At 44.6% G+C, this 144,179-nt stretch overlaps 1 long non-coding RNA gene and 3 other non-coding genes across 4 annotated transcripts; 2 read left to right on the top strand and 2 right to left on the bottom strand.

Moving 5' to 3' along the window:
• Positions 1-42,443: 42,443 nt before the first annotated feature.
• Positions 42,444-109,856, bottom strand: LOC114812022. Its single transcript, XR_005660031.1, has 4 exons — positions 109,772-109,856; positions 104,884-105,124; positions 52,784-53,072; positions 42,444-42,710 (listed from the first exon to the last, which is right to left on the bottom strand). It is a non-coding gene; the product is annotated as an uncharacterized LOC114812022 (long non-coding RNA).
• On the bottom strand, positions 62,225-62,363 carry LOC114812735. The gene has a single exon (XR_003760385.1). It is a non-coding gene; the product is annotated as a small nucleolar RNA SNORA7 (small nucleolar RNA).
• On the top strand, positions 72,204-72,341 carry LOC114812511. Its single transcript, XR_003760163.1, has one exon. It is a non-coding gene; the product is annotated as a small nucleolar RNA SNORA7 (small nucleolar RNA).
• LOC114812433 lies at positions 97,065-97,202 on the top strand. Its single transcript, XR_003760086.1, has one exon. It is a non-coding gene; the product is annotated as a small nucleolar RNA SNORA7 (small nucleolar RNA).
• Positions 109,857-144,179: the final 34,323 nt, after the last annotated feature.

Here is a 144,179-nt window from a genome sequence, read left to right as displayed (position 1 = left end):
TGAAGATGTGGCCCCTCAAACCAGAGGCTGGTCCCCTGGTACACGTTCTAGACAAGCCCAATCACCTGAAACCCGATTTTGAGTGGCTATAGCGAGCCGATCGGGAATATGTCCCAGGGGAAATTTCCTCTGATGGATCATTCGAAGGCCAAAACTTTTCCACTTTCTAATTGGAAATGCCCAGAGATGTGAATGTTATCCGGTTGGCTGCAATTTGGCAGCCTGAAAGTGAGCAACGTTCCATTTGAATGATGAGAAGGGAGGTGAGAACATCTGATTGGCAATGCTCGGGCTTTTTTATTGCTTTGGGTTGTACATTCTGCCTTTCTGGGTAGTGCTTTATCCAATTACTCCAGGTAGCCTTGTACTCTTCCGGCCTGACCCCATCCTTTGGGAATCAAAGGCTTGGGATGTTGTGAAAGCAAACCCCCGAGGGAAAGACTGGGGCCAGGATGACAAGAACATTGCCCCAGAGAAGGCTTAGGGCAGCAAAGGGATTTTACTGGGATCCAGATTTCCAGCGGTGCCTTTTAATTTGACAACTAGAAGAGGGCAGCACAGCTAGAATATGGAGATATAACACCAAATGTACCGGGGGGGTCAGAGGCTGGGTGGCTGATGGGAGTTAGGAATTATTTTTGGAAATTTGCTTTTGGCCCTAAATCTCATCCTGATCTCAGATGTGCAATTGTAAGAGGGTTTACAGCTGTGTTGGGGTACGGGTAGGGATTTAGTTGCCATTGTTCTTATGAGATGTTCTTCCCCTTGACTCTATTTATTGCCATCGTTCTCGTCTGTCCGTCTCCCCCGATTAGACCGTAAGCCCGTCAAACGGCAGGGACTGTTGCCGACTTGTTCATTCCAAGCGCTTAGTACAGTGCTCTGCACATAGTAAGCGCTCAATAAATACTATTGAATGAATGAATGAATGAATGAATATAGGGGACAAGAGATTAAGGAACATTTAAAGAGTTAGGCCAAATCGAGTCTCTTTAGTGCATGGCTTTCCCTTTCAGCAACAGTCCCAACAAAATCCAGTGATTCATTAGAAATCATCAGGTTTCATCATGGTTGATTATCTTTGTTGTAGCCCAGCAATGTCAAATCTGATACAGGATATCAATGTCTGGGAGCTATCCCCATCTAGGTTAATACTCTCCTTTTGCACACAATTTCTGATTCCTTTCCAAGATCGCCCAAGCAACTAATTATTTCAGTGCAACAGTCTCCTCTTTCTGCAAAACACGGTTTATGAAGCCTCCATCTCCACTGCCCAGCAGATCAACGGGCACCCGAGCCTTGTGCTGTTTGCCCAGAGCGAGAGGGCAAATATGATCAGATAGAGAGGAAAATTACAGATTTGATCTCCCATATTTTGGTCAGAGCTTCTTGGCAAATGTTGATCTTCCATTCAGCTTCAGTTTCCTGACTCAAACAGATAAGGCAACTTCCCTAGCATGCACCATCTAGTGGAAAGAGCACAGATCTGAGGGTCAAGGGTCCTGGGTTCTAATCCTACTTCCACAACTTGTCTTCTGGGTGACCTTGAGCAAATCACTTAACTTCTCTGGACCTCAGTTTCCTCATCTGTAAAATGGGAATGAAATACTTGTTCTCTCTCCTACTTAGACTGTGAACTCCATGCGGGACAGAAGCTGTGCCTGATCCAAATAAAATGTATCTACCCCAGTCTTGGCACATAGCAAGTATTTAACAAATACCACAATTATCATTACCCTTTTCACCTTTTGCTTGTCAGAGATTTGTATCAGTTTGTGTCTGGTTTCTTGACTGAGCCCTTAGCCATCAACTCAAATGGTTTCTGGGAAAGGTATGACACCCCACAAGTAGTATCTCAAGGAGGGAGACCTGACTTTCACACAAATTCTGAGCTCCAACTCCTCAATTCTAATGATAATAATAGTATTTATTAAGTGCTGACTTTGTGCCAAGCAAAGCGTGGCTCAGTGGAAAGAGCGCGGGCCTGGGAGTCAGAGGTCATGGGTTCGAATCCCAGCTCTGCCACTTGTCAGCCGTGTGACTGTGGGCAAGTCACTTAACTTCTCTGTGCCTCAGTTAACTCATCTGTAAAATGGGGATTAACTGTGAGCCTCAGGTGGGACAACCCGATTACCCTGTATCTACCCCAGCGCTTAGAACAGTGCTCTGCACATAGTAAGTGCTTAGCAAATACCAACATTATTATTATTCTAAGTGCTGGGATAGATACAAGGTAATCAGGTTGTCCCATGTGGGGCTCACAGTCTTAATCCCCATTTTCCAGATGAGGTAAGTGAGGCACAGAGAAGTTAAGTGGCTTGTCCAAGGTCACACAGCAGACAAGTGGTGGAGCCGGGTTTAGAACTCACGTCCTCTGAGTCCCAAGCCCACACTCTTTACACTAAAGCCAAATACCTTGTCTAATTCATCCATCAGATTCCAGCCTTGCTCCCTATGAATCTGAAATCAAGCAATGTCATTTAAGCCTGTAAATATCAGATTATGCCACAAAAACATCCTGTTACTGTTTATTAATCCATTGATTAACAGTAATTTTGGAGCTCCTATTGAGTGCAGAGCACTGTATTAAGAACTCGGGTGTTCTCAAGTACTAAGGAACTGTAGTTCCTTAGTAGTAGTTATAATAGACACAAATATAAATTGTGCACAGGAGAAAGAAGGAAAAGGGGATGTGTACTTAAGTGCTTAAGTATTAGAATATGTAAAATATGTACATAAATTATGTGCATAAAAACCTCTTGAAGGTTGTGAGTACTTATATTCTTAGGTGGCGCAGAAGGACTAATATTGCAGTTACAGGGATCTAAACTGGGGAGATGTGAAATGAATCAAGAACAAACTCGTAGAGGAGGAGGGCTTCGAAGACGGGGAAATCGCAGTCTGTTGGATAGGAAGGGGAAGGGAATTCTGAGCAATGGGATGGTCCTGGGCAATGGGTTGGTGTCAGAGAGATGATAGAGAGGTACAGTGAACAGATCAATTTAGGAGAAAAAAAACTGTGAGCTGGTGTACAGTGAGAGAAGAGTGTGGGTAAGTAAGTGAGCTGACTGAGGTCCTAGAAGCCAGTGGCCAGGAGTTCCTCCTTAATGTCAAGAGAAATGGACACTGCCACAGTAAGTGTTCATCATCTCGGAGCAAAGAATGGAAGAATAGCAGCAGGAAAAGCAATTGGACCAATCAATGGCAATGGATGGAAAAGAAATGGAGATTATTTTATCTCCAAATATTCACTCAGTCAGTAAATTGAATCTGATAGCCTACTATATGCCAAACACTGTCCTGGGCACTTACTTTGAACAAAACACAGAACAAAGAACTTAGAAGAGACAAATAGAATCAAAAGATGTGGTCCCCACCCCCAAGAAATTAATAATCTCATGAAGGAGGCAGGTAGAGACAAATTATTCCAGTAAGCCTAAAATGAGGATGATTTCAGAAACGAGAGTGTTAAAGATGGCCGTTAGATTGAGGCAGCTTGGGGCGAAGGGGATCAATTAGGGAGGCTTCCTGAAGGGCTTTAAAGATGGAGAGAGTTGTGACCTGGCAGATTGAAGAGGGTGGAACTATCCTCATCACTCCAGTGGACATCATTGGAACATTAGCCTCAGGGAGGAAAAACAAACCAGGAACAGCAAAGGGCTTTGGGCCCAAGGCTAGATAGGAGCATTTTTGTTCTCAGATAAGTTGTCCTCCCGTGGTCCGGCCACCACAGACAGGGGGCTATCTGGGGAAATTGGCTCACTACCTTCATTAAGGGAGAGCTGGTTCCCCCAGGACCACCACCACACATCTTACTAGCTCGACACTTGGATGAAGAAATGAGTTCCTAAGGCAGCAGCAAGGATAGGCATTTGGAGAACCCATTCATAAGCCAGAGTGTCAAAGGATATTCTTACTTATCATGATTCACCAGGCAGCCTCATGATAGCTTCCACAAAGCAGGAAGGATTTCAGATGAAGTAACAACTTTGTTACCTTAACAATCCCCCAGCCCTTATGTATACAGCTTTATGTATTATAAATTATTTGTTTATTCACATAAATGTCTGTCTCCCCCTCTAGACTGTCAGCTCGTTGTGGGTAGGAACTGTGCCTGCTAATTCTGTTCTACTGTACTCTCCCAGGTGCTTAGTATAGTGCTCTGCACATGAGTGTAAGCCCGATTAGACCGTAAGCCCGTCAAACGGCAGGGACTGTCTCTATCTGGTGCCGACTTGTTCATCCCAAGCGCTTAGTACAGTGCTCTGCACATAGTAAGTGCTCAATAAATACTATTGAATGAGTGCTCAGTAAATCTGTTGATTGATTACAGAGACCCTTTAAAGTAGCTCCCTCAGCCTCAGGCCTGGGAACAGTCTATTTTTTTTCATTGTTAATAATGATAATGCTATTTGTTAAGCGCCTACTATGTGCAAAGAACTGTACTAAGTGCTGGATTGGATACAGGCAAATCGGACTGGACTCACGTGGGGCTCACATTCTCAATCCCCATTTTACGGATGAGGTAACTGAGGCACAGAGAAGTTAAGTGACTTGCCCAAGATCACACAGCAGACAAGTGGCAGAGTCAGGATTAGAATGCATGACTGACTCCCTGGCCCATGCTACATCCATTACACCATGCTGCTTCTCCTAGTATTTGTTCATCAATCAGTGGTATTTATTGAATTCATAATAGTATTTAAGTGCCTATGTGCCAGGCACTGTACTAAACACTGGGGCAGATACAAGCCAATCAAGTTGGGCCCAGTCCATGTCCCACATGGGGGACTCAGCTTCGATTTCCATTTTACAGATGAGGTAACTGAGGCACAGAAAAGTTAAAGGACTTGACCAAGGTCCCACCGCAGACAAGTAGCCAATGTAGAATTAGAATTCAGATCCCCTGACTCCCAAGTCCATGCTCTGTGTCTGTCTGTCTAGGTCTGTTGTCTGCCTTTCTGTCTCTCCGTATCTTCTTCCCTTGTTCATTTTTCTGGGTGTCTTGGCCTCTATTTTGTCCCTTTCTGCCTTTCTCTCTGTCCCGCTATATCTTTTATCTGTCCTGGTCTCTGTCAAACTAGCACACTTCCCCCATCAAAGCCCTACTGAAAGCTCACCTCCTCCAGGGGGCTTTCCCAGACTGAGCCCTCCTTTTCCTCTGCTCCTCCTCCCTTCCCATTGCCCCAGCTCCTTCCCTCAGCTTTACCCACCTCCCCGCCCCTTGTGTATATATGTTCATATTTATTATGCTATTCATTTTATTAATGGTGTGTATAGATCCATGATTCTATTTATTGATATTGATGCCACTGATGCCTGTCTATTTGCTTCGTTCTGTTGTCTGACTCCCCCCTTCTAGACTGTGAGCCCATTGTTGGGTAGGGCCTATCCCTACTGCTGAATTGTACTTTGCAAGCGCTTCGTACGGTGGTCTGCAGACAGTAACTGTTCAATAAATACGACTGAATGAACGAATGCTGCTTCAAAAGGGATAAGGAGAAATTAGTTGGTGTGTCAGACAGTACAGGACACGGGCCACACTCACACTGCGGACTCCGTATGGTACAGTACTTGAGAAGGGATGGGAGAGGATCCCCGGAAATTTAGCATCCAGTAACTAAGACTCTGGAGGAGTGAGGTTCCTGACCCTGAGGGGGAGAAGAATGTGAGCCCTGGAATGTCTATTGCCAAGTACAGAAGGTCCTGACCGCTGCCTTCCTGCAATCAGACCCGAGTTGGGGTTGGTAGGCCAGGCATAGAGCGTTGACAACTAGAGAGGTGCAGGGAGTAGGAGTGCAGTGAGTAGGTCGCATCGACCCTGCAGTAGAACGAGAAATCTAGAGGGTCTTTAGGATCCAACAGAGGCTAACCAGGCTCGGGGGCTCCTTGGGAGTCAGAGGTCATGGGTTCTAATCCCGACTCTGCCGCTTGCCAGCTGTGTGACTTTGGGCAAGTCACTTAACTTCTCTGTGCCTCAGTTACCTCATCTGTAAAATGGGGATTAAAACTGTGAGCCCCACGTGGGACAACCTGATCACCTTGCATCCCCCAGAGCTTAGAACAGTGCTTTGCACATAGTAAGCGCTTAACAAATACCGCTATTATTATTACTATAATGACCTAAGTAGTCTATCAGCCAAGGTTTAGTGCTGAAAACCCTCAGTGACATCACAGATACAAGAATTGGTAATAATATAATTATTATGGCATTTATTAAGCACTTACGTTGTGCCAAGCACTGCTCTAAGCGCTGGGGTAGATACAGGGGAATCAGGTTGTCCCACGTGGGGCTCGCAGTCTTCATCCCCATTTTACAGATGAGGTAACCGAGGCCCAGAGAAGTTAAGCGATTTGCCCGAAGTCACACAGCAGAGAATTGGCGGAGCCGGAATTAGAACCCACGACCTCCGATTCCCAAGCCCGTGTTCTTTCCCCTAAGCCACGCCGCTTCTGATCCCTGACCACAAGGAACTTACAGTATATTGGAGGGAGAGTCAAGTTTGGCAGGCTTCCTGGAGGAGGAGGGGTTGTAGGAGGGCTTGGAAGTTGTAGCCCCAGAAACCCAAGTGGGCCCACTTAGTATTCCAAGCAACTGTGACTCAAGTATTCTGAGTGTTGCTTTGTTTGCCTGTTTGTTCGTAATAAGGCAAAAGTGCCGGGGCTCAGAGGAAATAGCAGCACCGAGCTGGACCCAAGAGGAGATAAGGATAAGCAATCCACAGGTCCTGAACTCAATCCAGGACTGTGTCTGAGCCCGACTCTGTGGGCGTTGCAGGATGAATATCTGTGGTGTGGGTTGGAGGGGGAATTTATCACTCGGGCTCTGCGTGATGAATGCCTGGAAAGTTACCCTCCAAAATACCTGTTCCATACATAGAATTTATATATTGCCAGATTATATTTTTCTTCCTGATACGTCATTTTTTTGTGGCAGCCTGACTTTTCCGGCGGAGACGTGAGGGGAGTCAAGTAAATTAGCATTCTTTATTACCTGACATCAGGCATTCTCTCCCTTAGGTGAGTGGCTTTCTGTAAGACTGCTGCGATGGCTCTCACCCTTGAGTTAATGGGTCCTGGAGGTGTCAATCTTCCCACTGGGGTAATCCTTCCCGATTACCTGAAAATCAGCTCCTAATCACTCTGTGGATTTATGAGTTTTCCTCTCCTTTCTCCCTGGCCAAACGAGGGGCAGAGACTGGGGTCTTTTCAGAGTGACAAGTTGTTAACGGCACATTTCTGGAGGAGTTTCTGTTGTGTCCCATCTGCCACATTCTCTCTCCCATTCCTCTACCACCCATCCACGCGGTCGGCCCTTGGTAGGGTCGTGTCGCAGGTACGCATCCCGTACATCAGTCTTTGGTGTCTTGAGGTCAGAAGTGGGAGAAAGGAAGGAGGGTGATCATTCCACCTGGAATCTGGTGTTTGGACAAGGGAAAACCGAAGTTAGGGTGAGGGGTTACTCGGTGTATGCCCCAAGATGGAGCTGCAAAGCCTCTCCAGGTATATGAAGGAAGAAGAGGGAGAGGAAGAAGACAGGACTTCCAAAACACAACGTCCATGGGATCCTCAAACTTTCTAAGGTCCTTGTTCCTTTGATATTCGCAGGCAACCACTTCATATTCAAGCCCCTAGATCAGGTGTTTTCAACCTGGGAGATGACTGATGACAAGAAACCGGCTTCGGCTCCTGGCTCGGTCACTTGAACTTTGAGTCACCTGTAGTCAATCTCTTTACTAGGCCTCAGTTTCCCCATCTGTAAAAATACATATATGACATCTGTTCTCCCTCCCACTTAGACAGTTATCCCCATGTGGGACAGGGACTGAATCTGACCAATTTTAACTGTATTTACCCAGTGCTTAGTTACTTAGTGCTTAGTACAATTAGAGTTCAACAAATAGCATAACTATTATTCCTTTATTATTATTGTTGGCTTTAGTTCACTGTTGGTCTTTTTATTGTAAAGGTGCTTACTAAGTGCTTACTAGAGAAGCAGTGTGGCTAAGTGGAAAGAGCAGGGGCTTGGGAGCCAGAGGTCATGGGTACGAATTCCGGCTCTGCCACTTGTCAGCTGTGTGACTGTGGGCAAGTCACTTCACTTCTCGGTGCCTCAGTTCCCTCATCTGCAAAATGGGGATTAGGACTGTGAACCTCATGTGGGACAACCTGATTACCCTGATTCTACCCCAGCGCTTAGAACAGTGCTCTGCACATAGTAAGCGCTTAACAAATACCAACATTATCATTATTAAGTTATCCACGTCTTCATTATTTCATTTTAATTCTTCATTCAAGCGCTCCCCTTTCCCCCTAGAAGACCTCCAGGGGTACAGGACGGGGGCCAGGTACTACAGAATGGAGGGTCCCAGATCGTAGGTGGGAAACCCTGGCCTGGTTTAGTTTCCTGGGAAGAGGTTATGGGGGTGGTCTTTCTTCTGGAATGTGGGGCTCTGGATTTTAGGAAAGGCCTTCTGTGTAGTTGAAAAATACCATACCTCTAGATGGTAAACTGCTTGTGGGCAGGGATCATATCTTCCAACTTTATTGTATTGTACTTTCCCAACTACTTGGTAGAGTGCTCTGCACACAGAGTAAGTGCTCAAATACTACTGACTGATTGACTTGCTAAACTGTAAACTCCTCAAGGTCAGGGGTTACGTTTACCAACTCTACTGAATGGGAAGCAGCATGGCTCAGTGGAAAGAGCACAGGCTTGAAAGTCAGAGGTCATGGGATCGAATCCCGGCTCTGCCACTTGCCAGCTGGGTGACTGTGGGCAGGTCACTTCACCTCCCTGTGCCTCAGTTCCCTCATCTGTAAAATGGGGATTAAGACTGTGAGCCTCACGGGGGACAACCTGCTTACCCTGTATCTACCCCAGCGCTTAGAACAGTGCTCTGCACATAGTAAGCGCTTAACAAATACCAACATTATTATCACCATTTAACAGATGAGGTAACTTAGGCAAAGAGAAGTGAAGTGTCTTGTCCAAGGCCAAACAGCAGAGAAGTGGTGGAGCCAGAATTAGAACCTATGCTCTTCTGACTCTCAGGCCCGGGCTCTGTCCACTCTACCATGAGCACTGGGGTAGATACAAGTTAATCAGGCTGGACAGTCCTTGTCCCACATTGGGCTCCCACTCTTAACACCCATTTTTTACAGATAAGGTAACTGAGGCGGAGAGAAGTTCAATGACTTACGCAAGGTCACACAGCAGCCATGTGGTGAAGCCACGATTAGAACCTATGTCTCTCTGACTCCCAGGCCCAGGCTCTATCCACTAAGCCACACTGCTTCTCAAGCGAGGGAGACCCATACTTATCAAGCCCCCAGAGCTATCATCTATTTCTTCAACTAAGTTCTCGGTCCTGAAGCAATCCTGAAGTCTCAGGACTGAGGCTCATCCATCATTCTCAAAGGGCAGCTCTATCACCGCAGCATCATTTTACAACCTTGGTGCCTCGAAGCGACTTCTAGGTTAGAAGATCTCTGCTCCTTAATTCTATTACCTGCTTGTGAAACCGAAAGTTATGAAGTAAATGAGTCCCATGGTGATCTGCGGCTTTGGCATAATAAAAATTTATGTTGTGTACAGAGCTCCAGCGGAGAATGCCGGGAAGTAGAGGTTCCGTCAAGGAGGGTGAAAAATCAGTGCTCAGCCCGGATCCCCTCTGGGTGAATAAGGGAGTGTGAGGACCATCAACAAAGCAGCAAAGCAGCCACTGTGCCAGAAGAGTGAAAGAGATGGGGGGGAGGGAAGGAAGCTGGGAACTGGGAAGTTGGCAGTGGGCACCTAGGACGTTAAGGAATGGAATGTTGCTGCCCAGAAACTGGACTTGGTGAGGCCAACCAACTATGATGTGGCTGGAGACCAGTGGCAGCAGACACACCAGCTTGGCATAGGGGCATCAGGAGAAAGGGACGGTTCTCTAGCAGCAAGCTGGCGCAAGAGTCTTATATCTGAAGGCAGAACTGAAAACGATAGCACTTCTCCCCCAGGGCTTTCATGCGATTATTTCATTTTATCCTCACACATTCCTGTGAGGTAGGGAGAGGCAGGTATTATCATCTCCATTTTTAGGATGAGAGTACCCCTCTATTTGCAAGCAGAGTCATCACAATAAATGATTGTACATACAGTTGATTATATACACATATATAGTAGTAAAACTCTACTAAAAATTGGTTTGGATGTACGATGTAAATATGCAAGTGCTAGAGCTGGGAAAACGGATACAAAACTGATTCAAATGCAGCCCTTTTTGTGTGATATTGATTAAGCACTGTCTGGCACATAGTAAATGTATGAAGCCCTGGGGTAGATACAAGATAATCAGGTTGGACTTGGTGCCTGTCCCACAAGGGACTCAAAGTATCAATCCCCACTTTGTAGATGTAACTGAGGCCCAGAGAAGTTAAGTGACTTGTCCAAGGTCACAAAGTAGTTGGGGAGAAACTACGATTAGAACCTAGGTCCTTCTGACTCCCAGGCCCATGCTCTAACAGACTATGCTGCTTCTGGCAGTGGATTTCTCCTTTCTTTCTTCAGCTTCCTAGCTTCTAGGTTTTTGACCATTCACAGATCTTTGAGGAAACAGCGTGGCCTACTCTGCACATAGTAAGCGCTCAATAAATACTACTGAATGAATGAATGAATGAATAGTAGAAAGAGCACAGACCTGGTAGTAAGAGGACTTGGGCTCTAATTCCAGCACTGCCACTTATCTTCTATGTGACCTTGGGCAATTCACTTACATTCTCTTTGCCTCAGTTTCTTCATCTGCAAAATGGGAGTTCACTACCTGTTCTCCCTCCCACTTAGACTGTGAGCCCCATGTAGGACCTGATTATCTTGTGTCTACTCCAGACCTTAGTACGAGGCTCGGCTCATTGTAAGTGCTTAACAAATACCACAGTTATTATTATCATTATCTCTGTGGATCAGATTATTTTATGGAACCATACATGAGTCCCATGGAATCTATCAAGATGAATATATCCATCCTCTCTTGTTCATGACGTTTCCTGAACAATGGCGGAAACAGAACAATGGTAAACTTCCAACTCCAAAAATGGAATCTCCCAGGAGAAGAGAAAGGAATATTTTGGTTTACTGGGAGAAAGATGGCTGACCTGGGAGTAGCCTCAAGGAGATAAAAAAGAAATGGCAGCTTGGCTCGTGGAAACAGCATGAGTCTGGAAATAAGACCAGACTTCTATTCCCTTAGATCATGAGACTTCTGTGAAAAAGAAACTAAACCCTACATGGTTATCTCGTGTCTAACAAATGCTTACCCCAGTGTTTGGCACATAATAATAATAATAATAATAATAATGTTGGTATTTGTTAAGCGCTTACTATGTGCCGAGCACTGTTCTAAGCGCTGGGGTAGACATAGGGGAATCAGGTTGTCCCACGGGGGGCTCACAATCTTAATCCCCATTTTACAGATGAGGGAACTGAGGCACAGAGAAGTTAAGTGACTCGCCCACAGTCACACAGCCGACAAGTGGCAGAGCTGGGATTCGAACTCATGAGCCCTGACTCCAAAGCCCGTGCTCTTTCCACTGAGCCACGCTGCTTCTCCAAGCACTTGACAAATGTCATTATCATTATTATTACTACTACTACTAATAACAAGAAGAAGTTCCAGCTCTGCTAGTTGGGCACCGTGTGGCCTCGGGCAAGTCAGTTAACCATGTGATGACTTAGAATCCCCAGCTGTAAAATGAGGATAAAATGTTCCATCTCCCCAATTTCTTAGATACTGAACTTTATGGGGGGGTCAAGAACAGGATCTGATCTGACCTGCTTATAACTACCCCAGTGCTTAGCACAGTACTCAGCACCTAATACCATAATTACTGCTATCATGCAATATCAAACATGTCAGAAACCAATCACTTTTAGTTTCCAGTCAGACTTGAACTACACGGGGAGAGAGGGTCAAGTTTAGTTAGCTTGCCTTTCAGACAAATGGGTCCTTTGAAGCACTGAAGCATGGTCCCGATGGTTCTGGGGAATTCTTCTCCTAGATACCCTAGAGGATTTAACCTTTCAGAGTCTCTTCCAGTCCCAACTGTGGCTATTACTTATTTGTCCCTAACACCAGATTTTCAGAGTTCAAAATCTCAATTCCTCTCTAGGACAGCTGCCAACGCAGCCCGCTCCACATCCTTCTCACCTCGACTCCAGTGAGTAAACGTGAGGTGGTTTGGAAGTTGAAACCTGCTTCGCCCAGCTCAGAGGAGGATTGGAAGTAAGCAACCCTCCAGGAATAAGTGGGAACCGAACCGGCATCAACTTAATTCCCCCAGAGTGAATGCTGATTGTCCAGGCTTTAAACTACAGTTTTGTTTCATACCCAGAGATTGAAATTTCTGAAGAACCAGTGTGGAAGGGAATAGGGAGGATTCCACCGGCCGACAGTATCTCTAAGCCATAGGCTTTTACTCAGTAGAACGTACTGAGCTCCTTTCAGGGTTCTGGGCACCGTACTGGGCACTGCTATATGCAGAACACAGTACTGGAAGCTTGGCAGCAAGGAAAGTAAAAGGTACATTTGTGCCCTCGAGTAGATTATGGTCGAATGTGTTATCTTAAATAATAAAAGGGAAACAACCCCCACCTCCCTCCAGCCCCCGACAAAGTCCATTAGCATCCAGTACAGTGTGAAGCCTCATTCAATTGCCCACGAATACTAATCGACTACTTGCCCTGGAAATTAGGGGGAGAAGGGAGCACAGCCTCTGTTTGATGGCATGGGATGGCAGCAAAGAGCTGCAATGGAGGCAACAGTAGATTCCCATTCCCTTCTTCCAGTAAGCTTCCAGAGGGCAGGGATCATTTCTACCAGCTCTATTTTTTCTTGCTCTCCCAAGCACAGAGTGTGATGCTCTGCATGCAGTGAGCATTGATTGATTCTTTTTTCCCCTTCTCTGTCCTCTTTCTGTCTCTCCCTTTACTCTCTTACCCCTTCCCCATTCTCCAATTAATCGTTTTCCCTCTTTCCTTTTATCCCTTCCCCATTCCTGTCTTTCTCTTCTGCTCTCTCTTTCTCTCTCGCTTCCTCTTTTTCTTTCTCTCTCCTCTCTCTTCCTGCTCCATTTTGACTCCAATACCATCCCGAAGAGGATGACAATGAGACTGGTGATTTTTTTCTTTCACTCTCAGTGGCACCATCAGGCATGTCTAGATGACCGGGATCACCAACCTGACCCTCCAGCCAAGGTGGCAGCCTTTGGAAGCTTCCCCATTTGCAGAAATACATGTTCTGAGCCCTGGGAAACCTGGCTCTTCTCAGATTCCATTGATGAAGATTAGAAAGAGCAGAATGTGATCCTTTCTCTTTAGAAAGCTTCCTTCTCCACGGTGAACCAATTTAGCAAATAATGAATCTGCTCCTTTATCGTGCCTGATGGTACTATGTCACTAGAAAGTTCCTGGCTTCTCCATCCACTTCAATACCAACACTTCATAAAGACTCTTCTCTGTTTCTCTCTTTCTTTTTCTTCCTCTCTCTTGCTTGACTGGACACAGAACCTCAGAGTCACCAAATTTGCATCGGAATTTCTCTGAGAGTACAGCTGGACTATACTAGGACTCCTAGGATGGGCACAGAGGAGAAACATCCCCGAATCAGTAGATGGAGCAGAGAAATTGGACGGCAACAAAACCTCCATTCACACTCAGTGACTTCAAAAAAAATAGGGGGAAGTTTTAAACCTTGGAAATGATGCTACTAGCTTAACATGTACCTATTTGAAATTTTTAAAAGCAGCAGCATGGCCTAGTGGATAGAGCACGGGCCTGGGAATCAGAAGAACCGGTGTTCTAATCCAAGCCCTGCCACTTGTCTATGTGACCTTGGGCAAATGACTGAACTTCTCTGGGCCTCAGTTACCTCATCTGTAAAATGGAGGTGAAAACTGGGAGCCCCAAGTGGGATTTGGACTGTATCCAAAGTGATTCGCTTGAATCTACTCCAGGGCTTAGTACAGTGCCTGCCACATTGCAAGCGCTTAACAAATGCCAGGAAGAAAGATCCATTTGACTGTAAGCTCCTGGAGGACAGGACTGAGTATTCTGCCTTTATCGGAGATATTCTAATAAATAGGAGACTCAATAAATAGGGGAAAGGTGCAGTAAATATGATGATTATGGGGCAGTCTTCATGCATGTGCCTGGTACAGTGCTCTGCACATAGTAAGGGCTCAGTAAATACTATTGAATGAATGGTTCCGTAACTGTCAACTCGGAACAACACTAATCCCAGCCCTCATGGAACTTGGAATAGAGCCCCAATAATACCTCCATTACAGCCATCCCAAACCCACAAAAGCTGTTTCACCAGAACCACAATTGAAACACACCAAACATAAACGTCAAGACACAATCACCACCGGCATGGCCTAGAGGAAAGAGCCAAGAGTCAGAGGATCTGCGTTCTAATCCTGACCCTGTCACTTACCTGCTGCAGGACTTTGGGCAAGTCACTTCATTTCTCTCTACCTCAGTTTCCTCAACTGAAAAATGAAGATTCAAGATTCTCTTTCTTAGTAGGACTGTGAGCCCCATGTGGGTCAATCACTGTGTCCAACCTGATTGTCTTGTACTTCGGGCTTAGTACATTTCTTGGCACATGGTGAGCCCTGAACAAATGTCAGTATTATCATTAAGAAGCAATACGGTATAATGGATAGAGCACAGACCGGGGTGTCAGAAGGTCATGGGTTCCCAGCTCTGCCACTTGTCTGCTGTGTGACCTTGGGCAAATCACTTCACTTCTCTGATACTCAGTTACCTCAGCTGTGAAATGGAGATTGAGACTATCAGCCTGTCACCCGTCGCCGGGGACGGGTTCTTTCGGAATCGGCCGGGTGAGAGCGAGAGAGAAAGAGAGAGAGAGAAAGGTCAGGGATGGAAAACCTGAGTTTGTATAAAATTTATTCCGCAGGACGAATTGAATTAATTAGTTATTTAGATGCGACAAATCGGCCTTCCCTTTTGGGAGAAATATGGTGTTAAAGCTTCCCTTTTGGGAGGAATATGGCGTTAGAACTTCCCTAACAGGAGGAATACACTGGTATGTTACTCGCGTGAGGCCGGACACCCGAGCCCGCCCGGGTGGAACTCCCTTATGATTTACTCGCAACGTGGTGAGGCGGCTGGCTCCCACCAAATGCGCGCCCCACCCAGGAGGAATCCACCTTTGCGTTAAATACACTTATGCAATAAACACTAATGAGTTACATACACTTATGAGTTAAACCCAGTTATGCGTTACCACCTTATGTGCTACTCGCACTCGGTGAGGCGGCTAGCTCCCACCCTGTTCACGTCCCACTCGGGAGGCACCCACTTAGACATCAAATCCACTTATGTGCTACTCGCACTGGGTGAGACGGCTAGCTCCCACCCTGTTCACATCCCACTCTGGAGGCACCCACTTAGGCATCAAATCCATTTATGTGCTACTCGCACTCGGTGAGGCGGCTAGCTCCCACCCTGTTCACATCCCACTCGGGAGGCACCCACTTAGACATCAAATCCATTTAAACGTCACATACCCATGGTGAAGCATCTGGCTTCCAAACCCGCCAGCGCTCAGCAGGACGGGACACTCACCCATCCCACGGCTCCTCACTCGGTGCAGGCAGAGCGGCCTTCTCCCGCTCTGGACAGAGGCGACCTGCAGCCGGCTACTGTAAGTCCCGTTCCTCTGTACAGAAGGTTAGAGGCGGCAAGTATTTATCACCTGTGTCCTTAGGCCATTCCAGCTTCTGGCCTCAATTTATCCAATCTCTGCCCTCCCCCCTCCTCCATTCCTAATTTGATTGGCACGGGGGTGAGGGGCACCTTCTGTATTCCCAGCTTGGGCTGTCCATCTGGCAGTTTCGGTTGTGGGGGCGATGTCCCACCCTCACTTTCGAGTTCCGCCTGCTGGCTCGGGAGGTCACGAGATAGCATTTGACCTTGAGACGGTCGGTACCCCAGGGTCACCTTGGGACAGACCCCCACGTGGGACAGGGACTGTGTCCAACCCAAGTTGCTTGAATCCACCCCAGTGTTTAGTACGATGCCTGGTGCATAATAAGTGCTTAATAAACACCATAATAGTAATAATATTATTATTTCCATCAAGGTCCTAGGATGTGATCAGTTCTGCAGCAGTACAGTAATCCCAGGAACATAGCTTAACTGGCTAAGACCCGTGAGAAGAATGGACAAAAGCAGGATGCCTGAGAGGCTGCCCAGTAAGAACCCGAAATGGGGAGGGCAAGCCGGGAGGACAGAATAAGCAATTTAGCAACCTGGTCCACCGCACTCTCAAACACTGTGATGTAGCAGGGCTCTGCTGGGAGACCCATCTGTAGGACAAAGTAGCTTGGCAGGCAGCAGTTGAGAGACGTGTTGCTCTACTCGATCAAATGCTTTCAAAATTGAAGATGCCAAGAGTCAGGGTCAAAAACAGAGACAGGATGTGAATGGGACAGACCATTATTGCAGCAAGGATTATCCTTAGGGCGAACCATGTGGCAGATTGTGTGGACACTTGCAGTGGTCTTTTCACTGTGCTCCAGTTTGGATCTGACTCTCAGGAAAGTGATCTTTATAAGGAAAGCAGCTATAATTATTGTATTCTCCCAGGTGTTTAGTACAGTGCTCTGTCAACCTTAAGTGCTCAATAAATTCCATCGATATACATATTTATGTGTGTATATATATATACAAATGTATATGATAATGTTGGTATTTGTAAAGCGCTTATTATGTGCAGAGCACTGTTCTAAGCGCTGAGGGAGATACAGGGTAATCAGGTTGTCCCACGTGAGGCTCACAGTCTTAATCCCCATTTTACAGATGAGGGAACTGAGGCACAGAGAAGTTAAGTGACTTCCCCACAGTCACCCAGCTGACAAGTGGCAGAGCTGGGATTTGAACCCATGACCTCTGACTCCCAAGCCCGGGCTCTTTCCACTGAGCCACGCTGCTTCAGATGTATATATAAAACACTCATATATATATATATGCACATATATATATAAACCCTATGAACTGATGCCTTATTGTGGCAGGAGAGTTTGTGTATTCTGATGAAGCTCAGAGCTATGCCATTTAGCGCTTCCTATAAAGGAAATTCAGAGTTTATGTCCATATTTAGCTTGCAAGGAACGAGGGGCCTGGATGCTCACTCTCCCATTTGGCATCCAAACTCCCACTCCAGCACAATTTGAAAATAATTTGAAGCCTTCCCCAGTTAATTCACTCCACACAAGTTGTGTCAGTCAGTATTTTTTAACTTTATATCTATGCTCAGCACGCATGTACATACATAGCTGAGAAGCAGTGTGGCTTAGTGAAAAGTTCACAGCCCTGGGAATCAGGAGACCTGGGTTCTAATCCTGATCTGCTGCTTGCCTGCTTGGTGACCTTAGGCAAGTCACATAACTTCTCTTAACTGTAAAATGGAAATTTAATACCTACTCCCCCTCCTACTGAGAATGGGAACCCCAAGTGAGACAGGGTCTGTGACTGACCTGTTTATTTTGTATCTGCCGTAGTGCTTAGTTCAGTGTTTGGCACCCAGAAAGCTCTTCATAAATACCACAATTACTACTCTTTTAAAATACATATTTACTAAAGCATTCAATTACTTGTTCGGATGTTTCATTTGGTATCTTCATATTGCTTCCGGGTTTACACTAAACCCCCAGCGCTTAGAACAGTGCTCTGCACATAAGCGCTTAACAGATACCACAATTTTCACAGCAACTTGAGGGCAGAGAACTTAATAAAAATGATAATAATAATCATAATATTTGTTAATTGCCTATGTGTCAAGCACTGTTCTAATGTTGGGGTAGATACAAGCTAATCATTTTGGATACAGTTTGAGAAGCAGCGTGGCTCGGTGGAAATAGCACGGGCTCGGGAGTCAGAGGTCATGGGTTCTAATCCAGGCTCTCCCACTTGGCTGTGTGACTTTGGGCAAGTCACTTCACTTCTCTGTGTCTCAGTTACCTCATCTGGAAAATGGGGGTTAAGACTGTGAACCCCACGGGAGAAAACCTGATTACCTTGTATCTACCCAGCACTTAGAACAGTGCTTGGCACATAGTAAGGGATTAACAAATACCTACATCATTATTATTATTATTATTATTATTATACAGACCCTGACCCCCATGGGGCTCACAGTCTTAATCTCCATTTTACAGATGAGGTAACTGAGGTTCAGAGAAGTGAAGTGACTTGCCCGAGGTCACAAAACAGACAAATGGTGGAGGTGGGATTAGAACTCAGGTCCTTCTGAGTCCCATGCTCTTCTTATGTTGTCAAGCGTTAAGTCCAATGCTTAGCACTAAATCGGTACCACTGTTTGATTGATAGATCATTTAGATCCATCAACTGACTATTGTTCATTCCAATGGACATTTGGCCATAATTCTGAGTCCCCAAGGATTAATTCAATCTTTGATTCTTTTTTTCTGCCTTCAACTTTATCGATGCTTGACAGATTTATGTTTCATATAGGATTTCTCTATGCATGTTTTTGCCAAGGAAGATAAATTAGATTTATACTATTTTTACTAATACTATTTTAAGGTAGAGCAATTAGAAAGACATTTATCTCCTCTCTGCCTCAGTTTCCTCTTCTGTAAATTTGGATTAAAAACCTGCTTCCCTATTTTCTTGGACTATGAGCCCCACATGGAAGAGGAACTCCGTCCAACCTGATTATATCTACCCCAGCTTAGATCACCGACACATAGTAAACAATGTACAAATACCACTATTATCATTATTATTATTACTAGGGCAATTAGGCATTCCTCTCGCCACTCTCCTACCCCTCTGCTAAAACAAATGTCAGAGGGAAAATTTAGCATATTTTCACTATCCATACTGTCTGTGGAATTGACACTTATGAAACTAGAAGACAGGCAGAAGTCTGACTCTGAAAACCCAGCTGAGGAAAGGGAGGGAACATTTCCTCCACTGGAGACTGGTGCCAGACTTCGATATGCTAGACTTTTATTTAAACTTTAAATAACAGCTCGACCGCCGTAACATCTTGGGTCATGGAAGGAAGGGGCACGGAACTCTGCAGGAAAGAGAATAAAACTGATGGATGTCCACTTTGTATCATTCTCGGGAAGGTCACAGAGAGTGGGAATTTACAGCGGGTTTTAGCTTTTTGCCAGTGAACAACACTGTCTAATGCAGTGTTCTTTGCCATCATTTTTCACAGCAGCTCTTCCCCTCCCTCATCCTTGGCACTGACTGCGTGCTGACTGTGCCGAGTACTTTAAGAGACTCTTACAGGCCATACAGAAGTAGAAGAGATCTCTCCCCTCAAGGAGGTTACCATGTAATAGAAAAGACCCACATACAAGCATACGTGAATGGTCATATAGTCCAAAATTAATAGAACAAAAGAACGCAGGAGGATAAATCGATTATTAACATGTAAACCAATAGGCATATACAAAGCTGAAGTGGCCATGAGGTAAATCTCTCATACGCCGCATGGACTAGTGGAAAGAGCATGGGTGAGGGAGTCAGGAGACTTGCCTTCTAATTCTGGATCTCCCACTTGCCTTCTGGGGGTCCTTGGGCACTTAATGTCTCTGTGCCTCAGTTTACCCATCTGCAAATACTGGTTCTCCCCACTTTTTAAATTCCAAGTCTCATGTGGGACAGGCACTGCATCCAACTTAACTTGTATCTACACCCGCTCCTAGTACCGTGTTTAGCACATAGGTATTTAAGTGCAAACTATTATTATTTTTATTTAATCATTAGGCAAGAAATATACACCAGTAGAAAATGCTTGCAGGGAGAGCCGGGATGGAAAATGGGGAAGAAGAATTCGACAATCAGTAGAGATAGTGAAGCATGAATTCGTGAAATATGGTTAGTCTTTCTGGGTTGAGTGATGAGTCTTGAAACGGACAATTCCTCGGAGCCTGGTTAAGAAAACATTGCCCTCATCTAAACCAGTAGTGATACAAGCCCCAGATGAACTAGTCTAAATCATTTTTATCACTTTATTTATTTATCTTGTTTTTAAAGGAAGAGGCTCGAGTCTGGGCATCCATCACCTGCTAAAGGAACTTGATGGTCAGGAGTCTCCATCATACCACTATCAGGTCCAAAGAAATAGCTACATTTCTAACTAAGATTAGATTCCCCGGGTTTACTGCCTCAAAGTGACCTCCACTGAAATCCAGTTCCCTTTGGGGCTAGGTGAAATAAGCCGAGTTCATTAAAAATGACTATGGTAAGCATTAGGCTGCAAGGCTTGTTGGAGGCAGGGAATGTGTCTATCAACTCTTGTTATATGGTAGCCCGTCGATTAGACTGTAAACCCGTCGATTAGACCGTAAGCCCGTCAAAGGGCAGGGACTGTCTCTATCTGTTACCGATTTGTACATTCCAAGTGCTTAGAACAGTGCTCTGCACATAGTAAGTGCTCAATAAAAACTATTGAATGAAATATGGTACTATCCTAAGTGCTTAGCACATTGATCTGCACCCAGTATCTGCTCAATACGTATGACTAAGTACTTGTTTGCCTGGTCAAGATATAATGATCAGATTGGACTCCATCTCGGTCCCATATAAGGAGGAGAAATAGCAGGCATCTCATCTCCATTTTACAGATGAGGAGATGGACACCAAAAGGAGTTAAAAGTGACTTGCCCAGGGTCACAGCAAGTGACAGTGCGATTAGAACTGGAGCTCGATTAGAACTGGGGCTTTTTGTCTTGCCATTAGACTGTAAGCTCCTTGAGGGCAGGCATCGTGTCTACCAACTGCATTGTACTCCCCCAAGCGCTTAATACAGTGCTCTGCACACAGTAAGTGCTCAATAAATACTATTTATTAGTTGGGGAGAAGGTGTGCGATTAGCATTGTGTGGGGTGGTAATTTATGCCACTCCACATTCATTCAATTATATCGATCGAGCGCTTACTGTGTGCAGAGCACTGTACTAAGCACTGTACATGGGAAGCAGTGTGGCTCAGTGGAAGGAGCCTGGGCTTCAGAGTCAGAGGTCATGGGTTCGACTCCCAGCTCTGCCACTTGTCAGCTGTGTGACTGTGGGCAAGTCACTTAACTTCTCTGGGCCTCAGTTACCTCATCTGTAAAATGGGGATTAACTGTGAGCCCCACGTGGGACAACCTGATTACCCTGTATCTACCCCAGCACTTAGAACAGTGCTCTGCACAGAGTAAGTGCTTAACAAATACCAACATTATTATTATTATTACTAAGTGCTTGGAAAGTACAATTTGGCAACAGATAGAGACAATCCCTACCCAATAATAGGCTCGCAGTCTAGAAGATAGTTGGTATTGGTTCATTCAATAGTATTTATTCAATAGTATTTATTGAGCGTTTACTATGTGCAGAGCACTGTACTAAGCACTTGGAATGTACAATTCGGCAACAGATAGAGATAGTCCCTGCCCATTGACGGGCTTACAGTCTAATCGGGGGAGACGGACAAAAACAATAGCAATAAATAGAATCAAGGGGATGTACATCTCATTAACAAAATAAATAGGGTAATAAAAAATTTATACAAACGAGCGGTCGAGCAGAGTGCTGAGGGGAGGGGAATGGAGGGGGGAGGAGCAGAGGGAAAGGGGGAAGCACTTACTATGTCTAAGCACTGGGTTAGATACAAAGTAATCAGGTTGTCTCACATGAGGCTCACAGTCTTCATCCCCATTTTACAGATGAGATAAATGAGGCACAGAGAAGTTAAGTGATTTGACCGAGATCACATAGCTGACTAGTGGCAGAGTCGGGATGAGAACCCACAACCTCTGACTCACAAACCCTAGTTCTTTCCACTAAGCCACAGTGCTTCTCATGCTGCTACAGCAAGCATGACCTACTATTAGATGCATTTAAGGAGTTTGGAGTATGCTAATATTAAGGCAGGTGAACATCTCTGTAGCCACTGAGAAGGCAAATCAGACAAATTACTCAGGATGTGGTTAATTAAAGATCATTAGGAGGAAAAACCTTGTGAATGTTAAAGAAAGGCAAATACTGCCGAGATATTTATTAGAATCATAGGGATGGAAGGAACCTCAAGGGTCACACGATCATGACCCCTGTCACACAGCTGGTGAAAAATTACATCAGCTTCTTCCCCTTCTCATGGTTCTCCAGAACTCTATCGCTCTCCTCCTCTCTTCCTCTCCTAGTAAATATTGAATTACTAAGAGATGTTACATGTGCTGTGACATGGGTAGATGTAAATATTCAGTTATACACAATCATTTGTGCTGATTTCACCTTCTGTGAATATTTTTATGCCTGTCTCACCCATTAGAATATAAACACCTGTGGACAAATGTGCTGGATGCATTTATCGTACTGTCCCAAGTCCAGTGCCCCAACTCCGAAGGGAGCTCAAGAAGCACCGTTCCACTTCCTGAAAGGATGAGCAATCAGGAAGTGTTCAGGCACGGTATTTTAACGAGGAGTTCGTCTTCAGCCTATTCTGCAGACATGTTAATAGTCGTCATTTCTGGGGCACTGATTTTTTGCAGTGAATATAAATCCATAATGAACTCAGCATGTGTTTGTAATATTATTATTAATTGTTAAGAACTTACTATGTGTCATGCAGTGTTCTAAACATTGGAGTAGATTAAAGATATGTAGGTTGTACATAGTCTCTGTCCCACATGAGACTCTAGCCTAAGTCAGAGGGAGACCATATATTGTCTCTATTTTACAGATGAGGAAACTGAAGTGCAGAGAATTTAAGTGATTTGCCCAAGGTCATACAGCAGGCAACTGGAGAGCCAGGATTAGAACTCAGGTCCACTGACTCCCAGGCCTAATCTCTTTCCACTAGGTCATAGTGCTGTTTTCCTCAAAATATCCAGCTGAAATTTGGGGGATTTGGGAGGCTGGGCACTGCCACATTTTCAAACAGTCTTTGGGGTCCTGGTCTGCATACGAGGGAGCTCCGGGAGAAAGAGGGCAGATACGATGGAGGGAAAGTTCAAAGGAGGTACGATGGAGGGAAAGTTCAAAAATAATCCAAGTATTCCCTCAGTCGTGTATTCCCTCAGTCATCAACTCTCCCATTGTCCCTTTCTCCCATTCCTGCTCTCCTAGTTAGAACTTCCTGGACATCTCTTTGACCTCCAAAATTCCCTTTGACAATGTGGTTATGGGGCGAGACCTCTTTAGTACAATTCATCAACCCCACTGAGTGGTCAAGAAATGTCAAGTCACAGATTTTGAGAGAGGCTTCTGACTTTTGGAGAAATATGTAAAGCGAACTCATAATATCGGTTGAAAAAAGCATGAAAATGGCCCTGAAGATTTTAAATCAGGGAGCATAAAGGCTAAATTGACCTGATAAAGAATCAGAGTTTATTAGGCCAATAATCTGTGAAATGAGGTGTTCTAGAAAGGGAACTCCTTCCTCGGACCACTCATCAATAATTCCCACTCCAAGGACAATTCAGGTTATTTATATAAAAGCCCGTAAGAGAAGCAAGGCCCCCATGAAGACTCTTGAGGTCAGGAATCCCAGCTTTGAGACTCCTTTATGATACATTTCCAGAATAGATTACCAGAGGACGATATGCTCAATAAACACGTTTCTGAAAAATGGCTACATGTGCATTTCTGAGAGGGCACAGGCATTTTGAAATGTCCATAAATGCATATTTATGAAGCACAGATTATACCCTCTCCTCTATTGTGCTTTGGGGAAGCATGTACTTGCAGGGATCGCGTAAATTTCTCCTAACCAGCTCAGGACAGACCCGCTCAGCTAATGGCTTTTTGGGGGATCTGAGAGAGAAAGATGGGTCTCAGGGTCCACATACCCTAACAAATGGTGGTGACTACACGACGATGACTCGCTCCCCTCTAGACCGTAAGCTCGTTGTAGGCAAGGAGCGTGTCTACTGACTGCTATACGGTAGTCTCCCAAGCACTTAGGACAATGCCCTGCACGCAATAAATATAACTGATCGATCGACTGGGACCTGGTTGTCCTCCCAACTCTAGATGGCTCTATTCTCATTCAGGGACTGGAAGGGATAGGAGAGGGGAAGGCGGGGAAGGCCGCATGAATGAGGCTGACTGCTGGATGCCTGTGACAAGTTGGCAGGCTGTCAAGAGGAATTTGGTCTAGTTTACGGAGGCGAACCCTGGCTTCCATCAATCTGGCAACCTTCCCCAGCCATAAATTCCCTTCAGAGCAAGGCAAATATTTTCACACCCTTTTCAATATATATTTTTCAAAGGTTTGGCATCAAACCTACAAGCCCTAGAAACCCGACTCTCTGGCTGCAATTCTGCCTGTGAGCAGGTCCAGGGCCCCGTGAAAGACATGAGTTATATTTGCCATTACCTCAAGATACACTGCCCAGAGTTGGCATAAAATTGCCCATTTCCTGGGGGGATATAAAAGGGCCTTATTCTTGACTCGGAGTGGATGTCAGGAGAGATTATTTCTTGCCTGATAAAACTGGCCTTTTTAATCACTCCTCCTCCCCACCTTTTCAGGTTGGCCCCTCCCCACTTTAGGCATACTTCTGATGCCCGGCAGCCTCTCCAGCCTGGGGGTTTGGGTGGGAATCCTGCCAGAACTGGGGGGGGGGGGGGCGATGGTCATCTCTCCATGCCCGAGGGAGAGGACAGAAATGTCTGGTGGAGAAGAATTTTGGAGCAAAGTGAATTAGTATCCATCTAAGTAATCATTACACAGACCTTGAGAAATGGACTTGGCTACCACAGGAGCATTCTGGCAGATTGCAAGCATTTTAAGAACAGGAATCTTCTCTTTTACTACTAATCTACTCTCCCCTTGGCTGCCTATAAAGCTCTGCAGTGGTGCTTATTGAGCCTGGGAGTACTAGACCCTGTACCAAGCACTCAGGAGAGTACAGTAATAACAAGACCCATTTATCCACTGCCCTCAAGCGTCCAACTCAAATGGGAGATTTACAGTTAGTGAAAGTCAAAAAGTCAGAAGAAGGACAATACAGCTGAATAATTGAATATACAGATAAATATACCTCAGCTTTGTATGGCATATTTATTTCCAAACCACTCTCACATTAATTACCTCATTTTTGCCCTTAAAGTAAACCTTCAAGATCATAGAAAGGCAGATATTATTGTCCCTATTTTGCAGATGAGAAAACTGAGGCGAAGGGACCTGCCTACGGCCGCACAGCAAGTCGGTAGCAGACCTCAGATAAACCCAGGTCCTCCCGCTTCCAGACCAGCACTCTTCCACTACACCTTGCCGTCTCTCTTAGAATAACATATAACTATGTATAAATTGCTGAGGATGAGGTTAAAGCATACGTGTGGCTGTTGGGCATTGCTTAAACAGAAGGCATCAATCAGGGAAAGCTTCTTGGAGGAGGCCTTGTTTTTAGGAGGGCTTTAAGAGACCGGGAGACTTGTGCTCTGAAATATTTACTGGAGGTGAGGCGTGAGGTTTTTTCTTTTTTCTTCTTTTTAGGGTATTAAGCACTTAGTATGTGCCAGGCACTGCTCTAAGTACTGGAGTAGTTACAAGCTAATTTAATTTGGAGACAGTCCATGTCCCTCATGGGGCTCAGTCTTAATCCCCCTTCAACAAATGAGGTAACTGAGGCACAGAGAAGTGAAGTGACTTGCCCACTGTCACACAACAGAAAAAAAAGCAGCAGGGCATAGTGGATTGAGCACAGAACTGGAATACAGAAGATCATGGATTCTATTCCTGACTCCACCACTTGTTTGCAGTGTGACCTTGAGCAAGTCACTTCATTTCTCTGTGCCTCAGTTACCTCATCTGTAAAATGGGGATTGAAATTGTGAGCCCCACTTGGGAAAGGAACTGTGTCCAACCCAATTTACTTGTATCTACCCCAGCACTTAGTTCAGTGCCTGGCAAATAGTAAGCACTTAAATACCTCAATGATTATTAAGATGCAGATCCAGGATTAGAACCCAGGTCCCTCTGACTCCCAGGCCCGTAGTCTGCTCCTCTCACATTCACCTCCTAACTGTACCTTATTCTTGACTCTCCCACTCTCCCAAAGGTGCAGCATGGCCTACTGGACAAAGAGTGTGAACTGGGGAGCAGTGAGGGAAGAGTGCTGATGCATAAGGCGGAGAACCCTGATGGACTCTCCTGAAGCCATTGGGCAGGAGTTTCTGCTCGATGGGAAGGGAAACAAGAGCAACAGCAGGCCCTCAGCAGAGACCATCATTTGATTCAGAGGGGTATCTGAGGCTCAAGGATTCTTTTCCTTCACAAAGTCATTTCCTAAATTCTCAGAGGAGGCACAAAGAGACAGTCTTGAAGTGGCTAAAAAGAGGAAGAAATTGACATCCCCTGCCACGAAGCTATCATCTCCACCTAACATCTAACATGGCATCTTCAGTACCGTTTTCTATTTCCCACTCTCATGGGACAGAAGAAAAAAGATAGAAAGAACAAGATCAGTAAAAAGCCTAAATTGGTCATGCTGTGGGATTTTTTTTTTAAATGGTATTTAAGAGCTTACTATGTGCCAGACACTGTACTAAGCATTGGGGTAGATACAAGTTAATCCAGTTGGATACAGTCCCATGTGGGGCTCAGAGTCTCAACCCCCATTTTACAGATGAAGTAAATGAGGCACAGAAAAGTGAAGTGACTTGCCCAAGGTCACACAGCAGACAAGTGGTGCTCTCCCACTTAGAAGAGTATAATAGTTGGTAGACCTGATCATCATCATCATCAATGGTACTTATTGAGCACTTACTGTATGCAGAGTATTCTAATTTCTTGATCGAGTACTACACAACAGAACTAGTAGACACATTCCCTGATCAACAACAAGCTTACACAATCCTTGAATAAAGCTGTACAATCCTGCACAACCCTTACACTGTGCAGAACAACATGCTAACACCTGGGAGAGTAGAATAGAGTTGGTGGACATGCACATGATCCCTGCTGTCAAGAAGCTTACAATATAACAAAGAGGAGAGACCCTAAAGTAAATAAAAGGGATGGGGAAACAAACTCTCAAGCACTCTGTACAATGCTCTACACACAGTAAGTGCTCAATAAATATGACTGAATGATTTAAAGACTTGGACATAAGTACTGTGGGGGAGTGGAATGTGAGTGCCCAAGTGTTTGGGTGACAGAGAAGTGCCGGAGAGACAGTAAAGTTGGGAGATGAGAAATGAATCAGGGAAGGCCTCCTGGAGTAGATTGGGTTCATGTTGGCTCAGGGGATGTCAAATATCATAAATTGTAATATTTGTTAAATGCTTACTTTGTGCCAAATATCATACTAAGCATTGGGTTTGATGCATATTGGTTAGGTCAAACGTAGTCCCCGATCCACATAGCGTTCACAGTCTAAGTGTGAGAACATGCATTTTAAAAAAACCCATTTTACAGATGAGGAAACTGAGGTCCAGAGACATTAAGTGCCTTGGACTAGGTGACACAGTAGGAAAGTGGTGAAGTCAGGATGAGCCAGGAGCACTCAACATGTGCTCAACTGGTTGATTCTGGATGAGTAGGGCTGCCTTCTCTTGGTGATCAAGGAGAGCCATTCAGGAACCATTCCCTAATTCCCACCTTCTTGATAAGGTCAACCCTTCAGCCATCTTCTGTGCATGAGTGAATTCTGTCTGCTCCCTCTATCTCAGGAGGAGTGCTCACTGAGCTGGAGGCACCTCCACTGCTCTCTCTCTACTGTGTGGTACAGTTCATTCATTCAATCATATTTATTGAGTGCTTACTGTGACTAGAGTACTATACAATTCAAGAATTGTATTGTACAGTACAACAATATACAAATTCCCCGTCCACAACAAGCTTACAGTCTAAAGAGGGGTTCATTCATTCATTCAATAGTATTTATTGAGCGCTTACTATTTGCAAAGCACTGTACTAAGCGCTTGGAATGTACAAATCAGTTGGGCGGTGGGGGGAAGAGACCAACATCTAAATTACAGATACGTATAGAAGTGCTGCGAGGTTGGGGTGGGGGGCGGTGAGGGAGAAAAAGGGAGCAAATCGGGTGATGCAGAAGGGAGTGGGAGAAGAGGAAAAGGGGGACAATCTGGGAAGGCCTGTTGGAAGAGTTGCGCCCTCAGTAAGGCTTTGAAGAGGCTGAAGAGCAATAGTCTGTCGGATTTAAGGAGGGTGGGCATTCCAGGCCAGACTCAGGATGTGGGCGGAAGAGTCGGCGACGGTATAGGTGAGTTCGAGGCGCAGTGAGAAGGTTAGTATTAGACGAGCAAAGTGTGTGGGCTGGGTTGTCGAAGGAGAGTAGCGAGGTGAAGCAGGAGAAGGCAAGGCGATCGAGTGCTATAGAGCCACTACAGTGCTTGGCAAATAGCAGGCATACAAAATAAAATGATTGCTAAGGCAGGAGGAAGAGGGAGATTGGAGGAGGAGGAGATAGAGAATGAAAGCACTAGGAATATCTTTGGATACAAGTATCTCCCCCTTGTAAAGAGCTGCCTTGACCCCGCCTCTCTTAGCAAAGAAAACAACTGAATCCATAGTAGACCAGACTTCATGAGCAAATTGGAAAAGATCAAGGTAAAATCTTCTACTTCATCGCCAACAATTCAAAAGACAATTCTTTACTTTGAAGATGCTGCTGCTGCTGCTGAAGGAAACACTGAATTTCTGGGGGACTGCAGGTCCTACTAGGAATCCTTTGCACTCCATGTCTAGGAAACACAGTCAGAAGCATTTTCTTGCCATTTGGGGTGAGCATTGTACAGACAGCAGTGATTAAAAGGAGAGAGTTATATCCTACTGTAGAAGTAGAAGTAATTCTAGATATTAAGTGCCTGTGTGCAAGGCTCTGTACTATATACCTGGGAACTACAGCAGACATATGGGGCATTTCCTGCTCACAGGGAACTTATATTCTGATAAAGCAGACATACAAAGATCAACAAGCAGTGCAATCAGAATATATATAATTAATGCTCCATCAAATATGCATACTTACATACGGGCTGAGCACGGGCATTAATAAATCTACATAACGGTGCGAGAGAAAGCTGAGGTGTTGAGATTTGAGGTTGCTCGTAATAAGTCTGGGAAAATTTGAGGAGGTTGGTGTCTAGGTGAGCTTTGGAGGTAGGGAGAGTGGAGGTTGGGTAGATTCGATGGGGGAAGAATATTTTAGACCCTGGTGATAAGTGTCAGCGCAGGGTCAGATGTGAGCAAGACGGAACTAAGGGAAAGCCAAGACCTGGCTTTGGGAGAAGTGAAGAGTTCAATCAATCATTTATTGAGTGCTTACTGTGTGAGGAGCACTGTACTAAACACTTGGGAGAGTGCAAGAAAATATCACAGACACATTTCCTGCCCATAACGAGCTTACAGTCTAAAGGGGGTGGCACATATTAACAGAAATAAATAAAATATGTAGTTAAGTGCTCTGGGGCTGGAAAGGAGGATTACTAAAGGGAGCAAGTCAGGGGGACTCAGAAGGGAGTGGAAGAAAAGGAAATGAGGGTTTAGTTAGGGAAGGCCTCTTGGAGGAGATGTGTTTTCAATTAGGCTTTGAGTGTGGGGAGAGTAATAGTCTGTCTGATATGGAGAGGAAGGGTGTTCCAGGCCAGAGGCAGGATGTGGGCAAGACGTTGGCAGGACGATAGATGAGACTGTGGTACAATGAATACATTATGAGCAACATCGTGGCTTAGTGGAAAGAGCACAGTTTGGGAGTCAGAGGACATGAGCTCTAATCCTGGGTCTGCCTCTTGTCTGCTGTGTGACCTTGGGCAAGTCACTTATCTGTGCCTCAGTTACCTCATCTGTAAAATGGGGATTAGGACTGTGAGCCCCACGTGAGACAGCCCGATTACCTTTTATCTACCCCAGCGCTTAGAACAGTGCTTGGCACAGTGCTTAATAAGTTTCATAATAATAAAAATAATTATTAATTACTATTATTAGCATTTGGAGGAGTGACGTGTAAGGGCTGCGTTGTAGTAGGAGAGTAGTGAGGTGAGGTAAGAGGGGCAAGATTGAGTGCTTTAAAGCTGATGGTGAGGAGTTTCTGTTTTATGAGCAGGTGGCTGGGCAACTCTTGGAGGTTCTTGGTGGGGAAACATGGATTGAATGTTTCTGTAGAAAAAAGATCCGGGCAGCAGAGTGAAGTATGAACTGGAATGAGGAGAGATAGGAGGCAGGGAGGTCCACAAGGAGGCTGAGAAAGTAATCAATATGGGATAGGATAAATGCTTGAATTAATGTGGTAGTTTGGATAGAGAGGAAAAGGTAGATTTTAATGACGCTGTGAAGGTTGAAACAACAGGATTTAGTGATAAATTGAACATGTGATGACAGAGAGAAAGGAGTTAAGGATAATGTTAGGTTATGGGCTTGTCAAATAGGAAGGATGGTGGTGCTGTCTACAGTGATGGGGAAGTCAGGGAATGACAGGGTTTGAGTGGGAAGATGTTCAGTTTATAGTGATGACAGGAAACTCAAGTAGAGATGTCTTGAAGGCAGGAGGAAATGTGAGACTGCAGGAGGAGAGAAATCAGGGCTGTAGACGGCTATCTAGGAATCATCCACATAGAGGTGGCAGTTGAAGCCACGTGAGAGAGTGAGTTCTCCATGGGAATGGGTGTAGATAGAGAGTAGAAGGGGATGTAGAACTAAACCTTGAGGGTCACCCAAAGTTAGTGGCCGAGGGGTCAGCATCGGGATAGGTGAGATCGAGGAACAGTGAAAAAGGAGGCAGAGAAGGAGCCCGCCAAAGACCGAGAATGAGCAGCCAGACAGATAGGAGGAGAACCAGAAAAGGATACAAGTCGAGGTTGGGTAACGTTTACAAGAGAAGGGGTTGGTCAACAGCATCACAGGCAGCTGAGAGGTCAAGGAGGATAGAGGGTAGTGGGTGAGGAGAGACAATAAGATGAAACACTCAAAAGCCATTGGGAAGGAATCTTTGCTTGAGCAGAGTTGATGGAAGTGTGTTGGAGAAAAGGATAAACACACTAGAAGGGCTTGGAACAGTAGTGGGGGTGGTTTGTACTGAGTCACCCACACTCTCACACCCAATTCCCCTCTGCTCATCAGCATGCTTTGAGGGAGATGGAGTGCTGTATCTGGCCATGGACAGGGAACGCCTCTGAGGCCTCAATAGCCTCAGATACCACAGTCATCTAGATAATTAACCAGTGTAGACCTGTGCTCGCCAGTGTGACAGAAGAGAAACAGACAATTTATTATCTATACAAAAATCTTTGACTTGCACAGATCTCTGCAATGTCAGAGATTTTGATTCTTGAATTGTTAAGTTGCTTTCAGACATGAGGAAGAAGTCGTTTCAGGGAATCGGTGGGAGGCTGGAGGAAAGATTTGGGTCACTTATAGACTTCCTTGGATCAACGCATCTCTCCTTAATTAGCAGCTAGAGTTTCCCCTAAGTGAGAGCAGGCTGATTAGAGGATATAAACCTTTCTTCCCTAATATTTTATGGCAAAAATTGATGAACCAGAATTGAAAGTTCCTGAAGCTTGAAAACTCGTTTGCAATAAATTGCACAAGAGGAGAATAATTAGTTTGCTATGTCATTTTCCTTCCCCGCTGTGGCTATTTCTTTCATTTCTTTCAGCCATCAGAATTGGAGGAATGTGTGTAGAAAGTCATTTTTATAAGGTGAGTGGAATCTGCTAGTTATAGTGATGGCAACCCACCCTTTGTTTCTAATTTTAAATGGGCTTCCTAGCAACAAGGAATTCCTCTTTGGAGGGCTAAGATGAAATAGCAAGCGGAATATGTCCACAAAGCCTGGTTTTCTATTAACCACGGTGATTGAGAGAACTGGGTACCTAGAAAAATTTACTATTTCTCTGAGTTTAAGCTGATATAAAGAATTCACAGAGGCATCAGTATCCCTTCCTGTCAAGGGTAGCAAAGAATAGACTTTGTAATTATGCCATGAACTTGGAATCTTCACCCTTTTCAAATACCATTGCAAAGCTAAATTAGGCAGTATTTATGTGGAAGAGATTCAGTACGGATTTCATCCAGCTCATGTCCCGGGCCCATGAGAGGTGACTAATTAACATTTAAAAGCACTGAGCTTAGTTTAGTGTGTGTGCAGTCTGTCCCTCCTGAAACTTGGTTGAAATTCCTTCTGTATCTGTGCTAGCAGAGATGCTGTCCAATTTCAGAGTTAATTTTCATCTCTCTTGCTAGGCACCCCCTTTGGACCTTCCAAGAGTCTGATGTGGCCTGGGCAGATTGGAGGTTGGTGAGTGAGGTGAAGAACCAGGGTAACACAAAGGGAAAGCTTGATGCTTCTATAACAGCCTGGAGATTTTCACTTCCTGGTGCAATGACTTGGGATGGTTCTGTATAACCCCGTACATAAACTGACTTCCACCCCTGGTTGGCCCAGGGTGTGGGTTAGAGAATAGCAACTTTGGGGTGCAGGGAGAGAGTTGGGGTGGATGGGTGTGGGAAAAAGAGGAATTGTTGCCGGGGGGGGGGGGGGGGGCAATTGACACCATCCTAATACTGAATGGAAATTTTGCACCAGGTCCTTCAAAAAGTGGTACACTACCAAATAAGCAGCCTTGGTACTCCAAGTAGAATGGGCTCAGTGTGGCAAATCACTTGTGTGGGTACACCAGGAAGTCAAATATTTAAAGATGACTGTCACACACAGTTCTCTGAGTCTGATCACACTTCCCAGAACAACTGCACATTGACTGCATGAAGATAAAATGATCTCCAAAGCAAAGGCTAAGAAGGGTTTCACCCACTTGGAACAGTCATTGGATCCAGGCTAAGTATAGTGCCTGGCACAAATTAAGCATTTAACAAACACCGTAATTATAAGAAAGTAGATCTACAGTTGAACCCAGACCAAACTGCATATTCAGAAAGTCATCTCTATTTGCAAATTCCCACCAGAAGCAACACAGATAATACGTTTAGGGCAGGATGAACAAACACAGCTTTCTACCAAAAAGGAGGGTAATGACAATGTGATGGATGGGGCAGGTAGCTGGGTCTGGCTCCTGCCATTCAGGGAATAAAATCAAAGTACTGTAAGTTTTTGATATCAGAAGTATCTAAAATTAGAGAGTGAGGTTAGGAAGTTAGGGCTAGGGAATTACCCTACAGAATTCTTCTCCCTTGGTGAAGGCTATTGAATCATAAAACTAGATGAATTGCTTACTAAAGCATTCTACACCCATTAAGTGCTCAATAAATACCACTGACTGATTGAATCACCTCCTCCATCAACACTAAGCCTTCCCTAAAATGGTCAAACCCTCTTATTTCATCAACCCTTCAGCTGCCTCTTGCACTGAGGTACTCATTTCTTTATATCCATTCCTGGGACTTATGAATGTATGAAATTCTATTTTATTTATTTTGATTCTACTGCTTGGGAATACTTCTAGATCTACCTCTCCTGCTTAGGATGTAAATTGTGATTGGGGGCAAGCACTGTGTTTCTGTTGCACTTCCCAAGTGGGTAGTACAGTGCAATGTACTCGTTAAGCACAAAAGATCACTACCACCTCTAAATCTACTAGTACTTCTAAAGAAAGGTTAAAGATAGGGCCTCAGTAAAATGAAAAATGCCAATGCACCAGTCTAAGGTGACATTACTTCATATTATATCTTTTTCAATTTTTTCTTTTGACTCCATGGTAGCTTGGGGGCTGAGTATCACTCCGTTTTTTTTGTTTGTTTGCCTTTTATGGTGTTTGTTAAACACCTGCTATGTCCCAGGCATTGCATTTAGTGCTGCAGTAGACAGAAGATCAAGGTGGACACAGTCCATTCCCACATGGGGTTCAAAGTCTTGATCCCCATTTTACAGATAAGGTAACTGAGGCATAGATAAATTAAGTGACTTACAAAAGGTCATACAGAAGACAAGGCGCAGAGCAAGGATTAGAATCCAGGTCCTTCTGACTCCCAGACCATGTTGATTCTCTGTTGGCATATGTGCCCTGGAACAATCAAGGAATTTAATGAGCACTTACAGTGTATGGAGCACTGTGATAAGTGCTGGACAGGATCTCTGCCTTGAGGGAGCTTTCAACTCCACCTGGGGAGATGTACCATGGCTGCAGTGTGCTGGGTAGGCAGTGGACCACCATCAGTATACTGGCTCCTGCAGCAAGCAGCATGGCGCTTCAAAGCTGTGAGAGCACTCTGAGGTGGGAATGGGGGTTGAGGAGGGAAGGTCAACCTATTCTCCTGATGCTCCTATTTTTCCAGATGGCAAGACTGGTCTCCAACCCAGCCCAAGGGACTGTGGGTTCACCCCATCCTCACCAGGCTGAGGGATCAATCAATCAATCATATTTATTGAGCACTTACTACGTTCAGAGCACTGTTCTAAGTACTTTGGAGAGTACAATATAAAAGAATAAGGAGACATGTTCCCTGACCATAATGAGTCTAGAGGATGAGACAGTCTCACTCCTGCTACTGCCAGAGTTCTAAATATCCCACATGGCTTCCCTGCCCACCTCCCACCTGCCTAACCTCAGCAATACATCAAGGCACCTTTAAAAACTTCACCTCGCCCCACCCCCCTCCAGTCTGCTACGAGTTAACTGTTGTTCTCTTCCTTGGAGATGAGGTGATGTTCAGGGAAATGATCCATGTGATGTCACTTTTGGAAAGGAAAGTCAGTGATCAGGGAACAGAAGGATTCTAAACACCAAATTAGATAAAAAGAGTCAGAATAACTTCAAACCTGAGTGGCAGATTAGCACTTGCAAGACGATGTGGCGAAAATTAATAAGCCCAAAGTGTTGCGTTAGCAGACGAGACCCATCGAATTGCAGAAATGGTAGACAGAGGGCTGAGAGAGGTCTTTGGAGCTGTGAAGCTAATTGGAGGAAATTCAAATAGGGAGACATGAAAGAGGTGAGACTATGCTTTTATTAAAGAATATGATGAAGAGGAGATGATTGTGCCAGTCTTAACTGAGCAACAGACAAAAGGGCAGTATGATAACCCAATAATAAAAGTAACACTTTAAATTTGTAGATCTCCCCCTCCCCCCCAAAATGCTTTCACATCAATTATCTAATTTTCCCCTCATGATAGCCTGGTGAGGAACGGAGAAGCCAAAAGCACAGGCACCATTTTCAAGATCCAGAACTTCTTGGGCATTCAGGAATATCCTTGTTTCCAGTTTTGTCTATTCACAATTGGAGATATCTTTACTCACGGCTGTGGTCCCCACTCTCCGCTTGCCTGTCACTTTTCCCCATTTGTGATTTAACTTCTCTCTCCTCTGTTAGACTTTAAGCTCCTTGAGAGCAGGGACCATGTCTACCAACTACTGTACTAATCCAAGTGCTTAATACAGTGGAAGACTCTGGCCCTCCAGTCACTAAATTTACAGGAAAAACAATGGAGCAGAGAGCTTCATAACAGCCAGGTAAGTCCACCTGCCACCTTTCACCTCTCTGTGGTACAAAGGAAAAGGTGAATACAATTTCTAGGACATCCCTGTGCCCTTTCCTCCTATCCTCTCAAAGGCCAGTGACTTCTGAAATGCAGGATATGTTTGTTTATTAAGTACACTTTGCAGTGCTGACAGGATCACAGAAATCTACTTGGCCTAAAATTGGGATCCTTAGTGCTACTCTAATGCAAAGTGTGGGAAGGCCAAATAACATAGGCAAAGGATCTTATTAGGGAATTAATCCACTAGTTGATTTGTGAGGGAATTTCTTAAACCCAACTATTGGGCTATGCTATGCTAGGCCAAGGTGTGCTATTGGATTCTAATCCAGATTCTGCCATTTGTCTGCTGTGTGACTTCAGGCAAGTCACTTCACTTCTCTGGGCCTCAGTTACCGCATCTGTACAATGGGGATTGCTATTGTGAGCCCCACTTGGGACAGGGACTGGATTCAACTCAATTTGCTGGTATTTACTCCAGTGCTTAACACAGTGCCTGGCAAATAGTAAGCACTTAAATACCATAATTATTATCATTATTGGATGGATGCAAGATAATCAGATCAAACACAATCCCCATCTCAGCCAGGGTTCATATTTTAAGAGGGAGGGAGGGTGGGTATCATCCCCATTTTAGAGATAGTCATGGTATTTGTTAAGGGTTTACTATGTGTCAAGCCCTGTTCTAAGCACTAGGATAGATACAACCTAATCAGGCAGGACACAGTCCCGGTTCGATATGGGGTCCTCAATCTTAATCCCCATTTTACAGATGAGGTAACTGAGGCCCAGAGAAGTTAAGTGACTTGCCCAAAGTCAAGCAGATAAGTGGCAGATCTGAGATTAGAACTCAGATCTTTCTGACTTTCTCTATCCATTAGGCCACACTGCTTACTGAAGGCAAGAAAGGTTAAGGTCACAGGGCAGGTTAGTAGCATGACTGGGACTAGAACCCTTTCAGTGATATTTATTGAGCACTTATTGTATGCAGAGCATTGTACAATGCAAGAGATCCCTATCGGTCTCCTCAGGGATGACACATATTAAAATAAGTTGGCCCGTACTATGTCCCTCTCTCTTCCGAATGCAGTGGATCTTCTGGACAAAAAGGTGTAAATGAAGGAAATCAATGTGGCTGTTATTCCCAAACATCTTGTCCTCAGGTAGTTCCCATTCTCAAGCCCTGCACTTTCAAGCGTGATTTCTTTCTAATGGGAGGGAAATTTATTGGCAGATTCTACAGCCCTGTCTTCCTCAGCATGGGCAGCTTCTCAAACAGCCATGTCGGTTATGTATTAAACACAGCACTTATCACTTCTGAAAATAGAGAAGGGCTCTGAACATTGATTTCTACCTTGAGGCTAACCATACTTCTTTCGGGAAATGGCGGGGGAGTGAAGGATGTTTTGATCTGCCTTACTTGCGACTGCTTTATTAAAAACTCAATCTCCACACCTGACACCATGTTCATTATCCACCTTTCCTCTCTCTCTCTTTTCACTCGATCTTCAGTTTAATGGAAAATGGGGCTGGTGGTTAGGTCTATCTCCTCAATTTCTAGAAAGCCTGGATCCCCAAAGGAGTTGTTAAGATGGCTGATATTTGAGGTTGGGGGTAGGGTATATTCTCATATATGTAATTTGGGGGTAATCAAATTGCATGTGTGTGTGGGGGGGGTTGGTGAGGAGGTGGGGAAAGATACAGAAAGGAGAAGGAGCATGGGATAGGGGAGTGGCATGGGGGCAAATCAAACATAATTGACAGGGGGATGGCATCAGGGCAGTTGCTGGCAGTAGCAGAGAAGGCCTAAGGGACAGCGACAAGAAGAATGGGAAACATCCCCAAAAACAAAGTCTAAATCACTTTCAATCATTCAACTGCATTTAGTGTGCAGTTACTATGTGCAGAGCACTGTTTAAGTGCGTGGCTCAGTGGAAAGAGCCTGGACTTCGGAGTCAGAGGTCATGGGTTCGACTCCCGGCTTTGCTACTTGTCAGCTGTGTGACTGTGGACAAGTCACTTAACTTCTCTGGGCCTCAGTTACCTCATCTCTAAAATGAGGATTGACTGTGACCCTCACGTGGAACAACCTGATTAGCCTGTATCTCCCCCAGTGCTTAGAACAGTGCTCTGCACATAACACTTAACAAATACCAACATTATTATTATTACAACAATAAATAGGCACATTCCCTGCCCAGAACAAGCTTACACAAAAGAACAAAGAGTGCCATGAAATACATATGATGCTGTTCCCACATGCTCTTCCTGATCATAAAGAACAGCATTTTCACAATTATGAAGTTCTGCATTATAGTGGGAGGCAAGGTGGTTCAGTGGAAAGAGCCCCTACCGGGGAATTAGAAGATCTGGTTTCTAGTCCCAGCTCTGCCACTCATCTACTGGGTGACCTTGGACAAATCACCTAACCTCTCTGTGCCTCAGTTTCCTCATCTGTAAATTGGGGATACAGTATCTGCTTTCTATACCCTCTAGATTGTGAAGCCCTTGTGGAACAAAGGGCTGTATCCAGGTTGATCAACTTGAATCTACTCCAGTAGATATCATGTTACCTTTGCAAAAAGTAAGCACTTAATATTATAATGATTATCTAGAAGCACAAACCTAAGTGCTTTTCTCAGCCCAAGTGGTATTTGTCAGGTATACGCTATGTGCCTGGCACCCTACTGGAATAAATCCAAGATAATCAGAAAAAGTTCCTGCCCCACATAGGGCTAGCAGTCTAAAGGAAAGGGAGACAAGCATTTCATTCCTATTTTACCGCTCAGGAAACTGAAGTACGGGGAAGAAGTAATTTGCCCAAGGTCACATAGCAGGCAAGTGGCAGCAGTCAAGTGGCAGCATTGAAATCAAAGTCAGAAGTACCAAATTAGACATTTACTGATTATCAATTCAATGGTTTTTAATGAGTGCTTACTGTGCAGAGGGCTGAGCTAGGTAAGCTTTTGGGAGAGTACAATATAGTAAAACTGATGGTCACGATCTGATCCCTGCCCTTAAGAAGTTCACAATATAGGTGCAGCATATAATCCAATTTGATGATGATGGTATTTGGGAGAGAATGCCCAACATTCGTACATTCATTCATTCTATCATAGTCACTGAGTGCTTACTGTGTGCTGAGAACCATCCTAAGTGCTTGGGAGAGGACAACAACAGACACTTTCCCCTGCCCACAATGAGCTTACAGTCTAGAGAGAGGGAGAGAGATATTAATATAAATTATAGATAGGTACATAAGTGTTGAGGGGCTGGAAGGGAGGATGAACAAAGGGAGCCCATCAGGGCAGTGCAGAAGGGAGGTTTAGTCAAGGAAGACCTCTTGGAGTAGATGTACTTTCAATAAGGCTTTGAAGTTGGGGAGAGTGATTGACAGTCAGATATGAGGAGGGAGGGCATTTCAGGCCAGAGGCAGAACATGGGTGAGGGGTCGGCAGTGGGATAGGCAAGATCCAGGCACAGTGAGACGGTTAGCATTAGAGAAACAAAGTGTATACATTGGGTTGTAGTAATAATAACAATAATGATGGTATTTGTTAAGCACTTATTATGTGCAACACACTGTTCTAAGCACTGAAGAGGATACAAGCCAAGCCCGTGCTCTTTCCACTGAGCCGTGCTAGTAGGAGAGTAGCGAGGGGAGGTAGAAGCTGGTGAGGTGATTGAGCGCTTTAAAGCCAATGGTGAGGAGTTTCTGTGGAGGTGGATGGACAACCACTGGAGTTTCTTGAGGAGTGGAGAAACGTGTCCTTGAAAGGAAAGACCCTAACACCCCCTGTTTAGGACCACTGTGGCAATCTTGCTGGGCATCAGAGGGCCCTAGTTAAGCAGGCCTGACCCCTTCTTTTCTGCATGATCTTCCAGGTCATTCAGATCTTTAAATAAAACCTTCAGAATACAGATGGTGTGAGAAAATGTTCTAAAATGACACTTTAGGCACAGCCTGGAGAGGGGCCTTGGCTCTGGTTATAGATTACATTAGTCTAATATTTATGATTCCATCTCCTGTCTTTCATTCCTTACTCAATCTTCACTTTTAACTCCACCTGCTGCTCTGGGAGAGACTTTTATTACTGTCAAACAGGTAATGCATAACAATTTAGCTCCTTAATATTAGCTAATCAATGGTCCAGTTAACAGGCCAGCCTGTTACATGGTGTCTTTTAGCAAATGGTAAACAATGACAGAGTTACTTTGATAAAGGTGAGGCAGATAGTGAGGGGAGATGGTTAGAAAATGTGCAGCTTATCTAAGCAGAAGAAAGGGAATTCTTTAAGTTCACTGCAAGTACAGATTGATCTAACACATCCCTGAAGGATGTGTATCTACAAGGTGAGCTCATTGTGGGCAGAGGGTGTGTCCATTTGTTGTATGGAACTCTCCCAAGTGCTTAGTATAGTGCTTTGCACACAGTAAGTGCTCAATAAATACGACTGAATGAATATACAATTTTCATATATGCTATATCCTTAAGTGTATTCTTATACTCTACTATTTCCTCCACCCGTAATTTATTTTAATGTCTGACTCCCATTATAGAATGTAAGCTCCTTAGGGGCAAGAGTTGTGCCTACCAACTCTCTTCTATTGTATTTTCCCATATGCTTTGTACAGTGCTCTGCACATAGTAATTGCTCCATAAATCCCATTGACTCGCTGGACATTTGCATGGCACAGTGCCCAGGAGTGACCAAGCCCCTGCTGTCTGTCATATAGCTTACATGTCCTAGAAGGAACCCTAACTGGTCTGCCCCCAGATGCCCTTCTTCCAATCCCTGGCCTTAGAAACCTAGGCAGCAGTAATTCCTGATACTGCCAACTTTCAGGTCCGGAAACTGAGTCACAGGAAAGCATGCTCATTCCAACAGTGGAAAGCCACTAATTTAAGACTCATCGTTCATTCATTCATTCAATAGTATTTATTGAGCGCTTACTATGTGCAGAGCACTGTACTAAGCGCTTGGAATGAACAAGTCGGCAACAGACAGAGACAGTCCCTGCCGTTTGACGGGCTTACGGTCTAATCGGGGGAGACGGACAGACAAGAGCAATGGCAATAGAGTCGAGGGGAAGAACATCTCATAAAAACAATGGCAACTAAATAGAATCAAGGCGATGTACATCTCATTAACAAAATAAATAGAGTAATGAAAATATGTACAGTTGAGCAGACGAGTACAGAGCTGAGGGGATGGGAAGGGAGAGGGGGAGTAGCAGAGGGAAATGGGGGGAAAAGAGGGTTAAGCTGTGGAGAGGTGAAGGGGGGACGGTAGAGGGAGTAGAGGGAGAAGGGGAGCTCAGTCTGGGAAGGCCTCTTGGAGGAGGTGAGTTTGAAGTAGGGTTTTGAAGAGGGGAAGAGAATCGGTTTGGCGGAGGTGAGGAGGGAGGGCGTTCCAGCAACGCGGGAGGACGTGGCCCAGGGGTCGACGGCGGGATAGGCGAGACCAAGGGACAGTGAGGAGGTGGGTGGCAGAGGAGCGGAGCGTGAGGGGTGGTGACAATCAAATGTTCAGACAGCCAAGAAAAATGAGTTTGGGATGTTCTGTTCATCTAGTTATCCCGACTCAGGCTTGCAGCATCTCAATCAGCCCAATTCAGAGAGTAAGAACTGTGGTGTTTGTTAAGCACTTACTATGTGCTAAGCACCATATTAAGCGCTGGGGTGGAAACAAAGAAATCAGGCTGGGCACAGTCCCTGTCCCATGTGGGCTCACAGTCTCCAAATAGTATTGGATAATTGTTTACTAAGTGCCGAGTACTGTACTATATCCTGGGGGAGGAACAAGAATATTACATCAGACCCAGTCCCTGTCCCACCTGGGCCTCTCTTCCCCACTCCCAGCCCCAAAGCACTTATGTACATACATGTAAGTTAATTTGTATTGATGTCTGTTTCTCCCACTCTAGACTAGGAGCTCTCTGTGGGCAGGGAATGTCACCGTTTATTGTTGTACTGTACTTTCCCAAGCACTTAGTTACAGTGCTCTGCACACAGTCATCACTCAATAAATACTATTCAGTGAAGTGTTGAATTCAATCAATATTCAATCACACAGAATGTTCAACTCTCCAAAAATTACAGTTATCATTCCCTTTAAAATATAAGCTCATTATGGGCAAGGAATGTGTCTGCTCATTTTTGTACTGTACTCTCCCAAGTGCTTAGTACCATTTTATGGATGAAGAACCTGAGACTCGGAGCAGTTTAATGACCTTCCCTAGGTCACACAGCAGACGAGTGACAGAAGTAGGATTAAAATCCAAATCCTCTCACTCTCAGACCCATGCTCTTTCCAATAGGCCACCTGATGTTCAGTTCAAACTCCTGCATTTTACCAAAATGAAATTTTGCCATCTAAGGCAAAAGCTATTCTGAGGTGAGGATAGCAAACAAACAGATGGTAGGCACTGAAATAAGTCTACGGGACCCTGATCTCCATCTCCAGCAACAACCCTTAGACATGTTTCCACAGTGAGTCAATATCAGGGAGTAATCCATCACAATACAATGAGACAACTCCAACCTACATTTTCATTCTTTTCCTGGGACAACCCAGTACAATCCCTGGAAGAGCTGATTCTCCCTCAGTGCCCGAGTCTCTCATTCAGAAGCCCTCTCGGAAACTAATACGGACAAACTTTAGTATGAACTGGAAACATTCCAGCAACATATTTCCAAATCAGATGTTTAATTTACTGTATTCACCCTAAATGAGACATCCCCGTCTTAGTGCATAATGGTCTTCTCCTGAGGCAATTGATTCATACAAATGAACTGTTCTGTTTGTGGCTTCCATCTGATCAAATGTTTCTGGAACTTCCATTTTAGTAACTACACAGCCAGACAGTAGTGGAACACCAGATTTTTTTTTTTTAATAATCACTGCTACAAATTTGGGCTTTGCAGAGAGGGAAAAAAAAAAAAAGCATTTTTCTAACTCACTGTACATTTAATTTTTGGGAGGGTAATAACCAGCTGTGAAGATTTTGATTCATATTTCTTCATAACTGAAACAGCGATGTTGATTGTAGTTAAATAGCTCTTCTTTACTTCAGAAATGCTTTTGAAGGAGCAATATTAGTAATGTTATTAATGATGTAAACTCTGGTCTGGGTGAGGTTTACATTGCTAAAGAGGTCTAATTTCTCCAAATTGAGGCAAAGTGCACAGTAAAACCAGCTGCAGATCACTCCAACTAGAGAGAGAGAAAGAGAGAAAATTACACATAATTCTAGTACGTTCGCTGGCCTGGCTCACAGTTAGCCAGATAATTCGACTCACCTAGTATCATTATTTAAATCAACCCTGAGGTGAATAAGAAATAGACAGGAAATTGGTCTGAAGGCTTACAAGATAGATGAGAGACTTGAAAGGATGTTAAAGGAAGGAACGAACTTTCTGAAAATTGTGCTCTAGCTCTTAGCCCTATTCAGACCACGTCAGCTTCTACAGAGGATCACAGCACTGACAAAGCTATTCCTTGGAAACATACAGTAAACTCATTCAGAAGGACCCCATTCTAGTTCCAGCTCTGACACTGGTTTTGAGCAAAGTCACTTAAACACTCTGGACTTCAACTTCCTAAACTGTCAAATCATCATCGGTATTTACTGAGTACTTACTGTATGCAAAGCACAGCGTTAAGTGCTTAGGAGAGTACAGTATAACAGAGTGGGTGGACATGTTCCCTGACCACAAGGAGTTGACAGTCCCTACCTCTCTTATAGTGGGAGCCTTCAGTGGGATAGGGACTAAGTCTGATCTAAGTATACTGCATCTAATATCAAATAAGGATATTTACTGAGCACTTGTTTTGTGCAGAGTAATAAGTGCTGGGGAGAGTACAATACAGTAGAGTTGGTAGACAGGTTCCCTGCCCAAAAGGAGATCTAGAATGCTCTGCACACAGTAAATGCTCAGTAAATACGATGGAATGAATCAACGTAAGCTCGTTGTACACAGGGAATGTGTCTTTTCTTAGTGTACTCCTAAATATTTAGTACAGTGCTCTGCACACAGTAAGGGCTCAGTAAATACAATTAACTGACAAATACAACTGACTGACAAGGAGCTTATAGTCTAAAGGGGGAGACAGACAAATTATGGGTCTGCACATAAGTGTTTTGTAACAAATAGGTTAAGAGTACAGATCAAAATGCATAGGTAGTGCGGAAGAGAGAGGGACTGGGAACAGGTGGACTTATTCAGGGAAGGCCTCTTGGAGGAGATGTGATTTTAATAAGGCTTTGAAAGTGGGGAGAGTGGTGGCCAGTTGGATATGAAAGGTTAGGGAGTTCCAGGGCAGAGGCAGGATGTGGGCAAGGGGTCTGCAGTGAGACAGATTAGACCAAGGTACAGCTAGTAGTTTGATATTGGAGACTGAAGCATGTGGGCTAGGTTTTAGTAGGAAATTGGTGATTTGAAATGGAAGGGTCAAGCTGATTGAGTGTCTTAAAGCTGATAAGGAGTTTCTGCATGATGAGGATGTGGATGGGCAGCCACTGGAGGTTCTTGAGGAGGAGAACGATGTGGACTGAATGGTTTTGTAGAATAATCCTGGCAGCTAAGCAAAGTATGGACTGGAGTGGACAGAGTTAGGAGCTAGGGAGGTAAGCAAGGAAACTGGTGCAGTAGACAAAGTGGTGTATGATGAATACTTGGATCAGTTTGGGTGAAGAGGAAAGGGTAGATTTTAGCAATGCCGTGAAGGTAAAAGTGACAGGATTTTGACAGAGTGAATATGAGCTGAATGAGAAAGAGGAGTCTAGGATAATGAAAAGGTCATGGACTAGTGAGACGGGGAGGATGGTGGATGGTGGTGTTGTCCATAGTAATGGGAAAGAAAGAGGAAGGACAAGTTTTGGATGGGCAGATGAGTTCTATTTTGGACATGCTAAGTTTTAGGTGTCACTGAGACATCTAAGTAGATATGTTCTGAAGGTGGTAGGAAATGCAGGACTGAAGAGGAAAGAGACCAGAACTGGAGATGTGGATTTGGGAATCATCGACATAGAGATGGTAGTTGAAGCCATCGTAGCGACTGAGTTCTCCAAGGGAGTGTATGTGGATGGAGAATAGAAGGGGACAGAGAATTGAATCTCGAGAGACACCCACTGTTAGATATTGAGAGGCAGAGGAGGAGCCTATAAAAGAGACCGAGTATGAGTAACTAGTTAAATAAAAGGAGAAACAGGAGAGGACAGTGACAGTGAAACCAAGGTGAGATCATGTTTCCAGGAGAAAGGGGTCATTTAAAATGTTGAGGGCTGATGAGAGGATGAGGAGGATTAGGATGAAGCTGAAGCTGCTGGATTTGGCAAGAAGGAAATCTTTGGTGAACTTAGAGAAAAAGGTTTCCATGGAGCAGAGTGGGCAGAAGCCAGTCTGGAGGAATTCAAGGAGAATGAGAGGAGAGGAAGTAGAGGCAGTGGGTGTGGACAACTAACTCAAAGAGTTTGGAGAGGAATGGTAGGAGGAAGAGGGGTGATTACTGGAGAGAGCTGTGGGGTCATGGGAGGGTTTTATTTAGAATAAGGGAAACATGAGCATGTTAGAAAGGAGTGGGGAAGAAACCACTGGAAAGTGAATGGCTGAAGATAGTGGTCTGGGAGGGAAGAAAGGAGGAGGCGTGTGTTTTGAAAGTGGGAAGGGATGGGGATGGAGATGCAAGTGGAGGGAGGGGGTAGATTTTGAAAGAAGGCAGAAGAACTCCTTGAGATACTGCTGGGAAAGATGGGTGAGTTAAAGAAGGGGAAAGAAGAGGAAGGAACTGGAGAGCAATGAGGGGTGGGGATTTAGGGAGATCACAACTGATGGTTTCAATTTTTATCAATAGAACACAAGATCAGGCCATTAGGAGCACGAAATGGGGAGGGTAGGGGACAGGGGTCTAAGTGCTTACTAAATGCCATCCCCATCTTCAAAACCCAACTAAAATTATATCTCCTCCAAGAGGCCTTCCCTGACTGTTGGTTCAAGTCCCCATCCTATTCATCCTCCCCTCTGTCACTTATGCACTTAGGTCTGTATCCCTTATGGACTTTGATGCTCCCCTCCCCACAGTATTTATGTGCAAATCCTTAGACTTGGCCTCTTTCCAGAACCATACTTTACTTAAATGTCAATCTCCCCAACTTTATTGTAAGCTCCTTGAGGGCAGGCATCATGCCCCCTAACTCTATTACATTGTACTCTACCACACAATAGTAGAGTGCTCTGTGTACAGTAAGTACTCAAATATCACTGATCAATAGATTATTTAGAAATGCAACATGGCCTATTGGAAGGAGCCAGGGCCTGATTATTATTAAGGTTGGGGAAGCAATTCATACAAAATTAGCCCCAAGTGATTTCCTATGAATGATGGATTATACAGACTTGCCTAATCTAAATTTCATCCACTCAGACTTAGGGGAACTGGGAGGATGGAAAAGGTTGAATAATTCTCCCAGTGCTAATGGTGAAACAAACTAATCTGGACTGGCTGTGGATCCAGATGGGATGTTTGCCCTTCTCCACCCCTCCGCCCCCATCCCCGGCAGGCATGATTCTCTGACTGGTCATTAATCAGAGTGAAGGAACATATGTGTGTACTGATCAAGATGTTTCCCATCAAATCCAGCAGGGGACAGGGTGGGGGATAAGAGTACTGGCTTTGGTGTTAGAAGCTGTATCCATTTGGAATGAAAGTCTTAGGTGGAAGGAAAATGCACTACCAAAGGTTGTGGAGGCAGAAAATGTAAAAATAGGTCAAGAGGATTTGGATAAATTCATGGTAGAGAGAGAGAGAAAATTGGAGGAGGTTAAAATTGAGTTTGTATAAATTCACGGATGAAAAGATCCATAATGGGACTCTTGAGGAAAGGGTTTGGGATGTTGGAAATAAAGAAAGTTTGAAAAGATTCAATAGATCTGTGCAGGCTAAGCCCATGATGAAGGAATTGTGTGGGGTGTTAGAAGGCTCATCCTTCACCACTGGGGCACTAAGGAGAATAATCACCTACCTCTAAGCATCAGTCAATAATTCAAATCACATTTGAATGCTTACTGTATGCACAGCACTGTATTAAGGACTTGGGATAGTTGGCAGAGCTTGCAGTCTAGAGAGGGAGACAGACATTAATATGTTATGACTATGTACAGCATCTTCTGGTACCTCTGTCAGCCTAGGATTCTGTCTCAGTGTGCCATTTCTCATATTATTAATCAAATGTATTGAGCACTTACTGTGTGCAGAGCACTATACGAAGTGTTTGAGAGAGTACAATATACAACAGACTTGGAATACATGTACCTGCCCATAAGGAGCTTGTAGTCTAGAGATGGAGATAGACATTAATTTAAATAAATCAGGTATATAGGCACAAGTGCTGTGGGGCTGAGGGTGGGGTGAATAAAGGGAGCAAATTTCAAGTGAAGAAGAGTGAAGAAAAGGAAATGAGGGCTTAAGTCAGGTAAAACCTCTTGGAGATGTGCTTTTAGTAAGGCTTTGAAGGTGGGGAGTCTGTCAAATATGAAGAGCACTCCAGGCCAGAGTCAGGATGTGGGCGAGAGGTCGGCAGCGAGATAGGTGAGATCTAGGTACAATGAGTTGGCATTAGAGGAGTGAAGTGTGTGGGCTGGGTTACAGTAAGTAGTCACAGAGGTAAGGTGGGAAGGGGCAAAATAATCAAGTCCTTTAGAGCCGGTGGTAAGGAGTTTCTGCTTGATGTCGGGGGGAAGAGCAAACACTAGAGGTCCTTGAGCAGTGGTGAAATGTGAACTGAAGGATTATTTAGAAAATGATCCAGGCAGCAGGGTGAAGTATGATCTGAGAGACAGGAGGAGGGGAGACCAGCAAGGAGCCTGATGGCAGTAGTTAAGGCTGGTCAGGATATGTACTTAGGTTAAGCATAATAGCAGTTTGGGAGTTAATCGTTTATTGAACACTTACTGCGTGCTGAACACTGTACTAAGTGCTTAGAAGAGTAGAGTAACAGAATTGGTAGACACGTTCCTTATATATTCAGACTTTTCTTTTTTGGTTGGGGCTGGAGGGGGAATTAAAGGAGGTGGTAGAGATGACAGAATTCCAGGACTAGAAGGAATTAAAGATACTAATGAGAAGCAGCGTGGCTTAGTGGAAAGAGCCCGGGTTTGGGATTCAGAAGTCGTGGGCTCTATCCTGGCTCCACCGCTTGTCAGATCTGTGACTTTGGGTAAGTGACTTCACTTCTCGGTGACTCAGTTACCTCATCTTTACAATGTGGATTATGACTGTGAGCCCCATGTGGAGCAACCTGATTACCTTATATCTACTCCAGTGCTTAGAAGAGTGCGTGGCACATAGCGCTTAACAAATACAATAATAATAATGATATCTCATCCATCTGCTTCTAAGCTTCATTGAATTTAGACCACCCCAGAATACTATTAGTCTATTGATGGCAGGCAGTTTTAAAATGGGCAAGCTCCTCACAGAGTCCCACTAACTCTCCTGTAGTGCTGGGTCTATTAGATTTTATGGAGCCCTTGTTTACAAGTCTTTTTCCTCCTTAAAAAAATGATCACAATTCTGGAACTGAGGCTATTACCTGCATACTAAACTTGTGTTTTTATTAAAGCTATTCTGTTATTCTATTTCAGTCTTAAACATATAGAATAGATACATTTTCATGCATACAGTTATGATTTTTGAAGGGCTTCCTTAATCAGAGGCCCTGACCTGCAACTCCTAAAGCCCCTGAAATATCCTGCCCAGCACCCAAACAAGCATAGAGTAGATTTGCCCCTCCTGGAGAAGGGAGTTCTTATAACTGTGGATAGTATCTCCTCTGAAACTATCCAACAAGTATCTGTCCAGATGAGGAGCTGAGTTTAGGAGGAGCAACCAAAACTACAAGCAGTCTTCTCTAGGGGCTTCTCCGCACACAAATAGCAGCAGCATGACCTAGTAGAAAGAGCATGGACCTGTAAAATGGGGATTAAGACTGTGAACTCCTTTTGGGACAGGGACTGTGTTCAGCCCTAATATCCTGTATCTACCACAGCACTTAGTACGGTCCCTGGGACATAGTAAATGTTTAATATCACTTAGGATCTCCATTAGCAGAACTAAGATAAATAAAATGAGATTCCACAATCTCCTTAACTCACTCCCATGTCTTGGGGAGAGAAAGCCGGGGATGGTGTCCTTCTGGAACAAAGATGTAATTCCAAGTCATTCAAGAATCCATTCAGAAATTTGAAAAGGCTGTCACACCCAGTTTAGCTACATCAAAATTCAGGAAGACATTTAACAAAGGTTTATGTTCAGTGACAACTGGATAACCAGCCTGGCTCCCAGACTTTAATCTTTCTATCAAGTCATAAGGAGCACAGCCTAGTCAAAAGAGCATGGGTCTGGGAGTCAGAGGAACTGGGTTCTAATCCCAGCTCTGCCACTTGCCTGATTTGTAACCCTCTCTGTCTCAGTTTCCTAATGGGCAAAATATTCTCCCATCTACTCAGACTGCGAGCTCCATGTGGGTCAAGAACTGTGTCCAATCTACCCCAGTGATTGGTATCTTGACATATTACTAAGACCTTCAAAATATCACAGTAGTATTACTGTACACCTGAGACTTGAGGAAATATCTAGAGAGATGTCTTTATTTTCCTTCCTTCGTTCCCATATCATTTTTTCAAGCTTTGGTTGCTTCAGGCAGAAGGTGCTCAGAGTGGACCTTGTGGAATTTTTAAACCATCAAACCAGAGCAGGAGAGGCTCAGGAAAATCAGTCACATTTCCTTTAAAAACCCTTGTAAATGAACACAAATTTATTCAAGACTGTGTTTTAAGGCAAAACAATTTTAATTTCAAATTAAATGAATTTTAGAAATGCTTTAGAACAAACATAGCCAAGATTCATCTAATTCCTGTAAGCACAAATTCAAACTCCCCATGTCCTTGAATATTAAACTCTTGGAAGGCTTGGTTAATGCTAAGAGTTACTTCTACCATGACCTCAGATGAGGGAGGCAGTCCTCTCTACTATCTATTTTTTTCAGATACATTCTGATTGTCTTTTCTGCTCCATATAGTTGGACCTATCACTTTCACTATTACTCTATGGTCCTGCTGCTTCTTCATGTTTCATTATATAGTTTGGGAGAGGATGGTGAGGATTAGTGAAAAGATTGCAACGTCCTTGAGGCTAGGAACCGAGCCTTCAGGTTTAATGCATGTTCCCCCACTCCTAGGACAGTGCTCTCACCCACAGGAGACTTTCAACAAATGCTATTGGTGTTGATGAAAGCATCAGGAGATCCACATTCCAGTCCCACCTCTGTCACCAGCCTACTGGGAGGCCTTGGATAAAGTACACATGCTTTGGACCTTACTTTCCTCTCTTGCATAATGAGGATGGTAATTTCTGCATTATAGGGATGGCAGGAGGCTTAAATGAGATCACTGATGTAGGAAAATAAATAAGGCAAATTCTAAATATTATCAAGTTGCACAATGTACAGAGAAATTGGATTAGACAAACTTGCACTGAAATTTGGGATTTCTTTCCCAACAAAAGGATTCTTCTGATACCAATATGATTGGGTCTGGCAGGGCCAAATGATAGTGAAAATGACTGAGAAGGCAATAATAAAGATAACATAGAAAAGAGATTTTTTTTTTGTTATATGTGTTAAGCACCCAGTTCTAAGCTCTGGGTAGATACAAGGTAAGCAGGTTGGAGTGCTCTTCACACAGTAAGCACTCAAATACAACTGACTGTTAACCCCCTGTAAAACAGAGACTGTATCCAATCTGATTGATTTTTATCTACCTCAGTGTTTGGAACAATGCTTGATACATAGTAAGCACTTAAATAACCTTAAAAAAAGCCTTAATTAAAAAATCACTCTTCCTCCAAGAAGTCTACCCAACTAAGCCCTCTCCTTTCTGCATTGTTCTTGCACCTAGATCTGCACCCTTTAAGTACTTGATACTCACCCCGCTCTCAGCTGCACAGCACTTATGTACATCTCCATAATTTATTTTAATGTCTGCCTCTCCCTTTAAACTATAAGCTATATGTGGGGAAGGACCATGTCTACCAACTCTGTTATACCCAAGTGCTCAGTATAGTGCTTTGTACACAGTAAATGCTCAAATAAGTACGACTGAATGATTTTTAGATGGTTCATGTTCAGTGTTGCCAGTGAGTTAAGGTTGTTGTTTGCTCAGCAGTCACTATGAGCTAAGTACTGGGGTAGGTACAGGTTAATCCGAATACAGTACCTCCCATATACAGGGGTTACAGTCTGAGAGGGAAGGAGAGCTGGTATCCTCTCCCATTGGATTGATGAGGAAACTGAAGCCCAGAGAGTTTTGGTAACTTGTCTTAGGTCACACAGTGAGCAAGTAGGGGAGCCATAGCTAGAACCCAGGTCACCTGACTTCCAGCCCCATGCTATTTTTCTTAGGCCTTGCTGGTTCCCCGAGAGAGAGTCGGACTTGCTGACATTTTCTCCACCTTTCCTAGGCCCTTTTCAAATACTTTCCTCCAGGTTCCTTCCCAGGTGACTTTGCCCAAGGGTCACATTGCGGGCAATTGGCAGAGCCAAGCTAAGAACCCAGCTCCCTTGACTCTCTGGTCCATGCTCTTTTCACTAGGCCACATGGTTTCTCTTAAGGCTCCACAATTCTTCCACTGTGGTGTATCCAATCACAAACGTCCCCTCTAGACTGTAGCCTCATTGTGGGCAGGAAATGTGTCTGTTTATTATTGTATTGTATTCTCCCAAGGGCTTAGTACAATGCTTGGCACGCAGTAAGTGTTCAATAAATATGACTGAATGACACAGTCCATGTCCCTCAAGATTGCGTCTTGAGATGAATGCTCTCTTGCAGTTTCTTCCAGGTCTTCATAGACGGCTGAACGGGGTGATGTTTTCGAGCGAGACACTGCAGCAGATCCAGAGTTTGTCATTCAAGCTGAACCCCTGGATGATTTAAAAGTAGGTTTCACCCAAGAAGTGCAAAGGCCTAGGGCTTGCATCCCAAAAGTTTTCAGCAATTAGCCAAGTAGGATGTGCTGTAACTTCTAACGTTGGGAAAACCACACAGGATGCTTCTTGGGTTCATAATTCACGTAATCAGTTAGGTGACTCATTAGCTCTCAGAAATGTGTTCTGCTTAGCAAGTGATAAAGGACCATCATCTCTCCTTGATCTGCCTTTTCTATTTCACCAGGGAAAACTCCTGGAGTGCATATGCAGCAACCTGGGTTCTGTTCATCAGGGAAGAACCTCTACTTTGTAGATGAAGGTGAAGGAGAGAAATGAAGCGCACACGCGCCCCTTATAACCCCGGAAATCCAGTAGGCCCTTCCACTTTGTATAGGCACCTTGCTCTAATAAGCCAAAATAATAAAATAAAAATGGCCTGTCTAGCAGGAAGGATGGATTTGGCAAAGAATGATCTTTAGTCACACACTGAACCAACTGGCCTGGGAAGTCAATCAGTGGGATTTATTGAGCATACGCTAGGAAGAGCACAATACAACAGGGTTGGTAGATCTGTTCCCTGTCCATAATGAGCTGACATTCTAGAGGGACAATCATTAATATAATTTTTAAATATGTACATAAGTGCAGTGGGGCAAATACTAAAATGCCTAAAAATAGATCCAAGTGCACAGATGACACAGAAGGGAGAGGGAGCCAGGGAACAGAGCACTAATTTGGAAGGGCACCCAAATATCTACAAAACAGCTAAAGAAGGTAGTGCTCAGTGGCTTCACCTTCTCATAGCACTTACATTTTATTCGGTCTTAGCTTTTTCTCTGGGGAGCCTTAGTGATTTTTTAATAATATTATCTGTTAAGCCCTTACCATATCCCAGGTTCTGTACTGTTGTGATAGATACCAGCCAATCAGGTTGGACAAAGTCGATGTCCCAAGTGGGGATCTCAGCCTTAATCCCCATTTTACAGAGCACAGAGAAGTTAAGTGACTTTCCCAAGGTCACAGCAGATATGTGGTGGTGCCAGGATTAAAATACAGGTCCTCTGACTCCCAGGCTGGGGCTTTCAACTAGGCCATGTGGCTTCTTTTTTTAATTATGTGAAGGCTGAGCAGAATCATGACCAAATGGTAGACGTTTCCTGTGGCAAAAAAGCTTGACTCTTCCTTCCCACCATTCTGAGAACAGATCATCTAATTCAGGCTTAAGTTAATTTTTTGTTGTCCCTTGGCTAAGACCAACCATAAATAATGTCAGTTCCTAGTCACACCCCGAGTTCATACTCACTGGGAAGGAGAATGCAATGGAACAGGCTTTTCCACTCTTAGTTCTAATCTTTGCTGCTGGATGGCAATGCTCTTTTATGGAGACTTGTCGGCTTTGGAAATGGTTGCTCGTGCCAAAAATCACCTCGAATGAAAACCAGTTGGAATTGGATTTGATGTGTGAAGAGAAGCCCAAGGACAAAGAGGAACAGAAAATGGTCTAGCAATCTTTTGGAGCCTCACTGTAAATCACTCTGCCGGCTGATTTGTTCAATCTACTTAAAATCCTTATTTCACTGTTGGCCCACAAGCTGTAATTAAAGGCAAAATATAATAAACTTGACATAATAAATACAAGGCTACATCTGCTCAGTCTTTTAACCAATGATTTTCCAAAAATACAACCCACTTAATTAAGGACATAAATCAGCCGAGTGAGCGATTCAGATGCCGAGCTGTGCAAGGTTATACTGCTTCCCTGTTCTCAACGTGTTAGATGTGCTGGGAGGCACCAGTGAAGTTTTCCTTTATGCCTTGAAAACAAACATTTGTGCTTTTTCTTTTGGGTTTGGAGTGATGCTGGATCCTAGACCTGGCTCACATCTTCAGATTCCCCTTAATAGACACCCTGAGTCACAGCCCCAGATGAGGTCTATGTCGCCCCAGTTAGCACATCATGAACTCTGATATAATTGTGGGAAGGATCACAAGGGGAAGAGAAGACTGGGACTATGACCCACAGCCAGATCAATCAATAATATTTTTTCAGCGTTGACTGAGTGCAGAGCTCTGTACTAAGTGTTTGGGAAAGTACAGTGTTAAAGAGCTTACAGTCTACAAGGGAAGGCAGGGAGTAGATTTGGGATAGGGGAAAATAGAATAATCGATCATTCTAACAAACCTCTGTGACCCATTTCCTGCAGTATCATTTCTGCATACCAGCTGGCACTCTTCACTATTCTCCAAGATCATTCATTTAACTGTAATTCGCTCTTGACTCTCCCACTTTCCCTGATTCATTCCTGACACCAAGTCATAGCATTTATTTTCATACAGATTTGTTGTTCTATCACTTATTAAGCTATTTTCTGTTACTCTTGCCTTTCTCAGGCTCACTGGCAGAGAGGTGAACCCCAGACTGCTTTTACCTCGGAGGTAACATTGGTCCCTGCCCCGACCTTCCCATGCATCATCACGTGCTCACTCGTGCTCCCCTTGGATGCCACAGAGACTCTGATGCTGCAGGGCATCTCCAGGTTGTTTTCCTCACTCCATCTCATCTCCTACCTTCCATATCATGGAGTAGGGATTCATGGTGCAGAGGGGATCCAAGCTGCACTGTTAGCCTTGGGATCTTGGGTGAGCTCCATAGAGCCAACCTGCTCCCTCTCGTTCCCTCCCCCCCCCCCCCAATGCCTTATTTCTGTCCCCTCTCACCTGTGACAAACCCTAAGAGCCTGAACCACTTGTGCTTCCATGCCTGCTCAAGTGCATAGATATAGACACAGCGTGGCTCAGTGGAAAGAGCACGGGCTTTGGAGTCAGAGGTCATGAGTTCGAATCCCAGATCTGCCACTTGTCAGCTGTGTGTGTGACTGTGGGCAAGCCACTTAACTTTTCGGTGCCTCAGTTCCCTCATCTGTAAAATGGGGATGAAGACTGTGAGCCCCACGTGGGACAACCTGATTTCCCTGTGTCTACCCCAGCGCTTAGAACAGTGCTCTGCACATAGTAAGCGCTTAACAAATACCAACATTATTATTATTATTAGACCGTAAGCTAACTGTAGGCAGGGAACATGACCGTTAATTCTGTGGTACTGTATTCTCCCAAGTGCTTACTACAGTGCTCTGCATATAGTAAGCACTTAATAAATATAACCGAACAGACCCTCTTCCACACTCCCCTCACTAGTCACGGGGGCGTAGCTCCACTGCTGGACCAGCTCCAGCAGCCCAGGACAAAGTCGTGCATCTCTCAGCCCCTGTTTGGGAATACAGCCCACAGCACCTCCTGGAGCCTATGCCACTATAGGACTCCTCCAGCCCCCCACCCATCGCCATTTGGGATGGATCCTAATGCCCCACGTTTTCCCAAGACTATCTTATTTTGGGGGTGCCTCCCTGTCACCCCCCACCTCTGGACCACATTGCTTCTACATAGTGGATCAGGCCAAAAGGTGGAGAGCAACAGGACCACTGAAAGAGACACCGACAGAGATGAATGGCTATCACTAAAGACCAAGGAGTGACAACTTCCTGTTCAACCACCCATGAGAAGTTACAGAATCCTACTGTCGGCACCAGATCTAAAGATGGTTTGCACCTGTGGACTCATCTTTGTGAGGGCCAAGGGGAACCATCAGTTCAAGGTGGGCTTATGAAAATGTATGGGTGAATTAAAACTCCATTTATGTGAGCAGCTTGTGCTTAGTATTTGGTCTGGTGGCCATGTGCTGAGCCCTCGAGAAGGAGTGGGTTTAAAAGGTGCTTGACAGGGTGAGCTGTCGCTCCTATCGTCTCTATGCTTCACGCTTCTGAGAGTGGTAGCCTTTCCCATTGGAATTTGTGCTATCATCTGCTAGACTCTTGTTTGTCTTCCTGCTTACTTTATTTATATATCATTCTGTCTGCTGTTCAGCAATGAACTTGTCATTCATTAAAAAAGTATGAGGGTAGAACAGGATAAAGAGGCAAACACAGGAACAGAAAGAGAAGATGGAAAGGAGTTCCTTGAGGGCATGGATCACCATTCATTCATTTAGGCATATTTACTGGGCATTTACTGTTTGCAGAGCATTCATTCATTCATTCAATAGTATTTATTGAGCGCTTAGTATGTGCAGAGCACTGTACTGAGCGCTTGAAATGTACAAGTCGGCAACAGATAGAGACAGTCCCTGCCATTTGACGGGCTTACAGTCTAATCGGGGGAGGCAGGCAGACAAGAACAATGGCAATAAATAGAGTCAAAGGGAAGAACATCTCATAAAAACAATGGCAACTAAATAGAATCAGCACTGTACTAAGTGCTTGGGAGAGTACCAACTACTGTTCAATCCCAAGCATTCAATAGAGAAGGGATCAATAAACACCACTCATTCTTTAGACAAGCACTGTGGCCTAGTAGATTTACACCTGCTCTCACTCCTAATTAGAGATTGTGAGTCTCATGTGAGACAGGAATTGCGTGTGACCTGATTATCTTGTATCCCTCCCAGACTTTAGTATGATGCCTGGCATAAGTGCTTCAGAAATACCATTCTGATTTTTCCACAGTCACTGGCCATTACACTGGAGAGGAGTTTATGAAGAATGTCACCAGTTAGTGCTGGAAAAACCCCTGGAAGCTGGGGGTCCACAACAAGGGTATGCCTATACACAATTCCCTGACAATTTATACATAAATTTCAGGAAATAAAATAAGGGGCTTTCAGTTCAACAACATGGGCCTGGGAGTCAGAAAGATCTGGGTTCTAATTCCAGCTCTGCCAATTGCTTGCTGTGTGATCCTGGGCAAGTCACAACTTCTCTGTTCCTTGGTTTACCCAAATGTCAAATGGGGAGACCTGTTCTCCCTCCTACTTAGAATGCAAGCCCCTTATGGGATAGGGACTGTGTCCAACTTTACTTGTTCCTACATTGGTGCGTGACACCTAGTAACTGTTTAACAAATATCATAAAAAAAACCCCCACAAAACTTTCAAATCTACCTCTCTGAAGATTTTATTCACTATCAGGGAGTGAGATCTCCCAGCCCACAGATGATAGAAAAGGCCAGACCTTCCCCTTTAAATCTTTTAAAGGTTCCCATTCTGGGGCTTCTAGGCAAAGAAACCTTTGCCTTCTGAGAGATGTAGTTCTTTGAGGAAGGTTTTTCTTGTTCCACTCAAGCACCCCTTCTAATCTTCCCTCCATTTCCTTTGCTCTGCCAACAGGTTCCAGCCCCATCCACCTCTTTGGGAGGTGGGGTGCCTATGGCAGCCAGGTAAAAACAGTAAATAGCAACAAGTCCCAAGCAGGGCCCCTCTACCTCTCCAGATCTTCTGTATATACCAATGGGGGTTAGACCTCTTCCCATCATCCAGCACTGCTACTGTTGGTTTTGGGTGCCTACCCAATCATAGACACCTCTCTTGGGCCTCTTCCACAAGGGAACAGTATGCTGCCATGCCAGACCTCAGAGGAATAAATCAGCTTAAGCCCAACCACCTACAAGACACCAAGAATGATACACCAGTTACACTATTTTTGCTAGAAAGCCCTGTCTCATTTTCTCACAGCTAGCACATCTTTGCATAGCAAATATAGAACCTTATGGCTAAAACTGAAGTGAAAATCCACTCAGGTTCCTTTTGGTACACACCTAGAAATACCTTTTGAGCAAAACTTCTACCTGCAGATTTAAGATACTGGAAAGATTGGGCAAAAAAAGAAAACTATCACAGAATTTATCAGCATACTCCAGTATGGTAGAAAAACGTATATATCATACAAAGATGGCAGATGACATCAAATCTCCTGAAAAAAAAAAAAAACCCTTACCTGACTAAAGCTCCTCTTTTCCAGCCTCTTCCTGCTGACTGAGGTTTGGGCCAGCAGCTCAACCTTCTTCAAATGAAATTAGGTCTCTCCTGCCCTAACCCCACCCAGCTACCCCAGGTGGAGCCCATTAACTCCATTTCAGCAACCCTCTTTGGGCCCAGGCAGTAGAAGTCAGCTTCACGCCATTTTGCTGTAATCCTTGATTTTAAAATGCCTCAAACCAGAACGCTTGACCCTCAGCAGAGGCCACTGCCAGCTCTCAGGAAAATAATGTTTGCATTATTAATAACAATAATAATAATTGTGGAATTTAAGTGCTTTCTATTTACCGAGCACTGTACTAAGTGCTTGGATAGGTACAGTATAAATAGTTATACTAATGTCTGTCCCCCCTCTAGACTATACGTTTGCTTTGGGGAGGGAATGTGTCTGTTATATTGATCTCTCCCAAGCGCTTAGTACAGTGCTCTGTGTAAAATAAGTCCTCAATAAATATGATTGACTGACTACAAGGTGATCAGGTTGGACTCAGTCACTGTCCTGCAAAGGGCTCATAATATAAAAAGGAGGCCAGCCACTCATGATGACAGCAGGTATGAGTGCAACATGATGATGTCATAAACACAATTTTCTGTCCTAAAGCCTACTGAACTGAAGACATTTCTTCAAGGGTGACCCTTGAATCCCCACTTCTTCCAGAGTAATTAGGCTCACTCCCGTGTCCCTCTAGACAGTAAGCAGGGAACATGTCTAACAATTCTGTATATTATACTCTTTCAAGCACTTAATACAGTGCTCTTACACAGTAAGAACTTTAGTAAATATGATTTATTGATTGACTGAGAACATGGGCAGCACTTCTGATCATCAACCCCAGCAGCAGGAGCTGAGGCAGAAGGAGACTGGGAGCTGAAAATAAAAATAGTGGACATAAATGTGTCCCATGTCATAACCTTACTGGTCAGTGGACAGACGAGTTGAAAAACTGACTGTCTAGTATAAAGGGTGTATGGATCCCCAGTGATTTAGTGGCCAAATTGTTGTTATTAAATATAGCCTGGTTACATGTTTGGTTTAAGGCAAGACTGTCCCAGTTGTTTTCCAGCTACCCCGGGCAATTTTAGAAAAATGTAGCAAAAATTAGGATGACCCCAAAAATTAGGATGATAACCTTCTGTTGCTGCTCTTGCTCTCACCCCAATTTTTTCCAGCTACTTTAGCCAATTTTAGAAAAATATAGCAAAAAATAGGATGAGTCCAGGTAATCTGGTAACCTGCTTCTCTGCTCTTGTTCACTTAAAATGCTTGGACTTTCTTGCCTAGGCTGGATCATGCCGAGTCCATTTCAGGATGAATAATAAAAATTATTATTATTATGGCATTTGTTAAGTGCTTATTGTGTGCCAGGCACTGTTCTAAACTCTGGGGTAGCAATGATTGATTAATTGTGTGGCTGAAGGTGGGTTGAGCATCAAAGTGCTTAAAGGGTACAGACCAAGAGAAAAGGTAACACCCAGTAGGGAGGGAAAATGGGGTGGGGAAGTGAAGGATTAGTCAGTAAAGGCTGATTGGAGGAAATATAATTTTAGCAGGGCTTTGACGATGGGAAGAGTTGTGATCCGTCAGTTGTATAAAAGGAGGGAGGCCAGAGAGAGGATATAAGCCAAAGGTCATTGGCAAGACAGATGAGATCAAGCTACACTGTGGAGGTTGGCATTCGAGGACCGAAGGCTGTGGGCTGGGTTCTAGTAGAATATTAGGGAGGTAAGGTAATATCAGTAATGAAGGTATTTGTTAAACATTGTTCTGTGACAATCACTATTCTAAGGGCTGGAGAAGGTACGAAATAATCAGGTCAGACACAGTCCCTGTCCCACACGGGGCTCACAATTTAAGTAGGAAGGAAAATAGGCACTGAATCCCCATTTTATAGATGAGGTAACTGAGGCCCAGAAAAGTTAAGTCATTTACCCAAGGTCACACAGCAGGCATAGGATTAGACCTCTCAGGCCTGGGCTCTTTCCATTAGGTCATACTGCTCCTCAAGGTAGGAGGGAAAAGGTAGCTGAGTGCTTTATAACCAAGGGTAAGAAGTTTCTGGGGGATGTGGAGCTGGCTCTGCAAACTGATTTCCCCTCACTATCTTGCTCAAATGACTGCCATGGGGCAAGAGAAGATACTTAAACTTGAGAAGGTCTTTCTGATGCCCATTCAGTCAAGAGCGTTTATCCAGCACTTGGAACCCAACAGACTAAGTAAACATGATCTAACTCTCAGGGAGTTTACAGTCCAGTGGGGGAGACTGATAGTAAAATGAATTACAGTAGGAGGAAACAATGGAGTATAAGGTATGTAAAGAAATAAAAGGGGTGGGGGAAGTGTGTGCCCAAGTTCTTAGGTGAGGCAGAATTGTTAGAGTGATAGTTCAACCATCTATTAATCAGTGGTATTTCTTGAGCACATACTAAGTGCTTGGAAGTGCTCAATACAGCAAGTAGACATGACCCCTGTCCTCAAAGAGATTACAGTCTAGCAGGGGAGATGAGAGATGGACAGTGAAATAAATTACTGGTAGGAGAGACAACCAGTATGGTATAATAATAATAATTTTGGTATCTGTTAAGCGTATCTATGTGTCAAGCGGCATACTAAGCTCTGGAGTAGATACAAGATGATCAGGTTCCACTTAGGGATCATGGTCTTAATAGAAAGGAGAACGGGTATTGAATCCCTATTTTGTAGATGAGGGAACAGGGGCATAGTGAAGTAAAATGACTTGCCCAGGGTCACAGCAGGTAAGTGGTGAAGCACTTAATACAGTGCTCTGCACATAGTAAGCGTTCAATAAATACAATTGAATGAATAATGAGAACACAGATCTTCTATCTCCCAGACCTGTGCTCCATCTGTTCATAGGTGTTGTGAGTGTGGGTGAGGTGAGTACTTAAGTTTTTAAGGGGTGCGACTAGGTGATGCAGAAAGGACTAGAGGGTGGGGAGTTAAGAGGTTAATCAGGGAAGACCTCCTGGAGGAGATTGTTACGGAGATTAGGCATTGAGTTTGAGGGGTACTACGGCCGACGTTGGGGTATTCAAACTGCATGGAGAATGGGGAATACTGGAAGGAGCAGCAGAATGGGGTGGGGCAGGCAGTTCCTGGCCATAACACAAAAAGGCATGTATCAGGAGCCACACAGCGGGATGCGAACAAAGGACAGAGAAATAAGTGAATTTGAGAGAAATAGGCACATGAACTGGGGGGTAATGGGAGAAGAGCAAGGGTAGGTAAGGGGTAAAAATCTATTGTACACCTTAAAGCCATTGTTCAGGAGTTTAAGCTTGACACAAAGCGGAAAGAGCAACCATTGAAGGATTTTGAGTGGGAAGATGCGTGCTGAATAATTGTTTTTGAAAACATTACCAAGCAGCAGAGTTAAGTATGAGATGGACAGGAGAGACTCAGGCAGGGAAGTGTGCAGAAGGCAGAGGAAGGAGTAGAATCGGACAAATGCCAGGATCGGCCTGTTGGTATTTCAGATGGAAAGGAAGGAGAGGATGATCCGACAGGATTTGGTGACAGACTGAATATGGGGTTGAAAGAGAGGGAGGATTTGAGGATAACGTCTAGTTTGCAAAAACTCTTATTACACAAACTTGTGTTTGTGTTTTACTTTCCCAAGAGCTTAACGATGCACATTACCTCACTAAATATCACTGCTACTTTTCCTATTTAGTACTGCTGCTAGTAGGAGTAGTAATAATACTGCTAATATTACTATTCCTAAAACTCCATACTAGGTAGACCGATGTTGTCTGATTCTCTGTGTCTTTTCCTTTGGTTCCCATTTGTCTTTCTACAAGACAAGATAGGAAAAAAAAAGGAAAGAGGGATTCTAATAATGACTGGCTGGGGTGATTGGGAAAAAAGCAGAAATTTATAGGAAAGTGGGGAAGAAGAGGAGAGAGGGTAATGTTTTAAAAGTGAGAGAGCCAGGCCAGAGGTCCCAGATCTTATGAAGGAAGAGAGGAAAAGAGTAAAACAAGATATTAAAGGATGTTTTTCCAATTAATCACCAGGTGGCCGATTAAATAACTGGAATTTTGCTCTGTTTGATCAGTAGGCCAATTTCGCCTGACCACAGAAAGAGACCGGGAATCTTTCTCTCATTATTGACTTTTGGGTTAAGAAAGAAGGAATACAGAAAGACCCCTCCATAAATCACCAGCAATCTCTTGGCTGAAGAACTAATTACTTTGACAATCCCCATCTTTTACACCACATTTATTACCAGTGGTTTTGTGAGGGAGCGGGGAGGGAGACAGCAGAGGGAGATGTGGACGCCTTGTCTCGTGATCTCCACGAGCCCATCAATCTTCCCAATAAAATGAAGCAGGAGACATCCTTCCAGAAGGGATGGTATGAAAGATGTTGGCAAAGGGAGCTGATTATTACACATTTGCATATAGGGACTTGTGCAATCTATTCCCATTAAAACTCAGGCTCCTTTCACTTACTTGGGCTCTATTGTCCAGCAAGTCATCCCAGGAACTGAAACAAGGGAACATAGGACTGCATTCACACAGCCAGGCTCTCACTACCATTCTCGACACTTAAATAGCCACAGTTCCAGAAACGTTTCAGCACATCACAGGAGCGTGACCCCAGTCATGTGTTGTATGAATGTCAAGGTACTGTCTTGTCTTATCCTGTCGAGACGTCTCCGACCCGTAGAGACGCCATAGACGCATCTCTCTCAGAACGCCCCACCTCCATCTGCAATCGTTCTGGTAGTGTATCCTTGCAATTTTCTTGGTAAAAATGCAGAAGTGGTTTACCATTGACTCCTTCCACGCAGTAAACTAGAGCCTCCACCCTCTACTCTCTCCCATGCTGCTGCTGCCCAGAACAGGTGAGTTTTGACTTGTAGCAGATTGCCTTCCGCTAGCTAGCCACTACCCAAGCTAGGAATGGAATGGATATACATCTGCCTGACTCTCCCTCCCATATTTGAGACTGGTAGAGTGCTGGGAAGTCTCCAGGTACAACCCTGAGCAGGGAGAAATCGCTTTAGGCCAGAGCAAAATACACCTCAATCTGATTCATATGCCCTGTGATTAGCATGACCCAGACTGGTGGTCCAATCTAACGCAGGTTATCCCTCAGAAGGAACCGATAAAGAGGCTTGGTCAGGGAGAACTAATGGTCCAGGCCGGTAATGGAAACCAATGCTTCTGGGGACCTTGACCTCAATAAACGTTATTCACTGAGTACTCACCAAAGGTCCAGGAGTACTATGGCATGAAAATCAATCAACCAAACAATTTATTGAGCGCTTACTGGGTGTGGAGTACTGTATTAAATGCTTGGCGGAGTACAACACAAAAGAGTTGAGAGACACATTCTCTGCCCAACAGTAGCTAACACATAGTCCCTCCCCTGGAAGAGCTTACATTTTTTTCCTTGTTTTTCTTAATGGTTCTTATTAGTGCTTAATGAGCACAATGCACCGTGCTAAGATTTAGAGAAGCCAAAAAAAAGCGTGATATCTATTATCTGTCTTCCAGGAGCTTTCGATCGAATGAGGTCAGCAGTCAGATAGAAATTATTTACAGATCATGGGAGCAGGAGGAAGAACAAGGCTAGAACAGGGAAAAATACAAGGCTTCAAGATGAAAGAGGTGCACGATTAATCAATCACTCAATCAATCAATGGCATTTATTGAGCGTTTGCTGTGTGCTTGGAAGAGTACAATATGATAGAGGTGGTAGTCATTCGCCCTGCCCTCAGAAGCTTACAATCTAGAGGGGGAGACAGACATTGAAATAAATTACAGATATGGGAACTAGCACGAGTAATTGAATATACAATTGAATTTATATGTAGACATAAATATCTGCACTTGAGCGATAAGAATAAAATATATGTGTCAGAGTTGCTGTCAGAATTGATAGGAGTTGGGGTGTTGTGGATTAATCAGGGAAAGCTTACTGGAGGGGGAAAATTTTAGAAAATCCTTGAACATGGGAAAAGCCATGGTCTCATGGATTTATATCATTTTTAATCCGGATTGGGAATCGTTATCTCTGGGATGCAGAAGGACCCTCCTTCCCGCTTCCGCTCTTTCTCCTATTAGCCCAGGCGATTGAGAGTGATGAGAGGTGTGGCCTAGTGGAAAAGCACAGGTTTAGGAGTCAGAGGACCTGTGTCCTAATCCCAGCTCTAATAATGTTGGTATTTGTATTTGTTAAGCGCTTACTATGTGCAGAGCAATGTTCTAAGTGCTGGGGTAGATACAGGGTAATCAGGTTGTCCCACGGAGGCTCACAGTTAATCCCCATTTTACAGATGAGGTAACTGAGGCACAGAGAAGTTAAGTGATTGGCCCACAGTCACACGGCTGACAAGTGGCAGAGCCGGGAGTCGAACCCATGACCCCTGACTCCGAAGCCCAGGCTCTTTCCACTGAACGGCGCTGCTACTTGTCGGCTGTGTGACTTTGTCCAAGGCGCTTTGCTTCTGTGGCCCTCAGTTCCCTCATCTGTAAAATGGGAATTGAATCCTTTTCTCTCTGATTTAGACCACGAGTCCCTGTGAAACAGGGACTGTGTCTAACTTGAATGTCTTCTATCTACCTCAGTGCGTAGTACAATGTCTGGTACATTGTAAGCGCTTAACAAGTACTATAAAACAAAAGGTATCTCAAAGGGCAGGCTGAAGGGAGAACCTACTTAATAAGCAGATTGAAATAACCAGTGTTGTCCAGCTGCCCAGTATTGACACTTGGCAGCAACACTACAAGATAAGATCCCACATGGTGCTAACTGTCCATGGGACAGGGATAACAGATATTGAAACCCCACTTTGCAGAGGAGAGAACTGAGGCACAGAGAATTTAAGTGATTTGCCCAAGATCACACAGCAGACAAGTGGAAGAGTTGGGAATAGAACCCAACTCCTCTGACGTCTAGGCCCAGGCTCTTTCTACTAAATTATGCTGATTCTCCGCACTGCAGATCAGAGACTCGGTCACAGTGTGAATTGTTCTTTTCAGTTTTCATTCAAAATGATGAAAACCCAGTGATTCATTAAGAAATGTTGTCAGAATCAAGGCTCCAGTGCAATGGGCAGGACAAAGAGAAGGTTTGAAATCTTTTCCCCCATTTGTTATCTGAATGGGCCCGTCACTGGGAAGGGATTATCTCTACCTGTTGCCCGAATTGTACATAGTAGAGTGCTCTGCACGTAGTAAGCGCTCAATAAATACTATTGAATGAATGACTGCTTTCTCCCCACGCCAGTCCATACTTCATTCTGCTGCCCAGATCATTTTTCTACCAAAACGTTCAGTCCATGTTTCCCCACTCCTCAAGCACCTACAGTGGCTGCCCATCCACCTCCGCAGCAAACAGAAACTCCTTACCATCAGTTTTAAAGCACTCAATCATCTCGCCCCCTCCCATCTCACCTCGCTGCTCTCCTATTACAACCCAGTCTGCACTCTTTGCTCTTCTAATGCCAACCTACTCACTGTACCTTGATCTCGTCTACCTCGTCACTGACTTTTCACCCACATCCTGCCTCTAGCCTGGAACACCCTCCCTCGTCATATCCGACAGACAATGGTCTGCCCCCACCTTCAGTGATTCTCCCCCACCTTCGAACCTTTTTTGAATACACATCTCATCCAAGAGGCCTTCTCTGACTAAGCCCTCTTTTCTTGTTCTTCTACTCCCTTCTGCGTTGTGCTGACTTGCTCTTTTATTCATTCCCATTCCCAGCCCCACAGCACTTATGTATATCTGTAATTTATTTCTTTATCTTAATGTCTGTCTCTCCCTCTAGACTGTAAGCTCACTGTGGGAAGGGAATACATCTGCTATATTGTTTTATTGTACTCTCCCAAGCACTTACTAGAGTGCTCTGCGCACAATAAGGGCTCAATAAATACGATTGATTAATTGATTGATTCCTTTCTACCCCTCAAGCCAAGATGGACGAGGGGGAGACCAAACCATAAACAAAATCAATCCATCAGTCAATAGTATCTATTGAATCTATTACTCTGTGCAGAGCACTGTACTAAGTACTTAAGGTAGAACAACAATTAAGCACTTGAGGGAGTAATGATAATTACTGTAATTGTGAAGAGAAACAGTGTGACTCAGTGGAAAGACCCCTGGCTTGGGAGTCGGAGGTCATGGGTTCTAATCCCAGCTCCGCCACTTGTCAGCTGTGTGACTCTGGGCAAATCACTTCACTTCTCTGGGCCTCAGTCCCCTCATTTGTAAAAATGGGGATGAAGACTGCAAGCCCCATGTGGGACAACCTGATTACCTTGTATCCACCCTCCCCCCGCCCCCCAGCACTTAGAACAGTACTTGGCACATAGTAAGGGCTTTATTATTATTATCATCATTATTATTATTAAGCGCTTACTATGTGCCAGACACTGTACTACAACAGAAACAGAAGATAGGATCCCTACACTCAGGGAGCTTACCATTTAACAGGGAAGACAGACCCAGAATAGTTTACAGAGGAAGAAGAACATGGAAAGATGGATAGATGAATATATTTATTTTGTTAGATTGGAAACTACTTGAAATAGTTGATTGGTTTTTTACCTCTATTGTACCAATTGCTTATAGAGTGACTCAGCACACTTTAGGCACTCAGTTAATATTATTAATTGATTTATTGATTAAATATTAAGAAATATACATTGATACGGTGACTCTCTGGGAATAAGGCTGCCAGACAGAAAAATGTGGGTACCAATAGACAAATTAGAAAACAGCAAACAACATTACGAGTGGGAAATATATCAGTGGCAGCAAGGAGATGGAAGGGAGGGCTCCACATCAATCTTTCAGCTAAGTCTGTCCTCTGGACTGTAAACTCGTTGCAGGCAGGGAACATATCTACCGACTTTGTTATATTGTACTCTCCCAAGTGCTTAGTACAGTATTCTGCACACAGTAAGCACTTAATAAATACAATTGATTGATTTATTGATCGCCCACCTGAACAATATTCCACCATTAGGAATGACATTTTGGGAAGCAAAGGGTAGCTTTATCTAGGAATCTAGATAAAGGATTATTTATTTAAGAATCAAGAGTTACATAGTTATATAAAAGCAGATCTAATCTACTGTTTGATGTTGGGAAAGGCGTATGCAATCATAACACAATGTATACCATAACTACTTTTTCCATCTCAGACTGAATCCCTGGGAGAGAAAACAAACGTCAGAGAAGGTGCATTTTACAATGAAAAGCTCCACTGACCAAATTCCACTATGGCAACTGGGGAAGGAAAAACTGAGAACCCTCAGCTAGGAAGGATGGCTGTGTTCAATGTTGTCCTGCACACAGGTAAATTGATCGATGACAAATTAATCCTGGCAGTTCTCATTTTTGATTTTCCCCTTGAATTAAGCAGGCATGATGAAGGGCAACATCCCAGAAACCAAATACAAAAGGACAAGAAGGAAGATATAATTCCCCTATTGATTTCTTGCAAAATAGTTTGGCAGGAAGTCTAATGTTAATTATAATAACAATAATGATCATAATTATAATAGATTATACTATTAATATTATATCTTGGGAATTAACCCATCATCTGGTGTTCCCTAGGGTCTGATTCTGTCCCCGGGGAGAGCAGCCGAACAGACCACCCAGCTCTAACTCCAATTTGCCGCTGAGTTTTCAAACAAGTCACTAGGAGATGCCTGTGGCTAAATTCCCTAATGAACCAGTGGTCTCACCGGAATGACGTCTAACTTAAGGCATCGCTGCCTTCAAGGATTTATACCTTGGCTAAGAATGCTTATTATCTTCCAAGCTAAGCAGGGTCAGGGGAAGTCAATACTCAAGTGGGAAACTTGAAAGAGGAATCCTTAAGGGTGAAGATGGAGAGTGACACTTGGTGTTAGGCAGGACTAAACTGACTCCCACTACCTGAAACAATTCACATCTCTCTCTTCATAGTAGGGGTAGTGGTTACAGCAGTAATGCTGTTTCTTGAGCATCCACTAAGCGCCGTATACTGTGCTGTGCTCTTGGGAAGGTAAGAGAGAAGATTAGATAGGTCCTCCGCCCACGATGAGTTTACTATCTAGTGAGTGGGAGAGATACAATAATAATTATGGTATTTGTTAAGCGCTTGCTATGTGTCACTGTTCTAAAGGCGGGGGTAGATACAAGGTAATCAGGTTGTCCCACGTGGGGCTCACAGTCTTAATCCTCATTTTACAGATAAGGTAACTGAGGCACAGAGAAGTGAAGTGGCTTGCTCAAGGTCACACAGCAGATGAGTGGCAGAACCAGGATTGGAACCCAAGTCCTCCGACTCTTAAACCCATGCTGTTTCCACTAGGCCACGAGAGTAGTCAGGATAGACAGTTGACTGTTAAATTGACTATAAACATATATGCAAGTTCCGAGATTAATGTAGATAAATATATAAGTGTTAGAGATGTCTGTTGAGTCACTATGATTCATAAGTTGGGAGTTAATTGAACAAGTCTGGATGATCGTGATCTCATAGGAATGGTGTGTAACAAGGTGTTGGTGCCTTCAAGGATTGTGTCTCGGCTAAGAACGCTTATATTCTCCTGAGCTAAGCTAGGCCACGTTGCTAAGAGAATTAGCATGGCATAGTGGAAAGGGTCCTGGCCTGGGGGTCAAAGAACCTGGATTCTAATCCCAGCTCTGACACTTGTCTGCTGCGTGACCTTGGACATTTCACAACTTACCTGCGCCTCACTTATCTGTAAAATGGTCACTAGGACCGTTAACCTCATGTGGGACAGGGACTGTTTCCAACTTAATTACCTTGTACCTACCCCAGCGCTCAGTACAATACCTGGCACATAGTAAACACTCAACAAATACCATTCAAAAAATTGAGGAAGGCTTGTTGAAGGAGGTGGGATTTCAGGAGGGTTTTGAATACTTGAGGAGCTGTGGGCTGATGGATTTGCAGAGATGGAAGCCTGGGAGTTCCTCCTCTCAGGGCACCATTCAGAATGGGGTCAATTTTACCTCAAAAATAGGGATTACTGGGGTGGGTTGTGGCCGAATTTCATCTTGGGTGAGCTGTTTCTTCTCTTCTTCCTGACCTCCCACTTCTCCATGGAGTTTCAAATGGATGAAGCATCCCCCCGTCTGTTGGTCTTACATGGTATTGTGCTTGGAACATTTTTTATGGTATTTGTTAAGCGCTTACTATGTATCAAACACTGTTCTAAATTCTAAACACTGTTCTATTGAACTCCAGGGGAAAACAATCGTGACCATGCTCGTGTGATGTTCCTTAAGCACTTTGGGACCCACCCTGGCCCCAAAGCATATATGTACCTATCTTTATACTTTCCCTTACCAGTAACAATTTTTAGTCTATCTCTCCCTGTAGACTTGTAAGCTCCTTTTGTTCAGGGAAGGCATCTACTGACTTTGTTGTACTGAACTCTCCTAAGTACTTAGTACCGTGCCCTGCACTCAGTAAGCGCTCAGTAAATTCCACTGATTAATCATTAATGGATGTTCTGGGCATGCTGTTGGGTGAAAGAGATCTTATATTTGTAAACAATAGGCTTAATAGCAATGGCCCTTTGCTCCAAGGGAGTGGAACTATTTCTCCTATGAATGCCACACTCCATAAACTCCACACTCCATACAAAGGAGTCAGCAATTGTTGCTGAATTGCAAATTCCAAGCAAGCTTAGTACAGTGCTCTGCACATAGTAAGCGCTCAGTAAATACTATTGAATGAATGAATAGGTGAAAGCATTCATTTGATAGCCAGGTGACTTAGGTTCCAGTCCTATTTCTGCCACTGGTTTTATAATCTTGGGCAAATCACTTAACCTCTCTGGACCTCAATTTTCTCATCAGTAAAAACAGTTTAATAAATCAATCAATCACATTTATTGAGTACTTCCTGTGTTCAGAGCACTGTATTGAACATTTGGAAGAACTGTATTGAACATTTGGAAGAAAATACTGGAGATGACAGACCCCCAATCTCTCCCCTCATGAATCTCCCCTACCTATCAAAGGGAAAACCGAATAATAATAATAATAATGATAATAGTATTTGTTAAGTGCTTACTATATGCCAAACACTGTTCTAAGCACTGGGGTAGATACAAGGTAATCAGGTTGTCCCTAGTGGGGCTCACAGTCTTAATCCCCATTTGACAGAAGAGGAACTGAGGCACAGAGAAGTTAAGTGGCTTGTCCAAGGTCACACAGCACACAGATGGTGGAGCTGGGATTAGAACACATGTCTTCTGATTCCCAAGTCCGTGCTCTTTCCACTAAGCCAAGCTGCTTCTCTATTTATGCAACCATTTGGACAAAAAAGAATAACCTAGATCCTAGAAATACAAGATAATTATTCATCAGAGAAACTCTTCCTTCCCTACCAATCAAGGAAGTTTCTGAGGAAAAGGGATGTAGCTCAAAGAGAACTTGCTTTCCTCTAGTTTCCCCTCCTCAATTCCCTCACACTCACCCCTCCCATCTCCACCTCCCAGATTCCCGGGCTGTCAGAACAACTCCCCGTCGTCACGCTGAAGTGCAAGGCCACCTGCTTCATCTGATTCACCCTACCCATTTCCAACCTACCCAGAGCCATTTCTTCCAGGAAGCTTTCTCTGAAACCCATTTTCTACCCTGCCCACAAAATTGTGATCTATTCATTCCTCACCCTCAACTCTGCCTGATGCAAGTCACTTAAATGATCTCTGCCTCTATTTTCTCATCTGTAAAATGGGGATTCAATCTCTATTCTCACGCGCCTATGACTCTTGGCTCTGTGTGGGACAGATGCTGCATCTGACCTGATTATCTTTTATCTATCCCAGCACTTAGTACAGTGCTTGATACACAGTACGCTCTTAGCAAATATTGCTGCCGTTATCAGTGCAAAATAAATCCTTATCTTTTTTTTTTCTACATCTCCTCTATCTATCCTCTTGGCTGTAAGCTCTTTGTGGGCAGAGAACATGACTACCAAATCTGTTGGCTAGTACTCACCCAAATGTTTAGTACAGTGCTCTGCGCACAGTGAGCTCTCATTCAATACCAATGATTGATTCAAAGGGAATATTGAATTTTAAATTAAACAAGTGCAATTGGTTCCCTTTGCCAGGACCATGAAGGGCTTGTGGATCCAAGATCTACACAGCCCTGGATCTGCTTGAAACGGTACTGCTGGCAACACCCACTGACTCATTACCAAACCGCATTACCAATCCATTTTGCAGTCACATTATGGACACTATGGTCCCCTATTCAACCTTTGGGCCCTATCCAAATCACATAATGAAATCCTGCACTAGAGCAAAATTGACCATACTGGTGGCTATTAGGAAATTAGATAGGGCATTCCTAAGGCCAGGAACCGTGCCTGTGACTTAGTGTCCTGTCTGTGAGGAATTCAAATCCAAGCACCCGACTGCGTGCTGTATATCCATCAGTGATTAATAAATACCTGTGAAATCCTAGGTTAGTAGAGCAACAGAGCTTCTCATCTTCTAATAATAATAATGGTACTTGTTAAGCACTTTTTACAGATTTTTCACCCCATTTTACAGATGAGGTGACTGAGGCACAGCAAAGTGAAGTGACTTGCCCAAGCTCCCACAGCAGACAAGTTCTGGGAGCCGGGATTAGAACTCATGACCTCCTATCTCCCAAGCCCGTGCTCTATCCACTATGCTATCCTCCTTTTAGCCTGGGAAACTACCCCAGTCACCACTGAGGTTTGCACTTCTGAAATGGAGTTGAGTCCAGTTTCTTTATGTCCTCGGGGTCGAAATTCATCTCCCTTGAGTTCTGACACATTTTCACAGAAAGTATGGAGGCACAAATACTCAGGAAATAGTAAAATTAAAAGAGGACTCAATGAAACCAAAACGATTCATGCTCTCTTCCACAAGAATCAAACTGGAGATTTCCTCTTGGGGTGCAGACAAATCATGGATAGATTAGAGTTTGGAATGAATAGATCGAAGTCTTTGGGAACGAAGTAAGGGGGAAAATGAGGGGAAGGCAGGAGACTTGGGGAAGAGCTGCTCAGGTTCCAGGGAGCATGGAGAATGGGGCTGAGGGTCAGGGAAAGGGAGTTGGGTTTATTCTGAAGAACAATTCGAAATCATCTCTCAGAGTAGAGCAGCATTTTTACAATGAATTTTTCCCTATAAAAACAAAATATTATTGAGTGTTATTGATTAATTTGCCTTCTTAAAAAATGTGATCATTTAGAGTGGGCTCAAAGCAATCAGATTTCCATGAGGAACATTTTCTGAGCACATGTCCCGGTGATATCTCTAGGAAACAGAAGACTTGAGTTTCAGAGGCCAGAGACCAGAGTCAGGTTGCATGACTATAGGATCCATTTCTTTGCTTCCATGACTTGCTGCCTGAAGAAGAGCCCTTTAAGTCCTCTGGATTTTTAAGCTCTTCAAGAACAGGTAATGTGTCTCCCAACTGTGTTGTTTTGTACTCTCCCAAGTACTTACTACAGTTCTCTACACATAAGTGCTCAGTAAATACAGTTGAATGACTTATTGGTTAACCCCACATTACTAGATTCCTCTGTATTCCTCTTTATTGGAGGTAGCATGGGTGAGTGGAAAAGGAGCGTGACTGGAAATCAGGAGAACTAGATCATACTCCCCACTCTGCCTCTGGTCTGTTGAGTGACCCTGGGCAGGTCATTTCACCTCTCTTACCCTTCCCTCTAGAGATAGGCTACATTCTCCCTCCTTCCTAGATTATGAGCTCCTTCTGGGACATCTTTCAATCTGATCTGATTTTCTTGGAACAGAAATTGGAGGAGGAGGAGGAGGAGGAAAAATAATAATAGTAGTAGTAGTAGTAACCCTCACAGGATCACACCTGGAGAGTTTTCAGGACTCTACCAGGCTCTGTTATGGAAGGGAGAGTCAAGCAGAGGCCTACCCATTCCATTCCTGGTTTTGGCAGTGGCTAGTGAGTGGAAGGCAATCTGCTACAAATCAAAACTCAACTGCGCTGGCATCATGGTAGAGAGTTGAGGGCGGGAAGTCAAGCTGACTGTGCTGAAGAAGGCAATGGTAAATTAATTCTGAATTTTTACCAAGAAAACTCTATGTAAACACTACCAGAATGATTGCAGATGGAGGTGGGGGCGTTCTGGGAGAGATGTGTCCTTGGAGTCACTACGGATCAGAGGCGACTCGACGGCATAAGACAAGTATTACTAGTAGTAAGAGCAGCGGCAGTAGTAATAGTTTTAGAGAGTGCTTACATTGTGGGGTGCACTTTACTGGGTGTTTGGGAAATACAGAATAACAAAATGACATATTCCCAGACTACAAGGAGTTTACCTTACAGTGGAGTAGACAGTCATAAAAATATTTACAAGCAGAGTCGTCAAAATAAATGAATCGAGGGAACATATGTATGCAGGTGTTAAGGTGAAAATAAGTTCAAAAGCCCTACAACTGGCTGAAGGAATGATATGGCTCCGGAGGCTGGGAAATGAACCTCGGGAAAGCTTGTTGGGGGAGGTAGGGTTTAAAGGGGGGATTTTAGTATGGGGAGAGCTATGGCTTGTCTGATCTGTGGAGGCAAAGAGTTCCAAGATAAAAGAACTGCATAGATGAGAAAATCAGGAGTGAGCTACAACTGGAAGATTAGCTTGGGAGGGACAGTGGCTTAGTAGAAAGAGCAGAGGCTTGAGAGTCAGAGGATGTGGGTTCTAATCCCGGCTCTGCCACTTGTCTCCTATGTTACGTTGGCTAAGCCACTTAACTTTTCTGTGCCTTGGTTACCTCATCTGTAAAATGGGGATGAAGACTGTGAGCCCCATGTGGGACAACCTGCTTACCTTGTATCTACTCCAGCGCTTAGAAGAGTGCTTGGCACATAGTAAGCACTTAAAAATACCATTATTATTATTATGATGATGAAGACAGATGGTTGAGGAACAGCAGCACAGGAGAGCAGACTAAGTAAGGGTGGTGGGGCCGGGGGGGAGGTGGCAGGTGGTGGGGATCCTTGAAGCTGAAGAATAATTTCTATCTACTCTAGTCCTTGGCACCTAATAGGGGCTTAATAAATACCATGATTATTAAATCAGAGTCTCTCTTGGGCTTTTACAGAATGGCCACACTCTTAGGCAATAAATCAAGACATTCATTTGGCTGAGCATTCATTTGTATTGTGAGTATCATGCAGTAAGGGTGATAGGTTTGTTTTTTAGCTAAGAAATGAGGAAAGAAAAAAATGAATGCGGGCTCTTTTTTTTTTAATCCTGGGCTTCCCTGAACCATGGCAGTTCAAAAAAAAAAAATCAGCTAAACAGATCGGAAATCCATCTCCCAAAATAGAAATAATAGCAGTGGTATTTACTTAGTGTCTAGTGAATGCAATACACTGTTCTAAATGCTTGTGATAGAACAATAGAAACAAAACCCCTGTTCCCTAAAAGACTACAAGAGGATGGCAATGTAATGGGAGAGACAGGTAGATGTCTTTGGCAGCAGTAGAAAGAACAAGAGTCAAATAAGGAGTAGAATGAATATTCCAGGACTCAATATCAGAGTGAGTAACTGACTAGTCAATGTATGTATATACATAAATTTCAAATCTTAAGGGAGGTATGAATACAAAAGTGCCGGGGGTGGATTTTGGTATAGTATTACTCTTGATACTGTAAATGAATCTGGAAAGTCTTCCTGGAAGAGATGGGATTTTAGGAGGACTTTCAAGAGGGGGAACACTGTGATCTGGCTAATTTGGACAGAAGAGAAAGATCCCAGATGGGAGAACAATGTAAGCAAGGAGGAGGAGAAGGTACAGTTGAGAATGAGGTGCACCTAGAAGGTGAACTTGGGAAAAGCAAAGAAGTAGAGCTGGAGAATAATGGGTGAAGAAGGCTGATATGTAAGATGAAGTAACCCAAGAGAAAGAAAGGGATTTTCGTTTCATGTCGTTTGAGTCTTTTGAGAAGAGGGGCAGCGTATGTTGAATAATGCTTCAAAAAAGATGAAATGGGAATCAGAGAGGTCCTGGAAGGTGAAGGGCTGGAAGCAGGGAGACAAGTGAAGAGGCAGATGGCTTAGTGGAAAGAGCACTGCTTGGGAATCAGAGGTCATGGGTTCTAAATCTGGCTCCGCCACTCGTCAGCTGTGTGACTTCGGCAAGTCATTTAACTTCTCTGTGCCTCAGTTTCCTCACCTATAAAATGGGGATTAAGACTGGGACAACCTGATTACCTTGCATCTACCCCGGTGCTTAGAACAGTGATTGGCATATAGTAAGCGCTTAACAATACCACTATTATTACTATCATTATCATTAATAGTTCAGCCACACTAAGACAAGGACTGGGACTAAAGCTATGACTGCTTGGGTGGAGAGGAAGAGTTGGAACCTGGAAATGTTCTGCAAGGAAAACCAGCAGGATGGCAGAAACATGTTAAGGGGTGGAGGATGACTCTAACATTCCAGGCCTATGGGTCAAGGAGGATGGAACTGCTAACCACAGAGGCGGGACGTTTGGAGGAGGGCAGGATTTAGGGGGAAAGAGGAAATGTTCAATTGTGGACATGGTGAGTTTGAGGTGTTGGCGAGCCATCTCGATGAAGATGCCCTGGAGGTAAGAGAAAATGAGGGATTTGAATAGTGACAGAGGAACTGGGGCAAGAGGAGTTGAATAGGAAGTGATCTGTGTAAAAGCAGTACCTGAGATCATGAGAGCAGGAGAGCAGGAGAGCTCCCTAAAACTCAAAACAGAGCCAGTGGTCTTCCAGCTCCTGATAGATAATAATAACGGTATATTTAAAGTGCTCAATGTGCCAGGCACTGTACTATGTCCTGGGGTAGGTACAAGCAAGTAGGCTTGGACACAGTCCCTGTCCCATGGCGGGGCTCAAAGTCTCCATCCCTATTTTACAGATGAGGTCACTGAGGCACAGCGAAACGACTTGCCCAAAGTCACATAGCAGAAGAATGGCGGAGCTGGGATTAGAACCCATGTCCTTCTGACCTCCAGGCCCATACTCTATCCACTATACCACTCTGCTTCTCACAAATGAGTAAAATATACAGACCAGCTACAAGCTTGAAAGGAGCTTTATTTTTCACGGTAGAGTTTGACTCCATAATCCCATCTATTGCTAAAGTCCCATTGTGCACATTCCAAACCATGAACCCCAAGCACCTAAATCCTAGGAAGGAGTATATGTACCAGAGGTTTAGCTACCTTGCATGTATATGCTCTTTCCCAGACTATGGGTCTCAGAAGTGTTCTGACCTTTAAAGTCAATCCACTCCCGCATTCGCGTTCACCGACTCCGGGGTAGAAACTTTGTCCAGGATCTGCAGAATAATTCTTTTAACCTACATTAAAGAGATCGCTTCTCACTGAAAACTGGAGAAGCAGTATGGCCTAGTGGAAAGAGTATGGGCCTTAGAGTCAGAAGGAACTGGGTTCTAATTCTGGCTCTGTGTGACCTTGGATAAGTCACTTGACTTCTCTGTGCCTCAATTACCTCATCTGTAAAATGGGGCTAAAGACAATGAGCCCCTTGTGGGACAGAGATTGGGTCCAATCTGATTAGCTTGTATTAACTCCAGTGCTTGATATAATGCCTGACACATAGTAAGCGCTTAACAAATACCATTAAAAAAGAACAAAAAACTAAAAAAAGCTGGTTTCATGTTTAGCAGTGTGTATAATGCTTAACCTGCTGATCAATCAATTGACAATCAATTGTCTCCCCCCTTCTAGACTGTTAGCCCGTTGTTGGGTAGGGATTGTCTCTGTTGCCGAATTGTACTTTCCAAGCGCTTAGTACAGTGCCCTGCACACAGTAAGCGCTCAATAGATATGATTGAATGAATGAATGAATCAACAGATCAAGGGAATCTGTTGAGTGTTACTGTGTGCAGAGCACTCTTCTACGTGCTTGAGAGTGCCCTAGGAGCAGCACATTAAAGTTGAGCCAGTTTAGAAAGTCACAGAAAGGTGAAACCGCTGGCCAATCCTGTCGACCGCAAGCCTGAAAAATAATCTGCTGTCCACCACTGGCCTAGGCCTGCGGAAAGAAGAAATCCTAGAGCATGACTGTACCTTTTAATCACCGTTTGCCTTAGAGTTAATCACCATTCATCAGCTCCCCTGGACTGGCCAAAGCAGTAAAATGCTCAGCCACGCAGGCTGAACAAATGAACAAACATTCGAGTTAATGTCAAAACGTGAGGCACTAAGGTTGACCCCCGCCCCCTGTTTTGGCCCCCAGCCAAACTGCAAAATGATGTCTGTTCGACCCTTAAAATGTAAAAAAACGCTGCTCAACACAGGAACTGCTGCCCATTCAGTGAGTCCGAAGACCCTGATGTTCAAGGGTGTGTCAAAGCACCTTGGACCGGCAGAGCCTGGACAAGATCATTTACGTCCTGGCCTGAATCTTGTGAAACCCTGCACACAAGTAAGGATCTCATCCGCTTGGCATTATCCTCAACTCGTCTCTCTAATTCGATCTGTATATTCAATCTATCGCTAAGTGCTCTCGGGTCAGTCCCCACGGCCTCACTAAAAGCCACTCTTTCCTCTCCATCCAAACTGCCCATCCGAACACTTATCCTATCCTGCCTTGACTATTGCATCTGTCTCCTCGCTGACTTCCCTGTCTCCTGTCTCTTCCCACCCTCATTCATACTTCTCTCTGCTGCCTGGATCATTTTTCTACATAACTGTTTAATCCATGTCTCCCCACTCTTCCAGAAAACACAGTATTGCCCATCCACCTCCGCTTCATGCAGAAACTCAGTCTGATTTGTCTCCGGGCCATCCTGTTGTCCACATCCTCTCTACGTCCTGGAACTCCCTCCCCTTCCATACTATAGACCACCACTCTCCCTACCTTCAAAGCCTTAATAACAATAATAATAATCATAATAATGATGTTGGTATCTGTTAAGCGCTTACTATGTGCCGAGCACTGTTCTAAGCGCTGGGGTAGATACAGGGTAATCAGTTTGTCCCACGTGAGGCTCGCAGTTAATCCCCATTTTACAGATGAGGTCACTGAGGCACAGAGAAGTGAAGTGACTTGCCCACAGTCACACAGCTGACAAGTGGCAGAGCCGGGATTCGAACTCATGACCTCTGACTCCCAAGCCCGTGCTCTTTCCACTGAGCCATGCTGCTTCCTTAATTAAATCACATCTCTTCCAAGAAGCCTTCCCTGACCAGCTCACTGTTTCCTCACCCAATTTACCCTCTTTTATGTTGCCTGTTCACGTGTCTCAGAACAGCGTGGTTCAGTGGAAATAGCACAGGCTTAGGAGGCAGAGGTCATGGGTTTTAATCTCGGCTCCGCCACCTGTCAGCTGTGTGACTTTGGGCAAGTCACTTCACTTCTCGGTGCCTCAGTTACCTCATCTGTAAAATGGGGATTAAGACTGTGAGCCTCATGTGGGACAACCTGATTACCCTGTATCTACCCCGGCGCTTAGAAAAGTGCTCGGCACATAGTAAGCACTTAACAAATACCAACATTATTATTAAGCACTTTGATACTCATCCCACCCACAGCCCCACAGGATTTATCTTCTGTCATTTCCCCTACATGTAATTTATTTTAATGTCTGTCTCCCCCTCTAGATTGTAAGCTCCTTGTGGGCAAGGATTGTGTCTACCAACTCTTGTATCGTTCTCACCCAAACACTTAGTACAAGTCCTTTGCACACGAAAATTCATTCCAAGCGCTTAGTACAGTGCTTTGCACATAGTAAGCGCTCAATAAATACTACTGAATGAATGAAAAGAGCTCATTAAATTGAATTACTCACTGATTGATTGAACGACTGATGGTTGATGCCCTGTTGATTTCTAAAGCATCTTCAATATTGTCTTTGACCTTGACCAGAACATCAAGTGATAGAAATAGCGTGGACTAGAGGAAAGAGCATGGGGTCTCGAAATCCCTTCTTTGTCACTTGCCTCTATATGACCTTGGGCAAGTCACTTAACTTTTCTATGCCTCAGTTTCCTCATTTATAAAATGGGGATTAAATACCTGCTCTTCCTCTCCTTTAGACTGTGCGGCCCATCTGTGAAAGGGACTGTGATGGGTGGAAGTGCTACCCTAGCACTTTTTACACTGTTTGATACATAGTAAACACCAAATACATTCCACAGTTATCCTTGGTAGTAGTCGTAATAATAACAGAAATAATAACTGTGGTATTTGGTAAGTGTTTACTATGGGCCCAATAGTGTACTGAGCGCTGGGGCAGATACATGATAATCAGGTCCCATATGGGGCTCACAGTCCAAATAGGTGTGGAAACAGGCATTAAAGCCCCATTTTGCAGATGAGAGAACTGAGGCCCAGATAGGTTAAATGAGTTGCCTTAGGTCACAAACGGTGGAGCTGGGATTAGACCCCACCTTCTCTGATTCCCAGGCCCATGCTCTGTCCACTAGGCCATACTGTTCCCCCGAATAGTAGTATTAGTATTATCGTGTTCATTCTAGATAAGGAAAGTGTCAGCTAATTCTATTATACTCTCTCAAGTGCTGAGTGCAGTGTTCTGCACATAATAAGCACTCAATAAATACCATTTCTTGATTGATCACTATTGAGATAGGATCAGAAATGACAAGGTCTTGGTGTGCCACCATCCCACTAACACTGAAGCATTGCTCCTTCATTTCATTCGATCGTATTTATTGAGCGCTTACTATAATAATAATGATAATTATGGCTTTTGTTAAGCGCTTACTATGTGCAAAGCACTGTTCTAAGCGCTGGGGTAGATACAAGGTAATCGGCTTATCCCACGTAGGGCTCACAGTCTTCATCCCCATTTTACAGATGAGGGAACTGAGGCACAGAGAAGTTAAGTGACTTTCCCGAGGTCACACAGCTGACAAGCGGTGGAGCCGGGATTAGAACCCATGACCTCGGACTCCCAAGCCCGTGCTCTTTCCACTGAGCCACGCTGCTATTTGTGCTTCTTGTACGATGTGCAGAGCACTGTACTAAGTGCTTGGAATGTACAATTTGGCATAGAGACAATCCCTGCCCAATAACGGGCTTACAGTCTATCACTTTGTCTGAGCAGGTCATGTGAGGAGAATGGATTCTAGTAGTTTGCCCAAACCACTGCTGGATCATGACATGAGATAGGGAATCACAACAAGATGGAGCTATAAATGTTTTAAAGATACCACAGAGTGAATCATCTGATCAGGGTCATTATATTTTGTAAGTATATCACAAGCACTGTTCTAAATGCTGGGGCAGATATAAGTTTATCAGGTTGAACATAGCAGTCCCTGTCCTAATAACATTAATGATATTACTATTACTGTGATTACAGTATGCTCACATCCATGCAGGTATGCACACACCACACAAAGATTATCTCACCATCAGTAGCTTTCAGGCTCTTTGACCTGGCCCTCATATTCAATTGCAACCTGGTATCACCATCCCCTGCCGGTGCCCACCCCCGACTCAATCAGCAGCCCCCATTCACCAGCCCTACGTTCACCAGCTCCCATCAGGCCTCACTAGTGCACACTGAGCCCCCACCTGACACCCTCCACCAGCCCATACTAACTCCCATTTGCTCCCACCAGCCCCCACTAGCCCCTAGCACCACTCACTAGCCCTAACCACCTCTACTAGCCCCCACCAGTGCCCACTGGCCCTCACCAATGCACACTAGCTCCCACCAGCCCCCACTGGCTCCCATCAACCCCCATCGACCATCACCTATTGCCACCAGCCCCTAGCAGCACCTCCCGACCCAACCCCTCCCACCAGTTCCAGTCTCTTCCCGACTGTCATCAGTCCTTCTGCCTGTGGACTCTTCCCATCTCCTCTTCCATCCTGTTTCCCCTTCTATCCATCTGACCGCCACTTGATGGACTGGTCTACTACACATGCAGCTCACTCAGACCAGATCAATCTGTTCTGACTCCAGCACTGCATGACTTGGTGAAAAATGTTTGATACCGGAGGCAAGGAGGACTGGTTTCTAGTCCCACCTCTGTCACTGCCCTGCTGTGTAATTCTAGGCAAAGTACATCCTCTCTGGGCCTCAACATCAGTAAAGTGGGGATAAGATATGTACTCTTTCTACCTTCTACACCGTGAACCCTGTGTGGGGCAGGGAGTGTGTCTGATCTGATGATAACAATAATAATAACGATAATGATGGTATTTGTTAAGCGCTTACTACGCACCAAGCACTGTTCTAAGTGCTGGGGTAGATAAAACGTAATCAGGTTGTCCCATGTGGGACTCACAGTCTTAATCCCCATTTTACAGATGAGGTAACTGAAGCACAGAGAAGTTAAGTGCCTTGTCACATAGCAGACAAGTGGCAGAGCCGGGATTAGAACCCATGACCTCTGACTCCCAAATGCGGGCTCTTTCCAGTCAGCCAAACTGCTTTGTGATCTTAATCTTACAGATCTTGACCTTTCAGAAGCAGTGTGGTTCAGGGGAAAGAGCATGTGCTTGGAAGTCAGAGGACATGAGTTCTAATCCCGGCTCTTCCATTTGTCTGCCGTGTGATCTTGGGCAAGTCACTGAACTTCTCTGTGCCTCAGTTAGCTCACCTGTAAAATGGGGATTAAAAGCATGAGCCCCACGTGGGACAACCTCATTACTCTGTATCTACCCCAGCTAAGCACATAGTAAGTGCTTAACAAATACCATTATTATTATTATTATTATTATTATTATTATTATCTACTCCAGCAATTGGAACAGTACATAGTAAACACTTGGATAGCATGATGCATGAATTATTTCCAGCTATCGGCTTAGACTAGTGCTGCCTTCCTCTCAAGACAGTGGCCTCCACTCTAGTTTGGCCACCTTGACTCCAGACAGCAATGGAAACTTGTTCATGGGTTTCTGCCTCCTTTTGTCGTGTCATGTCTTATTCTGTCGAGTCGTCTCTGATCCGTAGCGACACCATGGACACATTCATTCAATAGTATTTATTGGGCGCTTACTATGTGCAGAGCACTGTACTAAGCGCTTGGAATGAACAAGTCGGCAACAGACAGAGACGGTCCCTGCCCTTTGACGGGCTTACGGTCTAATCGGGGGAGACGGACAGACGAGAACGATGGCGATAAATAGAGTCGAGGGGAAGAACGTCTCGTAAAAACCGATGGCAACTAAATAGAATCGAGGCGATGTGCATCTCATTAACAAAATAAATAAGGTAATGAAAATATATACAGTCGAGCAGACGAGTACAGTGCCGAGGGGATGGGAAGGGAGAGGGGGAGGAGCAGAGGGAGATGGGGGGAAAAGAGGGTTTAGCTGCGGAGAGGTGAAGGGGGGTTGGTAGAGGGAGTAGAGGGAGAAGGGGAGCTCAGTGTGGGAAGGCCTCTTGGAGGAGGTGAGTTTGAAGTAGGGTTTTGAAGAGGGGAAGAGAATCAGTTTAGAATCAGAGAGAAACACATCTCTCCCAGAACGGCCCGCCTCCATCTGCAATCATTCTGGTAGCGTATCCATCGAGTTTTCTTGGGAATGATACGGAATGCCTCCTTCCGTGCAGTAAACTTGACTCTTCACCTTGGATTCTCTCCCACGCTGCTGCTGTCCAGCACAGGTGAGTTTTGACTTGTAGCAGATTGCCTGCCACTTGCTAGTGACTGCCCAAGCTAGGAAAAGCATGGATTCCCCTCGTCTTGACTCTCCCTCCCATAGTCGAGACTGGTAGAGTACTGGAAACTCTAGGAGCGACCCTGAGGGAGACTGCCTCTTCTTGGACCCAGGTAAATGTTCTTTTTGCCAAAGGCTACACTCCCCTGGGACCCGGTGTCCTTTTCCTGACCCTACTCCCACCCTTTGCTCTAACCCACTCTTCTTCTGGGCCTTCGAAAGTGGCAGACAAGGTAATCTCTTCCTCGTGTATTTCTCTATTAAAGCAATCAAATGCCATTTTTCCAAGCAATTGTTTACTTGCAAGAATGAACAGGGATCAATATTAATACGCAAACACCCTCTCAGCTTTCTTTTCCTGATGTTAGTAAGAAAACAAAGACGGAGCACTGAAGGTGCCCTCCAGACATTCACCCGTAGTTTGCAAGTGCACACTCACACAACAACCAGACCCACAAATGCACTCAAACAAGCATGCTCACGTGCATTTGGCCGGGGAAATATCAGATATACCGGAGCCAGAAATGAATATTACTGTATTTATTTAAATACTTTACATGCCTGAATATTACATGCACTCTGAGTTTTGACACTCAAAAAGAACAAAATGTATAGTGATTTGTTTGTGTTTAAGTGAAGGTGTGTTTCTTAGGTGGTTCTCTTGGACCATCCCCAAGATAAGAAATGTTTAACACAGATCCTCTGATTTGTAAATTTAAAATGGAAGAAAAAAGGGAACATTCATTCATTCAATCAATCATTCAATAGAATTTATTGAGCGCTTACTATGTGCAGAGCACTGTACTAAGCGTTTGGAATGTACAAATCGATAACAGATGGAGACAGTCCCTGCCCTTTGACGGGCTTACGATCTAATCGGGGGAGACATTCCACTGAATATGTGAAATGGAGATTTCCATTCTACATGATGGTCTTCTCACCTAATAATAGTAGTTAGTAGGAATAGCACTTTTATTTTTCCCAAGAGCTCTTACACCAGTTACCTTATTTTGTCCTCACACCATTTGTGTGAGGTACAGGAGCCAGTTTCACAACTATCCCAGTTTCCATTGTGATTCCCAGAATACATCATAATAATAATGTTGGTATTTGTTAAGCGCTTACTCTGTGCAGAGCACTGTTCTAAGCGCTGGGGTAGATACAGGGTAATCGGGTTGTCCCACGTGAGGCTCACAGTTAATCCCCATTTTACAGATGAGGTAACTGAGGCCCAGAGAAAGTAAGTGACTTGCCCACAGTCACACAGCTGACAAGTGGCAGAGCCGGGATTCGGACTCATGGCCTCTGACTCCTAAGCCCGTGCTCTTTCCACTGAGCCACGCTGCTCCATCATAGAGATAGAGCTGCAGTTCCACTGGGTTAAGCAGAACCAAACAACACAGAGTCATTGTTCCGGGGGTCTTGGCAGGCTTAGATCAGGCTTCAGGGGCTCAGCAGTATGAGACAAAAGAACAGTAAGAGAAGCAGTATGGTTTAGTGAATAGAACGGGGGCCTGGGAGTCAGAAGGACCTGGGTTCTAATCCCAGTTCTGCCAGACGTCTGTTGTGTGACGCCGGGCAAGTCACTTAGCTTTTCTGAGCCTCAGTTACTTCATCTGTAAAATGGGGATGAAGACTGTGAGCCCAGTGCGTCTATCCTGATCAGTATCTACCCCAGTGTCTAGAACAGTTCTTGGCACGTAGTAAGCACTTACGCAGTACTGTAATTATTATTTTCTAGGTGCTCTGAGCCCTGGTGTGCCCAGTCTTGCCTGTGATGGCAGTACTGAAGTCCAAGGAAAGATTAATAATGAGAAGTGGGGTAACTGTTAAGTATTTATGATGTTCCAAACACCTAACTAAGCACTAGCTTAGATGCAGGATCATCAGACTGGACAAAGTCCCTCTCCCACACTGAGCTGACAATTTAAGTAGGACACTGAACGGGTATCGAATCTCTATTTGACAGCTGAGGAAACTGAGGCACAGGGAAATAAAGTGACTAACCCAAGGACATGGAGCCAAGATTAGAATCTTTGTCCTCTGACTCCTGGGCAGGTGCTCTTTCCCCTAGACCACGGTGATGTTTTAACTCTAGCTTTGAACTTTCAATGAATCAATTTTACTTCCTGAGCCCCTATTGAGTGTAACACAATGTACTAAATACTTGGGAAAGTACAACAGAAGCAAGACAGAGATTTTCTGCTTTCAAGGAGTTTACAATCTATAGAGAAAAACAGGCAGATAGAAATTATTTAAGAGTAATTTTAATCATTTCTAGAGAGTTTACAGTCTTCTAGAAGGTAAACTCCTTAATGGGAAGGAATGTGTCTATGAACTCTGTTGTACTGTGTTCACCTAAGCATTTAGTTCTGTGTTCTGCACACTTAAGCAAATCCCTAATTTATTAATTTATTTATAGTAATGTCAGTCTCCCCTCTAGACTGTAAGCCTGCTGTGGGCAAGGAACATGACTATAAACTCTGTTATATTGTACTTTCCCAATGCTGAGCACACTGCAACAGGAGGAGACCTGATTGTATTTGGAAGAAGAGCTGAATAAATAATTGAATGTGCAAGCGACCTCGGGTAAGTCACTTAACTTCTCTCAGCCTCAGTTATTTCCTCTGTAAAATGGGGATTAAGACTATGACCCCCACGTGGGACAACCTGATTACCTTGTATCTACCCCAGTGCTTAGCTCAGTACTTGGCACATAGTAAGCGCTTAACAAGATGTACCTAAATTCTATGGGTGGCTATTGAGTTCACACCATTAAAGCATTGGGAATGAAATAGGAAATCAATCAATACTAAGTATTGAATTCTTACTCTGTTCAGGGCACTATACTAAGCCCTTGAGAGTGGCAGAGAAGCAGCGTGGCTCAGTAGAAAGAGCCCGGGCTCAGGAGGTAGGCCATGGGTTCGAATCCCAGATCTGTCACTTGTCAGCTGTGTGACTGTGGGCAAGTCACTTCACTTCTCTGTGCCTCAGTTATCTCATCTGTACAAAAAATGGGCATGAAGACTGTGAGCCTCATGTGGGACAACCTGATTACCCTGTATACCCCAGCACTTAGAACAGTGCCCTGCACGTAGTAAGCGCTTAACAAATACCAACGCTATTATTATTACTATTATTATTATTATTAATAGGCACAATCCCTGCCCTTGAGGAGCTTACAATCTAGAGGGAGAGAGAGACTCTGAAAAGAAAACAACCCAGGTATGAGTAAAACCTGATCTGTTCATAAGGGTTGTGGGAGTTAGGGGCAGTAGGAATATTTAAATGGTTATAGGGAAATATTCAGAAAAGGCTGGATTTCCCCCCACCAAGAGTCTGGAAAAACCCTCTTTTTTCAGTGCAAAATTTATGCCCTAAGCCATGAAGCAGCATGGTGAAGTGGTTAGAGCAGAGGCCTGGGAGTCAGAAGGTCATGGGTTCTAATCCCAGGTCTGCCAATTGTCTTCTAGGTGACCCTTGACAAGTCACTTCCCTTCTCTGGTCCTCAATTACCTCAACTGGAAAATGGGGATTGAGACTGTGAGCCCTATGTGGGACAGGGACTATGTCCAACACAATTTACTTGTATTCATGCCAGTGCTTAGTACATTGCCTGGCACATAGTAAGCACTTAACAAATACTGTAATTATTAGTAAGCACTTAATAAATACTGTAATTATTATTATCGTTATGCTTTGTTCTGCCCTGCGACCCCACCACTTACAGACTCAGTGTGAAGCCAAAAGAGACTCCTCCTCAGAGGCAGAAGTCATGGAAGTATATCCGTCTTAGCACTTGGGAACTTCCAACAGCCAGGATGACATTTGCAGGGATCCTACACCGTTTGAAACCACTTCTGGACTCCAGCTCCTTTTTCTCCTTGAGCAGATGAAAGATTCCAGCTGACAACTAGTCCCTTCTCAAACTCCGCAACAGGGCCTTCTCACAGCCAGCCTTTCTGTAGCTTTCTCCAAAACCCCACCTGCGCTGCTGCTTAGAGAAGACAGCCCCAAGGCCAATCTCAAAGCTCATTCATTATTCCTAGCAGCTTCTATTAATTTTTTGTCCTTGAAGGTCATTCTGGAATTAAGTACTTCATTATGGTATTTGTTTAGTGATGGTCCTCCTGTGTCACAGTACTGATCTGAGGCCCGTGGTAGATACAAGACAATCAGATCAGTCACAGAATACGATTCCAAGTGAAAAGGGTGAAATTCTCTGCCCCTCTGAGGCTGCTGTCAGGCAGTTTCCCTTGGAAGTCCACATTTATGGTGAACTCAGAATCCAGAGGGCCAGTTTTTTATGGTATTGAAGTGTTTACTGTGTTCCAGACACTGTACTAAGCGCTGGGGTAGATGCAAGCTAATCAGGTTGGACACAGTCTCTGTCCCACGTGGGGCTCACAGTCTAAATCCCCATTTTATAGTTGAGGGAACTGAGGCAAGGAGAAGCGACATCACTTGCCCAAAGTTAGAAAGTGAACAAGTGATGGAGCTGGGATTAGAACCCAGGTCCTTCTGACTTCTAGGTCCATACTCTATCCGCTAGGCCATTCTACTTCTTCACCTTGTCACATTTTGAATGGCAGGAGTCTTTGAAAATTCCAGAACAAAGAGACTTGGTGAAAGGTTTGAGACCTGGCTACTTTAGCAGATGCCGGCCTGCCATCGGTGGAGATGTTTTCTAATAGAAGAGTGACCTAAAGTGTTTAGATTAGGTGGGTGGGTTCAGCAGGAATTCGGAAAAATAGCTGGCCAGCGTGGATGGGAAAGACCAGAGCAATCCATCAATCAATCATATTTGTGGCACACTTACCGTGTGCAGAGCACTATATTAATAAAGTTGGTAGACACGACTGTTGCCCACGGGGAGCTTACGGTCTAAAGGATAGGAACCCATATCCTCTACCTAATGCTCTTTTCACTAGGCCACGGTGCTTCTCATAGGTGTGTTCTAATTTTGCTATGCGACCTCGAGCAAGTCACAACCACTCTGGGCCTTGGTTTCCTGACCTTTAAAATGGGGATAATAATAATTTATATCTCTCACTTGCTCACAGAGATGTTTAACATGAAATGCTGCCTGTTTCCATAGCGGCAGGACAACGTCCGAAGGGCTGGCTGACCTAGAGCCAGTATCTCAGAAATATAACAAGGGACATTTTAATGGGAATTAAGAATCCCCTTCTACTATAAGCTTCTTGAGGACAGGGAACATGAATCTTAATTCTAATATAATCTCACCAGCACGCAGTACCATGCTTCAGAAGTAGTGGACAATCAATACTATTGATTAATTGACCGAGTGATTGATTGAATTCCTGAAGCGGATTGGCATCAAGTCAAAACCATGAATCCTTAGAGGATGGAGGGAAGATTCCCTGTCTTTCCACTGCCTTCTCCTCCTTCAGCTCTCAAGGCTGCCAACATTCTTGGATCATTAGATGTTCAAATTCCCACATCCGTCCTGTCCCCAACATTGCCTAAATGGTGTTGACCCCTTTAAAATAGTTGTATTTCTTATTTTGGTTCCCAGTATTTCATCTCCCAGACTAAGTCTCCCCTTGTCCTCAGCTCCCCCTCCCTTCTGCATCATCCTGACTCACTCCCTTTGTCCTTTCCCCGCCCCACAGCACTCACGTATATATATATACACATGATTCTATTTATTTATATTGATACCTGTTCTCTTGTTTTGATGTGTATATATCAGAAATTCCATTTATTTATATTAATGCTTGTTTACTTGTTTTGATGTCTGTGTTCTCCCTTATAGACTATAGGTCCAGCATGGGCAGGAATTATCTGTATTGCTGAACTGTACTTTCCAAATGCTAAGTACAGTGCTCTGCACACAGAAAGTGCTCAATAAATATGATCGAATGAATGAATGCATGAATGAGTCTCAACAACAGCAGCCAATTTTTTTATGGCATCTGTTCGGTGCTTATCGTACGCTAGGCACTATACTAAGCGCTGGGGTAGATATAGATGACAACTCAGTCAACATCTGATTTGATGACACAGTCACCCATTTGAGCAACCTGATACTTCGAGGCTCAGAGCCTACACTGAGGAAATGACTGCAGAGCTAGTAGGTGAAGAGTCTGGTCACATTCTCTCATTCCTGCCAGTTACATTCCCGCCGGAGCGCTGAATGCAACGAGCCAGACAAGGCAGGCCGAGGTACATCTCGCAGTGAGATGCCCACATGATCTTCACCCCTTTTGACCAGCTCCAGGCAGAAGGGGTACGAGAATCTATGAAAGTAGTGCGGCCTAATGGTCAGAACACAGAACTTAGACTCAGCAGATCTGGGTTCTAGACCCAGCTCTGCTATTTCTCTACTGTGTAATTTGGGGCAGGTCAGTTACCTTCTCTGTGCCTCACTTTCCTCACCTGTAAAACGGGGGTGAAAAATCTGATCTTGTTCCCCTTGAAATTGTGTGCCACATGCGGGTCAGGGAGTATATCTGAGATTGTATGAAGCATAGCCCAGCAATAATTTATTTATTTATTTTATATTAATGTCTGTTTCCCCCTCTAGAATGCAAGCTCCTGTGGACAGAGAACATGTTCATCAACACTGTTGTATAATACTCTCTCAAGAACCTGGGACAGTGCTCTCCAGTTTTGTCTTGTTTTGCTGTCTGTCTACCCCGTTTAGACTGTGAGCCCATTACTGGGCAGGGATTGTCTCTATCTGTTGCCGAATTCTACCTTCCAAGTGCTTAGCACAGTGCTCTGCACATAGTGAGTGCTCAGTGAATATGACTGAATGAATGAATAAGTACAACTTATTGCTTTACTGTAGTGCTTGGAACATAGTAAGTGCTTAATGAATACCACAGTAATAATGATTGTTAATAGTTCTGATTCCTTCAGCCACACTTCTTCCACTGGAGCAAATTCAGGTCTCACCCCTGGATTTGGAAGTTGAACAGATGGGAGGGGATGTTTATTTGTGCCCTCCCAAGGTGACCACAACAAACCTACCTCTATGAATTCACGCACGAGCTACTGCCAGGAGCTTGCTTTATCTTCCCAAACAAGGAAGAACCTAGAGGAAGTGGTTCTGGGATGAGGGGATAAGCAGGCCAAAGGAAGTCATTCAGGTTAGTGCTCAGGCATAGGGTGTAAAGGCTGTCTGGCGGATTAACCTTGGGAAGATGAAACCGCGAATCACGCTGGACTCTGGGAATGCTAGGTACATGTCACCTGCTGCTGCTTCCTGGGGGAATAATCTCCCCCGATTAGACTGTAAGCCCATCAAAAGGCAGGGACTGTCTCTATCTGTACCGATTTGCACATTCCAAGCGCTTGGTGCAGTGCACTGCACATAGTAAGCGCTCAATAAATACTATTCATTCAATATTCATTCATTCACTATTGAATAAATACTACTGAATGAATACTGAGGGGACTGTCACTGCTTTGATTTTTCCAGGTCTGCTTTTCCCTTCTGCTGAGTCAATCTTACATACTCTGCTCTGCCATGACACGTAGAAGGGAATGGATGGGTTGTCACAGTTGCCCACGCAATTGAAGCCGGAATCTCCTTGTCTTTGAAGAAAAATGGGCTCTTTCCTTGAATTCGCCAGAATCCATTCATTCCTATTCTTTGAACACCTACTGTTTGCCAAGTGTTAAGCCCTTGGGAGAGTACGATAAAAGAAAAAGGCGAGGCACTTGCCATAAAGAAGCTTGTATGCTAAAGGAGGCGTTTAGCAGTCCCAAACTAGTTACCTATGGGGGGGCAGGGAGACATCAAAACAAATGGTAGAACTAAGAAAATAGAAAAATGAATAAAACTGTGAATAAATAAATGGACTAAGTAATTTGATATATGCAATTTTGAGAAAGGTGGCTATCCTTTCCATCCCATTCCATCCATGCCATTCCATCCCATCCCAGGCTGCCCATCTCCCCTCTCGCAGCATGGTTTAGTGGAAAGGGAACAGGTGTGGGTCAGAAGTTGTGGGTTCTAATACCTGCTCCACCACTTGTCTGCTGTGTGACATTGGGCAAATCACTCAACTTTGCTGTGCTTCAGTTAGCTCATCTGTAAAATGAGGATTAATAATAATGTTGGTATTTATTAAGCGCTTACTATGTGCAGAGCACCGTTCTAAGCGCTGGGGTAGATACAGGGTAATCAGGTTGTCCCACGTGAGGCTCACAGTTAATCCCCATTTTACAGATGAGGTAACTGAGGCCCAGAGAAGTTAAGTGACTTGCCCACAGTCACCCAGCTGACAAGTGGCAGAGCTGGGAGTCGAACCCATGACCTCTGACTCCGAAGCCCAGGCTCTTTCCACTGAGCCACACTGATTAAGGCTGTGACCCCTACTTAGGATAACTTGTATCTCCCCCAGAGCTTAGAAGAGTGCTTGGCATGTAGTAAGCACTTAACAAATAACATCATCATTATTATTATCATTATTCTCTCACCTGTTGCACAAACCTGTGTCCTTGCTACTGAATTTGACTTCCTTGCCCCAGTGTCCCTCTATGGGTGCTGTACCAGCAGGCCTCAGCCTTGGATTGCTTCCACACGATGTCTCCTTTTCTCCTGTGCTTGAATTCCAGAAGGCCAACGAAGACAGTCGGGACACCTTGCTGGCATCTGCCACTTCAAATTATCCCTCACTTACTATATACTTTAACTCTTTCTTTCGCTCCGCAATATTACTTCTCCTCTTTCGTCGACTCCCATGTTCATTGCTCTCACAGAGTATTCCAGGCTTTTTACTTCCCTTCAGAAACCCTGGAAACCTTTATTTATTTGTCTCCCCCACCAGACTGTAAGCTTGTTGTGGCAGGGAATGCAACAGTTTAATTGTTATATTGAACTCTCCCAAGTGCTTAGTACAGTGTTCTGCATATAGTAAGCACTCAATAAATGCGACTGACTGACAGACCTCCTGATTTCCCCTACCGTGTTGCCCCAGACAAAAACTACTTTCGGGATAAAACTATTAGATATGTGCGTCCCAAAATTCTTCCCTCACCTCAACTCCATCCTACTCATTGTCTCTCAAGATGAGATCTCTCATAGGAGGCTCGACCTCTTGTATCTGTGCCACTGACCCCAATTCCTAAAACCTAGATCCTGCCTCTATCCACTCAGCAACGCCCAATCAGCTCACCAAATTTTATTGTTCATACGACAGAGAACATTTTGGCTCAAACAGGAGCCGATGTGTTCTGTGATTTTTTACTCTCCTCCGTAGTGTTCGTCAGAGTATTTGCTCTTCTCATCATTACTTCTATTTTCCGCATTATCCTTCAAATTGCATGATCTATATCACACTGTCTAGTGCTTGATTCACTGTTTAAATTAGCTGCTATTTCTTTATCCTGCACTACAGGCATAGAGTAATTTGTTTATGAATCAAATGTTCTTCCATAGTCTCTGAAGGAAAGCTTAATACACATTCATTACAGCTGAACCATAATCACCTTAAATCATGAGACCTGCCGTACCAAGACAGACAGCTGGGTTCTTTTATGCAGTTTACCAGTACTGTCCTGACTATTATCTACAATCAGGGAGAGGTGGTCAGGTGTGGATTTTAATTACTGAAAGATCAGGGGAATATAGTTTCCAAAAATCATCTGCATAAAGTTAGTAGTATTAGCAGGAGCAAACAATAATAGTAGTATTTATTGTAGTAGTAATAGCAGTATTAATCAATGGTATTTATTCCTTCAGTCATATGTATTGAGCGCTTACTGTGTGCATAGCACTGTACTAATCATAAGACTCCAAGACAATCAAATTGGTAGACACGATCTCTGCTCCCAAGTCATTCATTCATTCAGTCACATTTATTGAAAGCTTACTGTGTGCTTGGCACTGTACTAAGCACTTGGAAAGTACAATTCAGCAAAAAATACAATCCAGTGATGGAGGGAAACATTAAAATAAGTGACACACAGAGAAGCAACGAGGCTTAAAGATAGGCGCGTAAATGCGGTGTGGGTGGGGTTGAGATGGGGTACCTAGGTGCTTAGGGGGTGATCGCCTCTGCCCCAGCAGTGACCTTGTGGTCAGGGAATGTGATTACCAGCTGTGATAATAATAATAATAATGTCGGTACTTATTAAGCGCTTACTATTTGCCGAGCACTGTTCTAAGCACTGAGGTAGACACAGGGTAATTGGGTTCTCCCACATGAGGCTCACAACCTTAATCCCCATTTTACAGATGAGGTAACTGAGGCACCGAGAAGTTAAGTGACTTGCCCAAAGTCACACAGCTGACAGGTGGCAGAGCAGGGATTAGAACCCATGACCTCTGACTTTTAAGCCCCTGCTCTGGCCACTGAGCCAGCTGAAGCGTATTGTACTGTCCCAAGGGCTTGATATTCATTCATTCAATAGTATTTATTGAGCGCTTACTATGTGCAGAGCACTGTACTAAGCGCTTGGAATGAACAGGTCGGCAACAGATAGAGACAGTCCCTGCCGCTTGACGGGCTTACGGTCTAATCGGGGGAGACGGACAGACGAGAACGATGGCGATAAATAGAGTCGAGGGGAAGAACGTCTCGTAAAAACAATGGCAACTAAATAGAATCGAGGCGATGTACATTTCATTAACAAAACAAATAGGGTAATGGAAATATATACAGTTGAGCGGACGAGTACAGTGCCGAGGGGATGGGAAGGGAGAGGAGGAGGAGCAGAGGGAAAGGGGGAAAAGAGGGTTTAGCTGCGGAGAGGTGAAGGGGGAGCGGTAGAGGGAGTAGAGGGAGAAGAGGAGCTCACTCTGGGAAGGCCTCTTGGAGGAGGTGAGTTTTAAGTAGGGTTTTGAAGAGGGGAAGGGAATCAGTTTGGCGGAGGTGAGGAGGGAGGGCGTTCCAGGACCGCGGGAGGACGCGGCCCGGGGGTCGACGGCGGGATGGGCGAGACCGAGGGACGGCGAGGAGGTGGGCGGCGGAGGAGCGGAGCGTGCGGGGTGGGCGGTAGAAAGAGAGAAGGGAGGAGAGGTAGGAAGGGGCAAGGTGATGGAGAGCCTCGAAGCCTAGAGTGAGGAGTTTTTGTTTGGAGCGGAGGTCGATAGGCAACCAATGGAGTTGTTTCAGAACGGGAGTGACACGCCCAGATCGTTTCTGCAGGAAGATGAGCCGGGCAGCGGAGTGAAGAATAGACCGGAGCGGGGCGAGAGAGGAGGAAGGGAGGTCGGAGAGAAGGCTGACACGGTAGTCTAGCCGGGATATAACGAGAGCCCGTAGCGGTAAGGTAGCCGTTTGGGTGGAGAGGAAAGGGCGGATCTTGGCGATATTGTAAAGGTGAAACCGGCAGGTCTTGGTAACGGATGCCCTTGATACGATGCCCTACACCCACTAAGCACTCAACAAATATCAATGGATTGATTTTATGTACTTCTTTGCCTTTCAGGTCTTCCCTTGTTACCAGGGAAAGTGAAGGTGAGGTTCATGGCGGTGATGTAATGACACTACTAGAGCACCCTAAAATGTTTGAAGTGGGGGCACAAAAGAGATGCTGTTTGCTGACCTGTGATGCTTTTTACATCGAAAAGACTTCCCTAGTGGTTACCAGAAACTCCTACACCATCCGGAGGGTCTTGACCATCCATGTGTGATGGTAGAGGGGCCGGGCTAGAGGCAACCAGCAGAACTTATTGAGGGAGCCATGGGTTGAGGAGAGGATCAAGACAAAATATAGCTTTGAACAGCCTCATGGAGATCACGGAACCGGGCTGACTCTCCTGCCTCCCTTCCTCCCCAATCCCCTCTCTGAGTGACTTCCCAGGGTTCTCATTACAGCTCCTGTTGCCAATCAACCAATAAATGATATTCACTATTAGTAGTACTACTACTAATAACACTGATTATGATGATAATGGTGGTATTTGTTAAGCACTTACTCTATGTCAAGCACCGTTCTAAGCACTGGGGTAGATAGAAGCTAAGCAGGTTGGACACAGTCCCTGTCCCACATGGAGCTCTCAGCCTTAACCCCTATTTCACAGATGAGGTAACTGAGGTCCAGAGAAGTGAAGTGACTTGCCCAAAGTCACACAGCACACACATGGAGGAGTCAGGATTAGAACCCAGGTCCTTCTGATTCCCAGGTCCTTATTCTATCCTCTAGACCTCGTAGAGCTCTCTGTGTGCGGAGCACTGTACTCAGAACTTGGAAAACTACAATACAACAGAATCGGTCGATATGATCCCTGCCCACAAGAAACTTGCAGTGTACAGAGGGATTGAAATGAGTTAAACAATACAGATACTAACTATATCTGTAACCACCGCGGTTCCTTATCTCCCCAACTGGGGACGGGTGGCCGGTCGTCCCGTTTTATACTGGACATTGTGGCTTTCATCTGGTCTGTCCCTGACTGACATAGATAGTACACCAGGCACGTGCTTGGCTGGTATTTTTAGTTGATGCATACAGCCTCTTTCTGCTTCAGATACTGCCACTGACACCCACAGCTCAGATATGATTTCTATTTTTCTGAGGATCTGGAATGGAAATTCCAAGGCTCTGGAGTAACTGGAATAGCCTTTGCGAGGTTAGGGATCCCTCACAAAAGCTTTAGGTTGGGAAAATTTGACATACTTTCACAAACTGGCACTTATTACATCATCACATCATACTGTAGGTACAGGACTGGAAGTCCGAAGGTCATGGGATCGAATCCCTGCTCCACCACTTGTCTGCTGTGCAACCTTGGGTGAGTCATTTAAGTTCTCTGTGCCTCAGTTTCCTCATCTGTATAATGGGGCTTAAAACTGTGATCCTTATGTGGGACAGGGACTGTGTCCAATCTTGTACCTTCCCCAGCACTTAGAACAGTATCTGGCACATAGTAAATGCTAAACAAATAACATAATAATAATAATTATTATTATTATTAAGCTTGGAGCAATGCATAATAATAATTGTGTTATTTGTTAAGTGCTTATTGAAAGCTCTGTCCTATGTTCTGTCTTCTTGGATCCCCAGGAGTCAGAATAAAATTGAGGTGATCCTCTTGGCTAATAATAATAATGATGGCACTTGCTAAGCACTATGTGCAAAGCACTGTTCTAAACTCTGGGGAGGAAACGTGATCACGTTGTCCCAAGTGGGGCTCCCAGTCTTAATCCTCATTTTACAGATAAGGTAACTGAGGCACAGAGAAGTTAAATGACTTGCCCAAAGTCACACAGCTGACAAACGGCAGAGCCAAGATTAGAACTCATGACCTCTGACTCCCCAGCCCGTGCTCTTTCCCCTGAGCCACGCTGTTTCTCTAGCTAATGGCTAATGGCTAAATCCCATTCAGAGTGCTTCACAGTGATCTGGAGACACCCCTCTTCATTAAGAAAGCTTCAATCCTGAACTGAACATTGATCCTGAGAAGAAGAGATCCACGGTGTTGGGAATCATTGAGTGGAAAACCACCTCGGTGTTCAAACCCAGGGAAATATGCATGCTGTTTGTCAAGTATTTGTTCTGTGAAATTTCATTTTGCAGGTCGCCTGGGAAATGAGCTTGGAATGCAAATGACAGAAGCACAGGAAGTTTCTAAATGAATAAAAACTTATGTGTCAATTTCAATAGCATGATTCTTGAACTGAACACTTTATTGCTGAATTTCAGAGCACAGGGACATTACCAAACCCACTCCTGGGTCATATGCTACTCCTAGGAGCACAGACTTTAGAGACAGAGGACCCGAGTTCTAATTCCAAGTCTGCCATTGCCTGCTGTGTGACCTTGGGCAAATCACCTAACTTCAGTTTCCTCATCTGAAAACTGGGGATTCGATGCCTGTTCTCCCTCCTATTTAATCTGTGAGCGCCATCTGGGTACAATCTGATTTACTTGTATCTACCCCAGAGTTTGGAACTAATAATGTTGGTATTTGTTAAGCGCTTACTATGTGCCGAGCACTGTTCTAAGCGCTGGGGTAGACATAGGGGAATCAGGTTGTCCCACGTGGGGCTCACAGTCTTAATCCCCATTTTACAGATGAGGGAACTGAGGCCCAGAGAAGTTAAGTGACTTGCCCACAGTCACACAGCCGACAAGTGGCAGAGCTGGGATTCGAACTCATGAACCCTGACTCCAAAGCCCGTGCTCTTTCCACTGAGCCACTGTGCTCGACATACAGAAAACAAATAACAAATACTAAAAACAGCAAAACAAAAGGCCTTCCAACCCAGGACTCTGGCTGTAAGAGCATCACTAGGAGGCTTGGAGAAAGCAAGAGTGAATCACCAACCCAGACATCCATCTTCACTGGTCAAGAATGGACCATCCCACATTCCTAACCCTCTCCATCTCTGCTCCCTGGAGTTTCGGGACTGTTCATTCATTGATCTCTCTCAACCCTCTTGAATCTACTGGTATGTTTTCCTATGGTCATAGATTGCACGTGCTTCCCATGCCCTGGGTGAAGAAGGATTTGCTTCCATTTGTTTTAAACCAAGCACTCTCAAGCATGTGGCTCAGTGGAAAGAGCACGCGCTTGGGAGTCGGAGGTCAGGGGTTCTAATCCCAGCTCTGCCACTTAGCTGTGTGACGTTGGGCAAGTTACTTAACTTCTCCGTGCCTCAGTTACCTCATCTGTAAAATGGGGATTAAGACAGTGAGCACCACGTGGGTCAACCTAATTACCTTGTATCTACCCAGCACTTAGAACAGTGCTCGGCACATAGTAAGCACTTAACAAATACCAAAATTATCATTGTTATTAAGTAACGAAGGTACCTGACTCTCCCATTCTATTGCTGTGCGCTTGGAAAACCATAATTTCATGGTTTTTTCATGTTTGTCCTGTTAGAAAACCGCATGGCTCTGAGCAGAATGTCTGCTCTGTCCAATCCTCCAAAAAATGGTATTTATTAGACTCAAGGAGTGTGAAATGCTCTTCTAAATGCTTGGGAAAGGACAACAGAAGAAAGGTGCACACTTACCTCCCCTCAAGGACCTTACATTCTACTAGATTTTAAGCTCCCTATTATATTGTAAGTTTCTTGAGGACAGACTCTGTTCTATTGGACTTGCCCAAGCATTCAGTCCCCTCTCAGGGTCATATCTGGAGGGTTTCCAGTACTTTACCAGTCTTGACTAAGGGAGGGAGAGTCAAGCGGAGGCCTGTCCATTCCATTCCTAGCTTGGGCCGTGGCTAGTGAGTGGAAGGCCATCTGCTACAAGTCAAAACCCACCTGTGCTGGGCAGCAGCAGGTTGGAAGAGAGTCAAGGGTGGAGACTCAAGTTTACTCCATGGAAGGAGGCAATGGTAAACCTCTTCCCTATTTTTACGAAGAAAACTCTACGGATACACTACCGGAACGATTGCAGATGGAATCGGGGCGTTCCGGGAGAGATGTGTCCGTGGAGTCGTCATGGGTCGGAGACGATTCGACAGCAAAGGACAAGGTAATCAAGTTGTCCCATGTGGGGCTCACAGTCTTAACCCCCATTTTACAGATGAGGTAACTGAGACACAGAAAAGTTAAGTGGCTTACCTAAGGTCATACAGCAGACAAGTGCTGGAGTCGTGATTAGAACCCACATGCTGTGACTCCCAAGCCCGCCCTCTTTCCACTGAACCATGCTGCTTCATTACTGAAAAATTGAGTAAAATGATGGTGGTGATGAAGGTGTTGGTGGTGATAATGATGGTACTGAAGATGATGTCGCTCCCCCGCAGATAAGCAGAAGACTAATTCTCTAACCATATCTAGGGCAGCCATTTTTAGGGCAACTTTTCAGACTTCGCCTCACGCCCCTCCCTCCAACCACACACACAAACACCTACCGCCCAGAGGGAGCCTGGTCAATAAATAGTAGCTGCAGTCATGTGGCCGTAACATGTTTTACCCTGAATTCCTGTGACAAAATTCCACTTAATGCATTGTTCAAACGACCTGCACTGTGACAATATTGACTGTATTCTACCAAGGAAATGCCAAGCATAGAACAATTATACAATGTCTTAGTGCACATTTTCTGCTCTACCTGGGCATTAAGTCCCTCATGGGGTGTGGAGGGGAAAAACAGCAGCTAAGCAGATCAGATCAGAGGTTTGAGGACAAAGGTGTCTGTGAAGTGAGGGTCGTGTGTTTGTGTGTGTGGAGGGGTGAGTTGTGTGTATATGAAAGTGAGATCCGTGATCCAGAGATTTCCCCCTTGTCGACGAGCAGCCTGGCCTAATGGAAAGAGCACAGGTCTAGGAGTCAGAGGACCTGGGTTCTAATCCCAGCTTCCCCACCTACCTGCTGTGTGACTTTGGGCACATCACTTAACTTCTCTGTGCCTCAGTTTCCTCATCTGCAAAATGGGGATCAAATCCAACTGCCTCCTACCGAGGCTGTGAGTCCCATGTGGGACAGGGACTTTGTCCAAACTGATTACCTGGTGCCTCTCCCGGTGCTTAGAACAGTGGTTGGCACATAGTAAGCACTTAACAAATACCATTAGTATTATCATTACCCCGATTAGACTGTAAGCCCGTCAAAGGGCAGGGACTGTCTCTATCCGTTACCAATTTGTACATTCCAAGCGCTTAGTACAGTGCTCTGCACATAGTAAGCGCTCAATAAATACTATTGAATGAATGAATCATTATTATTATTAAGAGATAGAAGAGCAATGGGCAGCCCCTTCTCTGCTAAGCACACAGCCTGATCTTATTGGGTCAGGACAAAGCTCTTGATCTTTGCAGTGCCCAGGGCCATTTTCAATTCTGCCTCCTGTTTTGGCGATTGCCTCAAAGCTTCCTCTTTATGGTTTCTAATAGCCACATGCCTGTTCAATGTGGCTTGGACTCTCAGCCATCCCTGCTCCTGCTGCTTTCTCAGAGCTGCATTTTTCCAGGGACTTTAAAATATCTCTCCTGCTCTTTCCTAAGATTAACCCCCCTCCGCCTCCCGCCCACATTCAATAATAAAAAAAAAGTTGTGATATTTGTTAAACGCTTACTATGTGCCAAGCAATGTTCTAAGCACTGGGGTAGATACAAGGTAATCAGGTTAGACACAGTCTCTGTCCCAACTGAGGCTCACAGGCTCATTCTACAGATGAAGTAACTGAGGCACAGAGAAGTTAAGTGACTTGTCTGAGGTCACAGACAGTAGAGATGCCCAGAGAAGCTGGGATTTGATCAACGCTGCTTTGGTACCGAGCGATGTCATTAAAGTTCAGAATCACACTGGCCACAGGAAAGCTCTTCTGGGTTAAACACACCAAGAAGTACAAGAACCCCAGCAGTTGGAGCAGTGTCCTGCCACGCAGCGGGCGCTCAGTACATATCATTGACCGAAACAGAGTACAATACTTCCAGTGGCTCTTATTTCAATCTCTGTGACTCATTTCCAGTTGGCTGAATCTTGTCCTTAAAGGAGGAAGGAGGTGAGACCACATGATATATTTACATTTAGTATTCTGGGCACTCAGTGTGGCTTAGAGGAAAGGGACTGGGGTCAAGAGACCTGGGTTCTAATCCCACTCCTTCCACTGGCCTACTCTCAGAACTTGGGCAAGTCACTTAAATCGACCTATGCCTCACTTTTCTTTCCTGCAAAATGAAGATCAAGTGCTTGCTGTCCCCAGCTCGTGAGCCCTGTTTGGGACAGGTGACTTGTATCCACCTCAATGTTTAGCACAGTGCTTAGCAGATAAGGAAGTGCTGAATAAATATGAAGATGAGAGAGGCAGAGTATTCCTGGAAGAGGTATTTTTTTCCTAATTGCCTTAGGGACTCTATTTCAAAATGCAATGAAGGTGACTGTAGAAAGGTCTTTAAGGTAAACCTAAATAAATGGATGTACTTAAACTCCCGTAATGAACTCTTAACTCTGCCAATGGGCTTATCCCATGTTCTGCAGTGATAATTAGCAACCGTGGAGGACCTAAGTCAGTAGTCTGACTCTCACTCGGGAACTCGGCTGCCAGAACAGATATTTTTACCATGAAAACATTTTTCTTCCATTAAATTGCAATTTGCTTGAATACGGGGAACATGGATCTTGCTCCTGTTTTCTTCTTCCAAGCACTTAGTACAATGCTTAGCACTCAGTACACCCCCCATTAGATTAGATCAGTACACCCTCTGGATCACCCAGCCCTGAAATTTGTTAATCCAATTGGTAGTTGTAATAGCATTTATTGCATGTCTCGGGGCAGTGCACTGGGTTAAATGCTTGGTAAGTAGAAAACAAAGAAGTGACACATCCCCTGCCCAGGAGTTTGCACTGTAATAGGAAAGACAGCCATAAAGCTATTTACAACAAAATAAATTGAATCAATCCACAAGGTAAGAGTTGAAGATGGGCAGGGGCCATGATAGAGATTAATTTGCATAAAATGTATGTTTTTGAATTAAAAATTTGTCTGGATATCCAAACCAATCTACCAATCCCTAGTAAAGGGGTTGAACAATGACCCAACATGGCACCGCCTCCCCAGTGATCAACATCTGCCAGTCATGTGATGCAATCTGATGCCGGCCTGTAAGCCCATGTGCGGGCACATCTCCAATAGATGATCTGCTCTCCAGATAATAAAAATAGTAATTATTACTATTATTATTATTTTGGCACTAGTTAAGCACTTACTGTATATCAGCCATTGTTCTAAACCCTGGGGTAGATACAAGGTAATCAGGTTGGACACGGTCCCTCTCCCAGTGAGGTTCACAGTCTCAATCTCCATTTTACGGATGAGGCAACTAAGGCAGAGTGAAGCTGAGTGCCTTGCCCAAGGTGACACAGCAGACATATGGTGGAGCTGGGATTAGAACTCAGGTCCTCTGACTCCCAGGCCCATGATCTAGCCCGAAGCCACGCTGCCTCTTCCAGCTGCTCCATCCTCCCTACCCCTGTCAGAATGACTTCTGTCCTGTGGAGGGTGGGCAGTCCCAGGAGCCAGGGGATAAAGAGGGAAATGTCCCAGGTGGGTCTGATCCCTGCTGAAGAGCCGGAACAGAGACACTTCAGTTTACGCCTGATCCCTGCTTTGGCAGATAAAACAGTATGAGTCCCCAGACAGACTCCATCCCCCCCGCCCCTGCCACTGGGGTCAGCTCCAGAGGAAAGGGTCACCTCTCTCTTGCCTGGCACCACCTCCTGGTCTGAATAATAATAATAATAATAACAATATCACTTAAGCACTTACTACGTGTTAAGTACTGTTCTTAGCACTGGAGTAGATACAATCTAATCAAGTTGGACACAGTCCCTATCCCACATGGAGCTCACAGTCTTAATCCCCTTTTCGTAGATGAGGTAACTGAGACACAGAGAAATGAAGTGACTTGCCCAAGTACACAGCAGACAAGTGGCAGAGCCAGGATTAGAACTCAGGTCTTTCTGACCCCCATGCCCCTACTCTATCCACTAGGCCACACTGGACAACTTTGTAACTGAAAGCAGGAAGATAATTACACTGTAGACGGAACTACCATCCTTCCCGTCTCACAAGTCCCCAACCTTGGTGTCATCCTTGACTCTGTTTTCACATTCACCCCATACATCCGATCCATCACCAAAACCTGCCGGTCTCACCTTCACAACATTGCCAAGATCCGCCTTTTCTCCCCATCCACACCGCTACCTTGTTAGTACAATCACTCATCAAATCCCGACTGGATTATTGCATCAGCATCCCTTCTGATCTCCAAACCTTCTGTCTTTCCCCACTTGAGTCTATACTTCACTCTGCTGTCCGGATTATCTTTCTACAGAAATGTTCTGGGCATGTCACCCGCCGCCTCAAAAATCTCCAGTGGTTGCCTATCGACCTCTGTAGCAAGCAAAAACTCCTCACTCCTGACTTCACAGCTCTCTATCACTTTGCCCCCTCCTATATCACCTGCCTTCTCTCCTTCTACGTCCCAACCCATACACTCCACACCTCTGGTGCTCAACCTTCTCACTGTTCTCGTTCTCACCTGTCTCGCCTTCGACCCCTGGCCCGTGTCCTACCTCTGGCCTGGAATGCCCTTCCTCCTCAAATCCTCCAAACAAACTCTCTTCCCCCCTTAAAAGCCCTGCTGAAGGCTCATCTCCTCCAGGAGGCCTTCCCAGACTAAGTCCCCCTCTTCCTCAGTCCCCCTCCACATCACCCTGACTCTCTCCCTTTGCTCTACCACCCTGCCCCCCCGCCCACAGCACGTGTGTACATATGTACCTATCTATAACTCTATTTATATTAATGCCTGTTTTACTTGTTCTGAGGTGCATACATACCTATTAGTCTATTTGTTTATACTGATGCCATTGATATCTGTTTACTTGTTTTTCTGTCTCCCCACTCTAGACTGTGAGCCCATTGTAGGCAGGGATTGTCTCTATTTGTTGCTGAATTGTACTTTCCAAATGCTTAGTACAAGGCTCTGCACACACTAAGTGCTCAATAAATATGATCGAATGAATGAATGAATTCAATTCACTCATTTAGTGAATCGTCTTGAAGGATTTCACCTGATTAACAGTCCTCTAGACTATAAGGTCATTATAGTCATTATAGACTCTAGACTGTAAGGTCATTATAGCCGGGGAATGTGCCTGCTAATTATGTTATATTGTACTCTCCCAAGTGCTTAGTACAGTGTACTGAACATAGTGAGTGCTCAATAAATACCACTGGTTGATTTCCCTTTCAAAGGGCAAAACACACCAATCGGTCATGGAACCGACTGGCAGAAATAAGAACTTTGGTGCTAGACTTGGTTGATGGATTTATATGATGAAATTATATGAGCAGCAGCATGGTGCAGTGGATAGAGCACGGGCCTGGGAGTTATGAGGCTATGAGTTCTAATCCTGGATCTGTCACTTATCTGCTGTTTGACCTTGGGCAAGTTACTTCATTTCTCTATGCCTCAGTTACCTCATCTGTAAAATGGGGATTGAGACAGCGAACCCCATGTGGGACAGGGACTATGTCTAACCTGATTTGCCTGTATCCACCTCAGTGCTTAGTACAGTGCCTGGCACATAGTAAACACATAACAAATACCATCATTAAGTGCTTAGAACAGCGGTCTGCACTCAGTAAATGGTTAATAAATGCAATGGAATGAATTAATGAATGAATGATTTAGGATGGAGGGAGTTCCAAGCCAAGAGGATAAGAGAAACAGGAGGGTGGAGAGAAGTGAGTCAGGAGTGAGCTACAGATATAAAGTTGACTTGGGAGGAATGTAGAGCTAATTGGGGAATAATAATAATGTTGGTATTTGTTAAGCACTTACTATGTGCAGAGCACTCTTCTAAGCGCTGGGGTAGATACAGGGTAATCAGGTTGTCCCACATGAGGCTCACAGTCTTAATCCCCATTTTACAGATGAGGGAACTGAGGCCCAGAGAAGTGAAGTGACTTGCCCACAGTCACACAGCTGACAAGTGGCAGATCTGGGATTCGAACCCATGACCCCTGACTTCCAAGCCCAGGCTCTTTCCACTGAGCCACGCTGCTTCTCCTAAGGGAATAGCAGGTGAAGAGTGCAGAAAAACTGCAAGGATGGTAAGAGAACGAGGGGAGAAGCAGAGAACAAACATTAGTAGGCTTGGAAACTAGATATCGGAAACCTGGGGCCGAATTGTCTGCTCTGGGGCACTTGGCTAAGATGAAGGTGAAGGGGGCATGCCAAGCCTCCTTGCTTGCACCTTTTCTACTACTTGGAACTCTTTCTTTTCCAAATATGCAAAGTGGAAGCTCTCTCCATCTTCCAACCCCCCTGAAATCTCTCCTTCTCCAGGAAGCCTTCCCCAATTAAGCAGCCTCTTTCCGGCTCCCATCCATCCAACAACTGTCCTCCGCGCTTAGAATTATTCTAAACGTATCACTTTTCACTCATTTACTTATTTATCCTTCAGCACTCTGCTATCAAGAGCTTTAGTATCTGTGGATGGCTTGTCTCTGTCAGTCTTCCCCTTGCCTCTGTAAGCTACTCGATGGTAGAAAATGTGACTTTTCTACGACTCTATGCTCCCAAGCTCTTGGGTGCCGCACTGTGTATACAGTAGGTGCTCGATAAATACTATCAGTTGATTGAAGGACTGATTTAAACGGTAAAGAGTCTCTGGGGAATTGTTACCCACTGGAATGTGGCAGCAATGGATGAGTGGGAGATCCCAGGATTCTTGAGTTCAGATATTCCTGAGTGGTTGCCCATCTACCTCCTTATCAAACAAAAACGCCTCATCACTGGCTTTAGAGCACTCCATCACCCTGCCCCCTCCTATCTCACCTCACTTTTCTCCTTCTACAACCCAGTCCGCATACTTTGCTCTTCTTGTGCTAACCTTCTCACTGTGCCTCGATCTCTCCTGTCTCACCACCGACCCCTAGCTCATATCCTGCCTCCGCCCTAGAACGTCGTCCCTCCTCAAATCCAACTGACAATTACTCTCCCTTTCTTCAAAGCCTTATTGAAGGCACACCTCTTCCAAGAGGCCTTCCCATACTAAGCTCCACTTTTTCTCATCTCCCACTCCCTTCTGCGTCACCCTGCCTTGCTCCCTTTGCTCTCCCCCTCTCCCAGCCCCACAGCACAGCACTTATTCACATATCTGTAATTTCATTTGTTTGCATTGATGTCCCTCCCATCTAGACCATAAGCTCGTGTGGGCAGGGAATGTCCCTGTTTATTCTTGTATTGTACTTTCCCAAGCTCTTAGTACAGTGTTTTGCAGTCAGGAAGCACTCAATAAATTTGATTGAATGAATAAATATTCCAGGGAGGGTGGTGGCAAAATGCAGGTATAGAATGGGTGTGTAAAGGCATAGGGATAGACTCTAGGACTATAAAAAGGTAGTGGAGGGTCAGTCAAATGAGGTGAAACCACCATCAAAGCAATAATCCTCAGAAACCAGGAATATTTACCGACCTACTACCGCTGGCATGGGTCGACTTGGAGGCTGTTGTGTAATTCATCAAGGCTTTTTTTCTTCAGATTTTCATTTGCATATTTCTACCCCCACTTCTCCATCATCACCATCATCATCATTATCGATACCATCACTTTCATCTTCAGTATGACTGATTGAGCATCTACTCTGGGCAGAACACTGTGTGAGGCTTGGGGGAACACAGAGGAGGATAATCCTTGACCTGCGGGAGTCTACAGTCTAACAAGAGAGGCAAGCAGATGTGAATTAATGAATAGACAGTGGTTAAAAGAGTGTGAAAATAGGTAGAAATAATAAACACAGGTGGGCAAGCAAATTAATAACAAGAGTCTCCTTTTCTGCGTGAGAAGCACGGACACAGTAATCCTTCACCAAGAGGCTTGGAGGCTCTTTAATTGACATTTACAGATTGCTGTGTGCTTTCCCGGTTTACATTAAATAAAAACCAGAAAAAAACACCATCATTATGAATTGTCCCCTCTCTAGAATGGCAGGTCGGGACACAGTTTCCTAGAGGGGGATTTTTCAGCTGAGGTTTCATCCACAGTGAATAGAGAGGCAGAGTAGTTTAGTGGAAAGGATCCAAGAACGGGATTCTGGAGACCCAGGTTCTAATACCAGCTCTGCCCCCAGCCTGCTGTGTGACTGCACGAACACATTAACCTCTCTGAGCCTCAGTTTCCTCACCTGTAAAAGAGGCTAAGGAACCCCCTCACCCTATCCTTTAGATTGTGCATCCCACAGGAAACCCCACGAGGGCCAGCTACCAGGTTTGACCTTCTCTGATTTCCCGGCATCTACCCTAGGATTTAGTATATATTAAGTGCTTAATAAATACCCCTACTATATCGATCACAAACCAGAAATGCCGATACTGCCTGCTGACCAAAGAACAAACCGACCATGATAGAAAGTGCCTTAAAGAGGTCAAGCAGAGTTAAAATAAGGACAGTGCTGGACAAATAGTAAGCGCTTAAATACTGAAAATAGTATTACTATTATCATTATTATTAATTAGCAGTAGCAGGAGTAGTTATAATACTAGCAGAGATAATGGCATTTCTTTTGTACCATTTATTGTACCAAACCACTGAGAAAGTACAATAAAAGAAGTGGACATGTTCCCTGTCCTCAAGGAGCTTACAGTGTAATGGGAAAGGCAGGCTCAGGAAACGTAAAGATTATCATAAGGGAATATTACCCTCCATGTGACCTTGGGAGCTTAGGCTTAATAATGTTGGTATTTGTTAAGCGCTTACTATGTGCCGAGCACCGTTCTAAGCGCTGGGGGAGATACAGGGTAATCAGGTTGTCCCACGTGAGGCTCACAGTTAACCCCCATTTTACAGATGAGGTAACTGAGGCACAGAGAAGTGAAGTGACTTGCCCACAGTCACACAGCTGACAAGTGGCAGAGCCGGAAGTCGAACTCATGACCTCTGACTCCGAAGCCCAGGCTCTTTTCCAATGAGCCATGCTGAAATTCAAGTCAGGATTGCTGGCCCTCTGCAGAGTATACCAAGTGCCAGATCGCTACGTAACTGCCAGATTGCTATGTAACCAGTACGGACTGATGCTCCAGCGCTGAGCGTTTCACTGTGATTGTGCTGGCCGTATTCTTTAATGTCCATTTTAGAATGGTCAGACCCTGGCTATCTGCCCAGGGTATTGAATTTTCTGGAAGGAGTTTTATTGTAGAGAAAATTCTGGGTTTGTGCCTCCTAAACCTGTATGATGTTGAACAATCAAATGACAGCCACCTAAGGGGAGGGTGCTGGGTAAACAAAATTAAGATCGTTTAGACTGTGAGCCCGTTGTTGGACAGGGATTGTCTCTATCTGTTGCCGAATTATACATTCTAAGCACTTAGTACAGTGCTCTGCACATGGTAAGTGCTCAGTAAATACGATTGAATGAATGAATTTTTTTTGCATTTAATAGCCCCATCTCCTGGTCTCCCCCATGGCCAACTCCCAAACCCAACTGAAAGAGCAAGTTTTCGGTTTTGCCAGATCTCCCCCCGGGAGCCGTCTCCTTTCACCCCTCTTCCTTTGAACCCCCTACTTCTTCACTGGAGCACTCAGCCTCTATCTGAGGGGGGTTTGAGGGTGGACAGAGAGATCACAGTTGCCAGCACCTCTGGGCACCAGCTGTCAATCAAGACAAACAGCAGAGGGTAAAACCATATGACAACAATTCCCTCTCTGTTTTTTCAGGCTATTGCTATTGAGTATTACGGGGCTGCACTGCGATATGACAATGGTATGTGTTAAGTGCTTGCCAACCGCTAAGGGAAATACTAAACACTGGAGTACACGATAATCAGATCAGGCACAGCCTCTGGAAGGAGGGATAGACTATGAGCCCGTTGTGGGCAGGGATTTTCTCTATTTGTGGCTGAATTGTATTTTCCAAGCACGTAGTACAGAGCTCTGCACACAGTAAGCGCTCAATATATATGATGGAATGAATGAATATTGAATTTCCATTTTACAGATATGGAAATTGAGGCACAGAATAGGTGATTGTTGTTCCAGGTCATACAACAGGAAAGTTGTTCTGGAGTAAGCGCTCAATAAATATGATTGAATGAATGAATGAAAGTGGCAGAGCCAAGATTAGAATTTAGGTCCTCTAACTTTGAATCAGTGATCTTTCCACTAGGTCAAACTGCTTTTCTAGCATCTAATTCTCCTCAATAATAGTAATGAAAGTGATAATGGCATTTGTTAAGCGCTTACTATGTGCCAAGCACTGTTCTGAGAGCTGAGATAGGTACAAGGTTAACAGGTTGTCCCACATGAGGCTCACAGTCCTAATCCCCATTTTACAAATGAGGTAACTGAGGCACAGAGAAGTTAAATGACTGGCCCAAAGTCACACAGCAGACCATTGGGGGCGCCAGGATTAGAACCCACGACCTCTGACTCCCAAGCCTGTGCTCTTTCCACTAAGCCATGCTGTTTGTCTTAATGATTGTGTGAGTCCTGATTATCTTGTATCTATCCCAGTGCTTAGTACAGTATGTGGCACATAATAAGCAATTAACAAATACCACAATTACCATTATTATTAGGATTGGACTGACGTGAAAAATGCAGATTCTGAAATGCTTTTCAAAAGATCATAGAGGTTCTGTTTTTCACCGCCGATGAAAAATCACGAGGCTAAAATATCTGAAGAATAGGGAGATTTCATCATCAAAGAATTCATTGTCCACTAAGAGACTCTGAGAAAACAAAATATGAGTCTTCCTGAGTTGTTTTAGGATGACATTGGAAAATCCAACTTCAGGAACAGAGTCCTTGCCAGCAACAGAATTTCTGAAACTGAAGTTTGTATGTGATTTATCCTCTCTGCCCCAGCTCCCACAAAACTGTGGAAGGAAATTTCCAAAGAAGACAGTTGAAAAATCAACCATCCTTGATATTTACCGAGTGTCTCCTGAATACAGAGAACTGTATTAAGTGCTTGGGAGAGTATAACTGAAACAAAGATTGAAAAAAAATCTCCTGCCCACAGGAAGTTTACAATCTAATAGGGGGGAAGGAAACAATTTACAGATGATGGGAGCAGGAGGAAGAACACGGTTCTAACAGAGAGCAGAGTGAATACGTCAGGGAAGCAGCATGGTGTAGTGGATAGAGCACGGGCCTGGGAATCACAAAGTCGTCGGTTCTAATGCTGGCTTTGTCCCTTGTCTGTGTGACCTTGGGCAAGTCACTTCACTTCTCTCTGCCTCAGTTTCCTCATCTGTAAAATGGGGATCAAGACTGTGAGCCCCATGTGGGACAGGGACTGTGTCCAACCCAATTTTCTTGTACCAGTGCCAGTACAGTGCCTGACACACTTAACAGCACTTAACAAATACCAGAGTTCTTCTTCCTGTTGTTGTTATAAAAGAACAGAATAAATAGTTGAGTGCATGATTAAGGGTGGATATACATTCATAAATCACACCTGGGGTGCTAAGAATGAACTGGGGTTCATTCATTCGTCCATTGATTTAGAAGGATTCTGTGAGTTTCCTGGGGGCAGGGAATGTGTCTACCAGCTGTTTTGTATTGTAATTTCCCAACCACCGAGTACAACGCTCTGCACACAGTAAGGTCTCAATAAATGCCATCGATCAATTAGCAGATCCGAAGTTTGTGGAGAAGTCAGAACTGCCTTTTGGTCAGGGATTTGAAAATGAGTCAGCAAGGTGTGAGCACTGATATTCAGTGCTCTACCAGGTGTGCTGTTCCTGAAAGAGAATACTCGGTCAGTTGCCCTTTAATCTGAATTTTAAGGCACCTAGACCATCCAGTTGCTGCTCAGCCCCTGTGGGACAAATTCTTGATGGGGAGAGTTGGGGGAAGAATTCTTTAGGTGGTCCAATATAGAACATCAGCTCTCTCCCAACAACAAGGACAGAAATCAAGGTAGGAAGTGGCACCTTTGTTTTCCTATTAAAACAATACAATCCTACAGGTTTAGTCTCACTGTCTGCCTCTGATGGAAATTGAAAGGAGAGAATGCAGCGGGCAAATGTGAGTGGCTGCCTCACCTTGAACCGCTTGGAGAGCTTCCATACGATGAGTCGGGGCTAATGCAGCACTTTCTACCTGGGACATTGGCTATCGGATAAAGGATCTGTGCTGAGCCCCCAGCTCTAATCTGAAACACCCTGGTCCGGCTGCATCTCCCCCCAGCTCCATCTCCACGCTCAGTCTACAGAACCTTTCGTGTCTAGGCACACAACGATCACTTATTTCATCCTCCTAAATGACATTGTATTTTGCCCGATACGTAAGATTCTGGAGTGACTACGACTGGGGTTAGACCTGGACTTGCGGTGACGGCCAATTTGCCCACATCACTGACCTTTCGTAGTCAAGGATGGTGAGATTCTATCCCTGATGCAAGACAATAAAGCCGCTGAATTAGGGAGCACTGGTTTATTGTGGCCTAGGGGAAAGAACACAGGGCCGGGAATCAGGTGGCCTGGGTTTTCAAACCAGATTGGCCCTAATCTGCTGAATGACGACCTCAGGATTATGACTTAACCATTCTGGTTCTCAGTTTCCTCATCTATAAATTAATAATAATAATAATGTTGGTATTTGTTAAGCGCTTACTAGGTGCAGAGCACTGTTCTAAGTGCTGGGGTGGATACAGGGTAATAAGTTGTCCCACGTGAGGGTCACAGTCTTAATCCCCATTTTACAGATGAGGTAACTGAGGCACAGAGAAGTGAAGTGACTTGCCCACAGTCACACAGCTGACAGGTGGCAGAGCTGGGATTCGAACTCATGACCTCTGACTCCCAAGCCCGGGCTCTTTCCACTGAGCCACGCTGCGGATAATATCCCCATCTCTCTACTCCTTAACCTTATTACCCTGTGTGGGGCACGGATCATGCAACATCTGATATCTTGTGTCTACCCAGCCCCTAGCACAGTGTTCAGTCAGTGATAAATTCCACTTAAATGCCACGGTAGTTATAATAACAATAATAATAACAATAATAACAATAGATTAGAAGTTTGTTTGTATTTAAGAATTCCCAGAATCAGGAGAGGTTTTCATCCTTGGCCTACAGGGGTCCTAGCTAGAAACCCTAATGCCTCGGCAATCGCTCTTGGGTTTCAATCACCTTGAAGCATTCTGCATATGGGGATGACATTTGGGTCATCGAGATTAATAATGCCAAGACTTTCCCTGATGTTGAGCTAATGAAAAACACCTGGAGTTGCTCTTTCGTGACTGATTAATTAGGGAAAAAGCTTGGAGGATCTAATTGGCATTTGAGTATTTTCTGAGTTTTAACATTCATGGAATGCAAATGTATCAATGCCTCGCAATATCTAACAAGATCATTTGGAAGTGTGGGTCTCTTGAGAAATGCAATCATGATTTGGGGAGAGGCTTGGGCCCTGCCGTTTTGTACACACTTCCATAAATCAACAGAAACTTTGTTATCTCAGAGTCAATTGTGCTAATATTCTTCAGTGAACTGAAGGATAGGCGAATGAATATGCATTAAGTATCATTTCCTCTACCTGTTGCGATTCATTTCAGCAGCCAAGGCCTAATACTGAACTTTGACAGATGCTTTTTCCACACACAAATGACTTGGAAATGAGCATGTTTGTCCACTGGGCGAAAAGGGAATTCCCAGAGGAACTGGGGCCCCTTCTCTATTTCACAGTCTATCAAGGGCGGAGAACCTGCACTGACTTCCCATTTTACAGATGAGGAAATTGAGGCACAGAGAAATAAAGTGACTTACCCAAGGTCACACAGCGGGCATGTAGTGGAGCGGGGATTAGAACCAGGTTCACTGCCTCCCAGGGCTGGGCTCTTTTCAATAGGCCATACCCCTCCTCAGTTCTGCGACTCTAGAGATTAGGAGACCAAAGAGAATGGTTGGTGCAGAGAGAGACCATTTCCAGTCCACAGTGAGCATTTGGAATGGAGGGTTTGAATTCTTTAGGGGACCGACACAGAACATTGTGTGTCCAGCCATTCTGAATCACTTCAAGAGCAACAATCCAATTAGCTGTGCAATTCCTCTGTGGCCTCCTTTGCCACCTGGAAACTTTGCTTTCTGACCTCAGGAAGAGACTGAGCCCATCATTCTGAAAAGAGAGCAGACGAGAGCTTCATCACCCTGCTTTATTCAGATTTGAGAACTTGTCTGCCCATTTCCGGTGAGGGCTGACGACCACAGTTCCAGACTGCACTTAAATAACAAAAGCTTGGGTTTATATAGCCTTTTTAAGTGTATTGTCCCAGGCATTTAGTCCAGAGCTTAAAACAGTGCCTAACATGTAGTAAGTGCTTAACAAATACCATAATTATTATTATATAGTTGTCCTTCATTTTCAAAGACGCCACGGAGGGTGAAGTTTATCTAAGAGTGAATGGCTAAGGGTAGGAGAGCTCATGCAACGTGTATGAATCCGATGATCTAGGAATCGCTAAGCTTCTTAGGCTTCCGAGCAAACATCTTTTACGATATTCCATCCAGTATAAGTAATGTTTGACAAGCTGCCTATGGGCCGATTCCTCTGATTGGTTCTCATAGTCAGGATCTGATTGGTGGGCACATCTGACACTCTGCCCCTTAAGACTGAATATAATAATAATAATGATGGTCTTAGATAAGTGCTTACTATGTGCAAAGCACTGTTTTAAGCGCTGGGGGGGGATACGAGGTGATCAGGTTGTCCCACTTGGGGCTCACAGTTTTAATCCCCATTTTACGGTTGAGGTAACTGAGGCCCAGAGAAGTTAAGTGACTTGCCCGAAGACACAAAGCTGACGATTGGCAGAGACGGGATTTTGGAACCCATGACCTCTGACTCCCGAGCCCGGGTGATACGGAAAGTTGCAGATGGGCATTTCCTTTGCGAAACCATGGTTGAAATGGCCAATGCAGGACCCGCATTCCTGGTTGCGTTGTGCCCCCCAAAAGACTAGTTGTGTCGTTAGGTTTAATGTTTCCTGGCACTATTCTTTCTTTTACCTCCTATGAAAATTTTGCTCAAAAAATGCCTGTCTTTCTTCATAGCAGTGTGTGATCCTGATGTGTCCTCTGCAGTTGACCTCCAGTTTTCAGCTGGGAGGCAGAGTTGTCTGAGGCTTTGTTTTAGCTTGTCCTCAAAGTGTTTGCTCTGTCCTTCTGATTTTTGGTTTCCCAATTTCAGCTCTCTGTACAGACGCTGTCTGGGTCACTTGCTGTCATTCATTCACCTCACGTGTTCCATCCAGCGCAGCTGCGTTAAGGTGAGCCCAGCCTTGTTGCTAGGATTCTGACAACGTTCCAAAACGTCATTGTTCATGACCTTGTCTTGCCATCTGATATTGAGTGCGGCCCGTAAATGACACTGGTGGAACTGTTTAAGGAATCAAACCTAAAGCCTGTGCAACCCTACAGTTCTCATAGCCTCAAAGAAAAGGTAGGCACCTAGTACGGTGCTCTACACAGAGTAAGTGCTCAATAAATGCTATTGATTGATTTTACTCTCAAAGTATATTCACCGCACTTATTTCATATCATCCTGCATAACATCTCTGTGTGTTCTGCACACAGTAAGCGCTCAATAAATACGATTGAATGAATGAATCCCTGTTAGGTAGGACAAGACCGATATTATCATCCCCGTTGAAAAGATGAGGAGGATGAGGCCTAGAGGATGTCCAAATTCACCCAGAAGGTCAGTGGAAGAGTGGGGACTCGAATGCATGTTTCCTGTCTCCCAGATCTTTCTAATAAGCCACATATTCTCACTAAGCTGCAAGAAGAGCACTGGGAGTTGTTGGGGTCTTGAAGAGCCTTGAGGATGGGGAGAGAAGATGTCTGCCTTATTTGAAGAGGGAGGGAGTTCCAGGCATAAGTGAGGGAGAAAGTGAGAAAGAGGTCAGTGGACAGAGAGACGAGAATGAGGAAGAACAAGTAGGTTGGCTCGAAAAGAGTGTGGCTTGCAAGCTGGGGTGTAATGGGAGAGAAACAAGGATAACTAGGGGATGGAGGGGTGATTGAGTGTCTTAAAGTCAATGGTAAGAACCTGTTGTAAAGGGGATGTAAAAGGAAATGGGAAAACACTGAAAGGTTTTGAGGAGCGGAGAGTAGTGTACACAATGAATCTTTAGAAAAGCGATCTGGACAGCAGAGTGAAATGTGGACTGGAGAAGAGAGAGCCTGGAGGTCAGTGAGGAAGTTGATGCGGTGATCAAGTCGGAATATAAGCAGAGTGAAATATAGACTGGAGAAGAGAGAGCCTGGGGTCAGCGAGGAGGTTGATGGGATAAGTCAGAATATAAGCAGCGTTTGGACCAGAGTGGTGGCATTCTGCATGGGGAAGAAGGGGTGAATTCTGGAGATTTGAAGAAAAAAAGAGCAAAGCAGAATTTGGTGAAGGTTGACTATATGGGTTGAGATAGAGAGAGAAGCTGAAGATAATGCCAAGGATGTGGGATTGAGAGGTTGGAAGGGTGGCGATCTGGTCAACAGTAATGAAAAAGTTAGCAGGAGAAGAGGATTTGAAAGTGAAGATGCAGAGTTCAGTTCTGGACATTTTATTCTTGAACACATTGTCAATCCAACAACCTTCTTAGCACTTAGAATGCATACCAAACCTCAGCACTTTTTTATGGTATTTGTTAAGCACTTACTATGTGCCTGGTATCGTGCATTGCTCTGAGGTAGATAGAAGATAATCAGATTGCACACGGTCCCTGGCCCACATGGGGTTTACAGTCTAAATTCCATTTTACAGAAGAGGGAACTAGGGCCGAGAGAAGTTAAGTGACTTGCCCAAGGTCACACAGTAGACAAGTGGCAAAGCTGCAATTAGAACCCAAGTCCTTCTGACTCGTAGGCCCTTGCTCTATACACTAAGAAGCCTTGCTGTTTCCCGCTTATAAAGTCATGTATATTTAAATGTATGGTTATATCTTGACATATACATAAAACCCTATGTTTTTTTATGGTATTTGTTAAACACTATGTGCTAGGCACTGAATTAAACAATGGTGAGGTAGGAACAAGAGTTATTCATTCATTCAATTCTATTTATTGCTATTGTTCTTGTCTGTCTCCCCCGATTAGACTGTAAGCCCGTCAAAGGGCAGGGACTGTCTCTATCTGTTACCGATTTGTACATTCCAAGTGCTTAGTACGGTGCTCTGCACATAGTAAGCGCTCAATAAATACTATTGAATGAATGAATGAATTTCTGTGTGCAAAGCATTGTACTTATTGCTTGGGAGAGTATGGTACAATAATAAACAGTCACATTCCCTACCCACAACAAGCTTACAGTCCAGCGGGGGGAGGCAGACATTAATATAAATAAATATATGACATATATGTACAGAAGTGTATAAGGGAAGTGTGTTGGCTAGGCTTTAGTAGGAGAGGAGTGAGGTGAGATAGGAGCGGGCAAGATGACCAGTTTCAGTTTGATGTGGAGGTAGTTGGGCAACCTCTGGAGTGTTTTGAGGAGTGAGGAAACACGTCCTGAACGTTTTTGTACAAAGATAATCGGATTGGACACAGCCCATGTCCCACATGAGGTAACTGAAGCACAGAAAAGTTAAATAACTTGCCCAAGGTCACATAGGAGGCAAGTGGTGGAACCAAGATTAGTATTCAGGTCCTCTGATTGCCAGGCCCATGCTCTTTCCTTTCCCTCTCATCCTCCCTTGGTAAATCATTATTTTGTCTGTCTCCCTTGTTAGACTGTTACCTCCTTTAAATCAGGAAACATAGGTTATGCTTCTTGGATACTCTGCCAAGTGCTTAGTTCAGTTCTTAGCACACAGTAGGTGCTCAGGGGAGATCACTGATTGATAGGCTGGGAATCGGCTTGGCATAGTGGAGACAGCACAGGCCAGGGAGTCAGAAGGACCTGAGTTCTAATCCCCGCTCAGCCACTGGCCTGCTGTGTGACCTTTGGCAAGGCACTTAACTTTGCTATGCCTCAGTTACCTCATCTGTAAAATGGGGATTAAGACTGTGAGCCCCATGTGGGACAGGGACCGTGTCCAACCTGATTATCTTGTAACTACCCCAAAGTTTAGTACTGTGCTTGGCACATAGGAAACAACCAATACCATAAAAAAATGGATGTTTTTCTTTGTTTAGATCTGCTGTGATATATTGCGTTTCTAAATCCAGTCCCCCTCACTCCCCACATCAACCAATGTGTTGAACAGTCACCTCACAGCAAATGTGATTCATTTAGTTACCTCCTAAGTAACCCCTAAGCCTCCTTCCTTATAGGGAGGAGCTGGATTAAGTCTGGAGTTGGTTCCAGCTGTTGGGTAGCCAAAATAATTTTGGAACTGGAATACTGCCCTTGCTGGGTGTGATTCCTTGGGAAAACCTGGCTGGAAGTTGAACTATTATCCAGTTAATCCAGATAACTCAGCAAAAGCAACATATTTTATTTCTCAATAGCAGAGGGGTTTTTTGTGTTTGTTCTGTTTTTCGACCAGAATGATCCACAGATTATCTCTGTTGCTCTACATCACTCAGCCTGGGTAAACACAATCGTGTGTCTTTGATGAGTGGTTTGAAATCCCCCGATCTATAAACGCCCAGAAAATCCAGAGGATAAAAACAGGTAAGATGACACCACTTCCCTCAGTAAAGATTTTGAAGCAGTAATACCTGGAACTTGTCAAGAGCTTTCATTTATTGTGTCTATCAATTGCATCATGCTCTCCCAAGCACTCAGTACAGTGTTCCGTACGAAGTGCTTAATAAAATTGTTGGGTTTTTTGCTTTGTTCTGTTTTGCTTTGCTCTCTGTCTCCCCTGTTTAGACTGTGAGACCGTTATTGGACAGGGATTATCTCTATCTGTTGCCGAATTGTACAATCCAAGCGCTTAGTGCAGTGCTCTGCACCTAGCAAGTGCTCAATAAATACTATTGAATGAATGAATTAAATACCACTGTTTGATTTAGCTTACCAAAGCATTCTCCCCTTAACAATCTCTTTTTTATTGTCAAAACATCCCTGTGAAGGAGTGGCAGGAATCATATCTCGATTTTACAAATAAAGAACCTGAGGCATGATTAGACTGTAAGCCCGTCAAAGGGCAGGGACTGTCTCTATCTGTTACCGAACTGCACATTCCAAGTGCTTAGTACAGTGCTGTGCACATAGTAAGTGCTCAATAAATACTATTGAATGAATGAAATTTTCAACGTGGCTCAGTGGAAAGAACATGAGCTTGGAGTGTCAGAAGTCATGGGTTCAAATCCCTGCTCTGCCACTTGTCAGCTGTGTGACTGTGGGCAAGTCACTTAACTACTCTGTGACTCAGTTCCCTCATCTGTAAATTGGAGATTAAGACTGTGAGCCTCATGTGGGACAACCTGATTACCCTGTATCTACCCCAGCACTTAGAACAGTGTTCTGCACATAGTAAGCGCTTAACTAATACAAGCCCGTCAAACGGCAGGGACTGTCTCTATCTGTTGCCGACTTGTTCATCCCAAGCGCTTAGTACAGTGCTCTGCACATAGTAAGCGCTCAATAAATACTATTGAATGAATGAATGAATAATACCAACATTATTATTATTTGCCCAAGATCGCACAGCAGGCCAGAACTAAAATTAACATCACCTCTGAGACCAGCATGGTTTCCATTCCTTTCCAGAGCTACTTTGAGAGCTATAATTTTATGTCTTTGATTCTCATCAGAAGTTTCATCTCTGAACACAAAGTACAGTGCTCTAGCATAGCTAGTACTTATAATAATGTTGGTATTTGTTAAGCGCTTACTATGTGCCGAGCACTGTTCTAAGCGCTGGGGTAGACATAGGGGAATCAGGTTGTCCCACGTGGGGCTCACAGTCTTAATCCCCATTTTAATAATAATAATAATAATAATGTTGGTATTTGTTAAGCGCTTACTATGTGCCGAGCACTGTTCTAAGCGCTGGGGTAGACACAGGGGAATCAGGATGTACCACGTGGGGCTCACAGTCTTAATCCCCATTTTACAGATGAGGTAACTGAGGCACAGAGAAGTTAAGTGACTTGCCCACAGTCACACAGCTGGCAAGTGGCAGAGCCGGGGTTCGAACCCATGACCTCTGACTCCAAAGCCCGTGCTCTTTCCAGTGAGCCACGCTGTCACCTATAGCCATCCTCAGCACTTGTATATTCGTGCGGCTGTGTTTGTGTATACATGGCGTGCATTTATAGGTACGATTGAATATATACATGCATTGTACATTCAGTGATATATTCTGATTTATTTTGATATTTCATCAAAGCTTACTCCTTTAACTCCTTAGCTAATCCTTGTCCTTATTACTGCTGCCACTCCTGTTCTTGTCTGTGTCCCTCATTAAGAATATAAGCAGTGTGGCCCATTGGAAAGAACACAGTCACGGGAGTCAGAGGACCTGGGTTCTGGTTCTTCCTCTGTCGTTTGCCTGCCGTGAGAGCTTGGACAACTCTCTTGACTTCTCTGTGCTTCAGTTTTTTCCTGTCATATGGGGATTCAATACCTTTGTCCTTCCTACTTAGACGGTAAGACCTCATTGGACAGGAACTCATTCATTCATTCAATCATATTTATTGAGCACTTACTGTGTGCAGAGCACTGTACTAAGCCCTTGGAAAGTACAGTTCAGCAATAAAGAGAGGCAATCCCTACCCTCAACAAGATTACAGGCTAGAAGGGGGGAGACAGACATCAAAACAATAACATCAGTAAAAAATCAATAGAATTTATAGGTACGTATGCACATCAGAACAAGTAAAACAGGCATTAATATAAATAATATAGAGTTATAGATGTGTGCATAGATACACAAGTGCTGTGGGGTGGGGAGAGGGATAGAGCAAAGGGATGGAGTCGGGGAGATGGGGAGGGAAGGGGAAGCTGAGGAGAAAGGGGGCTTAGTCTGGAAAGGCCTCTTGGAGGAGGAGAGCCTTCAATCAGGCTCTGAAGCTGGGCGAAGTCTGATTGTTCAGAGGATTTGAGGAGGGAGAGCATTCTAGGCCCGAGGTAGGACATGGGCCGGGGGGTCAGTGGTGGGACAGGTGGGAACCAGGCACAGTGAGAAGGTTAGCACCAGACGAGTGGAGTGTGCGGGCTGGGACGTAGAAGGACTAAGGGAGGTGAGGTAGGTGGGGGCAAGGCGTCGGAGAGCACTTAGTACAGTATGCGGCACTTAGTATGCTCTTAAATATCAATATCATTAGTATTCTTATTAAGGTGTTTGTGCCCAGGAAATGCGCCTTTTGTTTGTTTTATGGTTTCTTAGGTGCTTAGTAAAGTGTGCCACATTCATTTTAAGTGCTGAAAAAAATCCCATTACTGCCCACGGTGAGCATATCATCTTTTGAGTAAATGGGGGAAAACATAGTGGTTTAGGCATAGTAGGTTTGATCTACCAGACATTTTATGAAAATCTAAGGGCATATTTGGTAGTGAATCAAGGATAAGAAATTTATAGTGATTTTTAAATTAGACTTTTTTGCTCTTAGAGGCAAATGACTGGCTTGGTTTTTGTAGCTAACATCGGGTTATCGTTACTGCCTCTTTCCTCATACAATGGAATGATAAAACAAATCTTCAACTTATTTTAATGTGCTAATTGGGGGTTATTACAGCTCATTTTATTTACATTGAAATAAAAAAAGAACCGATTCATTTTCTTCCCACAAACAGCTTAGAAAGGATTATAATTACCTTCTGTGGAAGCATGCATTTATAAAGAAAAATGGCATATATAGAACCAAAGGTCTAAAAATTTCTATTTGGATAATGGACTAAATTGGTAGTGGGGATTTTTGTTTGGTCACATAATCATGTACAAATATATTTCTAACCTGGGTGTGTTGGGAGATTATTTAAGGATGAATACATGAAAGGAGAAATTCCTGGTGGCAGTCTACCTAAATCAGCCAAAAACTGAGTTACCTAATATGAAGTTAGGGTTCATGAGCCATAGCAAACTGGCATCTGCTCCAAATTTTCTGGGCAACCTTTTGAATACCGCAAGCAGATTCATTCATTCATTCTTCCAATCATATTACTTACACTCGTAATGGGTACAGAATGCTGTGCAGAGCTTCTAAGGGGCAGGACATTGTATTGAGTGCCAACTTATTAATCAGTGGTATTTATTTAATATTTCCCGAGTGAGAAGTACTATATCAAGCACTCGGGAAAGGTAAAACGGAAGTAAGAACCATTTCCCTGTACACAAAGAGGGCATAGCCGAATGATTTCCAAATAGTAAGTGTAGGAGTGTCTCAGGATGAAATACAAGAACGGGGTTTGGGACACTGTACTGAATACAGTGTGAGGAATACAACAGTCGGCACTTGGGCAGATCGACCATTCAGCGGTATTTAATGAGCGCTTTCTTTGTGAAGAGCACTGTGTTAAGCATTTGGGAGAGTACAACAGAGTTGGTGGACTTGATCCCTGCCCCAAGAAGCTTAGGATGTAATGGGAGAGAGTGAGACTCCTTTGAGGAGCTTGCAATCTCTCCCACATTGTTTTTATGACACCTGTGATCTGATGTTGGTAAATATTATGTTTTTTATACCCCAACAATGTGTTGATACTTCTACTATAATAATAATTATAATGATAATGGCATTTGTTACTATGTATTCATTGATTCAATTCATTCAGTGGTATGTATGGAGCACTTCCCGTGTGCAGACCACTGTTCTAAGTGCTTGGGAGAGTACAATACAACAATAAACAGACACAGTCCCTGTCCACAACAAACTTACAATCTACAACAGGGGAGACAGACGTTAATAAATTAATAGTGTTGGTATTTGTTAAGCGCTTGCTATGTGCCGAGCACTGTTCTAAGCGCTGGGGGAGATACAGGATAATCAGGTCGTCCCACGTGAGGCTCACAGTTAATCCCCATTTTACAGATGAGGTAACTGAGGCACCGAGAAGTGAAGTGACTTGCCCACAGTCACACAGCTGACAAGTGGCAGAGCCGGGAGTCGAACCCATGACCTCTGACTCCGAAGCCCAGGCTCTTTCCACTAAGCCACGCTGCTACTGATGTATACCTAAGTGCTGTGGGGCTGGGAGTGGGGAGGAGACAGAGGTCATGGGTTCCAAACCCAGCTCTGCCACTTGTCAGCTGTGTGACTTTGGGCAAGTCACTTAACTTCACTGTGCCTCAGGTACCTCATCTGTAAAATGGGGATTAAGAATGTGAGCCTCACCTGGGACAACCTGATAACCTTGTATCTCCCCCAGTGCTTAGAAGAGTGCTTGGCACACGGTAAGCGCTTAGTAAATACTATTATTATTATTAACAGAGGGAGCAAATAATAATAATAATAATAATAATAATGTTGGTATTTGTTAAGCGCTTACTATGTGCCGAGCACTGTTCTAAGCGCTGGGGTAGACATAGGGGAATCAGGTTGTCCCACGTGGGGCTCACAGTCTTAATCCCCATTTTACAGATGAGGGAACTGAGGCACAGAGAAGTGAAGTGACTTGCCCACAGTCACACAGCCGACAAGTGGCAGAGCTGGGATTCGAACTCATGAGCCCTGACTCCAAAGCCCGTGCTCTTTCCACTGAGCCACGCTGCTTCTCGTGCAAATCAGGGTGACGCAGAAGGGGATTAAGCACAGGGGTAGATACGGTAGAATCAAGTCCCACTTTGGGATCTCAGTCTAAATAGGAGGGAGAACAGGTATTGAATCCCCATTTTGCAATCAATCAATCAAATCAATCAATCAGTCATTCAGTGGTGGTATAATGGGTAAAGCACCGGTCTGGGAATCAGACGGTCATGGGTTCTAATTTCGTTCAGCCAAGTGTCTATGTGACCTTGGACAAGTCACTTCACTTCTCTGTGACTTAGTTGTCTCATCTGTAAAATGGAGATTAAGACTGTGAGCCCCCAAATAATAATGTTGGTATTTGTTAAGTGCTTACTATGTGACAAGCGCTGTTCTAAGCGCTGGGGTAGATACAAGGTCATCAGGTTGTTCCACATGGAGCTCACAGTCTTAATTCCCATTTTACAGATGGGTAACTGAGGTCCAAGAGAAGTTAAGTGTTGTGCCCAAAGTCACACAGCTGACAAGGGGTGGAGCCTGGATTAGACCCCATGACCTCTGACTCCCAAGCCCTGTTCCTCCCCCTCCCCCATCTCTCACCCCCGATGATCTGGCCACCTATTTCCTCACGAAAATCAACTCAATCAGGTCTGAGCTCCCCAAAGTCACCCCTCCGCCTCTCCCCTCCCGCCCACCAACCCTCTCCCCTACTTTCCCGTCCTTCCCTGCAGTATCCTCAGAGGAGATCTCCTCCCTCCTCACAAGTGCCACCCCCTCCACCTGCGCCTCGGACCCCATTCCCTCTCACCTTCTTAAAACCATCGCCCCTGCCCTCCTCCCTTCCTTAACTTCTATTTTTAACCACTCAATCTCCAATGGCTCCTTCCCCTCTGCCTTCAAACATGCCCACGTCTCCCCCATCCTAAAAAAACCCGCTCTCGACCCCACTTCCCCCTCCAGTTATCGCCCTATCTCCCTACTACCCTTCCTTTCCAAAATCCTAGAACGAGTCATCTACGATCGATGCTTAGAATTCCTTAACTCCCATTCTCTCCCGGACCCCCTCCGATCTGGCTTCCGTCCCCTCCACTCTACCGAGACTGCTCTCTCTAAGGTCACCCGTGACCTCCTTCTTGCCAAATCCAATGGCTCCTACTCCATTCTGATCCTCCTTGACCTCTCTGCTGCCTTTGACACTGTCGACCATCCCCTCCTCCTCCATACCTTATCTCACCTTGGCTTCACAGACTCCGTCCACTCCCGGTTCTCCTCTTACCTCTCCGGCCGGTCATTCTCGGTCTCCTTCGCCGGGGCCTCCTCCCCCTCCCATCCTTTAACTGTCGGAGTTCCTCAAGGGTCAGTTCTTGGCCCTCTTCTGTTCTCCATTTACACTCACTCCCTCGGTGAACTCATTCGCTCTCACGGCTCTGACTACCATCTCTACGCAGATGACACGCAGATCTGCATCTCCGCCCCTGTCCTCTCCCCCTCCCTTTCCGGCTCGCGTCTCCTCCCGCCTCCGGGACGTCTCCACCTGGATGTCGGCCCGCCACCTAAAACAACATGAGCAAGACTGAGCTCCTCATCTTCCCTCCCAAACCCGGTCCTCTCCCAGACTTCTCTATCACCGTGGATGGCACGACCATCCTTCCCATCTCTCGGGCCCGCGATCTCGGTGTCATCCTTGACTCGTCTCTCTCGTTCACCCCACGCGTCCTATCCGTTACCGAGACCTGCCGGTTTCACCTTTACGATATCGCCGAGATCCGCCCTTTCCACTCCACCCAAACGGCTGCCTTACTGCTACGGGCTCTCGTTATATCCCGGCTAGACTACCGTGTCAGCCTTCTCTCTGACCTCCCTTCCTCCTCTCTCGCCCCGCTCCGGTCTATTCTTCACTCTGCTGCCCAGCTCATCTTCCCGCAGAAACGATCTGGGCATGTCACTCCCCTTCTTAAACAACTCCAGTGGTTGCCTATCAACCTCCGCTCCAAACAAAGACTCCTCACTCTAGGCTTCGAGGCTCTACATCACCTCGCCCCTTCCTACCTCTCCTCCCTTCTCTCCTTTTACCGCCCACCCCGCACGCTCCGCTCCTCCGCCGCCCACCTCCTCGCCGTCCCCCGGTCTCGCCCATCCCGCCGTCGACCCCCGGGCCGCGTCCTCCCGCGGTCCCGGAACGCCCTCCCTCCTCACCTCCGTCAAACTGATTCTCTTCCCCTCTTCAAAACCCTACTTAAAACTCACCTCCTCCAAGAGGCCTTCCCAGACTGACCTCCCCTGCTCCCTCTACTCCCTCTGCCACGCCCCTTCACCTCTCCTCAGCTAAACCCTCTTTTCCCCCTTTCTCTCTGCTTCTCCCCCTCTCCCTTCCCATCCCCTCGGCACTGTACTCGTCCGCTCAACTGTATATATTTTCGTTAACCTATTTATTTTGTTAATGAAATGTACATCGCCTTGATTCTATTTAGTTGCCATTGTTTTTACGAGACGTTCTTCCCCTCGACTCTATTTATCGCCATCGTTCTCATCTGTCCGTCTCCCCCGATTAGACCGTAAGTCCGTCAAACGCAGGGACTGTCTCTATCTGTTGCCGACTTGTTCATTCCAAGCGCTTAGTACAGTGCTCTGCACATAGTAAGCACTCAATAAATACTATTGAATGAATGAATGAAAGCCCGTGCTGTTTCCACTTAATCACACTGTGTGTATCCTATGTGACTGTGGGCAAGTCACTTAACCTTTCTGTGCCTCAGTTACCTCATCTGTAAAATGGGGGTTAACCGTGAGCCTCACGTGGGACAACCTGAATACCCTGTATCTACCCCAGGGCTTAGAACGGTGCTCTGCACATAGTAAGCGCTTAACAAAGGCCAACATTATCATTATGTGGTAAAGGGACTGTGTCTACCCCTATTTGCTTGTATCCACCCCAGTGCTTAGTGCTGTGCCTGACACATAGTAAGGGTTTAACAAACAGCATAATCATTATACTATTACTGACATGTATTAACCTCTTGCTTTTTGCAGAGCGCTGTATGAAATGCTTGGGAGAGTACAACGCGAACCTACAATCTAGAGTGGGAAACAGATTTTAATATAAATATAAAACATTCAGATCAAGGAACTGCGGCACGGAGAAGTGATGTGATTTGCCCAAGGTCACACAGCAGGTAAGTGGCAGAGCTGGCATTGGAACCCAGGCCCTCTGACGCCCGGGCCCATGATCTTTCCGCTATGCCACGCTGCTCCTACAATGAAAGACAATTAAGGAGTCATCTGTCCAAACCAGTCAGTGAAAATCCAGCACTAAGAGTACCTCTGAGTAGTTCCCAATTAGCCTGTTTCCCTTGGAGCTTTTCAATTCCCATGGTATTGTTTCGGTAACACACAATCTAATTGTTTTGCTTTAGTCGTAGGATTACCAGTAGAAAGGAACATCGTTACAAACAATGATCACCTAATGTTTTTGCTTAATAGTTCAAGTAAATACCTATTATATAAAGCCATGCCTGGAGTTATCTTTGGCTTCTATAGTCATGTTTCCTAAAAGGTGCAATGATAGGAAAGGGTGTGGTCCTTTTTTTCTTCCTTGCCTGCACTATGTCAACATTTAAGTCTCCTTTTCAATAGCCTTGGGGCTCCGGATTCCTGTCCACTCCAATAAGTGACTTTGCTGCATAAAATGATGTTTCTCTCTCAACCCAGAATGGACTCATTGACTAACACCAACTACACAGTCCAGACACAGTGCCCTTAGGGTCCGCTCCAGGATCCAGCCAAGGGGTGTGTTTACTGTTATCTGTACATCATGTTTTTCCCTTCATGCTATCTTTCATGCAATCTCCCGTTCCTAGCATGCCATCCCTATTTCTCCGCCAAATCTTGTTCCCCTTTCCAAACTCTGGTAAAAAGCATCTTCCTCTATGAAGCCTTTCCAGATTAGTTTTATCTGATTCCAGGAACTCCAAACAGGGCAATCTGGCTCAATCTTTATTTGATCAGCCAATCAATCAGTGGTATTTATTGAGTGTTTACTGCATGCAGAGCACTGGACTAAGCCCTTGGGAGACTATAATAGAATGTATAAGTGGATACAATCCCTGTTCTAAAGGATCTTACAGTCTAGCAGACATTCTGTCTCCCCCGATTACACTGTGAGCCCGTCAATGGGCAGGGACTGTGTCTGTTGCTGATTTGTACATTCCAAGCGCTTAGTACAGTGCTCTGCACCTAGTAAGCACTCAGTAAATACTATTAAATGAATTAATTTCTATTGGGTGTTGTTAGACTGGATAAACCTCAACAGTAGCTTCTAGAGTGAGTTCTGTTTTAGAACCCCACCCCATTATCTTCTCTCAGCCCCAGGCACAAAACAGCTTGAGGCATCCCTGCAAACTTGCATTTTCATATGGAAAACAAAAGATTTTCGAGTTTTCGTCCATTGTTGCTTCCGCATTTCCCCCCCTTGGCTTTAAGATGCAGTTTTCAAGAGAACATCCCACCAGCTAGTGCCTCAGATGAACTGGGTGCCATGCTGAGCCTCCGTCTGTTCTAACTCACTATGCTAAGTGTGTCGAGTGTGATGCATCGACACACACACAGAGAAGCAGCGTGGCTCAGTGGAAAGAGCACGGGCTTGGGAGTCAGAGGTCATGAGTTCGAATCCCACTCTGCCACTTGTCGGCTGTGTGACTGTGGGCGAGTCACTTAACTTCTCTGTGCCTCAGTTCCCTCATCTGTAAAATGGGGATTAAGACTGTGAGCCCCACGTAGGACAACCTGATTCCCCTGTGTCTACCCCAGCGCTTAGAACAGTGCTCTGCACATAGTAAGCGCTTAACAAATACCAACATTATTATTATTATTATGCATCGACACACACACACACACAGAGAAGCAGCGTGGCTCAGTGGAAAGAGCACGGGCTTGGGAGTCAGAGGTCATGAGTTCGAATCCCAGCTCTACCACTCGTCAGCTGTGTGACTGTGGGCAAGTCACTTCACTTCTCTGTGCCTCAGTTACCTCATCTGTAAAATGGGGATTAACTGGGAGCCTCACGAGGGACAACCTGATTACCCTGTCTACCCCAGCGCTTAGAACAGTGCTCGGCACATAGTAAGCGCTTAACAAATAGCAACGTTATTATGCATCACAGCTTAGAAGATCCATTTGGCCAACCACAGGGGAGAGAGAGTAGGGGTCTTCTGAAAAAGACGTCGGCATTGGGATAGGAGATGGGGGCTCAGGAAACTTGACTGAGACCACTGGAATATGGTGTGGAGCAATGGGGGATTATGGGAAGGTGCAGTCTTTCAAAATGGTAGATGGTGCCTGGAGAAGATGAAAGAATTGGGTATCACAGGCCTTGTTGGGCAAGGAGGGAAGAGGTGCTATAGGTCCCAGGGCTGAGCAGTTGTTGGGTGGTGGCAATGGAAAACTACTGACTCTCTGAGATCGATAATTGACTTTCTCTGCTGGGTTGGTAAGAGGCAAATGGACTCTGGGTTGTGGGAGCTATGTAGGACAAGGTGAGTCATGGGGCCAGGGGGATCACAGGAGTCTTCAAAGCCCTTCTGATATCCCACCTCCTTCAGGAGGTAGTCTCCCATTCATTTTTCTTCTTGAGGTAGATCTTCCAAACACCCAAATAATAATATAATGGTACCTGTTAGGCGCTTACTCTTTGCCACGCACTGTTCTAAGCACTGGGGTAGGTACGGGATAATCAGGTTGGACACAGTTTCTGTCCCACGCAAGGCTCACACTCTAAGTAGGACAGACTAAGATTTCATCCCCATTTTACAGATAAGGAAACTGAGTCTTAGAGAAACTGAGTAATTTGCCCATGTCTGCACAGGTCCTCTGTGAACACAGGTCCTCTGGCTCCTAGGCATGTACTCTTTCCAGTAAGTCACACTGCATTTGATTATACTAACAACATTAGCAATAATAATGATAAAATTTTTAAACACTACATTTCAAGGACTATACTAAAGGGTGGGGTAGATACAAGATAAATTAGAAACATAGTACCTGCCCCATATAAGGCTCATAGTCAAAGAGGAGAGAAAGCAGGTATTTAAATCCCCGTTTTATAGATGAGGAAACGGAGCACAGAGAAGGAAAGTAATTTACCTAAGGTCACACAGCAGGCTAGGGCCAAAGTTGGGATTAGCATCTCGGTACTATGATTTTCCACTAAGCTATGTGACTCCACAGTGCTTATACACTCATAGCCACCTGTAATTCCTCTAGACACATCAGTTTGCATACTCTATTTAAGCAATTATTTACCTGTTTATACGTCTTTTTTTCCATTTGTACTTAGATGCTTATTTTGTGCCAGGCACTGTAGTAAACACTGGGATAGATACAAGATAATCAGGTTGAACACAGTTCCTGTCCCAGTGACACTCACACTCAATATTCATTTTACAGATGAAGTAGCTGAGCACAGAGAAGTTCAAAATAATAAATAAATAACTGTGGTATTTATTAGGCGCTTCCTATGTGCCTGGCACCATACTAAGCACTGGGGTGGTTGCAAGCAAACTGGGTTGGACACAGTACCTGTCCCACATGGTGTTCACAGTCTTCATCCGCATTTTACAGATGAGGCAACTGAGGCACAGAGAAGTCAAGTGAATTGCCCAAGACCATAGAGCAGAAACATGGTGGAGCGGAATTAGAACCCATGGCATTCTGACCCCTAGGACCATGCTCTAGGATTTGCCCAAGATCCCACCTCAGACTGGTGGAGAAGCTAGGATTAGAACCCAGATCCTCTGGGTCCCAGGGCATCCTCTTCATCCTCTTTCCACTCTTTTTCTGTCTACCAATACACTGAGCTTTGTCTGTTTTCTCCACTCAATGATTATCTCCTTGAGAGCAGAAACCACGTCTTCTTTGTCTAATCTATCCTTTAAGCACTCAGCACAGTGTTCTGCACCCAAAAATAATGATCATAATAATGATTGTGATATTTGTTAAATGCATACTATGTGTCAAACACTGTACAAAGCACTGGGATAGATACAAGATCATCAGATCAGAGACACAGTCCCTGTCCCAAATAGGGCTCACAGTCTGAAGGGCAGAAAGAATAGGTATTGTATCCTCATTTTACAGTTAAGGAAACTGAGTCAAAGAGAAATGACTTTTCCAAGTTCACACGGCAGGCAAGGGGCAGAGCCATGCTGCTTTCCAGGGAATCCTGAATCAATTGTTGGGATATTCTTCCAGGTAAGGGGAGCAGAGGGTGGGTGTCCACTCCCCGGAGGGTCAGGGATCTAAAACAAATCAGTGGCTTTCCTGCAAAAGCACGGCTCTTGGATTTTATCCCAAGATCACTTATTGCAGCAAGACATCTGGCCATGGGCTGGAGAACAATGTTAACAGTAGACTAGGGGCCACTGCTGGCCATGGACTGGAGCCATTAGTGGCCAGGAACTGGGGGAACTGGGTGTGGGAGTGATTGACAGAAATGAAAACACCTTGTTTTCCTTTGCAAGGGCTCTGCCTTCCCTCTTCTTTCTAAGCCTGGACTCTTTGCCTCTTAGGGGGATGGCATTTCTCACAGCTCCTCCAAGAAGTTTTATTGAACAGAGAACAAGCCAGTGGAGGTCACAGAGCCCTGACTGTCTTCCTTGGACAACTTCAGCCTCAGACACCAGCTGAGGGGAGAATCACACCCTCCATGGGCTGGGGGAGATGTTCATGACATTCTGAGTTGTTGTTTTTTACGGTATTTGTAAAGTGGTTACTACGTGCCAAGCTGGGTAGATACAACTTTGGACACAGTCCATATAGCACATGGCGGGCACAGTCTAAATTCCCATTTTACAGATGGGGTAACTGAGGCACAGAGAAGTTAAAGTAACTGACTCAAGGTTACACAGCAGACAAGTAGTGAAGTCAGGATTAGAACCCGGGTCCTTCTGATTCTCAGGCCTGTACTTTATCCACTAGGCCACGCTGCTGCTCTAAAGCACTGGAAAGGCTCTAATCTCCTCAGGAAGGCCAAGTGATCCGGAACCATTCGCAGTCAGCCTAGGGATCCCGAGACGTGAGACTTCCCTAAAAGGTAACAGCTGGGTTTCTACCAGATGTGGAATTGCCATTGTGCTTGGGCTTTTCCCCTCTTTTTCTCTGAGACCTCAGGGCTACAGTTCATTCTCAAATAGGGAATGAATCAGTAGCAGCACATCTTTTCTCTTTTTCTCCCACTCTTTCCTTGCAAACCGTGAAGCAGTCACTCTCTGCTTCTCTCCATCACCGCTTTGGCCTCTTTTCTTCTGAAATCCGAGGGTTAGGGTCGTATTCTGGTAGAATCCACCCAAAACCTGGTTAAGCCCCACTATCACCCCAAATCTACCACCGTGAAGGGTCAGCCTAAGTCTGGAAAGGATGAGCAATCAAAAATCCAGAGGTATTTTTCAGTGGCCAAAAGCCTAATTCAGACAAGTGAAAAAGTGAAAATGAAACCAAAGAGCACTTCTGTGGTGCTCCAGGCTATTCCTCTTTTGCTGGTTCCAAACATTACTTGGTGTTGAACAGGTAAGGACCGAAAGATTATCCCATCGTCAACCTCAACCTCAGGATGCAGTTGTGACCAGGGCTCCAGGCTTTTCAAATGTTCACCTTGCATTTAAAACTCTTAGAGAGACAGGGGGACCCTGTGAATGGGTTCTGGGATGGATGATAGATATTCACAGTAAAAAAGAGGCTAGGTCAAGCCAGACAGCGTGGCTCAGTGGAAAGAGCCCGGGCTTGGGAGTCAGAGGTCATGAGTTCTAATCCTGGTTCTGCCACTTGTCAGCTGTGTGACTGTGGGCAAGTCATTTCACTTCTCTATGCCTCATTGACCTCATCTGTAAAATGGGGATTAACTGTGAGCCTCACGTGGGACAACCTGATTACCCTGTATCTACCCCAGCGCTTAGAACAGTGCTAAACAGTAGTAGTAGGCGCTTAACAAATACCAACATTATTAGACAGAAAATTCCCCCTTCATGAAAGTGAAGGATGAAGAGGTGAGAGCTGCAGCTGAATCTTGTGACTCTTTCACAACTGCTTCTGTTTTTCTCTTTTACTCAACAATCAAATCTCCCGGATCCCAAGGAAGGGTGACTTCACTGTTTGCTAGTTTCAATATTTAAAAGGCAATTTCTGTGTTCCATGCACTTTACCAAGTGCTGGGGGATATAGAGGGTAAGTAGAGTGGACACAGTCTCGGAGCCACAAGGAAATCACAGTCTGAGAGAGGAAGAACAGGAAACTTATCCCCATTTTAGTGGTGAGGAAATAGAAGCCCAGAGCGGTTAAGCAAACTCAAGAACACACAGCAGGCCAGTGGCAGGGCAGGGATTAGAGCTCAGGTCTCCTGACTTCCAGTTCCACGATCTTGCCATCAGACCACACTGCCTCTCCATCTCCTAAGTCGAGTTGTGTTGGCAATGTGTGATAACCATTCCTCTCCTCCAATTCTCTCCTTGACCCCTTCAATCTGGTTTCCTTCCCCTTCAATCCACAGACACCACCCTCTCAAAGGTCACCAATGATGTCCTTCTTGCCAAATCCAACGGACTCTACTCCACCCTAATCCTTCTCTACCTTTCAGCTACCTTTGACACTGTGAGCCACCCCCTTGTCCTGGAAATGTTATCCAACCTTGGCTTCACTAAAGCTGTTCTTTCCTGGTTCTCCTCATCTCTCTGGCCATTCATTCTCAGTCTTCTCTGCATGCTCCTCCTCTGCCTCCCACCCCATAACTGTGGGGGTCCCTCAAGTTTCCATTCCAGGTGCCCTTCTATTCTTATCTAAACCCACTTCACTGGAGAACTCATTCGCTCCCATGGCTTCAACCACCACCTCTATGGGATGATACCCAAATCTACATCTCCAGCCCTGATCTCTCTCTAGCTTCACATCTCCTTCTGCTTTCAAGACATTTCTAATTGTCTAGTTTTGGACATTTCTCCCATCACCTCAAACTTAACGTGTCCAAAACAGAGCTCCTTATCTTCCCACCCAAGCCCTGTCCTACCTGTGACTTTCCCTTCATTGTAGATGGCACCATTATCCTTCCTGTCTCACAAGCCTTTAACCTTGGTGTTATCCTTGACTCCTCTCTGTCATTCAACTCAAATATTCAATCCAGCACTAAAACCTGTTGGTCCCAACTGCACAACATCGCTAAGATCGGCCCTTTCCACGCCATCCAAATTGTTATTATAGTGTTAATACAATCACTATTCCTATCCTGCCTGGATCACTGCATCATCCTCCTTGCTGATCTCCCAGCTTCCTCTCTCTCCCCACTTCACTCCATACTGCCCATGTCCATACTTCACTCCACTGCCCAGATTTTTTTTCTACAAAGGTTTTCAGCCCATATCACCCTGCTCCTCAAAAAATTCCAGTGGTTGCCCATCCACCTCCTCATCAAACAAAATCTCCTCATCATTGGCTTTAAAGCACTCCAACACCTTGTCCTACCACTCCTCACTTCTCTCCTTCTACAACCCAACCCGCACACTTCGCTCCTCTAGTGCTAACCTTCTCACTGTGCCTCTATCTCACCTGTCTCACCGCCGACCGCTACCCCACATCCTGCCTCTGGCCTGGAACATTCTCTCTCCTCAAATCCAACAATTACTCCACCCTCAAAGCCTTTTTGCTGGCACATCTTCTCCAAGAGGTTCTCCCAGACTAAGACCTACTTTTCCTCATCTCCCACTCCCTTCTGCATTGACCTGACTTGCTCCCTTTGCTCTTCCCCTCTCCCCACCCCACAGCACTTTTGTACACATCTGTAATTTTATTTTATTTGTACTGATGTCTGTCTCCCCCTCTCTAAGCTGTAAGCTCTTTGTAGGGAGGGAATGTGACTGTTTATTTTTGTAATACACTCTTCTAAGTACTTAGTACAGTGCTCTGCACACATTAAGAGCTCAATAAATATGATTGAACAAATGAATAACCAAACTCATTCTTCCAGATGCCGTTAGTAGGATCAGGATGGTCTGTCATATGGCCAGACCTTTCATTGGTTCTCTAAGGACTCTTCCACTGGAGTATTTGAGTGGAAATGAGTCTGGCACCATCACTTCAGCTGCTCCTTCAGGGTCTCTGATCCCAAGCCACGTCCCCTAAGGGTGCTCAACTATAGCAATTCAGCTGGCTTTGGAGCAGATAGTGTGGCTAGTATGGCTATGGCCCTGGATGGCGGAAAGTATTTTTACATTCAGTGCACAGCTTCTGTCATCCTCGCCTCCTGCCCTGCAGATCTGAAGTTGAGCCACGTCCTTAGGAAACCAGTAGAGAAACACAGTAACTCTGGAGGCGGTAGGTTCATCAGAACCCATAAAATGTCCTTCTGTCACTTTCAGGTCAACAAAGTGACATCCTCTACATTTGAGGGACACCAGTGGCCACCCTAATGCTCAATTAAAGCTAGCTGTTGAAATGGGGTGAGAGCCCAAGAGGGCCGATTTGGTTAGCTCCCAGATAACTCAGCTGTTTGTGTTGGAACATGAGATTGTCACAGAGTTCAGGGTGTTATCATTTGAAGGGGCAGAGTGGTCTGGTGGAATGAGACCAAGAGACCAGGTTCTAGGCCTTGATGTCAGCCTTATGGGGAACCTTGGGTAAGCCACTTAACCTCTCTGGTCCTCCATTTGCTCAAATATAAAAAGGGGATAATAGTGTCTGCCTTTCCCCACCTCACAGGGATGTAGCCAGGGTAAGGCAATTGGTGTGAGAAAGCTTCGGAAAAATAAAAGTTCTATGCAAATTCCAAATATTATAAATTTGCCTCTCCTTTTTGCTGGGATAGGACCTTTTTGCTTGAGACACCCTGGGTCTTCCAGACAAAGCACACGGTGGGACCAAGTGAACCTGGTGGCATGTTGGAGGGAAAATAAAACAGTTAAACATGATCCTATTTCTTAATGCTACTCACATGTGACCTAGTGGACGGAGCACTGGCCTGGAAGTCAGAAGGACTTGAGTTTTAATCTTGGCTCCACCATTTGTCTGCTGTGTGACTTTGGGCAAATCACTTAATTTCTCTGGGCCTCATTTATTTATTCAATTCATTCAATTGTATTTATTGAGCTCTTACTGTGTACAGAGCACTATACTAAGTGCTTGGAATGTACATTTCGACAACAGAGATAATCCCTGCCCAACAACAGGCTCACAGTCTTAAAATGGGGATTAAGACTGTGAGCCCCATGTGGGACATAGATTGTGCCTAACCTGGTTAACTTCTATCTACCCCAGTGTTTAGTACAGTGCCTGGCAAAAGTAAGCAATTGATAAATGCTCTTAGAAAAAACAAAACACATTTGTTCGTTACTCAATGTGGGGCACCAAATCTGAGTTAGGTCAGGGTAGCTACCATATTTTTTTACTGAAAATGTCTTCCAAAATCAAATGTATCAACAAAGAAGGCAATATTCAGGGAATTAAGAAACTCCAAACACTAGAAAACTTTGCTTTGTCTCATTTCCATGGACAAGTGCCTGAATCTCTGATTAACTCCTGCCACTCTGGTCAAAAGCATTCTTACTACTTGTGTCACAGTGCATGAGTTTTAATTCCAAATCTTCACACTTTCCGATGGTTTGGAGATTTTGGCTAGAGGTGCTGAAGCTCTTGCGTAATCCTTTTTAGTTCAAAGCTTGTTGGCCCAGTTAAGTCACCTGTGACCTACTTTGGCGACCTCTCTCTTAAGCTTTTCCACCAAACACAGATAAACACATGTCCTCTTTTTCTGAGCACTCTGTAAAAAAGACAATGTGGACGAGAAGAGAGAAGGCTGCAGGCTCCAAATTCCTTCCCCTGGGGTATTTCTGAGTTAAAAGAAATTTTTCTGGAAAAGAATTAGACACCCCTCATTCACTCACTCACTCCTGGACTTTTCTGCTTCAAAGGCCATCAGTGTTGAGAATGAATTTATCCACCCAAACACTACTGGGACACAGGTCAGATACACCATCCTCATTTTTTCAAAAGAGAAACTGAGAGCAAGATTCAGTGCCTTATCCGAGACTGCCAAATGGGACGGAGGCAATCCAGATGAAAAGTTTAATAGGGAATTGGGACATGCTGATCTGTGGACTGGTGACTTTTCACTCCTAGAAAGCAGAATCCCACTGCTCTCACCAGGATGGATGAGATGTGAAAGCGATACTGATAGTCTTACCCCATCACAGCTTGCTTTAGCTGCTGATTGGTACTAGACTCCTGACCTTGCTATCACGTCTTCTGAGGGATCGAGGTGTGGGTTGAATTTAGAACCAAAATAGTTAAACTGCCCGTTACAGGAATTGTCATCTCTACCAAGTGACTTTAGAAAGCCCTAGGATAATAGGAGCTGTTATAGGATTTACTGAGTGCCTCGAGGGTACTTCACAGTGCCTTACTGTTAGTGCTTGGAAAAGTACAACAGAAGCAAAAGAAGGGTCCCTGCCCACAGCGAGGTTACAATTGAATGGAAGAGACAGACATATAGACAGACAGGCAGGCAGCATGGTGTAGTCGATAGAGCACAGGCCTGGTAGTCAGGAGGTCATGGGTTCTAATCCTGACTTCATCATTTGTCTGCTATGTGACACTGGGTAAGTCATTTCCTTTCCTCTGTGCCTCAGTTACCTCATCTGCTTAACAAATACCATCATCATCATTATATTATTATAGAAGATGAGGAGATCACTTTCGGTACATATCAATAGCATTTCCCCTATTCAGTTGCAAGCTCTTGGAAGGCAGGGACTGGATCTTCCACTTTTATCATATGCTCTCAAACCCTCATTTGGCTCACAGTAGGCACTCAAATATTGATGACCATGATCCATATAGAGGAGGAATCCTCAGATCCCTGATTTCCTCCAGTTCCCTGGAAAGATAATCAGGAAACAACAACACAGACTGACCAGCCTGTTATGTGGCAGTCAAAAGAACAGTTGGTCCCTTAGAGCAAAAGTCTCTAGAAGACTGAGAGGCCAAAACAACAAAACAGACCAGGCAAAAAACAGGCATCACCGGAACTCCTCATTCTTGTTTCCTAGTTACCCCACAGTCTTTAAAACTCTGAACAGATTCACCCACAAATCCCCTGTGCCTTTTTTGGAAAGGAGTATGATGTCATGAAGGAAAGCACAGTTCTGAGAGTCAGGGAATCTCCATTTCTAATCCCAACTTGACCACTGATATCCTGGGGAGACCTGGAGCTAGTTGATTGCTTTTTCAGAACCACAGTTTTCTCATCTGCAAAATGGGATAATCACACCTGTCCTTATCTCATATGGATGATGTAAGAACAAAAACAAGATAAATTAGGGGAAAGCACAAAAGAAAACTAAAGCACTCACTAAATTCAAGGTGGCCTTATTTTGCTGCTGGTCCGTGGTGTCATCCAAGGAGAAGCTGGTGAGACAGAGTAAGAGGACCTACCAGTTCATTTGTCCCGAACAGCATGTGTGTCTGAAATATTTGCTTTGCAGCAGCTGTTCCTTTTTATATCCTCTTCCCCCAAGTCTTGGGATATTATTGAGAGGCAGAGACACCAGGTGTGCCTTTAACTAGCAAAATTAGGAATCATTCAATGCTTTGATGGTGCCAATTAGCTTCTCGGTATGAGTGCCAAGATTTTTTCTAATTACCCCAGGCAGTTTCTCAGCCTATAATAATCTCATTTAAAGTGTGTCCAAAACACTTAACAGGCTTTGTAAAGGGACAACATTCAATATACATTTTTGTAATCGACATAAGTGTGTGTACATTATCAAATGTTTTGTCAATCTCCAAGACCCATGAAGAAACGGTTGTTGAAGTTCTACCTTGCTAATCCAATCCGGACTCTGGGTCATATGGCATCTGCTGGCTCCAGAGGTACTTGTCATCAGAGCGACACATTTCCTCCGATAACACTTACCCATTTTCCAGGTGCACTAATGCTCCTAAATTGAAAGACCAGAATTAGAAAACTCCTCCCAGCAAACTCAATTATTATGTAGTGTCCAAGCCACCCAACTCTCTGAACTAGCCATTCTGCCAGGGATGGAGCCTCCCTTGACACCAAGAAGAGGAAAGTGAAGCAGGCTTCTCGATTCCTGGAAAGTGGAGAGCTGGGAGTCAGAACATTCCAGATATTATTCCCCATCTTTTAGGTCAATCAATCAATCAATCAATCAATGGTATTTTTTGAGGGCTTACTGTGTGCGGAGCTCTGAGCTAAGTGCTTGACAAAGTACAGTGTACTAGAGTTGGTAGATGCAATCCTATCCCACGAGGAACTCACAGTCTAGTCAGACAGACATTAAGGAAATTACAAACAGGGGAAGTAATAGAATATATAAATGTGTATATAAGTGCTGTGGGGCCAGGAAGAGTAGCAAAGTGTTTAAGGGCTACCCAATCAAGCACATAGTTGATGCAAAGAGGACGGTGGTTAGGGGAAATGAGGGCTTATTCAAAGAAGTCTGCCTGGAGGTTCTCCTGAAGACTTTTATTCTAAATACGTTGCCACTTGGAGAGTGGATGGGTGGTGTCAAATTTTCTTTAATAAAAGACCCAAACACTTGAATATTGACCTCTCCCACAGCCCCACAGCACTTATGTACATACCCATTTGAACTTTATTTTACTAACTGTCGGAGGGAGAGTCAAGCAGAGACCTAACCATTCCTATCTTGGGCAGTGGCTAGCGAGTGGCAGGCAATCTGCTACAAGTCAAAACTCACCTGGGCTGGGCAGCAGCGGCATGGGAGAGAGTTGAGGGCAGAGACTCAAGTTTACTTTGCGGAAGGAGGGAGTGGTAAACCAATTCTGTATTTTTACCAAGGAAACTCTCTGGATCCACTACTAGAATGATTGCAGATGGAGGCGGGGCGTTTTGGGAGAGATGTGTCCCTGGCATCGCTTTGAGTGAAACACGACTCGACAGCATAAGACAGAAACAACAACTAACCCCAATGTGGCTCAGTGGAAAGAGCCCGGGCTTGGGAGTCAGAGGTCATGGGTTTGAATCCTGACTCTGCCACTTGTCAGCTGTGTGACTGTGAGCAAGTCACTTAACTTCTCTGTGCCTCAGTTACCTGATCTGTAAAATGGGAATTAAGATTAAGCATCATGTGGGACAACGTGATTAGCCTGTATACCCCAGCGCTTAGAACAGTGCTCTGCACATAGTAAGTGCTTAACAAATACTAACATTATTATTATTATTAATAAACTGTAACCCTCTTGTGGACAGGTATTACATCTACTGATTCTATTCTATATATTTCAATCACCTTAGAACTCAGCTCAGTGCTCAGCAGATATTAAGTGCTTAAGAAATACCACAAGTAGTATTTTTAAGACAGTAACTGTGGAGAGACACTATGGCAAGCATACCCGTCATGAAATTCTCCAAAACTTAAAATGACAATAAGTTTGCAAATCCTGTAATTTTGACTGTGTATCTGTTGGGCTTTGTAATCTTTCATATAGGTACTCATATCTCTTGCTGGAGAAGGGAAGCAGCTTGGAATAATGAAAAGAGCAGCAGCCTGTGAGTCAGAAAACATGGGTTCTAATCATGACTGCCACTTTGACCTGGGATGAATCATTTAAATTTTCTCTGCCTCAGTTACTTCTCCGTAAAATGGGGATTAAGATCGTGGGCCCACTGTGGGACACGGACTGTGTTCATCCTGTTAATCTCGTAGAGAAGCAGCATGGTGTAGTGGATAGAACACAGGCCTGGGAGTCAGAAGATCATGGGTTCTATTCCTGGCTCCGCCACTTGTCTTCTGTGTGACCTCGAGCAAGTCACTTCCCTTCTCTCTGTGCCTCAGATCCCTCATCCCTAAAATGGGGCTTGAGACTGTGAGATCTATGTGGGTCAGGGGCTGTGTCCAACCTGATTTGCTTGTAGCCATCTCATTGCTTAGAAAAGTGCCTGGTACGCAGTCGGTGCTTAACAAATACCACAGTTATTATCTACTCCAGCACATAGTACAGTGTCTGGCAAATAGTAAGGACTTTCATTCATTCATTCAATTCATTCAATCATATTTATTAAGAGCTTACTGTGCACAGAGCACTGTACTAAGCACTTGGGAAAGAACAGTACAACAATAAACAGTGACAATTCCTGCCCAAATGAGCTCACGGTCTAAAGACGGGGAGACAGACACTTAATACGTACCATATGAAAGAAGGTCCTAAGAGACTATCAAGGGCCTTATTTTTTTGTAGGTGTGTAATGCCATCCTAGGAGAAGCAAAGGGGCTGTTTCCCATTCCTAGGCCTTAAATGTCTTAAAATGTGGAACTTTGGGGTCCATTCACGGCTATCTCTGCCCTCTAACTTGTGCTCTGACATCTGGGTCCCTATATTGGTGTCTTTGGTTGTGGGCGTAGGCCTCTTAGAAAACCCAACCAAATGGCGAGTATTTGATCAGTTTGATCTTTTTCCTACCTGGTTAAATTAGACTAGGGATACACTTGGTAGAGTCCAAACGAGAGTCTGAACTTTCTGGGAATTTCCTCTTTTCCTCTGTAAATTCCCATCCCCCTCTCATTAAATCACTGCTTCTTCCTATTGTGTTTAACATTGCATGCTGGAAGATTCTCGGCTCCTCTGAAGGACATTCTCAAGGTCACTATCAGAGCCTTTGAAAGATCTGCTAAATCTCTGACTTTTCAGGTTATGACTTTGTGGGTTGGAAGAGTGATACTAGTTGAAAGCAGTTTAACAAGATGATCAGCATTTAGCAATATGCAACATGACTTTGTATCTCGATCACTGTGCTTCAGCTGGAAGCAAAAATGAAAGCTGTCCGGTATCATACAGTGGTGCTCATTTTGTAGAAAATTATAGCTATTTATATATGTATATATTGAAAGTTTCACTAATGGGATTTTTTTTCCTCTTCAAAAATATCCTATCTGTCAATTGGTCTATTAGTAGTGTTTACTGAGTGCCCACTAATTGCAGAGTACTGTACTAAGTGATTAGAAGAGTATAATAGATGTGAAAGGCATATTCCCTGTCTCAAAGAGTTTACTATCTAATGATCTACAGCTTGACAGTGCCTGTGAGATTGACCTTGGGGTTTGTTGACAGAGGGTGGGGGATAAGGATGGGGAGATTCCTAATTAATAGTGATCCTAGATTCCAGAAATGCTGATGTTGCTGTCAAACTCCCCTCCCTCCACTGCTCCTTCCCTAGCCTGGGGAAGGAGTGAGGAGAATGATCATTTTTTTATGGTATTTTTAAGTGCTTACTATTTCCCAGGCACTATATGAAGTGCTGGAGTAGATGCAAGATAATCAGTTGGACACAGTCCATGTCCCACATGGAGCTTATAGTCTTTATCACCATTTTATAGATGGTGTAACTGAGGCACAGAATTACGTGACTGCCCAAGATCACACAACAGGCAAGAGGCAGAGCCGGGATTAGAAGCCATGTCCTCTGTTCCCTGGCCCATGCTCTTTCCACTAGGCTATGCTGTTTCTTAATTACTGCTGTTGAGTTTTTGCATTTATAGGGCTCCATCTGTAGCTTTGCATTTGCACATATTGCCAGAGTCATTCCTTTGCCCCTCTGAAGAAAAACAGATTCTTTGGCCCACATACTCTCAGCTATGGCAACTGAGAATATTACTAACCCAGGTCATTGAAATCGACGGTTAATCAACAAATTTCATTTCAGATAAATAATCAACTGCACCTGAAGGAATTTCATCTTTTTGCCATTGTCCTTCCCATGCACAGATAGAGATGATATCTGCACAGTGAAACGACCTGCTGGCAGAGAAAAGTGCTAATCCAAAGGCCCATGTAATCCATTTTCCGGATAATGAGAACCTGAATAATTGAGAATTGGTTAACTCATATCTGTCGATGCATGATACTGTGTCTGCTTCCCTCTGTAAATTTTTCTCTCCTCAAGGACAGGATCGTGCCTTTTACCTCAATTGTGCTTTTCCAGGTATTCCAGAAATACCACTGATTGATTGATTGTGTGGCTGAACAGTCAAAGGATCTGGGTGATGACTGTGCTCTCACTAGCCCATCTCTCACCATGTTCTGCATTTGAAAATGCACTAGAAATAGACAGCATTTAGGATAAACCCGACTGGATTATTGTGTCCGCCTCCTTTCTGATCTCCCTTTCGCCTTCCTCTCCCCACTCCAGTCTATTCTTCATTCCACTGCCCAAACCATCTTCCTGCAGAAACACTCTGGGTATGTCATTCCCCTCCTCAAAAACCTCCAGTTGTTGCCTAACAACCTTCGCACGAAACAAAAACTCCTCACTCTTGGCTTCAAAGCTCTCCATCACCTTGCCCCCTCCTACCTCACGTCCCTTCTCTCTTTCTACTGCCAACCCGTACACTCGGCTTCTCTGCCGCTCACCTCCTCACTGTCCCCAGTTCATGCCTATCCCGCCGTTGACCCCTGGCCCACATCCTACCTCTGTCCTGGAATGCCCTCCCTCCTCACCTCGGCCCAACTAACTCTCTTCCCCTCTTCAAAGCCCTACTGAGAGCTCACCTCCTCCAAGAGGCCTTCCCCGGCTGAGCCCCCCTTTCCCTTCCCTCTGCTCCCTTTCCCCTTTCCCCCATGCTCTGCTCCTCCCCCTCCCGATCCCCTCATCACCGTGCTCACTTGTAGATACTATTTATTACCCTATTTATTTTGTTAATGAGGTGTACATTCCTTTGATTATATTTATCTTGTTGATGTTGTCTTGTTTTTGTTTTGTTCTGTTTTGTTTTGCTGTCTCCCCGGTTTAGACTGTAAGCCCATCACTGGGCAGGGATTGTCTCTATCTGTTGCCAAATTGTACATTCCAAGCACTTAATACAGTGCTCTACACATAGTAAGCACTCAATAAATACTATTTATTTACACTGTTTGCATTCATTCAAACCACATGGCACCCAACGCCTATTACTCATGGACTGCATCAATCAATCGATCAGTACTATTTATTGAGCACCTAGTGTGTGCAGAACACTGTACTAAGCACTTGGAAGAGTACAGTTCAACAAAGTTGGTTGACTCATTTCCTTGTTCAAGGAAACTTACAGTCTAGAGCGGAAGAGAGACATTAAAATAAATTACGGTTACGTACATAAGTACTGCGGGGCTGAGGGTAGGGTGAGTCTCAGATAGACCAATGGTCAGTGGCCTTTGAAACAGAGAGGTTCACTTGACTGAGGACTCTCCCCAGGAACCTTGGTTAGGCCCTGCCTTCCTGAAGCCCCCTGCCTGACATCCAGCAGGAGAAATGACAGATTTCTAATCAAATGTAGAACCTTGGTTAATAGGGGAAATCTCTCTGTCTGCTGGCTTTGATTGTTCCCAGGAACAGCATGCCTAATTCGGCTGAATTTGGAATAAACAGAACAGATGAAATGTTTGGGGTCAAAAGCACAGTGGTTTATCTCCCCAGAGAGAGCTATAATTTATAATGAAGCATTATCTGTGGATCCATATGTCACATTCTCCATTTGGAGCTAATCTGCTTTAAGTTTTCATAGTCCAGTCCCCTGGGGATGGTATTGGTCACCAGACTGCTGGCCAATCAGCCCAGCACAACACACTTGATAGTATTCAGGTGAGAAGCAGAGAGAAGCCAAAGGTGTTTGAGCTTCTAATGGCATTCTAAATGTTCATTAAGGAGCACCAGAAGCCTGCTGGTCACTGTTTCACCATCCCTGTCCATGCCCCTGAGATGCTGGATGTCACAGCCCTGCTGCGTCTCCCTCGGACTGGCACGGGGGTCCACTGGATGAATTCCATTTGCTCCAGTGGTTGCCCATCCACCTCTGCATCAAACAAAAACTCAACCCCATTGGTTTTAAAGCGCTTAATCACCTTGGCCCCTCCTACCTTGCCTTGCTACTCTCCTACTTCAACCCATCCTGCACACTTCGCTCCTCTGGTGCTATTCTTCTCACTGTGCCTCCATCTCATCTACCCCATTGCCAACCTCTTGCCCAAGTCTTGCCTCTGTCCTGAAATGCCCTCCCTCCTAATATCCGACAATTACTCTGTCCCTTCAAAGCCTTATGGAAGGCACAACTCTTCCAGGAGGCCTATCCCTGGGCAAGCTCCCCTTTCCTCTTCTCTCATTCCCTTCTGCATAGCCCTGACTTGCTTCCTTTGTTCACCCCCCTTCCCAGCTCCTCAGCCCTTATGTACAAATCTGTAATTTGTACAAATCTGTACAAATCTGTACATAAGGCCCAAGCATGGGCTTGGGAGTCAGAGGTCATGGGTTCTAATCCCGATTCCGCCACTTGTCTGCTGTGTGACCTTGGGCAAGTCACTTCACTTCTCTGTGCCTCAGTTCCCTCATCTGTAAAAGCGGGAATTAAAAAATGTGAGCCCCACGTGGGACAATCTGATGACCCTGTATCTACCCCAGCGCTTAGAACAGTGCTCTGCACCTAGTAAGCGCTTAACAAATACCATAATTATTAATTATTATTAATTTATTCATTTATATTAATCTCTGTCTCCCCCACTCTAGACTGTAAGCTCGTTGTGAGCAGTGAATGTGTTTGTTTATTGCGGTATTGTACTCCTCCAAGTGCTTAGTACAGTGTGCTGCACACAGTAAGTGTGGAATAAATACGAATGAATGAATCCAAGGGTTTCTGGGAAGGCGGTGTGCCCTAGTTGAAAGAGCATGGGACTAGGAGTCAGGACATCTGGGGTTTCATTCCAGTTCTGCCACTGACCAGCTGCGTGACTTTGGGCAAATCACTTAACCACTCTGATTCTCAGCAAAATGGGGCTAAGATACCTATTCTATCTCCTTTAAGATTCTGAGCTCCACGAGGGAGAATATGTCCAATCTGATTATCTTGCATACACCCCAGTGTTTGGCACATAGAAAAAAATGCTTAATGAAAACAATTTGGAGTGAGGATAGTAGCCGAGAAAATTATTTGACCTAAATTGGCGTCCCATCTACTACCCGTACTTTGCTGTCTGGATCATTTTTCTTTAAAAACTTTTGGGATATGTGTCCCACTCCTTCAAAATCTCCAGTGGTTGCCCATCCACCTCTATACTGAACAAAAACTCCTTGCCCTTAACTTTAAAGCACTCAATCACCCTGCCTGCTCCTATGTCACCTTGCTACTCTCCTACTACAACCAGCCCGCACACTTCCCTCCTTTAATGCTAAACTTCCTACTGTGCTTCGATCTTGTCTATCTTGCTGCTGACCACTGGCCTTGTCTCTGGCCTGGAACGCCCTCCCTCCTCAAATCCAACAGACAATTACTCTCCCCACCTTTAAAAAGTACTTTCAACACATCTCCAAGAGGCCTTCCCTGACTAAGCCCCTCTTTCTTCTTCTGCTCTCTTCTATGTCACCCTGACTTGCTCCCTTTGTTCTCCTCCACCTTCCCAGCTCCATCGCACTTATGTACATATCTGTAATTTATTTATATTGCTATCTGCCTCCCCCCTCTAGACTGTAAGCTCGTTGGGGGCAGGAAATGTGTCTGTTTATTGTTATATTGTACCCTCCCAAGAGCTTAATACAGTGCTCTGCACACAGTAAGTGCTCAATAAATATGAGTGAATGAATGAATACCCTCTGCAGAGTTAACCAGTTTGGAAATAGTCCCTTTCCCACATGGGGCTGACAACCTAAGGAGTAATGAGAGCCAGTATCTCATCCCTGTTTGACAGATGAGGAAACCAAGGTTCAAAGAAGATCACTTACTTGCCCAAGAACCCTCAGCTGGTGAACTGGGCTTGGACTCTGTGTTTCTTTACTCCCAGCTGACCACTCTTTTCACCAGGCCATGCTATCTCTAATGATGGCAAGTTAAAGGACAAGAGACCAAAATACACTATTGGTTCAAAATTCTAAGATTTTGAATTTGAATTTGATTTTGAATTTGATTTTGAACTTGAGGAAAACAGTGTCTTTTATTACCCTAGGACAACCTCATCCTCGTCTGAGGCATTTGAAAAATCCCTAAAGGCACCAGAAACTGCCCATCTCTGCCCAAGCCGATGTTCCATCATGCTGGGGTTGTGGTAAATTCTTGTAAATTTCTTCTAGACCAGCCCAGGACCACCTTAAATACATGCTAAACAGCTTGGTTAAAAAAAAATTGACTTCAATTCCAGCACTCTACAGGAGCCTGCTTGTATTAGAAG

Source organism: Ornithorhynchus anatinus, chromosome 5 (genome assembly GCF_004115215.2).
Source record: "Ornithorhynchus anatinus isolate Pmale09 chromosome 5, mOrnAna1.pri.v4, whole genome shotgun sequence".
In the NCBI taxonomy this organism is placed as follows: domain Eukaryota; kingdom Metazoa; phylum Chordata; class Mammalia; order Monotremata; family Ornithorhynchidae; genus Ornithorhynchus; species Ornithorhynchus anatinus.
The sequence above is the reverse complement of the archived record's forward strand: the minus strand, read 5'-3'. Positions and strand labels throughout refer to the sequence as shown.